This window comes from Hemiscyllium ocellatum, chromosome 26, assembly GCF_020745735.1.
Source record: "Hemiscyllium ocellatum isolate sHemOce1 chromosome 26, sHemOce1.pat.X.cur, whole genome shotgun sequence".
Taxonomy (NCBI): Eukaryota; Metazoa; Chordata; class Chondrichthyes; order Orectolobiformes; family Hemiscylliidae; genus Hemiscyllium; species Hemiscyllium ocellatum.
The window spans coordinates 41013095-41157273 of record NC_083426.1 but is presented as its reverse complement, the minus strand read 5'-3'; the positions used below and the strand labels follow the sequence as shown (position 1 = coordinate 41157273).

General features: G+C 40.3%; 1 protein-coding gene across 5 annotated transcripts; it reads right to left on the bottom strand.

Moving 5' to 3' along the window:
- Nucleotides 1-56409: 56409 nt before the first annotated feature.
- On the bottom strand, nt 56410-143635 carry ilrun (inflammation and lipid regulator with UBA-like and NBR1-like domains). Of its 5 annotated transcripts, none has more exons than XM_060845543.1 (6): nt 143220-143631; nt 120127-120281; nt 103423-103620; nt 97524-97852; nt 85511-85614; nt 78767-79313 (listed from the first exon to the last, which is right to left on the bottom strand). In XM_060845543.1, exons 1-6 carry the CDS (start codon nt 143372-143374, stop codon nt 79187-79189), a joined length of 1068 nt encoding a protein of 355 aa, XP_060701526.1. In that variant the 5' UTR covers nt 143375-143631; the 3' UTR covers nt 78767-79186. The 5 variants fall into 5 exon arrangements, with proteins under 5 accessions (XP_060701528.1, XP_060701526.1, XP_060701530.1 ...); XM_060845544.1 differs by lacking the exon at nt 78767-79313 and adding an exon at nt 83285-83321 and having other exon boundaries at nt 143220-143630; XM_060845545.1 differs by lacking the exons at nt 78767-79313; nt 85511-85614 and adding an exon at nt 56410-56628 and having other exon boundaries at nt 143220-143629.
- Between the last annotated feature and the right edge of the window lie 544 nt (nt 143636-144179).

Below are 144179 nucleotides of genomic sequence, written 5' to 3'. Positions count from 1 at the left end.
GGGAATGCCCGAAACATCGATTCTCCTCAGGGATGGACAGGACTGGCAGCTTAATGTTCCAGGATACAAATGCTACAGGAAGGATAGAAAGGGAGGCAAGAGAGGAGGGAAGTGGCGTTTTTGATAAGGGACAACATTACAGCTGTGCTGAGGGAGGATATTCCCGGAAATACATCCAGGGAAGTTATTTGGGTTGAACTGAGAAAATAAGAAAGGATGGTCACCTTATTGGGATTGCATTACAGGCCCTGTAATAGTCAGATGGAAAGTGAGAAACAAATTTATAAGGCGATCTCAGTTATCTTTAAGAGTAATAGGGTGGTTATGGTAGGGGATTTTAACTTTCCAAACAGAGACTGGGACTGCCATAGTGTTAAAGGTTTAGATGGAGATGAATTTGTTAAGCATGTGCAAGAAAATTTTCTGATTCAGTATGTGAATGTACCTATGAGAGAAGGTGCAAAACCTTGGACAATAAGGCAGGGCAGGTGATTGAAGTGACAGTGGGGGAGCACTTTGAGGCCAGCGACCATAATTCTATTAGTTTTAAAAGAGTGATGGAAAAGGATAGACCAGATCTAAAAGTCGAAGTTCTAAATTGGAGAAAGGCCAAATTTGATGGTATTAGGCAAGAACTTTCAAAAGCTGATTGGGGGCACATATTTGCAGGTAAAGGGACAGCTGGAAAATGGGAAGCCTTCAGAAATGAGATAACGAGAATCCAGAGAAAGTATATTCTTGTTAGGGTGAAAGGAAAGCATCGTAGGTATAGGGAATGCTGGATGACTAAAGAAATTGAGAATTTGGTTAAGAAAAAGAAGGAAGTACATGTCAGATATAGACAGGATCGATCAAGTGAATCCTTGGAAGAGTATAAAGGCAGTAGGCGTATACTTAATAGGGAAATCAGGAAGGCAAAAAGGGGACATGAGATAGTTTTGGCAAATAGAGTTAAGGAGAATCCAAAGGGTTGTTACAAGTACATTAAGGACAAAAGGGTAGCTAGTGAGAGAATAGGGCCTCTCAAAAATCAGCAAGGCAGCCTTTGTGTGGAGCCGCAGGAGATGGGGAGCTACTAAACGAGTATTTTGCATCAGTGTTTATTGTGGAAAAGGACATGGAAGAAATAGAATGCAGGGAAATAGATGGTGGCACCTTGCAAAATGTCCACATTACAGAGGAGGAAGTGCTGGATGTCTTGAAATGCATAGAAGTGGATAAATCCCCAGGACCTGATCAGGTGTACCCTAGAACTCTGTGGGAAGTTAGAGAAGTGATTGTTGGCCTCTTATTGAGATATTTGTATCATCGATATTCACAGTTGGGGTGCCGGAAGACTGGTGGTTGGGTAATGTTGTGCCACTGTTTAAGAAGGGTGGTAAGGACAAATCAGGGAACTATAGACCAGTGAGCCTGATATTGGTGTGGGCAAGTTGTTGGAGGGAATCCTGAGGGACAAGATGTACACGTGTTTGGAAAGGCAAGGCCTGATTAGGGGTAGTCAACATGACTTTGTGCGTGGGAAATCATGTCTCACGAACTTGATAGAGTTTTTTGAAGAAGTAACAAAGAGGATTGATGAGAGCGGAGTAGTAGGCTTGATATATATGGACTTCAGTAAGGTGTACGGCAAGATTCCCCATGGGATACTGTTAAGCAAGGTTAGATTTTATGGGATACAGGGAGAACTAGCCATTTGGATACAGAACTGACTCAAATATAAAAGACAGAGGGTGGTGGCAGAGGCCTGTGACCAGTGGAGTGCCACAAGGATCGATGCTGGGTCCACTACGTTTTGTCATTTTTATAAATGATTTGGATGTGAGCATAAGAGATACAGTTAGATGTTTTCAGATGACACCAAAATTGCAGGTGTAGTGAACAGCAAAGAAGGTTACCTCGGGTTACACTGGTTCTTGATCAGATGAGCCAATGGGCTGAGGAGTGGCAGATGGAGTTGCCTTTTGGGAAAACAAATCTTAGCAGGACTTATACACTTACTGGTAAGGTCCTAGGGAGTGTTGCTGAACAAAGAGACCTTGGAGTGCAGGTTCATAGCTCTTTGAAAGTGGAGTCGCAGGTAGATAGGATAGTGAAGAAGGCGTTTGTTATGCCTTTCTTTATTGGTCAGAATATTGAGTACAGGAGTTGGGAGGTCATGTTGCGGCTGTACAGGAAATTGGTTAGGCCATTTTAGGAATATTGCGTGCAATTCTGGTCTCCTTCCTATCGGAAGGATGTTGTGAAACTTGAAAGGATTCAGAAAAGATTTACAAGCATGTTGCCAGGGTTGGAGGATTTGAGTTATAGGGAGAGGCTGAATAGGCTAGGGCTGTTTTCCCTGGAGCATCAGAGGCTGAGGGGTGACTTATAGCAGTTTATAAAATCATGAAGGGCATGGATAGGGTAAATAGACAAGGTATTCCCTTTAGATCGGGGAGTCTGGAACTAGAGGGCATAGTTTTGAGGTGAGAGGGGAAAGATGTAAAAGAGTCCTAAGGGGCAACTTTTTCATGCAGAGGGTGGGGTGCATGTGTGGAATGCACTGCCAGAGGAAGTGGTGGAGGCTGGTACAATTGCACATTTCAAAGGAATGGATGGGTATATGAATAGGAATGGTTTGAAGGGATATGGGCTGTGTGCTGGCAGGTGGGACTAGATTGAGTTGGGATATTTGGTTGGCATGGACGAGTTTGACTGAAGGATCTGTTTCTGTGCTGTACATCTCTGTGATTCTATAGCTCTGGTAGACTCACCAACTTTAACAGCATTTAAATGGTCATTGAATAAACATTGAAAGTGGAATAAGTTAGATTAGAGGGTTTCAGATTGGTTCCATAGGTCAGCGCTACATTGCGGGCCAAAGGGCTTGTATTGTGCTATAATGTTCTATGTTCTATTCCCATGAATGTGGGGGAGCTTCTGCTTGTAATTTTTGTTCATCTTGGCACTTTGGACACTGCCCCACTAACACAGCTATGTCTGCATCCACTCCTGGCCACCAGATATAACCTCTCACTAACATCTTCATTTTGGAGACTCCTGGCTGAGCCTCATGGAGTTCAGCTTTGTTCAGGATAATCATTTTTGCTCCCCATAGTAAAACTTCATGCTCTACTGTAATCTGGCCTGGCACAAAGATGTCAATTTTGGTTGTGTTGTCTCTTTGCTTTTCCCCATTACCACCAGTTGTTTCAGTTTTGGCAGGACCAGATCTTCCTGCGTCCAAAGTCTGATATTGTCAGCCGTGACTGGAATTGTGGCGAGAAAATTTTAAACCATAATGCAGTCTTCAAGGGCGGTGCCATCGGTGGTGTATCTGGGAGGCAGCTCAGTGCATCCCTACAAAGGTAAACTGACCTGTCGGGCTTCACAATCAATATGAAGGGGCAAATCTTCAGAATTGAGCGGAGGAAGCATTTCTTCAGCTAGACGGTGGTTAATTGCTGCAGACGACTGTGGAGGCCAAATCATTGAGTGTAATTAAGGCAGAGATAGATAGGTTCTTGATTATTACCGGATCAAGGATTACAGTGAGAAGGCAGAATCCCTGGAATTTTGTGACCTCATCCCAATGGTTACATTTCTGGAGATGGAAACGCTATCATAAATTGGACCTGTGTATAAGATTAGCCTTAACTTGGAGAAACTCAAGAGGGGCATAGTTAGAGTGAAGACTCAAGATCTTTTACATAGGGGAAGGGGGTCCAAAACTAGAGGGCTTAGGTTAAGCTGAGAGGGGAAAGATTTGAAAGAAATGTAAGGGCAACTTTTTCACACAGAGGGTGGTGCATGTATGGAGTTAGGTACCAGAGGAAGTGATGGAGGCTGGTACAATTACAATATTTAAAAGGCATCTGGATGGGTATGTGAAGAGGAAGGGTTTAGAGGGATATGGTTTAAATGCTAGCAAATGGGACTAGATTAATTTAGGATATAAGGCTGGCACAAATGGGTTAGATTGAAGGGTCTGTTTCGATGCTGTACGTTTCTATGCCTTTATGATTGTGTAATTGGCTAGGGATTTTGTTAACCTGAGAGAAAGGATAAAAATCCTGCTATACTGGAAACAGAAAGAGTAACTTTCATTAGAAAGCATTTTGTTTCAAGTCCAGGTTTAATTCATTGATATACCCAAAGTAAAAACAACATACAACTGCATCATGTTTTTCATTTCAGAAATATTTTTAAACGCTATGATTATCATCAGTAAGAATGCTATGCTTCAGTTGTCCTTCAATGCACGGCATTGGTGAGGCCACACCACTGCAGTTTTGGTCTCCTTATTTAAGAAGTTACTTAAATGCATTGTAGACAATCCAGAGGAGGTTTACTAGATACTTGGAATTAATGGTTTGATGATGCCATCACTTTCCAGCCTCTGGATTTCACCTTTACATTTACACATAAAGCAAATGACACTGGACCGGCCTTGCAGAACTGTGGAACTGCTTCCTGATCAACGTGGTGTTTAACTATGACTTCACTCAGGCAGCCGTTTTCTAATTTTAAAATGTCGAGCCAATCTGGGTGAATTTCACTGAGTCACCCCATCCAGCTTGGGCCCAAGCCTTTTACTACATCAGTGGGAACCAAACCAGCTGCTTCTCATAAGAGACCAAAACCAAAGTATTTTGTGCTCTTAAACTGTTCACTGGTATAGGTTCTCAGTCTAGCCGAGGTTTGCACAAACTTAAGGGTTGGAGTCCAGAGTTAATTTTGTTAAAGACTAGTTTTATGATCACTGAAATGGCCACACCTGTATTGACTTCCATTTCAACCAGGTGACCATTTAACCAGATGGTTGTTTGGTTAGTTCTGATTTGGATGTTATGAAGCAATTTAACGATTCCAAACCAATTGTAGGGACTTTCCAAACTGTGTGCTCTCCTGAACACTGGCTTATGAGTTCTCTTACTCTGTTTATTTCTACTGGGACTCGTGTGCTGCCTCACTCTCATTGCTATTGAAATGACTCTGCAGAGGCCGGTATCCCATCACCAAGTCACTCGTTATTTATATGTGGAAAGCCTTTGTTGCTGGTCCAGCTCCATCAGAGACCAGCTCTCAGAGTTTCAGAATGCTTGATATTCCTCTTTTTGTGTTTTTTTCTTTTAAGCCAGAAAACAAACAATCTCAATAAACAATAAAGAAGAAACAAAAACTTCAAAATAAACTCCTCCTCAATGGGAAGATATCAGCAGAATCAGTTTTACTCGTCTTTTTAATCTGTCAGCCAAGGCTCCCTGATTGGTCCAGACTAACAGCCCTAATCAGGGAACTCAAATTCTATGCGGTCCACTTGGCTGACCTTGTTCTACTCACTACAGTTCCCTCATGCCAGAGGATAAACGTCATGCAGGGTTCCTGGATTTGAGTTTGCAGGAAAGCAGGATCTGTTACAGTGTCTGTGACTTTCTTGTCAGGTATATAGCCTGCTGGGACTTCCAACCCGGAATCACAGGAAAACAGAGTATTTGATTTTGGTGGCTACTGCCTCCTCTCTCCACCCAAGCTCCCTTCTGAGATTAATGCTGACAAGGGAAGGAGAACATTATCAAAACAAATCAAACCTCCCATAGGACATTGTGCATCAATTACAAGTTTCATAATTAACAGCTATAACTCCTACAAATCTAAACACTGTACATCACAGTGTATTTGTAAATGCATTTCCTTGCTCATTGATACCTCATGACAACAGACCACTAGCGTAAGGAGCAGGTAACCCTTATATTTCTTTGATACGAGGAGGGTTGCCATTTGATCTGATCAGTACGTTGCTGGCTTGCCCTCAACTGGAAACGAGGCGAATTCAGTCAAATTTTCCTCTTGTCTCAGGGCTGATGGTGGTGGGGCTGAAATATGTGACACTTCACTTGAAGGCACAGAATCTGGCAGAGGCTAGCCATTCAATTTTGTAGAGATAGGGGTCCCAGCCAATCACGCCACACAGTGGGAGGAAGTTGCCTGAACAAGCATTGCCTCAAGGTAATGAAGGTCCCCCGTGGTATTTGAACAGCACTTGGACAGGCCATCTCCTCACTGCCATCAAGCACCCATCAGTCTGTCAGTTGTGAGGAACATGTCATCTCCAAACCTGCTGTTACTTTAGAGAAGAGGTGAAGACATTCAATGCAAGGCTCATTTTGGCTGGAAACTGGTAGCGATGAGGCTATCATGAGCCTGCCTAACATGGTCCTCTATTGCCCTTGCCTTGTCTTCGGTGAGCCTTGACTCAACCCTTGACCATCCCACAGTTCCCTTATCACAATTAGTCATCGAATGATCAAACCCTGCCCCACTGCCACATTAGAAGTGCTCCCCTTTACCCTCGCGCTGCCATCTATCATTCTCTGCTATCCCTCGATTAATTTTGACCCACCCTCTGTTACCGTCAACCCTCGGCACTTCACCTTTGACCTTCCGGTACAACTTTTGATCTGCCCATAATCATGTTTGACCTTATTGTCTGTAGCTATTGATCAATTCTGTGTGGTTAGCTTCTATGACCTTCCTCAGTCTGCCTGCCTTTGTTAACTTTCACTGCCCTAAACTGATCCGATTGCACCCATGCCTTCTCTCCCCTGGACCACAAAGCTCCCTATCTACACAATCAAAGCTGCTCCTACTCAGTCCAAGTCCATCAGGAGGATTACCATTCCTGCTGCAGGACACCATTAAACACTCATAAATTTGAAAGTAGGAGTTCCCTGTTTGCTGCACTTTAATTTCAAAGTTACAATTTAGTCTGGTGAAGCAGTGTGTTAATGAGTATGCATGAGGTGCAAATGTATTAAAAGTTCCCACCCCTTGCTGTCAGGAGGCACAATCTTCTCTCAAACCAGCAGCAACTTTAGAACCATCTCTTGCCCAGTTTTCAGGAAACTGTTAATACCGCCTCCTGCTCAGTGAAGTGCTCTTGATCAACTTGTTTCCCATTCCCAGGGGTTTCACAAGATTCTGGCCATTATCTGTAAAGCATGTTTAAATGTCTAATTTAATTGAATTTCTAGGCGAAAGGAGGCCCAGAAACAATAAAGTTGGAAAATGGTTTCTTGATTTTTCCCTATGATATATGATATTCTTCACTCAGTAAAACACAGCCCTATGGTATTGTATGTTTATGCGTAACGTTCTTTAAAAGGTTGTTTTAATAAATTCTTTCACTGGCTTTTGACTCATCACATTGTTTTGCATGCAGTAAGCTACCTGGGGGGATGTTTCTGTGTGTGTAACACAATAGAAGCCAAACCATAGATTAAAAGCATATTCAAACTTGTTCCTATTGCAGGATGATTTTCCATGAAGAGAAAGAGGAACTTTTAATCTGATCAAGTGTAATTTATCAGAGAACCTGCTCTCTTCTGAGGACTGCAGTCTTATTCTCTTTCACACAGTGTATTATTCAGATGTTAAAATGTATCTCTGGACAATTTACCCATTCCTTTAATACCAAAGTATCTTCTGTTTTTTCTCTCGATTAATCTGTATGTTTTTTTGGAAGGATTCTCTCTGTGCGTGGCCCAGCCAGATTTCTCGCTGTATCTTGCTAAAGATGCTTCATTAACTACCTCTCCTACACCAATACCATTTCTCACAGCTGACTCTATCCCAATCTTACCATGATTGGTTGCCAGGACAACCCACCACACAAACAAACATACACTGAATATTCACTAAAATCTCAGCATCCCTTGTGCCCATTCCATCTTTGAAATGCCACTGTGCACCCTGGCAAGCATTGATTTATAATTACAGCTGTAAACAGTACAGCAACTACAAAGCCACGCTGCTCACAGCACAACGCCATCTCTTCCTTGCTCATACAACCCCATTGTCTCACCCTAGTCACTGTGTAACCACCAAGCCACACCGTCTACCTGTCCTTAGCTATATTCCATTAAATGCCCTCTCTCTAAGTCATTTGTACTCCTTAGCCAATGCCTGTTGAATGCCCGGAACCTGTCTTTGTCCATTCAAAGAACTTCACCTTCAGGGAAACAATTGGACCATTCCACAGAACAAAAGAACAAAAAAAGTTACAGCACAGGAACAGACCCTTCGCCTGCGCCGATCCAGATCTTTTATCTAAACCTGTCACCTATTTTCCAAGGATCTGTATAGCTCTGCTCCCTGACCCATTCATGTATCTGTCTAGATACATCTTAAATGCCTGCCTCTACCACCTCCACTGTCAACGCATTCCAGGCACCCACCATCCTCTGCATAAAGAGCACATGAGCCTTACTGACAGCTGGCTAAAAGGGAGCAGAAGAAAATAAACAGGCTGCAGTTCACTCCCACGTTCTGAACTGAATCCTAACATTGACAGTAAATAATGGTCTTCTGCACCCAGTTACCATCTGCTGGAAGTGGGTGTCATCAGATCCTGTCTGCTTTGTCATGTGTGATGCGGCTGAGGTCTGTCATATACAAGGAAAGCTTCCCCAACTCAATGTTTCCTCATCCTTCTCCTTGGGTGACTACTCCTGTTCTTCCAGTTCTTCACATCGCTTTGTAGCCTGCTACAACTCTACAGGACACCACAAGCCAGGATGATGTGGTACCATGTGAAGATGAAGGTGCCATGTCAGCTGAGCGACCAATGCATTACACAAAGAGGGAGCGCCTGCTGCACTCTGACCCCTTTCCATCTCAGACCCACATCAACTATTCCACTTTTCATAGTATTCATTACAATCCATCGTTACACTTATAGGACAACAGCAGTGACCCCTTATCCCTTGGAAGTTTCACAAATGATTTTGGCCAGCATTTGCCTCCTTTTGAGTCATGGTCATTAACTTCTGTATCACTGAGATGACAATGTTAGTTTCACTAGCACCAATGCCATGGTACAGTCTATCTTTGATCAACATTTGACACATCAGTACATTCAGTCTGCGTGCATTGCATACGTGCAAAGAAATGTTTGCAATTGTGATGTAGCCAAAGTTTGAAAACAGATGCCTCATGTATTTGCTCCATTAATGACTTAACATCCAGCAAATATGGGTCCTGTGCATTCACTCATCAAACTGACACTGAAACTGACACACCCTGGCCTCTGTCCCAGTCAATTTCTGTTGGATTTTGTATCTAAGATGATGACAAGTGATGACGTGGAATGCAACTCACAGTCAACACTGTCAGCACCAGGCTCTGTATAGTCACCAGGTACCCACACCCATAGCCTGTGTGTTTCCTTTTCACTAAACCCTAACAAACTATTTCCAACAATCCACCCCCCATTTGGAGACCTATCACATTGACCTGTGCCTCCAACTGTCCTCCCTGCTCCACAAATGCCAACACTACACCTTAATGATACCCACCACAGTCCTCTGCCCGCTCCCTGTGGAGGCCCTGATTGTGATCACTGCAATAACCTTCCCTTCCAGACCCTACTATGTCCTTTAAGACAGTTTCACCCACTCTCCCACCATATACCTCCTCACAACACTGTCCGTGTTGCACCTCCACAAATGCCTCTGTTTTCCCCCCATTAACCTTGCCCACCCCTTCCCCTGCCCACCCCTTTTGAGAGTGATCTTCCTGCTACCCTTTTGTACTCTCCTAAAATGGACAGATCCCCAGAGCTGTCTTTGCCCCAGACATTTGTCCAGTTTCAACAAGCAGCCCTAGACATGACTGACCAGACCCTGCCCACTGTGTTTGCTGATAGTATATTATATCTCTGACTGTTGCTTCTGGCTATATAGGACTGATCTTGGACTATGTATGGACTGTATGCCTCTGACAGACAATATCAGGACTCTTGGCAGACTGCTCTTCCCCATTGACTGTTCCTGACATGGGCATTTCATTGGTGAACATGCAGCGTGTTTGCCACGTAGGCAGCTGGCACAGATTCCAGGTGTTAGACTGACGTCTCAGTGTGCCATACAGCAAACTATACATTTCCCTCACTGCAGACAAATCTGTACGGACAAGCAGCCTGTCCATGTGTCGAAATCTAAAGCATACCTCAACATGACAGTGCTGAGAGTCTTTAGTCTCTGTCTGAAGCTTCAATGTGCTAACAGGCCACAGCATGACAAGGCAGGGTATGGATGCTGTGAGCACGTAGGTAAGCATTAAGTAGGTGAGCGCTGAGAGAGGAAGTAAGGAGCCCTGAGATGCAGCCTGGTCCAATCCGGGAGCTGGGGACCTATCCATGCTCATAAAGTAACCCTGCTGCAGCCTTTCAACACCTGATTGTGTGTGTCCTGCAATACAATTCTGTACTTCCTGAGTGGCCCGAGTGTGTACTGGAGAGAGACCATGATCTTGTGAGGGGTTGGCAAATGTTGGGTGCCAATGACCATGGGCATATGTGACCCTGCCTGTGGATCATGCCCTGAGATGCTGATGGCCCTCAGGCTGCTTGCACCCAGTGGTGAGCTGAAATCGTCAGATACCTGCTCAAATTTCCTCGTCAAGATCTCTCAATGTCCAGCTTGTGGTTAAATAGGAAGCTGAATATTAATTAAGTGAGTTACGGTATTAATTTGGCACTTAACAAACAATATCCACCCTTAATTGTCAACTCACTGGCTAGCAAGAAACTCACCTTGCCGCTCAGCAGAGATAGAAAAGATCCAGCAAGATGTTCCTGCCATGGGAGAGACCGCATTGAACTCCTGCACTGATTCTGTCACAAGTCCTGCCATAGCCAATGTCACTCAGACCTCTATGGGATCCTTCCTAAGGAATCTTATTTCTGTGAATGAACACAACTTGAGGACAATTTATTTTTCAAATAGTGGTCTTAGGTTACGACTGGATTTCCCTTTTTTTTAAGTGAACTTGAACTCAATAATAAGTATATGGTCAGAATAGGGTACTAACCAAATGGGCTTGTCTTTTGTTGATTTAACCAAGAAAATTGTCATTGGGTTTGCTTAATATCAATAATTACCTCTTCATTTTCCAACAGGTTTGAATTAAAATTCATTTTAAAAAGAGCGATGTGCACAATATGTTGCACATATTTCTAGTTGCAGTCATAGAGTCATAGAGATGTGCAGGACGGAAACAGACCCTTCGGTCCAACACGTCCATGCTGACCAGATATCCCAACCCAATCTAGTCCCACCTGCCAGCACCTGGCCCATATCCCTCCAAACCCTTCCTAATCATATACCCATCCAAATGCCTCTTAAATGTTGCAATTTACCAGCCTCCACAACTTCCTCTGGCAGCTCATTCCATAGACGCACCACCCTCTGTGTGAAAAAGTTGTACCTTAGGTCTCCTTTATATCTTTCCACTTTCACCCTAAACCTATGTCTTCTAGTTCTGGACTCCCTGACCCCAGGGAAAAGACTTTGTCTATTTATCCGATCCATGTCTCTCATAATTTTGTAAACCTCTATAACGTCACCCCTCAGCCTCCGACGCTCCAGGGAAAATAGCCCCAGCCTGTTCAGCCTCTCCCTATAGCTCAAGTCCTCCAACCCTGGCAACATCCTTGTAAATCTTTTCTGAACCCTTTCCAAGTTTCACAACATCTTTCCGATAGGAAGGAGACTGGAATTGCACACAATATTCCAACAGTAGCCTAACCAATGTCCTGTATACCCGCAACATGACCTCCCAACTCCTGTACTCAATACTCTGACCAATAAAGGAAAGCATACCAAACACCTTCTTCACTATCCTATCTACTTGCGACTCCACTTTCATGGAGCTATGAACCTGCACTCCAAGGTCTCTTAGTTCAGCAACACTCCCTAGGACCTTATCATTAAGTGTATAAGTCCTGCTTAACCAAATTGCAGCACCTCGCATTCATCTGAATTAAACTCCATCTGCCACTTCTCAGCCCATTGGCCCATCTGGTCAAGAATCTGAGGTAACCCTTTTCGCCGTCCACTACACCTCCAATTTTGGTGTCATCTGCAAATTTACTAACTGTACTTCTGATGCTCCCAACCAAATCATTAATGTAAATGATGAAAAGTAAAGGAACCAGCACCTATCCTTATGGCACTCCACTGTTCACTGGCCTCCAGGCTGAAAAACAACCATCCACCACCACCCTCTGTCTTCTACCTTTGAGCCAGTTCTGTATCCAAATGGCTAGTTTTCCCGGTATTCCATGAGATCTAACCTTGCTAATCAGTCTCCCATGGGGAACCATGTCAAATGCCTTACTGAAGTCCATATAGATCACATCTACCGCTCTGCCCTCATCAATCCTCTGTTTTACTTCTTCAAAAAACTCAATCAAGTTTGTGAGACATGATTTCCCACGCATAAAGCCATGTTGACTGTCCCTAATCAGTCCTTGCCTTTCCAAATACATGTACATCCTGTCCCTCAGGATTCTCTCCAATAACTTGCCCACCACCAACGTCAGGCTCACTGGTCTATAGTTCCCTGGCTTGTCCTTACCACTCTTCTTAAACAGTGGCACCACGTTAGTCAACCTCCAGTCTTCCGGCACCTCACTTGTGACTATCAATGATACAAATATCTCAGCAAGAGGCCCAGCAATCACTTCTCTAGCTTCCCACAGAGTTCTCGGGTAGACCTGATCAGGTCTTGGGGAATTATCCACTTTTATGCGTTTCAAGACATCCAGTACTGCCTCCTTTGTAATATGGAAATTTTACAAGGTGTCACCATCTATTTCCCTACAGTCTATATCTTCCATATCCTTTTCCACAGTAATACTGATGCAAAATACTCATTTAGTATCTCCCCCATTTTCTGCGGCTCCACACAAAGGTCACCTTGCTGATCTTTGAGGGGCCGTATTCTCTCCCTAGTTACCCTTTTGTTCTTAATGTATTTGTGAAAACCCTTTGGATTCTCCTTAATTCTATTTGCCAAAGCTATCTCATGTCCCCTTTTTGCCCTCCTGATTTCCCTCTTAAGTATACTCCTACTTCCTTTATACTCTTCTAAGGATGCACTCGATTTAACTTTACATATGCCTCCTTCATTTTCTTAACCAAACCCTCAATTTCTTTGGTCATCCAGCATTCCCTATACCTACCAGCCTTTCATTTCACCCTAACAGGAATATATTTTTTCTGAATTCTCGTTATCTCATTTCTGAAGGTTTTCCATTTTCCAGCCATCCCTTTACCTGCGAATATCTGCCCCCAATCAGCTTTTAAAAGTTCTTGCCTAATACTGTCAAAATTGGCCTTTCTCCAATTTAGAACTTCAACTTTTAGATCTAGTCTATCCTTTTCCATCACTATTTTAAATCTTATAGAATTATGGTCGCTAGCCCCAAAGTGCTCTCCCACTGACACCTCAATCACCTGCCCTGTCTTATTTCCCAAGAGTAGGTCAAGTTTTGCAATTTCTGTAGTAGGTACATCCACATACTGAATCAGAAAATTTTCTTGTACACACTTAACAAAATCCTCTCCATCTAAATCCTTAATACAATGGCGTGCCAGTCTATGTTTGGAATGTTAAAATCCCCTTCCATAATCACCCTATTATTCTTACAGATAGCTGAGATCTCCTTACAAGTTTGTTTCTCAATTTCCCACTGACTATTGGTGGGGTCTATAGTACAATCCCAATAAGGTGATCATCCCTTTCTTATTTCTCAGTTCCACCCAAATAACTTCTCTGGATGTATTTCTGGGAATATCCTCCCTCAGCACAGCTGTAATGCTATCCCTTATCAAAAATGCCACTCCCCCTCCTCTCTTGCCTCCCTTTCTATCTTTCCTATAGCATTTGTATCCTGGAACATTAAGCTGCCAGTCCTGTCCATCCTTGAGCCATGTTTCTGTAATTGCTATGATATCCCAGTCCCATGTTGCTAACCATGCCCTGAGTTCATCTGCCTTCCCTGTTCGGCCCCTTACATTAAAATAAATGCAATTTAGCTTATTAGTCCTACCTTTTCCTGCCTGCCCTGACTGTTTGACTCTCTTCTGTTCTCAACTGTACCATCTCAGATCGATCTCTTTCCTCACTATCTCCCTAGGTCCCACCACCACCCCACCCACCTTACGAATTTAAATCCTCCCGAGCAGTTCTAGCAAATTTCCCTGCCAGCATATTAGTCCCCTTCCAATTTAGATCCTTCTTGTACAGGTCACTTCTACTTGAAAAGAGATTCCAATGATCCAAAATTGTGAATCCTTCTCCCATACACCAGCTCCTCAGCCATGCATTCATCTGCTCTCTCCTCCTATTCCTGCCCTCACTAGCTCGTAGCACCAGGAGTAATCCAGACATTACTACTCTCGAGGACCTCCTTTTTAAATTCCTGTCTAACTCTTTGTAATCTCTCTTCATAACCTCAACCTTTCTCTTTCCTATGTCATTAGTTCCAATATGGATAATGACCTCTTGCTGGCCCCTCTCCCCTGTGAGAACATTCCGCACCCTCTCTGAGACATCCTTGATCCTGGCACCAGGGAAACAACACACCATTCTGATTTTTCTCTGCTGGTCACAGAAACGTCCGTCTATACCTCGGACTACAGAATCCCCTAACACAATTGATCTCTTGGAAGCCGATGTACCCCTCGTTGCATTAGAGCCAGTCTCAATACCAGAAACTTGGCTGTTCATATTACGTTCCCCTGAGAATCCATCACCCCCTACATACCTGTTTGAAATGGGTATAGCCACAAAAAGACTCCTGCACTAGCTGCCTACCTCTCTTACCTTTCCTGTAGTTAACCCATCAATGTGACTGTATCTGAGACTTCCCCCCCCACTTCCTTAATTGCCATCCGTCACATACCATTGCTGTTGCAAATTCCTCATTGCTTCTAACTGTCTCTCCAACTGATCCATTTGATCTGATAAGATTCACAACCAACAGCATTTATGGCAGATATAATCCACAGTAACCCTTAAACTCTCTTTAAACTCCCACATCAGACAAGTAGGACATATCACTCTACTAAAGGCCATTTTTGCTCCTTCACAATCTACAGACCCAGAAAATAACACCGCCTTATTCCTCAACAAACACTACCCCAGGTTAAATTAATAGTTATGGCTTACATTTTAAGTTTAATCAAGAGACATATCTACAAAAACATCTAATCAAGCAAGAACCCACTCTACTCACTACTGCAGACTCTCTGTAAGCCACATTGAAAACAACAATTAACCTATCTGATTCTGCGCTGTGAACTTCACCCAACAGTTCCTCCAAGAACAGTTGTGAATTTCAATGTTTGTTAATTTTCCCAGAAGCACTCCGATGTCCAGCGATACATGAATTCGAACAGCAAAGGCAGTGTCAGTTTCTCTCTCTCTCTTTCTCCTGCACCGACCTCACCATGTGCTTCCTTTGTCTGTTCTTCTCTCTTTCAAAACTGCTGTTGTTTTGACTTTTTTTTCCAAAGTTCCAAAACAATGCAACAGCATGTAAAACAGTAATTGCTGCTCCTGGAATTCGAGGAAATCACCTCCAACACCTAAAATACCTCAAAAAAAGGAGCAGCTGTTACAGCCATTAATTTTTCCCGTCCTCCATCTTGGATTACCCAGAATCCTTGCCATCAAGGATGGCAGTAGTCTTAGGTTCAAATGGGCTGTACATAGTGTGCGTGAGAGTGAGTGTCTGTGTTGGAGCTGGGTTAGTGATGAGTCAAAAATGGTGGTTTTTGCAGTGTCAGGACTCGCAGGATACATAGGTATCAGTAAAGTCAGAATCAAACCATACTCACTGTGGTAGAATAGCTCGCATGTGATGCAATAAAATCGGTCAATAATCGGCAAGGATGTGATTTCAAAGTGAGATATCAGACAGTTACTTGTTATGAAGATACGGGTGCACTGTATCTTTAAGCGAGTTAAAAGCTCGCAGAACTACCTGTCAGCACCAAGCATTCTGAATAAGATACAATGTAACATGTGGTCCAGCAGCTGGTTGCCTGGAGACAAAAACAAATTTGAATTAGGCCAATCAATTGAAATTATGCCCCCAAAATATAACCAAACTCCAATCCAGTTAGAATTGAATATATTGACAATATTAAAAGCCAATGCCACAATCGATGCTTTGGGGATATGAGACTGGTAAAATTGAACACTTGGGGGAAAAGTGCCGAAAGACCAATCGATGTATACTGCTAGTCAGAACTGTCTGAGAGGTACCTGTCTAGAGAAGGAGTTTGCACAGAGAAAAACATCAACACCGACCTGGAGAGCAAATCTGCAAAGAGAAAATTCGACAGCTGGCTGATTTTGAAATTTGAATTTTCAGTAAATCTTAATCGGGGGCTTTATTAGACTAGTACATAGAACATAGAACATAGAACAATACAGGACAGAAGAGGCCCTTTGGCCCTCAATGTTGCGCCGACCTGTCAAGTAATTAAGCCCATCACCCTAGACTATCCCATCATCCATATGCTTATCCAAGGACTGTTTAAATGCCCATAATGTGGCTGAGTTAACTGCATTGGCATGCAAGGCACTCAACGCCCTTACCACTCTCTGAGTAAAGAACCTGCCTCTGACAGCTGTCATAAATCTGTCACCACACAATTTGCAGCTATGCCGCTTTGTACAAGCAGATGTCATCATCCTCAGAAAAAGACTCTCACTGCCCACTCGATCTAATCCTTTGATCTGTACTATAGAATGGAAAGTAAAAGATAGGTTAGAGGAAGGAGTTGTAAATAGTTGTTAGTTTATTATTCTCTGCTATACTTTAAAAAATAAAGTTGTTAATTTGTACTTTAAATAGTTCTTGTCCTCTCGAATTTTCACAGATTTACCGCACGGGGTAAATCTTTTGTTTACCCTGTGTTGTAACAACTGAGGTGGTTGAGCGTGACACAATGAGTGGATTACCCACCTCTACATACAAAGATATTCCTCTTGGTCTATACATTAAAACAGTAGATTGGGAAATTGAAGAGATTCTCAAGGTTAATCTGTTATACTTTGACCAGAGCCAGTGTGAACAGCTGCAATCAGCAACTGCTGAGTATGGACAACTCCAAGAAAATTATTATCCAGAGATGGTCTAACAGTGTTAAAGGAGTACCCAAGAAACTTTGTTCACTTTGGCCATACACAGAGGAACTTGGAACATCATATCAAGCCATTTTTAAAGCCAAACAAGCTCTAAAGCATTCTGCCAAGATATCTTGCCTGTGTTACATCAGAGTATATGAAGATTGAATGTATAAACAGTTGGCACATGAGCTTGTGTACTGGTCAGGGATGAATCAGGATATTCAACAGTTTGTGAATTTATGTGAGAGATGTCAAGCATATCGTATCAATGAATCAATTAAATAAATCTTATCAAAGTTTGTGCGAAGATTTGTAGCTCGGGTGCTTGTTGTTGTGGTTCTGTTCGCCGAGCTGGAAGTTTTTGTTGCAAACGTTTCGTCCCCTGGCTAGGCGACATCATCAGTGCTTTGGAGCCTCCTGCGAAGTGCTTCTTTGATGTTTCTTCTGGTATTTATAGTGGTCTGTCCTTGCCGCTTCCTGTTGTCAGTTTCAGCTGTCCACTGTAGTGGTTGGTATATTGGGTCCAGGTCGATGTGTTTGTTGATGGAGTTTGTGGATGAATGCCATGCCTCTAGGAATTCCCTGGCTGTTCTCTGTCTGGCTTGCCCTATGATAGTGGTGTTGTCCCAGTCGAATTCATGTTACTTGTTGTCTGTGTGTGTGGCTACTAGGGATAACTGGTCGTGTCGTTTCGTGGCTAGTTGATGTTCATGTATGCGGATTGTTAGCTGTCTTCTTGTTTGTCCTATATAGTGTTTTGTGCAGTCCTTGCATGGTATTTTGTACACTACATTAGTTTTGCTCATGTTGGGTATCGGGTCCTTCGTTCTAGTGAGTTGTTGTCTGAGCGTGGCTGTTGGTTTGTGTGCCGTTATGAGTCATAAGGGTCGCTAACAATCCGCATACATGAACATCAACTAGCCACGAAACGACACGACCAGTTATCCCTAGTAGCCACACACACAGACAACAAGCAACATGAATTCGACTGGGACAACACCACTATCATAGGGCAAGCCAGACAGAGAACAGCCAGGGAATTCCTAGAGGCATGGCATTCATCCACAAACTCCATCAACAAACACATCGACCTGGACCCAATATACCAACCACTACAGCGGACAGCTGAAACTGACAACAGGAAGCGGCAAGGACAGACCACTATAAATACCGGAAGAAACATCAAAGAAGCGCTTTGCAGGAGGCTCCAAAGCACTGATGATGTCTCCTAGCCAGGGGACGAAACGTTTGCAACAAAAACTTCCAGCTCGGCGAACAGAACCACAACAAATCATATCAAATCCAGCAGATGAGTGAGCCTTTAAATTAAGACAATATTCAATTTACTCCTTGGTTGGAAATAACAATACACCTATACACAATGCAGGGACAGATTATATCCTTGTAGCAGGTTTGATCTCTGAACTCCCCATGGTTTAACAATTTAGCAACGCAATAAGTGCTACTATCTATGACACAATGAGGACTGTTTTCACTTTACTCCTTGGGTTTATTACACCAGTTTATTCAGATAGAGGCTGTCAACAGAATGTAGTACACTGCAAACCATTTCATAACTTGCACATGGAAGGAAATGACCTATATCACAATAGTTATCAGAGCTGAAACAATCTGGCAGGATGGATGTTACACACAGAGTGGACCTAACCGATGTTCATTCAGTGTCCAGCAATAAAATAAGATTCTCACATTGTTTTGCATTATGTTTTCATGCAATACCAATGGAGAAAGGATTACCAAGCCCAGCATAATTTGAAGTCGAAAAGTGTAGCGCTCAAAAAGACACAGCAGGACAGCAGCATCCAAGAAGCAGGAGAGTCAACGTTTCGGGCATAAGCCCTTCATCGGAAATGTGGAAGGGTGAAGGGAGCTGAGAGATAAATGGTGGGGTGGGGGTGGGGCTATGGGGAAGGTATTTGGAATGATGATAGGTAGATGCAGGTAGAAGGTGACTATGATAGGTCGGTGGGGAGGGTGGAGCAGATCGATAGGAAGGAAGATGGACAGGTAGGATAGGTTAAGGAAGCGGTGCTGAGTTGAAGGGTTAGATCCGGGATAAGGTGGGGGGTGGGGAGAAATGACTTTGCACAGCAACCAATTATCTGACCATTATGAGACACAGGGCATTTATTCTCCTTGATCTTTGAAGAAGAAAGTGCTACACAATGAGCAAGTAGTTAGAGAACCATCAAAACTGGGCATTGGGCAGAGAGTGTGAGTTAGAAATACAAACACTTTAATACCAGCAAATGCTTCTACAACATACAACCAGCTCAGACCATAGGCAGTCTTTATTGATTGTGGTGCTCCATTGAAGTGGAACAGGAGCCAACTCAAATCAATCAGTATAAAACACAAATCATGCACAAACAGAGTGAGGAAAAACACTCCAACAATAACCCTTGTGTGGCAATGTTAAGTATCAGCAACCACAGCAAGTCAACCACGTTGTCAAACAAGTTCAACAGAAAACAATATAAACCTTTCCAAACAGAAAACGAGGAATTGTCAAAGCTTCAAACCATAACATTAAAGATTGACATGTTAATCTTATAAAATCTGTATAAATATCCAACTGACATGATGAGCTTGTGTACAAATGTTTACGTTCATTTAGGAGAAGTCTTCTTATCTTTGAAGAAAGGGAGTTGTGATATGTCTAATGGTCAGTATGTCATAAACACAGAAAATGCTGAAGAAACCCAACAGGTCTGGATGCATGTGCAGAGAGAAACAGAATTAACATCTTTAGTCTGATATGGCTCTTCTCAAAACTGAAAGGAGTTGGAAAATGGAGGCATTTTATATTTTGACAGAGTCAGAGGAGGAATGAGTGAAACAGATGCCCAGTGCAAAAGACAAAGTGGTTGTTAATTGTGGTGAAAGACAAATTGAGATTTAGGTGGATATAAGCTGAGGTGTGAAAGCAAGAAAATAGGTCCTATCTGCTGGTAGCAAAGCAAACAAGACACAAACAAGACAAGGCCAAAAGACAAGGCCATACGGTGGGTGGGGAGGAAGGGAGGAGAGAGAGTGAAAATGTAAGATGAATGGATGGATGACATCATGCAGTCAGTCTCTGTAATTGTTGAACTCAGCATTGAGTTCTAGGGGGCGTAAAGTGTCAAAGTGGAAAATGAGGTGTTGTTCTTTGACCTTGCATTGTGCTTCATTGCAACATTGCAGCAGGGCCCAGAAAGTTTAGCATGGGAACAAGGAGGTTTATTGCAATAGCAAGCAACTGGAAGGTTGCGTTGTTGTTATGCACAGTTTGTGGAAGTGGGTATTGCAGATGTTGGAGATCAGAGTCAAGGTTAGAGTGATGCTGGAAAAGCACAGCAAGCCAGCCAGCGTCCTAGGAGCAGGAATGCACAGTTTGCATTTTGTCTTGTCAGTGTAAAGGAGACCCCTGTGAACAGACTTGTCAGTTTGACTTTAAGAGACACATTCATAATATCACTGCATATGGCCTGAGGATAAAATGGAATTATACCACATCTTATCTTAGATCACCTGAAATATAATATTCTACTGGAGATATGACTCTATGTTCTAAATTAATAGCTTATTATAGGTGCAGTGGGCAACAAAGGAGATTACCTTAGAGTACAATGGGATCTTGATCAGATGGGCCAATGGGCTGAGAAGTGGCAGATGAAGTTTAATTTAGATAAATGTGAGGTGCTGCATTTTGGAAAGGCAAATCAGGGCAAGACTTATACATTTAATGCTAAGGTCCTGGGGAGTGTCACTGAACAAAGAGACCTTGGAGTGCAGGTTCATAGTTCTTTGAAAGTGGAGTCGCAGGTAGATAGGATAGTGAAGAAGGTGTTTGATATGCTTTCCTTTATTGGTCAGTGCATTGAGTATAGGAGTTGAGAAGGCATGTTGCAGCCATACAGGACATTGGTTAGGCCACTTTTGCAATTCTGGTCTCCCTCCAATGGGAAGGATGTTGTGAAACGTGAAAAGGTTCTGAAAAGATTTACAAGGATGTTGCCAGGGTTGAGGGTTTGAGCTATCGAGAGAGGGTGAATAGGCTGGGGCTGTTTTCCCTGGAGCATTGGAGGTTGAGAGGTGACCATATAGAGGTTTATAAGATCATGAGGGGCATGGATAGAGGTAATAGAAAAGGAGGAGTCCAAAACTAGAGGGCATAGGTTTAAGGTGAGAGGGGAAAGATATAAAAGGGACCTAAGGGGCAATGTTTTCATGCAGAGGGTGGTGCATGTATGGAATGAGCTGCCAGAGGAAGTGGTGGAAGCTGGTATAATTACAACACTTAAAATGCATCTGGATAGGTATATGAATAGGAGGCAATTAAAGAGACATGGGCCAAATGCTCACAAATGAGACTAGATTTATTTAGAATATCTGGTCGGCATGAATGAGTTGGACTGAAGGGTTTGTTTCTGTGCTGTACATCTCTGTAACTCTATGACTCTATGGTCCAGACTATAATGTGCTTGAGGAATGTAATGATTATACATAATAGTTGTAATAAATGTCATTTAGGTTCTTCAGTGCCACAATAACTATTCCCAGTGTGTTATGTGACAGGAGATAAATTAATACATCAGATAAAACACCTTGGTGGAGGCAAACTCACACCATATTACTGGTACTCCTGTTTACATCAGACAGTTTGCTGGGGCAGACTGGAATTCAAGGCAAGGGCACTTAATAAACTGTTGCCTAGTAAGTTAAAGAGGAGGTCCTGTCATCTGACCCACATTTCTTTCAATGTTGGAATCTCAACTGGTTATGCTAAATGTTGCCAATAATATCTACTGAACTAAGGTTTTGTTAAAGATCTAGCAGAGGCAGAGAAGTCGAGAGGTTTGTGGAGGAAATTCCAAGTCTTTAGGATCAAGCTAGAGAAAGAACAGACACCCCCAATGGCCTTGGAGGGTGATGGAGGAGAACTGGCATGCACAAGAAGCAGAATGAAAACATTCCTGATGAAGAGCTTATACCGGAAACATCAACTCCCCTGCTCTTCGGACGCTGCCTGAGCTGCTGTGCTTTTCCAGCGCCACACTTTTCGACTCTGACTCTCCAGCATCTGCAGCCCTCATTTTCTCCTCAAAACTGAGTATGTCCACTTGGTTTGTGCCATTGTATGATAGAGAAATGAGAACCACATTTAAATCCAAGACTTCCTACTTTGGAAACCTTTGATTTTGGTCATCAGAGCAGAGGCACAAAAGGAAACAGAGTTGTCCCAGATGCAGGGAAGGAAAAACCAAATGAATGTCAATCATGATCCTTTCTCCAATCTTTGTCAATCGGTTTTCCATGGAATTTTCAAGAACTGAACAATTTCAGTCAATCAATGCACAAAATGAAATGAAACTACACAGACCTAATAGGTCCTTGGTTTGATTTCAATTGTTGATGAGTTAACTGATCTCAAGCAGAACTTGGGTTACAGTTTAGTCATTGGGTTATGTGTTGCTATGAAATGGAATATCAGCCTTGTGTGTGCTGCTATATTGTGCTTAAAGATGTTGCCTAACCTCAAGAATAGTATCAAAAGACATTGTGTCGGCTGGTACATGAATTCCTCTCACTCGGATGAGGTACCAGTGGGCACCCAACTTTCTTAGAGAATCGTCTTCGCAGGAATATGCATCTTCAAGAGAAGCAGTAAATCCTCTCCCTGGCTTTTAACCCAGAATATCATGCTGGAATGGCTTTGGGCAAGCCTCCATCCATTTCATTTGCCTTCGGGTGGAGAAGTGTCCTCAGCCTGAGCTGAGATCAAAAACCCTACACACAAAAAAAAACTACAGGCAAGAAGCCATATCTTAAACATAGTTTGGAACATGCTGTGCCACCTGCCAGGGCACTAAATTGCTTCAAAATTTACCCAAACAATGGGCGTAGAAATTTATTTGGAAGACAATAATGCATACATCCTGTTTCCCATGAAACAGAATATTCGTACTACTGTTGAGTTATGGTCCTTTCAAAATTCTGAATGGAGAATGGTAATGATCTGTCCCTACTGGGATCAGTAGTAGATCAGTTCCTCACAATGCATTCTGGAAGACATTTTTTCCCCCCGTGTTAGCAGCATTTCTTTATAGTAACCAGTCACCAAGACAACAGTAAAGGCTGTTCCTGTCCCAGCGATTGAATCTGATTTTCTAAAATGTAGTTTGTGGAATCTTCTGTATGCAATTCTGTATGCACCAGTGAATTTAGTCTGATCTGTTTTTATTGTTTGTGTGTCAGAGAATCTTGTTATTTGGACTAATGCATAAAGTCAGCAGCTGAAGTTGATCCTAACATCACAACCATTCCATCTATATCAATGGCATGAGATGAGATAACACCAAGAAAGATTTTAGAAATGTCACAACTGAAATTTTCTTTGCAGTCTTTACATTTTCAGAAATATGTCCCTCTGACACAACTCAGTTGATTTTTCATCAGTTATCCAAAGAAAGGTGACTGAGCAGCTCAGGTCATGACATGTTTGAGGTGGAAGAACAGAAAAGCCTACCTTTATTTATATCAGATATTTTATGACTCCATTATGTCGGAAAGTATTTTCCAAGTGTGGTTATTCGATAGAATCTTGCAAAGTGAACAAATGTCTCAATGGAGAGCCCTGCCTCACCTCTGTTTGAGAAGGCCAACCACATTTTGTACCAATCAGACAGACTGTGCCCCCATCGTCAAATACCATGGACAGGGTGAGGATTGAAAATCCCACTTGCTGGGAAATGTTGATGGACACCTAGGACTGTAGACAGACCCAGATGCAGGGGAGTAATGGTGAGAGAGGGTTCAAGAGGAGGAAGTCATAAGGATAAGAGGGGAGGTACCCTTCCTGCAACTATTTGATGGCATTTTCATGCTGTTCAGTCACATACAGAGAACCTGGAAATACTTTAGCCCATCCAACCAAGATGCTATTAGCCGGTTAGAGGCCATCAACTCACCATTTTCCATCATTGCCATTGAGGGTGGGACTGTTATCAGTAAAATATCCAACTAAGACCTAGGATCGATGAGGAGATATAGCACAGAGAAGTCAAGGCAGGCTAAGGGGTCAGAAAAATCAGATCACTAGATAGATGGGAAAGCAATTATATGAAATGACAGGGGATGGATCTGAAGCTACACCCCTTTCCTAATCCTAGACCCTCAATCAGGCTGTCGGTCTTCGAATGAGGTGCTTGCAACAAGCAAATGCAAGAAAAGCTGCTGTCATCGAGGCCATAAGCTGTGCCACCTCAAATGTGAGCTCTATTAATTCCTATTAATTTAAACGTGAGGAAATTCAGGGCTTAGTTTTTCATATTTCATGTCATCATTCAATGCACAGGTGTTGAATTTTCCCATAAGTCAGTAGGTCATGCGATGTTGGATCTGCTGGGTTGTATTACATTGGAATTGTATCTAGGAAGCCGACATGATGAGTGAGTCATTAAGATTTATATATAGAACTGGCTAAGTCACATTTGTAAACTACATTTGTCCGATTAAACATGATGAACTGGTCATCTGTGAGAGCATTGTAAAATTTATTGCAGATTGTGGCATGTCATCCTGCATAATAGTGAAAGATCTGTGGAAGAGGAGATATTTAATTCAGTTTTTGAAACAAACAGACAGCCATAGATATATGCCCATTTGGGGATGATATAATATCTGTGTTGCAAAGAAGCACAATGTAAGTTTGATTAGTATTAAGTCACTTCTATTTTGTAGGTAGCAGTATGGTTAGTAAGTTTGCAAATGACACCAAAATTGTTATAGTGGACAGTGAAGAAGGTTAGCTAAGAGTTCAAAGGAGTCTCAATCAAGAAGTGGCAGATGGAGTTTAATTTAGATAAATGTGAGGTGTTACTTTTTGGTAACAAATCAGAGCAGGACCTACATGGTTAATGGTAGAGCCCTGAGCTGTTTTGTGAACAGAGGGACCTAGGAGTGTAGGTTCACAATTCCTTGAAATGACGTCGCATGTAGATAGGATAGTGAAGTAGGCATTTGGCACGTTTGCTTTCAGACCATTGATTATAGGGATTGAGACGTCATGTTGCGGCTGTACAAGACATTGGTGAGGCCAGTTTAGAATACTGCATACAATTCAGGTCTCCCTGCTATAGGAAGGATGCTGTTAAACTAGAAAGGGTGAAGAAAAAGTTTACAAGTTGCCAGGACTGGAGGGTTTGAGTTGTAAGGAGAAGCTGGATAGGGTGTTGACTTTTTTCCATCAAGCATCAGAGGCTGAGGGGTGATCTTATAGATGTTTATAAAATCATGAGGGGCATCGATAAGGTGAATAGCCAAGGCCTTTTCCCAAGGGTAGAGGAGTCCAAAACTAGAGAATATAGGTTTAAGGTGAGAGGGAACAGATTTAAAAGGGACCTAAGGGACAACTTTTTCTCACAGAGGGTAATAAGTGTAAAGAATGAGCTGCCAGAGGCAGTGTTAGAGGTGGATACAATTACAACATTTGAAAGATATTTGGACAGGTTCATAAATACGAAAGGTTTAGAGGGATGTAGGCCAAATGCAGGCAAATGGGATGAGTTAAGTTTGGGATATCTAGTCAATGCGGTTGAGTTGCACCAAAGGCTTTGTTTCCATGCTGTATGAGTCTACAGCTCTAGCACAATTAGGGATGGGCAATAAATGCTGGGCCTGGCCAGCAATGTGCTCATCCCATCATCAAACGGTTTAGAAAAATCCCTCAACAACTATGTTTAGCCATTTTACTGGGGAAAGGATGGCGGGAGAACTGAAGCTTAAAATCAGAAAGAAAATGTTTCTGAAGCAGCACGTTTACAAGGAATATTTGTGCAAGTTGGGGCCATTCGTTGTCTACCTGCCTATTTTTCCAGCTTACCTCTGGCTCCTTTGCTTAACGTCAGGTTCTTGATCTGACCCCAAAGCAGAACCAACCGAATCGTTTCCACCCTGTCCTCTCAAAAGTATGCCCTGCTCCATGATTCATTGATGAGAGCAAAGGGAAGAAAATGACATGTCACTACCACAAAAGAAACAAAATTGTTGTTGCTACGTAGGAACACTGCACACATGAAGCTGTGAGAATTTTCAATATTTGCTCTGCTCAAATAGATCAATGGAAGGGAACATCACAATAGCTATCAGTTCCATTGTATATTTGAACTAACAGCTGCTAAATGAATTATAAAGTAGCAGAGAAAAGAAATCTGCAGTTGGATTACTAAATTCCATTTAATGTTGTATTGTGTACTTACCTCTATTTTCACTCAATTCCTCACTCCAATTTAGTAAGACAATCTTTATTCTCCCTTTAATTGGATATATTTCTAGCCTCCCCTGATCTTTTTTTCAGTTTCTACCTCTGCAAACAAACATTATTTTTCATACTGTTCAAGTTACTCGAAGTTGCCAAGTCAGTAAATTTACATACAATATAAGAAGTTGTTATTACAGGCTTATTGTGTGACATTTCAGTGTCAAATAAATGCTAGTCTGGCAAGCAGCACGTTATTAGATTACAAATCATTTTCTCTTGCCCACGAAATATGAGGGACGGTGGCAGGTGTTGTGACTCTGATGCCTGCCCCTTCTGAGACTGGTGATGCATATAATCTGGGCAGGTTCCCAGGCTGCACAGTATCAGGCTTAGCTTCTGTGCATAGAAAGAATGCTGGACACCATCTCAGAACCTGCTTACAGTCAGGTGATCTTTCGGAATCATAGCATTATGACTCTCAGGGAATGTTGAACCAGGCAGAAACTCATTAGCATGTAGGACTGATTTGTGGCATCAGAACTGGGTAGAGCCCATGTACTTTTGGTAGTGTTACCCTGACTGCCACCAGTGGCATTTTATGAGATCTGCCACCTCTGCTGGCATGTGGTTCAGAAAAAGGTTTGTTTGAGTTAGTTCACTCCCACCAATCTCCCTTTGTCTGTACAATGTCTAGGGTCTGTGTAATGATCATGGATGGAAGTTACACCACTCTGGAGTCTTGACTGAAGAGGCACTGCTGTTAGTTAACAAAATGGTTCATTGCTACAAGTAAAACTACATTATAAGTTGAACATAATGACCAGGTCTCTCATTGAGTAATGAATATGGAGTATATCCACTACAAATCTCAAAGGCTGGCAGATCATATCAAACAACATATCACTTTGACTGTTCACAACAAGCAAGGGACTGACTATAACTAATTAGCCTGCATTTGCAGAACTCACAATATAGCGTTCAGCATTTGGTGTGATTCCGCAATTGGACAGGACTTGCTAAATAATCATGTGTATGTATGATGAATTACACTAACAATAAATTCAGGACAGTCAGTCGGATTTGTAGAGTTATGCATTTGTACATACTGTAAGCTACACATGAATACACGGAGCCTGTTCATTGCAGATACAAATAATATTTGTACACACTGTACCTGTTTTAACTCAACAAAATGTGTGATAGCCATTCTCTATTTCATTTCTCAGGGCAATGGTTGGATCAATCAAAGTCAACCTATATGGAGTAAAATATTAATAAGGTTTAGCAATTAACTGTCAATCATTATCAACTGGTTCATTCTCCATGGCAACATATCCTTTTGCCAACCAATCAACACTCCTCTTACACAATATAAATTTGTTCTCCTCTTATTTTGGCTTTTCTTCCAAACTATCCTGATGACAAAAAAAATTAATAACATGTGTTGTCTCTAATTTAGATATTTCGAAGTAACTTACCATAGAAAGAGAGTGTAGCTGATTTTAGAGCCCGGACCAAAAATAATGAAGAAAAACATTCTTAACTGATTCTAATGCACAATACCACAAATGCTGGAAGCCTGAACTAAAATATGAAAATTCTAGACAACACTCAGCATGTCAGGCAGCATCTAAGGAGAGAGATGAGCATGTTTACTGTTTCTCTCTGTTTACAGGTGTTCCTCACCTGCTGAGCATTTTACAACATTTTCTCATCTTTAGTGAGGGACCAATTAACTGCAGAGTGATAGTAAGAAAATCACTGACATAGCTAGTAAAGTTAATGGACTACTCAACAACAATCAATATTGCTTTGGAGACTGAGACTCTAATTCTAAACTGGCGATTCATTTCAGTAAACCAATTAACTGAACTTCATGAATCTGCTGGAAATTAATTTGCTTCTTTTCAGAACTATTAATGATTCAGTTTCTATGTCTAAAAATTCTTCAACATAAAATAATGCTACCTTACTCTTCTAATTATATTTTAATGATCATCTTACATTTGTACATTCTAGTTACTTACCTAACCAGTGGAAAGTTTTCCATAACGTACGTTGCCTTAACCTCGTAATTTGGAACAAATCTGTCAATTGTCATTTTAATCATTTCTGAACTAAGGCCTTCAGTTTCTCTTTTGTGTTGCTTCCCAAGCTCTTGCCCACTGTGACCCCAGATGAAGTTTGAAAATGCTGGCATTCTTTGGTGAGAACGATGAGAGTGGTAGGTAGTGAGGCAGAAGCGTATACCTGTGAGAGTTGATGGAGGGGGTGAGGGGGGGGGGGGGGGGGGGGGCAGAAGGAGAGTCAAACTCCACATTGACAATTGCTACCTCAGAGCTCATGGCCCAAAATCTCGGCTCATTTGGGGTCCTGGTACCTAACTTGAGAAGTTCTGGTCTAATGTCTCACAAATGGGGTGGCACGGTGGCTCAGTGGTGAGCACTGCTGCCTCATAGCACCAGGGCCTCCAGGTTCAATTCCAGCCTAGGGCGACTGTCTGTGTGGAGTTTGCACATTCTCCCCATGTCTGTGTGGGTTTCCTCCAGTGCTCCGGTTTCTTCCCACAGTCCAAAAATGTGCAGGCAGGTGAATTGGCCTTGCTAAATTGCCCATAGTCAGAAGGAAATGGGCCTGGGTGGGTTACTCTTCGGAGGGTCAGTATGGACTGGTTAGGCCGAAGGGCCTTATTCCACACTGTAGTGGAATCTAATCTAAACAGTCTCTCATCCTTGGTGCCATGTTAATAATTCACACCATCTTCGTTGCATCAACATCCTGAGGTGAAGGACACAAAACTATGTTAATGAACAGGATTTCCTTCTAGGAATGAGAAATAGAATTTAGCTTTGTTCCCTACCTCCAGAGAAAAATAATTTGACCCAATTTTCATTGTAGGGGGAGGTTGGGACAACCCTTCAATTAGCCTGGAAATGCACTTGATGTACAATTAATGACTATGGGACTATATTTACGCAAAAAAAAGCCAATAATACGGCTTTTGTTGGCTTTTGTGAATAAAACATATAAAGGTTGCAGATGAATGTAGATAATCTACATGAATGGGAAAAAAAACATCTAGCAGATGGAGCATAGCATAGGAAAATATGAAATTGACCACTTTGGCAAGAAGAATAAATATGCAGATCATTAGTTAAACAATAACAACTTCAGAATTCTGAGGTACAGAGAAATTTAAGTGTTCTGATGCATTAATTCACAAAACGTTGGTATGCAAGCATAGCATCTAATCAAGAAGGCTAATGGGATGCTGTTCTTTATTACAAGAGGAATAGAATTTACAAGTAAGAATATTATTCTTCAGTTGCCTTGAATGTTCAGTGGTGCCAATGGTGCAAAGATGCCTGGAGAGTATGCCATATTTTACTCCAGGCAGTGTACCTCTCCTGCCATCTGGAGTAACTTTGGGCTGAGAAAGTATGTGGATAAGAGTGCCACCCTTCATTGGGCACTACCATCACAAACAACCTCTGCGAGCTTTTGTGCAGAGGGAGCACCTGTGCAGGAGGACCCAGAGACATTGGCTGTGCCAAGGATTTAGATGCAGCAGCCTCTGGAGATGTACCAATTGGCATCTACAGAAAGGGAGGGTAACAGCCAAGCACAGCAAGCAATTTACCTCCAACTCACCCTCAGCCATCAGTACAATATTTCATAGAGGAGGCCGAGCACAATTCCACAGTGTTGGATGGGGTATCAAGTCATTCCCTGGAGTGTGTGATAGGGTTAAACCCTAACCTTAATTTTATCTGTAACTCTGTACAGTTTGCTTTTATGAGCATTGTGTAAGTAATGATACATGAAGTCTGATGTGTAACTCACCTTTTATTAATGGCAGGGAGGGTAAAAAGCTATGAAGTGGTAAAGGAGAGCGAGGGTTTGCCAATGGTGAAGGTGGAACCTGGAAGATATACTTCAAAGCCACAGCGATTTTAATGGCTCCTAACTGGCCTTGTCGAACAGTGTTGCAATACAAGGTCTTTGGTGACAAGGCCCCAGATCTCTGTCAGCGTCTACCTGGAGATATGCAGTCTCAGGTGTCACTGGTTCTCAGTTATCTCCAGATAACTGTGTCTTTGCTGAGTGTCTGGTCTCCAGGTCATTCCTGCCCCTTGTCCCTCTCCTCTACCCTCCTAATCCTTGTGCTTCTCCCTTTCCATTGAGGGTTTTGCTCCTCTCGAATACTGGTCCCAGCATCTGAGAGCTGTACCCACATTGCCAGTTTCTATTAATTATGGTGGCCAGCTTTGCCCCTTCACTTATGAGCCACTGATGTCTCGAGGGTGATGACACCTTGCACTGCCTACGCACTTAGTGCCCACAACCTGCACTGCCCTGATGACATCTGTTCCTTATTGGTCAAGTCTCAATCTGCAGCATTCACCCTGGCAAAAAGCCCAGCTCAGTCCCTGTGAGGGACCAGGGCTGGGCTCCCAGTTGTGTCTCTGATTCATTTGCCTAGTCCACCCCCAGACAATATGACAAGCCTACAAAAGGTGCAAAAGAGAGCCACCAAGCAAGCTCGCAACAAGTTCTTTAACGACCTTAACTAATGCAGTAACAAAAATAGAAATTTCTGGAAAAACTCAGCAGATCTGGCAGCATCTATGAAGAGAAATCAGAGTTAATGCTTCGGGTCGAGTGACTCTTCCTCAGAACTGAAAGTAGCTCCAAAAATGTCAGTTTATATGCCGTGTGTGTTCATTTTGGACTCGGCAATATGGTGCCCCCTGACTCAGACCGTGGTGAAAACTGACAGTGACAATGCTGAGAAATCACTTGCTGGTATTTTCAGATGTTCAGCACTCGCTGACCCCTAGTGAGTTTTAAAAAAGCAATTCAATACAATAACTGCAGTCCAATCAATCGTGCCTTTAGATTTAGCGTAAATGATCTTTACACTTTCCTCAGCACAATCCAATTTAGAAAAGCTAGGATTCCATATATCAATTTCCCACTTTCTGCATTTTTAAAGATGCAAGCTAAAACTAAATTGGTCTCTCATATCGCCATCACACTCTGCTTGTAGATTTTTCTAATCAGCCTGTTCAGTGATGTCATTACACAAAATAAGAAAGGGATGATCACCTTATTAGGTTTGTAATCCATAACCCGTAATAGTCAGTGGGGAATTGAGAAAGAAATTTCTAAGGAGATTTGAAATATCTGTAAGAGTAATAGGGTGGTTATGGTAGGGGATTTTAAATTTCCAAACATAGACTGGGACTGCCATAGTATTCAGGGTTTAGATGGAGAGAAATTTGTTAAGTGTGTACAAGAACATTTTCTGATTCAGTATGTGGATGTACCTACTAAAGAAGGTGCGAAACTTGACCTACTCTTGAGATATAAGGCAGGGCAGGTGACTGAGGTGTCACTGGGGAGCACTTTGTGGCCAGAGACCATAATTTTATTAGTTTTAAAATAGTGATGGAATAGGATAGACCAGACCTAAAAGTTAAACTTCTAAATTGGAGAAAGGCCAATTTTAATGGTAATGGGCAAGAACATTCAAAAGTTGATTTGGGAGCAGAAGTTCACAGGTAAAGGGATGGCTTGAAAAAAGGAAGCCTTCAAAAATGAAATAGTGAGAGTCCAGAGACAGTATGTTCCTGTTAGGGTAAAAGGCAATGCTTGTAGGTGTAGAAAATGCTGGATAACTAGAGAAATTGAGGCTTAGGTTAAGAAAAAGAAGGAAGCATATGTCAGGTATAGACAGCAGAGATCAAGTGAATCCTTAGAAGAGTATAAAGGAAGTAGGTGTATATTTAAGAGGGACATCAGGAGGGAAAAAAGGATATGAGATAAGCTTTAGAAAATAGGATTAAGGAGAATCCAAAAGGATTTTACAAATACATTAAGGGCAAGGGGGTAACCAGGAGAAAATAGGGCCCCTCAAAGATCAGCAAGGCAGCCTTTGTATGGAACCACATGAGATGAGGAGACACTAAATGAGTATTTTGCATCAGTGTTAACTGTGAAGGTGGACATGGAAGATATACAATGTGGAGGAATAAATGGTGACATCATGAAAAATGTCCATATTATCAAGGAGGAGGCACTGGATGTCTTAAAATGTATAAAGATGGATTAATTTCCAGGCCCTGATCAGATGGACCCTAAATCTCTATGGGAAGGTAGGGAAGCGATTGCTGGGCCTCCTGCTGAGATACTTGTATCATCAATAGGCATACGTGAAGTGTTGGAAGACTGGAGGTTGGCTAACATGGTGACACTATTTAAGAAAGGTGGTAAGAAAAAGGCAGGGAACTATAGATCAGTAAGCCTGACATCGGTGGTGGGGAAGTTGTTGGAGGGAATCCTGAGGGACAATATTTACATGTATTTGGAAAGGCAAAAACCGATTAGGAAATAGTCAACATGGCTTTGTGCATGAGAAATGTGAACCTGATCTATATGGGCTTCAGTAAGGCGTTCGTCAAGTTCCTTCTAGTTAGCATGGTTACATCACATGGAATACAGAGAGAGCTAGCCGTTTGGGAGGTGTGGTGGCTCAGTGCTGTCTCACAGCACCAGGGACCTGGATTTGATTCCAGCCTCTGGTGACTGCCTGGGTAGAGTTTGCCCATTCTCCCCGTGTCAGTATGGGTTTCTTCCGTGTGCTCTGGTTTCTTCCCACAATCCAAAGATGTACAGATTAGGTGAATTGGCTGTGCTAAATTGTCCACAGTGTTCAGGGACATAAACGCTGGGTGCATTAGTCAAGGACTAAATGTAGGGGAACAGTTCTGGGTGAATTGCTTTTCAGAAAGTCGGCGTGGGCTTGTTGGGGCAAAGGGCCTGTTTCCACACTGTGGGGATTCTATGATCTATGATTTGGATACAGAACTCACTCAATGGGAGAAGACAGAAGTTGGTGGTGGACCTTTGCCTTTCAGATTGGAAGCCTATGACCAGTGGTGTGCCACAAGGATCCATGATAGGTCCACTAATTTTTGGCATTTATATAAATGATTTGGATATGAACATGGGAGGTATAGTTAGTAAGTTTGCAGAAGACACCAAAATTGGAGATGTAGAGGACAGCGAAGAAGGTTACCTCAGATTACATCGCGATCTTGATCAGATGGGCCAATGGGCCAAGGAGTGGCAGATGGAGTTTATTTTATAAAAATGTGAGGTGCTGCATTTTGGAAAGGCAGGGATGAACTTATATACTTAATGAAAGGTCCTGGGGAGTGTTGTTGAACAAATAGACCTTGGAGTGCAGGTTTATAGCTCCTTAAAAGTGGAGTTGCAGGTAGATAGGATAGTGAAGAAGATGTTTAGTATGCTTTCCTTTATTGGTCAGAGTATTGTGAGTTGTGAGGTCATATTGCGGCTGTACAGGACATTGGTTAGGCCACTTTTGGAATATTGCGTGCAATTCTGATTTCCCTATGATAGGAAGGATGTTGTGAAACTTGAAAGGGTACAGAAAGGATTTACAAGGATGTTGCCAGGGTTGGAGGATTTGAGCTCTAGGGAGAGGCTGAATAGGCTGGGGCTGTTTTCCCTGGAGGCTGAGGAGTGACCTGATAGAGGTTTACAAAATCATGAGGAGCATGGATAGGATAAATAGATAAGGTCCTTTCCCTGGGGTGGGAGAGTCCAGAACTAGTGGGCATAGGTTTGGAGTGAGAGGGGAAAGATATAAAACACGTCTAATGGACAACTTTTTCAAGCAGATTGTAGTGCGTGTATGGAATGAGCTGCCAGGTGAAGTGGTGGAGGCTGGTACAATTACAACATTTAAAAGGCATCTGAATGGGTATTTAAATAAGAAAGGTTTGGAGGGATAGGGACCAAGCACTATCAAATGGGACTTGATTAGTTTCTGATATCTGATTGGCATGGAAGAGTTAGGATCTGTTTCCGTGTTGTACATGTTTATGACTTCTAGAGCAGGTGGCGATGAACTGGGCATCCCACCCCAGAGGTAGGGGCACTGAAACTGCTGCACAAGCACCCCAAGTTGCTTGTATAGTTTCCTTGACTGGTCAAACATAAGCTCTAGACCACACTTTGATTCTCAAATTCAAAGGGTAGTCCTATGAGATATGAATATGCCCAGAGCTGTCCAACACAAAATACATGACATTGCAATTGTCAGCATTGCCCATCTCTGACTGATTTCAATCATCTTGCAGCTTTTTGATTTGAAGGATTGATTCTCGTTTCTTGATGAATTAGCTGATTGTATTAAGGGTCAGAAAAGTCATCCTGATTGGGGAAAAAAATAACAAAGAACTTGTGGATGCTGGTAATCAGAAACAAAACCAGAACTTGCTGGAGAAACTCAGCAGGTCTGGCAGCATCTGTGGACAGAAGGCAGAGCTAATGTTTTGGGTCCAGTAACATGTTTTCACAACTGATGGCAGTTGGGAAAAGGATGGTATATACAGTGCAGATGGGCGAGGGGGTCGGGGGAGAGGAGTAAACGATAAATGGAGATGGAGCCCAGAGAGAGAGCAAGTGGACAGAACTCTGTGCTGCACAGACCATATCGTTCAAGAGACTTGTGCTACAGTGTACAATTGTGTAGAATCTGACTTGACCAAGCCTTCCTTTCTGCTGCAATTGCACAGCCTCATGATACTGAAAGACTGGGATCCCATACAAATAATTAACTATTAGAATGAAGCAAACTCTGAACCACTGTGGTAAGTCAGTTGATGAGGCGAGAAAGTTGAAGGGAAGAGAAGAATAAATAGCCTTAAAAAATTAAAGGAGTGTAATGAAAACAGATACATTTTTATCCAGAAACATTTTTAATGTTTACAATGTTCATTGTAAACTGCCTGAGGAGCTCAAAGTTTAATAGTTACTTTAGCTGCTGTTGGAGAACAACAAACATATTTGCATTTATGTTGTTAAATATCAGAATATCAACTACAATTACTTAAAAAGGCAATAATTATGTTCTGAACAGAAATGATTAGGGAAATATTTTGGCACATGCCTAAATACACTTCTATGAAGTGTATAGTATTCCATATTAAAGTGTTAGTAACATTTTATAATCAAAACTACATCATTGCTGTTATTTCTAAGGGTCCCCTGTGTTCTGTCCCATGGAAAACAATGGAAGCACACCCAGGACAGCATAAATACAGCACATACTGACCGGTCAGTATGACTTTTCACCAAGCAGTAGTGCTCCAGTAGTTTCTAACAGAAGGGATAGAATTTTTCAACATGAAACTCATGAGAAAGAACAACCCGGGCATTAAGGGGCATTTTATTTGTGATAGTGCTACATTTTCAACATTCTCAATACCCCAAGATTCAGCCTCATTAAAAACCTTCCAATCACACCATTTTTCCTTGCTGCCAGGACTTGGTTGGGATCAGGAACTCTCGACGGTAAAAGGAAAAAAGAACCAATTTTCATACAGTACTTTTCAAATCTCCAGGCCACTCCAGAGTACAGTATACATGTAATACTTATTGAAATAATGACACTGTTGTTGCATTATTAAATATAATAGCCAAATTATCCACAAGGTCTCTCAAAGAATATTGGGATAAATAATCAGCTGGTCTCTTGATTGATTTGTCCCGAGGGTTAACTATTTGCAAGCACATAGGAGAAAACCAATTAGTTCAAAGTTTGTGAGAAGATTTATAGCTCGGGTGTTCGTTGTTGTGGTTCTGTTCGCTGAGCTGGGAATTTGTGTTGCAAACAGGGGACGAAACGTCTGCAACACAAATTCCCAGCTCGGTGAACAGAACCACAACAAAAACCAATTAGTGCTCAGATCCTGAAAAAATGAGAGTGGGAGTAGATTTTAATTGAAGTCGTAAAATTGAATTGTCGAGGTGGGAGAAGGATTGTGAAGAAACATAGTGGAGATCTGCCCTGCCAATTATTTCTAGCATTGCATGTGCTGATCACCATAATTGGAAGAGTGATAGTATGGGTGTCCAGTGTGTAGAACAGGAATAAGCAGATAATAGGATCGGACAACATGCAATGCTAATTTAATGCACAAACTGTGATTTTTGGCTTCATTAGTCCTGTGGCCCTGTATTAAATATATACATGTATTCAGCTGCATGAGGAATCCCTACCCCGCCTGTTGCTTGCGTTATTTAAAGGTATCATCCTCACTTTTTCGTGAGGAGGTGCTGTTGCAGCTGGTGAAAATTCTGTATTGTCAGTGGAGTTGACAAGAATGCCTTCTGTTCACAAGTGACTTTTGGAAAGGACGCTGAGCACATTTGCTCCCAAAAAAAAGGAATTTTGATGACAATGTAGGAGACATGTTTATTATGGTTTGTGGATGACACCAAAATTTGTGGCATAGTGGTTAGTGAAAAGGGTTATCTAAGATTACAAAGGGATCTTGGTCAATCGTGCAATTGGTCTGAGGAGTAGCAGATCAAGTTTAATTTGGATAAATGTGAGGTGTTGCATTTGTTAAAACAACGGCAAAACTTATACAATTAATGGTAGGTCTCTAGGTAGTGTTGAAAACAGAGGAACCTAAGGGTTCAGAAGTTACATCACAGGTAGACAGTGTGGTTAGGAAGACATTTAGCACCCTTGCCTCTACTGCTCACAATGTTGAGTATAGGAGTTGGGATGTCATGCTGAGATTATACAGGACATTGGTGAGGCCACTTTTGGAGGGCTGCTTACAGTTCTGGTCACCCTGTTATAGGACGGATAATATTACATTGGAGAGCATTCAGAAAAGATTTACCAGGATGTTGCCAGGGATGGTGAGTTTGTGTTACAAAAATTGGCTGGGATTTGTTTTTCACTGGTGTGTAGGGGGGACCTTATACAAGTTTATAAGTAAATGAGGGACATAGATAAGGTGAATAGCAGAGGTATTTTCCCTAGAGTGTTGAAGTTCAAAACTGAGGAGCATATTTTTAAGATGAGAGGAGAAAGATTGAAAAGGGACAGGAGGGGCAACTTTTTTTTTTAAACACAGAGGGTGGTTCGTATCTGGAATCAACTACCAAAGGAAGTGGTAGATGCAGGTACAATTACAACATTTAAAAGATATTTGGATAAGTACATGAATAGAAAAGGAAATGAGCCAAACATGGTCAGAGGGGTGGGATTACTTTAGTTTGGGAAATTAGATCAGCATGGAGGAGTTGGACCAAAGGATCTTTCTGTGTTGTATGACTGTCTCCCTTTTTAGTGATGTTAAATACGTAATAAATATTGGCAAGGGGATAACTCCCCTGGTTTTGTTCAAAACACTGCTATGGGAATTTTATGCCCAGTTGAGAGAGTTTTGGTTCAAAGGCCTCATCTGGAAGTCAGCCAATTTGACAGTGTAGCAATCAGAGTACTTAACTTTAGTGTTAACTTGGATTTTGAGCTTAGGTCCCTGGACAGGAAAATGAACCCACTTTCTTACTATGTATCGCTACAGTAAATGCTACCAAATGAGCAATCTAGCCATTGCTTTGTATTCCAACACTGCAGAATGAATCATTCAAACACCACAATGAGCAACTTGTTTGGCACCGGAAGATTTATTATATTGCTTAATATTTACACAAGCAAGACTTAAGCTTGAAGGTAAAATTGAAACTAGGATATTAAGGTGACAACAATGATATTTAATAACTGGACCAGAAAAAAATTCTAACACCCAAAGGAAATCCAGTTAAAAGGTTCACCTTGAAACAGATGCAGTAAAAAAAAGGATTTGACAGAGGATGAGTTCTTGCTGTTTTGCAACATATGGACAAGAAACCATTTGATGACCCACTAAGTTTATGCCTTCCAAAAGATCCGCATGTAGGGCAGGTGATCTGCGGTATTGTGAAATATTGCTGTGAGTGCCAGCTGAATGTGTGGCTTAACCATGTACTGGTCTATATGCAGATTTCAGCTGTAAATCACTGTTCTTAATTTATATGTAATGCAAAGTAATATATTATCACCCAGAATCTATTCAATATGAGGACAAGAAAGTCTTGCATTCATATTGTCCTTCAGGATCCTGGGACATCCTAATGTTGATAACATACTTTTTTTTTTGAAGTGCAGAAACCATTGAAATAAACAGAAACTAAGCAGACAGCTTAGTAATGTCGCAGTAAGCAGTAATGAGACAAATGGCGAAAATAACCCAGTTGACTGATGTGGATGGAGGAGTGTGCAGATGTTCTTAAGACTGCATTCACAAGATTTGGCAAAAGTAATTTCTATGTCAATGTGGCAACGTTTTGCATACGTAAGTACATATATGTGCACCTGTCTCAATGTACCCATGCATTTGCTTATACGTTTGGGAATTCATACAATTCTTTCTAACTGTTTGTATAACCTTATCTGAGTCCACTTTTCCTGTATGTTAATCAGGTGTCAAGGTCACCAATTTCCCAGGCATAAAGTAAACTAACATTGGATTATTCTTCTATTTTCACGACTTTGCAATTTCCACTGCGATTTGACATTGAGAGTAATTTTGGCATATGACAGGGAGAAATGTAAATGTAGGAATCTCTTCCTGACCTCTCCTTTGGTAAACTATTCTGCTAGGTAAAACCAGCATGCATAGTGCACACAAAGTACAAAGAGAGGTATTGACGAAAAACATCTCAGTCTCCAGCATCATGAAATATTACCAGTGTTAAAATTCTGCTGTTATAGCATGCCAACTTTAGAGCAATCTACAGAAAATTAGTGAGAAACCTTGTGCATGTGAACTCCAGCCAATATCATTCCAGAAGAATGGGTTTCAAGTTTACAGACTGCGACAACAAAAGGAAATAAATCCATTTTCACAAAGCTTTAGATTCACTTATGCTAATCTAGAAATTTTTTTACTGCTAGTTGCATTTCTGGTATTACTTTTTAATGACTTAACATGTTTCCATTTTCATCATATGTTTTAGTTACTTTTAAACACTTTTGTTGTCACTTTACACTGTGGAAATACACTGCAATACTTTACTGTACAATGATGAGACACAAAGGAATTCTGTGGTCAAAGGCTGGATTGTTGAGGATATGGATTGAGTTTTGCTTTTAAAATGTCAGCCATTTTGGGGAAATCTTCAGTCATTCTGGGAAGTAACACAGGGCCGAGAAGCCATCCATCAAAATTCCAACCTTAAAATTAGCCACAGCAATTTCCCTAAGTCCCCTAATCATGCTGCATTTATGTAAGGTATGAATATGATTTAACTCAAGTCCACAAAGTTGGAAGGAACAGAGGAGGAGATGGAAGTCGGGGTCAGTAAGTGAGGGGGAAAAAGGGTAGATTGAGGGAGGGAAGAGAGAGTGGGAGATAAAAGGGAGAAGAGAGTGAAGAGTGTCAAAACGGACAAGTGACAGAAAGGAGAGGCAGAGAGTTGGAAAGAGAACAAAATGCTACAGAGTTTTCCAGCAAGAATTTCCTGAAATATTGAGACTTATTCACCCGACATAAATGCACCATTGCATTGGGAAGGTGAAGGGAAAGAAGATATGTGACAATAATCAGTGCTCATGACAATGAAGCTTGGTGTTGTGTAATGAAACGGTTCTGAAATAGTTAAATATTGGAGATGCATTAAACTTCATCACCATAGAGTCATACGGCAAGGAAACAAACCCTTTGGTTCAACGCATCCAAACTAAACTAGTCCCATTTACCTGCATTTGGCCCAAATCCTCTGAACCTTTCCTATCATATACATGTCCAAATGTGTTTTAAATGTTGTATTGGTACTTGGATCTACTATTGCTCTGGCATTTAATTCCATACATAAACCACTCTGTGTGGAAAATGTTGCCTCGTGCCCCTTTTAAATCTTTCTCTCTGAAGATCCAAGATGGTGACGGTTTGAGAGGTCTGCTGTGCCATACCCCGGGCAAGGTGGACCTTTACCTCACCACCCCCACTCCCTTTTCGCTAACCACCCCGAGGAGAAAATTGATAATATAGTGCCGTTGAATATCTAGAGCTTCTAAAACTGATTTGAAAGCTCTGAAAGCAGAATGAAGTTGAATAAAGGAAAAGGGGTGAAAGGTGTACAGCAGGCAGGGCACTCCCCTACTATGTCGGGGGTACCTGTAGCCATTGCTCAAACTCCCGTGGCGGTTCTTTTGGGTTCAGTGGAGCAGCAGCGTTTACTCTCAAAGTTTAGCAAACTCTGAGAAAAAGTTGATGCAGCACTGGAGCTGATCTCTGCCACGCTGAAGAAGCATGAACAGGAGATTCAAACAGTGGACCAATGAGTGGAAGAGGACCGCAGCATCGGAGACAATGGCGGAGGACCAGGGAAGATGGATCCGAACGCTGGAAGGCCGGGTTCAGGTCCTTGAACAACAAGTGGATGACCTTGACAATAAAAGCCAAAGAGAAAACTTATGGCTCGTGGGTCTCCCAGAGCGTCAGGAAGGTGATGATCTTGTTGGATTCCTGGAGAAGTTTGCTCCCAAAGTTCCTGGGGCTGGAGGTAGCGTCGGGCAAGGTGAGTGTGGAGTGGGCCCACCGGATTGCAATGCACAGGTCTGGCTCGGATCTGCGCCCCAACCCAGTCCTAGTGCGACTCCAGGACTATTGAGAAAAATAGCTAATAATTGAAACAGCAAGGAAATTGGGAAAAGATCCACAGGTTTTCGTACACAAAGGCACAAGAATAGTGCCCTTTCAAGACTTTTCTGGAGCCATTATTAAGAGGAGAAAGGCATTTGATGAAGTCAAGAGGAAATTAAGGGACCTAAACATTCATATTCCTTGAGGAATTTGGTGGTGTTGTGTTTTGCTTATAATTTCAATTTGGCAGAAAAGGCAAAGGACTTTATGAACTCTTTGAAATAAAGGATGCAGGTTCAGGGGTGGGGTAAAGGGGGCACCATCATGGACAATAGTATAGTTTTTCTTTACTTTCCCTGCTCCTTTTTTTTTCACTCTCCCTTTTTGTGATTATTGATCTTACAGATTCTGTACCGCCTTGGTGTAAAACCTGATTTATTTAACATTTCAATCAGTTGGTTATTATCTGGGTGGGGGGTTTGCTGTTCTTTTTTGGATTGGGGTGGCTATATCTGTGGTTAAGATGTATGGAGAAGAGGTGCACACCAGGGAGGGTGGGTATCCATTCTTAACTCTCAGCAATGTAAATAACATAGAACATTACAGCGCAGTAACTCCCTTCAGCCCTCGATGTTGCGTAGCCCTGTGAAACCAATCTGAAGGCCATCTAATCTGCACCATTCCATTCTCGCCCATATGCCTATCCAATGATCATTTAAATGCCCTAAAGTTGGCTAGTCTGCTACTGTTGCAGGCAGTGTGTTCCATGCCCCTATTACTCTCTGAGTAAAGAAACTACCTCTGACATCTGTCCTGTATCTATCACCCCTCGACTTGAAGCTATGCCCCCTCGTGCTCGCCATCACCATCCTCAGAAAAAGGCTCTCACTGCCCACCCAATCTAACCCGCTGATTATCTTATATGTCTCAATTAGGTCACCTCTCAACCTTTTCTCTAATGGAAACAGCCTCAAGCCCCTCAACTTTTCCTCATAAGACCTTCCCTCCATACTGGGCAACATCCTAGTAAATCTCCTCTGAACACTTTCCAAAGCTTCCACGTCCTTCCTATAATGTGGTGATCAAAACTGCATGCAATTCTCCAAGTGTGGCTGCACCAGAGTTTTGTATAGTTGCAGCATGACCTCATGGTTCCGAAACTCAATCCCTCTATTAATAAAAGCTAACATACCATATGCCTTCTTAACAGCCCTATCAACCTGGGTAGCAACTTTGAGGGATATATGTATATGGACACTGAGATCTCTCTGATCATCTACACTACCAAGAATCTTACCATTTGCCCCAGTGCTCTGTATTCCTGTTATTCATTCTGAAGTGAATCACCTCACACTTATCTGCATTAAACTCCATTTGTCACCTCTCAGCCCAGCTCTACAACTAATCTATGTCCCACTGTAACCTACAACATCCTTCAGCACTATTCACAACTGTACCAACTATAGTGTCATCTGCAAATTTACTAACCCATCCTTCAACACCCTCATCCAGGCCATTTATAAAAATGACAAACAGCAGTGGACCCAAAACAGATCCTTGCAGTACACCACTGGTAACTGAACTCCAGGATTAACATATCCCATGAACCACCACCCTCTGTCTTCTTTCAGCAAGCCAAGCTCTGATCCAAACCGCTAAATTGTCCTCAATCACATGCCTCCATATTTTGTGCAGTAGCTTACCATGGGGAACCTTATCAAATCCCTGACTGAAATCCATACATACCACATCAACAGCTTTACCCTCATTCACCTGTTTGGTCGCCTTCTTAAAAAACTCAGTCAGTTTTGTGAGGCATGATCTATCCTTCACGAAACCATGTTGACTATCCCTAATCAACTTATTCATATTGAGATGATTATAAATCCTATCTCTTATAACCTCCTCCAATGCTTTACCCACAACTGAAGAAAGGCTCACTGGTCTATAATTACCAGGGTTGTCTCTACTCCCCTTCTTGAACAAGGGAACATTTGCTATCCTCCAGTCTTCTGGCACTATTCCTGTAGACAGCAACAACATGTTTTATTTGTCTGTGAATTGCCTGGGACTGGAGCACAGCCTCAGCTGGAAGGAGCCAGGATGATTGCAAGAATTGGAAGTAATACCCTGCTATGAGCAAGGGGAGGGATCTCTAGTGAATTGGGTTTATTTGGGTGTTTGTTTAAGCTAAATGTAGAGGTTGGTTTTTCAGTTATGGTAGCTTTCATATGAGAAGTTTTAAAATTTTGTAGAGATAATGTTTTTTTTGCTCGTCGCACCTCAGATAAACTTCCTCTTGGGAAACCATGGGCTGCCCTGGATGACAATGGCTACTGATTCGTTCAGATGGTGCACCTGGAATGTAAAAGGGAGCCATTCCCCCATTAAAAGAAAGAAAATGCTTTCAAGCCTTAGGAAGGAAAGGGTGGACATTGCCCTGCTGCAGGAGATGCATTTAACTGATAAGGAACATCTGAAATGGCAGCAGGGGAGTTATAATCAGGTATTCTCCTCCTTTAGCTCCAAGAGTAGAGGAGTGACTATACCAGTAAAAAGAAACGTTCCATTCTATATAACTGAGCAAATTAAGGAGGAACACGAACGGTTCATCATTCTTAAAGCTCTAATACACAGAGAAGAGTACGGTATCCTGAATGTTTATTGTCCCCTGACGCACCCTCTTAAATTTCTAATTGATGCAGTTGCTAAATTAATGAATCTTGGGTTGTGCCTTACAATCACAGGTGTGGATGTTAGCCACCTAATGGATCCCAGGGTAGACTGGATGCCAGGGGCCCGGTGGGCACACCCGTGCAACCTAGACATTTGGTGGACTTGTGTGAGGAGTTGGGATTGGTGGATGCGTGGAGGTATCTTTACTTTAATGGAAGAGACTTTACTTTCTATTCCAAACCACACAAGCGCTACACGCGAACTGACATGTTCCTTATGCCATCGGTTTGTTTGGACAGAACACTGGTGTGCAAAATTGGCAATATAACTATCTCGAGCCATGCGCCAGTGTATTTAGATGTTAAAATCAAGGGTGGCAAAATAGATGCATGGCACTGGCGCATGGACCCATTCCTGTTAAGGGATAGCAAATTTGTTGAGTACATTACAAGAGAGCTCAGGGCCTTCTGGGATATCAATGTGAGAACGGTTAGTAAGCCATCGGTACTTTGGGAGATCAGCAAGGCATATTTACAGGGTCTGACCATTTCATATTCAATGACTAGAAAGAGGCAAAGGGGGGGGGGGGGGGAAAGCAGCAATGGATGCTGGAGGCCCAGCTGAAGGTAACTAAGGAAGTATAATAGATCTTCAGTGGTCAAGCTACAGTGGGTCACGGCTCTTCAGGCTGGTTTTGACTCAGTGAACACTCAGGTGGCAAAAGAGGTCTCCTTTGCGAAACAAAGGTTGTTCGAATTTGAAGATAAGCCAGGTAGATATCTGGCTTATCTAGCTAGAAAGAAAAGTGCTTTTCAAACCATTATAGCTAGCAGAGAGAGGGCTTGCACAGTGTCAAAGCTAGTCCCTTTTATTCTAAAAGCTATTCCTTGGCTCAAGGAGACTCTGTCCTTGACTTTTTTCAGAGGGGCAGTAAAGCCGGCCAGGCTCCAATCAGTCTGGTTTGGTACAGACATGAAAAGGATTTTGAGAGGCTTTATGTCTAAATGTAAACAGATGAGACTTCAGACCAAAGTAGTCATGTTTTAGAAGTGACCGGTATAATGAAAGGGGAGTGGTCAGCTCTTTAGCAAGCTGAGCTGAGCTGTTTTAGTTCAATCTCGAACTGTGAAGTTCAACAGTGAGCTGTGTGGAAACTCACTCTCTTTTCTGCCCTTCAACTTCAACCTGTAAGCATGTGTTCCATTTTTAAAGGGAGTTTTCTTATTGGGACTGTTGTATACATACGGAACAGCATAAATAAGTCTAGTTGGATAGACCGAGTTGTGTAGGGGTTCTTTATTCTGATCTTTGTGTTTCATTGTGTAATTTTGTGAATAGAATCTAGCAGTCAACCTAACTAACTTACTCTGGGTACTTTTCACTGTATAGTTAACCAAAAAAAATTGCAAAGTTATGGTCTGGAGCTGCCTGCTTGAGAATATTTTGATTGGTTTGGCCTAGCCCATAACAACAATTACCTGTGAGTTGAAGAAGATCAATGCTAGACTTCAGGAATATCTTGCAGAGTTATACCGGTCGGAGGCTGGCGAAGATGATGCAGCAAGAATTCAGTCCTTTTTTGAGAACCGCGACATTAATAGGCTTCCCTATTAAATGCACCGATGACAATACAAGAGGTGCAGGAAACAATAATACATCTCCAGGGTTGCAAAGCATTTGGGCTAGATGGATTCCTGAGGAATTTTATAAGAAATTCATCAATGTGTTGGCAGACACACTTCTGGAGATGCACAGTCATTCATATACTCAGGATTGTCTCCCGCCCTGTCTTAGGGAAGCTAATATCCCTCTCATTTTAAAGAAGGGAAAGACTCAGAAGAATGTGCTTCATATAGACCAATTTTATTGTAGAACATGGATTTTAAAATTCTGTCAAATGTGTTGCCCTATATTATTAAAGAAGATCAGATGAGTTTTATGAAGGACTGTAGCTCCTCCAACAATATCAGGAGGGTACTGAACATAGTGCAGGTATGCCAGCAAAGATTGATCCCAGGTTTGGTGGTCTCCCTAGCCGCAGAAAAAGCAATTGACCTGATAGAATGGCCGTACTTGTTTGGGGTCCTAGAGCGCTTTGATCTGGGGTGTGCCTTTGCTTGGTGAGTGGTAGTATTTTATAACAATCCTAAGGCTGCAGTCATTACAAAGCGTACTAAGTCAGATAACTTTACCATTGGGTGAAGTAGCTGACAGGGATATCCTCTCTTACCGCTGTTATTTACCTTAGCCATTCGCCAGGACTATCAGCAGGGACCCTGACACAGTGGCACAAAGTGTGGGAATGGGGAAGCATAAGATCACCCTATACGCTGACAATGTCCTTTTGCTTTTGGCCAATCCGGAAAAATCCGTACCCTGATGGATACAAAACATTAATTTATCTGGCAATTTTTCGGGAGACAGGTTCAAATTCACAAAATCAGAATCCATGCCGGCAGGGGGTTAGTAGAAATGCCTGATCTTAAGGATGGAATGCAGTTCCCACTTAGATCGTCACCTACAATAAAATTTTTGTATTGGGGAATTTTTATTAACCCTGCCTTCCACAAGCTGTATAAAACAAACTACGCACAATCACTGGAGTGGATAAAACAAGATTTGCAGTGGTGGGAGGGATTACAGTTATCGTGGTTAGGCCAAATAGCCCTGATTAAAATGAATGCTCTTCCTCACATGTTGTACCTTATAAGAATGCTCCTGTTGTTGCTACCCAGATGAACGTTACGGAGGCTCGGATCCCTCATTTGGTGTTGCTGGCACCCCCTAATTAAATTTAAGAAATTGCAACTCCTGCAAGGTAAGGTTAGACCTTCCAGACTTGGAGATATCAAATAAGCACCCTGTTAGTGTATGTGGGTGACTGGGTACAGGGCCGGGGAAGGAAGAATCTGGGTTGATTTGGTTTGATGTTAAAGCCTCGCAACTGAGATGTCCCCTAGCTAATCTGTTATCTATGGATAAGATGAAATCTGTGACCTATCAGTGCAAGAGCCCAATCATTTTAAATACGGTGAAAGCCTGGGGGATAATGAGGCAAGACGAGGGCAAGTTGCTTAAGATCTCACCGTTTACCCCTTTGGCAGGAGCCCCAGGATTTAAACCTGCGGCAATGGACTCCGGATTTGAGGCATGAGAGAATAAGGGGATCTTTTGTTTGGGGGATTTATTCAAGGGGGAGGTCTTGATATTGTTTAGTCAACTAAGTCAGAAGTATGGATTCTGGTATTTTCAGATAAGGGATTATATACAGAGGAGGACCATGCTCCTGGCTCAGCCTTACAAATCAGACAGGGAGAAAAGAGTTCTCCAATCGATGGGTGCTCTTTCGGTTAGTACTTTGTATCATTTAGCAGATATGAAGAGACTCTGTGGGACTTGGAATCTGGAACTAGGAGAGGATATTTCATTGGAAACATGGGAAGATAAATGGGAAAATGTAAAGAAAATCTCAGTATGTAACAAAGCGCAGGCTATGCAATTGAAGATTTTACACAGGGTTCATATGGCGCCAGAGAGGCTAGCTAAGTTCAAGGGAGGAACATCTCCAGGGTGTGCCAAGTGTAAAATTAGTATAGACACTCTGGCACACTGCTTCTGGTCACGTTACAAGATCCGGAGGTAGGGGAGTGCCATAGTAAGGGAGGTGAAGGAAATCCTGGTAATTGAGGTCAAGGTGGATCTGGTATTTAGAGTCAGAGTTGTACAGCATGGAAACAGACCCATCGGTCCAACTCATCCATGTCAACCAGATATCCCAACCCAATCTAGTACCTGGCCTATATCCCTCCAAACCTTTCCTATTCATATACCCATCAAAATGCCTTTTCAATGTTGCAATTGCACTAGCCTCCATCGCTTGCTTTGACAGCTCATTTCTTACACGTACCACCTTCTCAATGAAACAGTTGCCCCTCAGGTCTCTTTTATATCTTTCCCCTCTCACCCTAAACTTATGCCCTCTAGTTCAGGACTCCCCAACCCCAGAGAAAAGACTTTGTCTATTTTTCCTATCTATGCCTCTCATGATTTTATAAACCTCTATAAGATCACCCCTCAGCCCCTGACGCTCCAGAGAAAATAGCACCAGCCTGTTCAACCTTTCCCTATAGCTCAAATCCTGGCAACATCTTTTCTGAACCCTTTCAAGTTTCACATCTTTCAGCTAGGAAGGAGACCAAAATTGCACACAATATCCCAACAGTGGCCTAACCACTGTCCTGTACAGCCACAAATGACCTCCCAAATCCTGTACTTAATACTGTGACCAATAAAGGAAAGCATACCAAACATCACCTTCACTATCCTATCTACCTGCACTCCCAGGTCTCTTTATTCAGCAACACTCCCAGGACCTTACCATTAAGTGTGCAGGTCCTGCTAAGATTTGCTTTCCCAAAATGCAGCACCTCACATTTATCTAAATTAAACTTCTCAGCCCACTGGCCCATCTGATTAAGATCCCATTGTAATTTGAGTTAACCTTTTTCGTGGTCCACTACATCTCCAATTTTGGTGTCATCTGCAAACTTACTAACTATACCTCTTATGCTCACATCAAAATCATTTATGTAAATGACAAAAAGTAGTGAACCTAACACGATCCTTGTGGCACTCCACGGTTCACAGGCCTCCAGTCTGAAAAACAACACTCCACTGCCACCCTCTCTTTTCTACCTTTGAACCTGTTCTGTAGCCAAATGGAGAGTTCTCCCTGTATTCCATGAGATCTAACCCATGGGGAACCTTGTCAAACACCTTACTGAAGTCCATATAGATCACATCTACTGCTCTGCCCTCATTAATCCTCTTTGCTACTTCTTCAAAAAACTCAAATCAAGTTTGTGAGACATGATTTGCCACGCACAAAGCCATGTTGACTATCCCGAATCAGTCCTTGCCTTTCCAAATGCAGGTACATCCTGTCTCTCAGGATTCCCTCCAACAACTTGCCCACCACTGAAGTCAGGTTCACTGATCTATAGTTCCCTAGCTTGACTTTACCACCTTTCTTAAACAATGGCACATTCACCAACCTCCAGTCTTCCAGCTCCTCACCTGTGACTATCAATGATACAAATATTTCAGCAAGGGGTCCAACAATCACTTCCCTAGCTTCCCACAGAGTTCTGGGGTACACCTGATCAGGTCCTGGGGATTTATCCACCTTTATGCATTTCAAGACATCCAGCACTTCCTCCTCAATATGGACATTTTTCAAGGTGTCACCATCTATTTCCTTACATTCTAAATCTTCCATGTCCTTTTCCACAGTAAACAGTGATGCAAAATATTCATTTAGTATCTGCTCCATCTCCTTTGGCTCCACACAAAGTGTGCCTTGCTGATCTTTGAGGGGATCCCCCTAGTTATCCTTTTGTCTTTAAATGTATTTGTAAAAACCCTTTGGCAAATAGAGTTAAGGAGAATCCCAAAGTTATCTCATGTCCCCTTTTTGCCCTCCTGATTTCTCTCTCAAGAATATTCCTACTGTCTGTATACTCTCGATCTATCCTGTCTATACCTGACATATGCTTCCTTCTTTTTCTTAACCGAACCTTCAATTTCTTTAGTCATCCAGCATTCCCTATATCTACCAGCCTTTCCTTTCACCCCAACAGGAATACACTTTCTCTGGACTCGTTATCTCATTCCTGAAGGTTTCCCATTTCCCAGCCGTCCTTTTACCTGCAAACGTCTGCGCCCAATCAGATTTTGAAAGTTCTTGCCTGATACTGTCAAAGTTGGCCTTCCTCCAATTTAGAACTTCAAATTTTAGATCTGGTCTATCCTTTCCCATCACTATTTTAAATCTAATAGAATTATGGTTGCTGGCCCCAAAAGTGCTCCCCCACTGACACCTCAGTCACCTGCCCTGCCTTATTTCCCAAGAGTAAGTCAAGTTTTGTACATTCCTTGTAGGTACATCCACATATTGATTCAGAATATTTTCTTGTACACACTTAACACCTTTCCATCTAAACTCTTAACACTATAACAGTCCAAGTCTATAATAATCACACTACTATTCTTACAGATAACTGAGATCTCCATATAAATGTGTTTCTGAATTTCCCTCTATTAGGGGGCCTATAATACAATCCCAATAAGGTGACCATCCCTTTTTTATTTTTCAGTTCCATCCAAATAACTTTCCTGGATGTACTTGCGGGAATATCCTCCCTCAGTACAGCTGTAATGCTATCCCTAATCAAAAACGCCACTCCCCCTCCTCTTTTGCATCCCTTTCTGTCCTTCCTGTAGCATTTGTATACTGGAACAATTAAGCTCCCAGTCCTGAGCCAGGATTCTGTAATTGCTATGAGATCCCAGTCCCATGTTCCTAACCATTATCTGATTTCATCTGCCTTCCCTGTTAGGCCCCTTGCATCAAAATAAATGCAGTTTAATTTATCAGTCCTACGTTGTTCTCTGCTTTGTCCCTGCCTGCCCGACTCGCCTTTGTTCTCAACTGTACTAGTCTTAGCTTGAAATCTTTTCTCACTACCTCCCTGGGTGTCCCCACCACATACCCCACCTTACTAGTCTAACCTGCCGAGCAGCTCTAGCAAATCTCCCTGCCAGTATATTAGCCCCCTTCCAATTTAAGTACAATCTGTCCTTCTTGCACAGGTCACGTCTACCCCAAAACAGCTTCCAAAGATTCAAAAATGTGAATCCTCCTCCAGTATATCAGCTTCTCAGCCTTGCATTCATCTGCTCTATCCTCCTATTCCTACCCTCACTAGCTCATGGCATTTCTTCTCCTGGGGTTGCCAAACTTGCCCTCTCTGAGGGAACATGGGAAGAGGTTGTGTAACATTCTTATGCACTGTGGGGAGAACATTCTAATGAATTGGGTGTCAGAAAACCTCCCAGGTCTTCTGGGATGGCGCTGGCTGGTGATAGTTTTGGGGGAGATGCTCTATCTTATCAAATATGTTGCACCAGAAAATGGAGCAGTTTTAAGATGTGATGGCCCTTCCTAAATTATATAGACTCAGAATTATTAACCAAATGCCATGGGGCCTGGGAGGGGGAAGCTGGGAAAATCAGGTACAAATACTGGTACTCCCAGGGATGGAAGCTTCAGCTGAGGTGCGGTGAGTGAAATAGAATAAAGTGATGCAATGTAACTCAATTTAACTTTTTTTTAAAACTTGACTGTAGTATAAGTAGATAAGTTTGTTCTGGTAGAATAGTAGGGAGTTTATTACTAATAGTATTGTGATATGACACTTGTACTACCTCTACCCATTTGTATTTTTTTAATATATATATAGTTGTTTTTTTATTAAAAATTTGAAAATGTTTTAAATAAAAATATACTCTTTCCTCTTACCTGCTGGCCAGCTAGTGATACCTATGTTCCACAAGTGAATAAAAATAGTCATTTCAAACAAAATATTCTGATCATGCAATCTTTTAATGATCTGCTTCTATTTATTCTTGTGACTTGAAACAAAAAGGCACTAATTACCAATATCAAACAAAAAGTAGTGGGCAACAAACCATTTTGTTGATGATCTCCATAAACACAAGCTTTCTACCATGATTAGGCAAGTTTCCTCTATACCCCAATGTCCTGCAGTGTGAAGTGCAATCCAGACATCATAATCTTTAATATTTACATCATAACATGCCTGGAATAGAAGCTTTAAAACTTTCCAATTAATCAGATAAACTCATAATTACTCAGATTGGAGAGAAAAGCCGAATTCAGCTTTGTATCTTGTACAGTGAAGATCAACATCCTAGGTCTTCTCAAAGTTTTCAGAACAATGTCTAACTTACTACTATATATAGGTCATTCTACCATAACGCACATTTCATTAACACAAATTTGCTGTAACATGATTGACAAATTGGGGACACTGTTTCTAAAGTGTGAAGTTTTAAAGCTTTCTGCCAGTATATTAGTCCCCTTCCAATTTAGGTGTAATCTGACTTTCACTGGTTATAACACAATTCCGGTGCCATTAGTGTAAATAGCGCTGCTATTGCACGATTTTTCCGATAACACAGGATCACATGAGAATGGAACTACTGTGTTATAACAGAACCGACTGGCACTTGATTCCTATAATAAACTAAGAAAACAGAATGACCACGGGTGATCTGGTGATGGGGGAGGTGGGGGAAAAGCAATTCAGTTGTGTGTAACAGCACTTCTGGATTGAGAGAGGGAAAAAAGGAAGATTGTTTAAGAAAACAGCTTCTTAAGACTCCGTTGGTTTTCTTCCACCACTGTAAATCAAATAAACCCTTAGGATCCAACAATAAGCTAGTGGTTGTTAACACTGCAGCACATATAACAATCAGTAGAGAAGTTAGGGCTTTACCATGCTACCAACACATGCTAACAGGCTGGGAGTCCTCACTGCTTTTCTCCAGTAAAGAAATTATTTCCAATGGCATATCACAGTAAAACTCTTCATGATCCCTTGCCTTACTCATACAACTTTCAATGAGTGGAACAGGACAGTTGCAAATATTTAACAGGATTAAATAGGTTATCTTTCTGTACACAGAGAGTTTAGCAGATATATATGTTCAGCTCCTTTTTGAACCATAAATCATCATTTCTTCCCAGATACAGAATTACTCGAACTCTCTTCCTAATAGCACCATGTATGTACCTATAAACTATGGATTGCACTGGTTCAAGAAGGCAGCTCACCAACTCCCACTCAAGGGCAACTCGGGATGGAGAATAAATGCTGACCTAGCTAGCAATGTTCACATCCAATGAACTAACAAAAATAATTCAAAATAAAACCTCCTTTATTCACCAGGCATTCTAGACTGCCCTTGGGAAGTTTCAGGAATGCAATAAGGAGCCGCAGCTTCCCAATATTTGCATCCCTTTCCATTTGCCCTGTGAATCATTGAAAAGAGGAAGCAAGAACATTCATGAAAGCATTCTAAATAATGAGAAGGAAAGTAGCAAAGGTTAGTAATAACGACCACTACTATCATTTATCAGGAATGATGACCGATGTGGCTCCGATTATCAATTTAGCGTTTAACCATATCAGTTATTTGTCAGATGATTAACAGACATTATAGTCTCGAAGAAATGTTATAAAAGAGCAATGCTGTTTATTTAACTGTTGCAATATGGATAAACATTAGTAATGCATTTCCACTTGACGTCAGTGTTAAAGTTGCAGCTGCTGGTGTAATTGAGGAAATGGGCATGAGTAAACACATTTATTGATCATTACAAATACATCCAAAGATTAGATAATACTCAAGCGTTTAAGTGCTAAGTTTGATTTTGATGCACTCAGAATCTATTGGCTGCCAGTTAACTACAAGCTTCCATTATTAGGTAGTTTGTGCAGTTGTCACATTTCTCATCAAAAATGATGAATTATATTAAGGTTTATGACAGAGTGAAATTTGAACATAGTAGTAAGAAACATATCCATAAACAGAATCATGTCCAAAGTATGATTCAAAAATGTCAACAGGTAAAATTAATTAGATTTCGATATTAATGGGTGTGGAAGTTATGAAGAAAACCAGTACACTTGTAAAAACCAGAAACTACTGTTACTATTTTAGTTTTTCCATGGTGACTAAATTGAAATATAAAAATCTAGTAATCACAGTCAACCAACAAAATACGAGAGCTGCAGCAACATATTGGCCCTTAAAAGGTCATCCATTTGAACCTCAACCTAAATTGCATGGCTGATCATTTTTTTTGTAAGGTGTGTTTAATATTAACATGTAATTTTAGTGTCATTATTCAAGTGAAAGAGATATGGCATTGGTATGAATTCTGGAGAAGGTGCATGCTATTCAAGGAGGATAATTATAGCAATAATGATCATTTGTATTCGAGACAGAGATAGACAAAGCAACAAATCAGAACAAGTTAGATGGTTAGAAATAGAAAAAGGCAAACATACAAATAAAGGAAGTATTTAGAATAAGGAGAAAATATAAATTATTTAGCTATAAGGTACAAAAATAGAAATAGCTAAACAGTCTGGCTTCATCTCTAAATGGTAACAGCTAACGTTGCAAGTCCAGTGACCCTTGAAGTTGCATTTCTCCATCACTTTTTGTTTTAGTTTTCCAGCATCCACAGTTCAGTGCTTTTATTAGGATGTTGGCTTCAACAAAAGAAAACTGGGTAATTAAAAAATTATGCCACAGGAAGTTATTCTTTGAATATAACCACCAGAAATTTGACTTGAGAAAAAGTAGGAAAATAAACAGATTCTGGTTTACAATATTATTAGGAGAGACAGAGTAAGTCTGTTTTGAGCAAGGAAGGAATACATGGAATGGGAATATTCTCAAAGGTGCTTCTCTTCTATAACAGTAACAAAATGTTCCAGTCACTACTGTTTATGATCAAAGATTTTAAAAACGTAGCACATCCTAAACTATTCAATAACAGACAGATCAACAGAAGTTTCTTTAAGAGATTGGAAAATGCAGAATAACCGAACAACATTAAAATGACATTTTAGTGTTTCAAAATGCCATAGAGTAAGATGTTGGCATTAAAAATCATAAGGAAATACATTGCTTAGTTTTACTATGGCTATATATAAGATATGGGAGAGATCAAGAAAGCAAGACAGGTGTATGACACCACAATCTCTCTATTCAAAATGCACTCCATATTTTACAAATATACAAGCAAATGAATCATTGCATTACATTGCAAATCAAGAGGCGAAAGCAGTGAATCAGGATTGATGTAAATTCAACAAGTTACTTCAGTGCTGTCAAAAGAGGACTTTGTGGTATAGATAAATTCTGTATTTAGATATTATAATAAACATGAAAGTATGGCAAATTACAAGACAGGACGCTCATTGTGTGGATACAGGCATCCTAATCTTGATCCTAAAGGAAAACAGCAAACACATTATAGAGGTCTTATTGATTATATTACAGAATTCCATTGGAAATATGTAGCAGAGCACAGACATGAACAGTACAGTATATACTTTCAAATGTCGAGACTGCATTTATCCAAGCAAAGTCAGACTTCTCACTTTAATGTCTACAGTAAGAAAGAAAAAATGGGAAGCTTTAAAGGTGAAGTTACTAAATATCAAGATGAACAAAATTAATTAGGAACCATCAACATTGATTTCAGTGAGCACATTTGATAAACTTCATGGAGGTTTTCAGACAAATCAAATACGGCAAATGGGGTAAATGTAATAGATAAATTCTCCACATTCAGAAAGCCTTCGACAAGATACCACAACAGAGGATTATTGATGGTTAAAGGCAATGGAATGATGGTAATAATAGCAATGCAGATTAAAAGCTACTATAAAGGAGGGAAGACCAGTTTCTCAGTCATTGGGGAGCGTACAACAGCATTAAGTTCTGGGATCATTGTTGACTGTTGCATGCATAGGAGTTGAATGCACAGCCATGTTGTTGCATAAGGTAATGACTCTGAGAAAGTTAATGCAGGAAACTGCATTAAGCTCCACCCAATTTGGTAGTGACATACAGTCTTAATGGAGAATGGTAAGCAAGAATTAGGTCCCAATAGAGACGAACATCCTTAGCGCCTGATAGCCTTTGTGATGCTGCCTACTTCATTAATTTTATTTGCAGTTTTTGCTAATATGCTATAAATAGCACTGCATTGTTTAGACTCTGTACAGGTTTATCTTCTACCACTGTCAGTCATATATCGTGGATTGCTAATTAAAAAGGTTCTTAGATTAAGTTTTCAAACAGGACTGAGCAGAAGTCTGAGCTGTAGTGGTGATGTCCCTGCCTCTGAGCCAGAGGCCTGGGTTCAAATGCCAAAAAAGGCTAAAAGGTCTGTTGCTTTTTTTTTTAACAAAACTCAGAACAAAAGGAGATTATTAACATTAAATGCCTGTTCAAAACAAAATCAATGTTAATAAATTATAGTCTGGTTCTATCAGCTGCATTTTCCAGGATTCTAGAACAATGCACATAAGACTAAATGCAAAATAGTTAGAAGGAAAATTTTACACAGGTTATTGAGGCTGCAGAGTGCATTTATGGAATTTGAGTAAAGACCATTATTTATTAAATAAATGTTTGAGGATCAAATCTGATGTCAGACTGGAATGTAAAATATGAATGCAAAAGTGGATAGATTCTATAATTTTGATCTGCTTCAAGCTATTTTCTATTATAGATAGGCTTACATACACAAGTAAGGGAATAATGGGTAAATCTCTCCCACACTAGAACCAGAAGCTATGTTGAAAAGGGTGGAATTTTAAATCCATCAGAATCTTGGCACAGGAAATACATTTTCTGGACTCCCATAAATATTAGTATATGTAATGGTGTATTCTTGATGTTCATTACATGTATTTGTTCTGTTTGGTATATACAGCTAATAATGTCAGGAGACGCAAGTTTAGTGATACTCAATGGAGAAAGTGAGGACTGCAGATGCTGGAGATCAGAGCTGAAAATGTGTTGCTGGAAAATCGCATCAGGTCAGGCAGCATTCAAAGAGTAGGAGAGTCGACGTTTCAGGCATGAGCCCTTCTTCATGATACTCAATGTTGGATTAGTGCCAACTGGACCATTGTTACTCAACTGAGGATGAACATATTATGTAAACTGAATGTTCAACATGCATGTCATTTCCTGCCATTTTCCATTTATTTCAGTCTTGAACTCCAGCTGATTAGCTCGTCCCTCCATGACTCACCCATTTCTTTCATTCCCTCCCTTCTAGTTCTCTACTACTCTCCCTCAACCTTCCTTTCAAACTCATGCTACATTTCCTGTTCCTCAACTTCATGCTTAGTGCTAACCTGTACAGCTTCACTTTTTGGTAGAATTCATATCATTTTAAAACTCTGTACAAACTTCATGTAGAACAAAATTGATAGGCAATACAATATTTGTTTATTCCATGCTTTATGTTCTTAAAGACTTCATGTAGCTTATTGTACAGAAATAGGCAAGACAGAGTTGGCTGATGTTGCTTTAATACTAATGCATTTTGCCAAACTGGTGTAGGATCCAGGTTTGTGTCTGTGCTCGACAAGCATAGCCAAGCGCTGGGTTAAATGTTTAGTTTTTCAAAGATTTGCAATCTACATCACTTGGTTCACTTTCGAGTTCCTCCTCCAGAGCACCATTGGTACACTGGAAATAGGTCACATCCATGGTCTTGCAGCTGGGTTCAATCTATGTTTTAAAAAAACAAAGTAATCGCCATTAAATTTTGTGAAATGCTTCAAGAAACAGAATACTAGAAACCAAAATCTTATTAGTCATGCAATAAACAATAAAATTGTTTTGAGTATCTTTGAATTTGAAGTTTGATTAGAGGGGCGAGTTTCTCAATTTTGTTTGATACTGGAGTATAATTTCAAAGATGAAAGGTGTTTACAATACAATAACTGGAAGCTGCCTTTTCCACAACAAGTAATAAATAACTAATTAGTTTGTCTGCATTCTATACTGGAAACACCTCTGGTTTCCTTTAGCATACTAATAGAAAGAGCTGTTGAAAATACCTTTTGGCAGAATAGCTTTACAAAACTGGACATCGGACTTAGAAACAAAGCATTGGAGACAAACGCTGCTCAAAGGTTATTAACAAGACAGGAAATTGCAGTATGTCCCAGGTCACAGGACAGTATGTCCCAGGTCACAGGACAGTAAGTCACGAAATTTGGTCTTTAAACAATGCTAGTTACCTTGTCAACCTGCGAAATACATTTAATATGTCACACATATTACACTGGTCTGGCACACAGGAGGTAAAAAGTCCATTTGATTTAGAACTAAATCTAAATTGACAGCTCAATTTTACAGATATTGGGAAAACACGCAAGCAGAATTATAAAATAAAATCACCAGATCAGAAAGCAGATACAAGATTATTTTAAGCAAGTAATTTGAGCGAATTAAATGATCATTATACCCGTGAAAATATGTGCATCAAAATCAAAACTTTAAATTATTAGGGACTTTTGTCATTTGTGTGGTTTCTATCATTGGAAACTGGGGTGCTTTTAAATTTCAATTCTTCTTCTGTACCAAAGTGCCCTGATATAACAGCTCTTGCCCTGCAACTAGCATTGTATGAGCATAAACAAATTTCTAGCAAATTTTAAAAAAGGTGCAAGAAAGGTGAGAAGAATCACCAGGATTCTAGAGGTTACAATGGTTCATTGAATTGTCAAAGAATTATCTAGCATTATGAGCACAGCACCAATGCAGTTTTTGGGAAATTAAGAAGTTTTATTCTTGTAAAAATGAAAATAGGAGCTGGAAACTAGTATCCTTATGTCATGAGCAACAGTCCTATTTCCACTGGCTAAAAGAATTCACATGGGTGATAAAAGATAACTACCAGTCTCTGGAAATATGGTATATATCAAAAAAGTATCGGAGTCCTCGCCAGCAATCATCATAGAGGGCGATGTTTTGAGGGAACCGTTTTCTTCAGCTGGAAGCTGGACCAGAAGGAATTGAGAGAAAATCCAGGGTGAATTCCTTCTCAAACTGGAATATCTAACAAATGGTTATTTGCCCACGTTAATTGTGGTAACAAAGTCCCAAAATCTAATACCATGGAATATTGGAAGATAGCAAAATTGAATTTGGATTCCAATGCTAATCAAATTTTAATAGAGAAAACACAGGGAAAAATTTTAAATCGTGCAAAAACAGATTTCCTAAAGAAGTTTCACAAGTAATTAATTCATGGAATGTGGGCATCACTGGCTAGGCCAGCATTTATCACCCATCTCTAATTGCCCAGAAGGCAGTTACCAGTCTACATTATTGGTCTTCCACGTTGCTGTGCCTGTGGAATCAAAGTGTAGGCCAGATCAGGTAAGCAGAATAGTTTCCTTCCCTAAAGGACATTAGTGAACCAGTTAAGCTTTTTTAGATAATCAACAATGGCTGAATGATATTAGACTCCAAATTCCAGATATTTATTGACTTCAAATTCCACCGTTTTCTCCAGCACATTACCAGAGTCTCTGGATTAGTTGGCTAATGAGAATGTTACTAGGGCTTCACCCCCTCCCAAACTAATTTTCTATCTGAAGCAAGTTTACATTTATGTGGTGCCTTTAGCAGTTACAAGATATTGTTTAGTGATTCTGCTCCTATATCGTATGGCTTCAAAAGTAATTTACAGAAACAAACAGAGCTGCAGGAGAATTGGGAAGAATGACAAATGTTCCTTTAAAGAGGTGAGCTCTGTGGCAGAGGTGGTGAATAGTGTTAAGGATACTTCAGAGCTTCTGAAGGGGGACAAATCTATTGTCATGAAAGCATTTCAACATGAAGAAAATATTAATCTTGAAACAATGAAAACTTTTTAGCCAATAAACACCAGCAGGCACAAGATACGTGGGTGAATGGAAATTGTTGCAGGGTAGAATTAGTTATAAGGATGAGCTAAGATCATGAAGCATAGAGTCGTGGAAGCCGGCTAAAAGGACATTGAAATAATTTAGTTTAGAGCTGACGGTTGTTGATCTAATAACAAAAGATGTATTTTAACAGCAAGCAGCAAAACTTGAGATTTCAGAAGTATCACTTCTGTAATTCTGAGAGATACTTAATTCCACAGAAAACAGATATTTTGAAATTCAAGACGGGAGTGGGGAGTAGAGTACAAAAGTAGGGAAATCTCAGATGACAAGCAACAGGAGTTTGACTGGGACAACACTACTATTATAGGACAAGCCAAACAGAGAACAGCCAGGGAATTCCTAGAGGCATGGCACTCATCCACAGATTCAATCAATAAGCACATCGACCTGGACCCAATATACTGGCCACTGCAACGGACAGCTGGAACTGACAACTGGAAGCAACAGATACAAATCACAATAAATGCAGGAGGAAACATCACAGAAGCGCTTCACAGGAGGCTCTCAAACACTGAGGGTGTCACCTAGACAGGGGACAAAACGTATGCAACACAAATTCCCAGCTCAGCGAACAGAACCACAACAACGAGCACCCGAGCTACAAATCTTCTCCCAAACTTTGAGTAGGGAAAACTTGTTTCAACTGTACAGAACATTGGTGAGACTAGAATACTGCTTTGTTTTGTGTTGTTTTGTTAACTTTATTTAAGAAAGGATATACTTGCTGTTGTGGTACAGTGGTAAGTGTTTCTATCACTGGGATTCAATACCTGTTCCATAGAAGTAAATAATATGTCCCAACATGTCAGAACAGATGGATTAGAAATTGTGTTTGTAGCAGTTTGGAGAAAGCATTTGGAACATGGGTTGATTAGCTCTGTTAGTTGGTGCAATGACTCCTATCAACACTCAGATGATCTTATTGAAACATGCAAAATCTGAGGGACTTGGCAGGGTAGATACTGACAAAACTTTTTTCCTCATGGGAAACTACAAAGGGGCATAGTTTAAAACTATAAAGTCTCCCATTTGAGATGGAGACAAGGAGATTGTGCCTCAGAGGTTTGTTAGCCTTAGAATTTCCATAAACTGAAAGTGAAGGCTGTGTAATTGAATATATTTAAGCGCAAGTTTACAAATTCTGATCAACAATAATTGTAATGTTAGCCCAAGATGCACACTTCCTGCACCTATTTCTTATGAACAAAACCAGAAATTGCTGGTAAAGCTCAGTAGATCTGGCAGCATTTGTGGAGAGAAATTAGAGTTACTGTTTCAGATCAAGTGACCCTTCCTCAAAATTGTTCTTGGCCCAATACATCATTCTTCCGACAATTTGTTTTACAGCATCCGCACTTTATTATCTTGGGCATGTTGACATAATTTTAGCCAAAACCTAAGTGCATATTAAGTGCTCAAAAGTTAAAAATAACTTGTGGAAATGATCAAACTAACTTGATGTTGCAAATGATAAACAGACCTTAATATCTGGGACTAGGATCAAAACTTAACCAAGTATTTTGAGATGGAAGTTAATGTTCTCAACTGTGAAGATCTTTCATTTATGAGCAATATTGTCAGGCTCATTAAATACTGGCTCATGTTACTAAACTGGCAATCTTACCTAACAACCACACTGTCATATTTACACTAATGTGGGTTTGCACCTTCTAGCTGATGCATTGAGTAGAGGAAACTTCATATGCAGGTATCCAATGCTGGAAACATTTGATGCTGACATCAAATATGTTGCCAGGAACAATATCTCTTCTCTTTAATTTGGAAACAGAACTTAAATAGGAGTTACAGGCTAAAAAAAGCTTCTTCAGTTAACAGATGCTATTTTATGTACAGCTTTTCTATTTAAAATGTGCAATCGCAAGTTCAATTTTCTTTATCTGCACCAAAACCACTTCTGCAGAAGTTTGCTGCCATTTTAAGAAGCGCTGTCATGACAGGGTTTGATGGAGGCCAATCAGTCCTGGAGATAGAAATGTACTGCATCTGAAAAACATTATCCAATCTTGTATTTTAAAAGACTGAGCCACTCAGGTTTACTTTAAATCTTGCTGCAAAATGTTTGCTCTTAAATGTTGCAGTTCTAATAAAGTATCCTGCCCCTCTCCACCAAGATCTCAAAAATACTCTACAATTCAGAGCACTTTTCACAGCTTCAGAATATTTCAAAATATATTACAGCTAACCTTTGCAAGTGCAGTCACTTGTAATGTAGGAAACATGATAACCAATCTCAACTGAGCAAGATCCCACAATAGCATTATAACAACCAGATCATCTGTTTACATGATGTTGACTGATGGATAAATATTGGCCAACCACCAAGGATAATGTCCCTATTCTTTACAAAAAAAATTGTCTCAGGATCTTTTACACTCACCTTAGAAAGCAGATGAGACCTTCAGTAGTGCAGAACTTCTTTGGCATTGCCAACCACTTAGATTTTTGCTTTGAAATCTCTGAATTACATCTTCAATTCACAACTTTCTGACTCCAAGGCAAATATGTTACTCTACAGTTATAATGGCAGCCATGATGTGGAGGTTTTTTAACATTAGATTAGACTTACAGTGTGGAAACAGGCCCTTCGGCCCAACAAGTCCACACCGACCCGCCGAAGCGCAACCCACCCATACCCCTACATTTACCCCTTACCTAACACTACGGGCAATTTAGCTTGGCCAATTCACCTGACCCGCACATCTTTGGACTGTGGGAGGAAACCGGAGCACCCGGAGGAAACCCACGCAGACACGGGGAGAACGTGCAAACTCCACACAGTCGCCTGAGTCGGGAATTGAACCCGGGTCTACAGGCGCTGTGAGGCAGCAGTGCTAACCACTGTGCCACCGTGCCGCCCACTGGCGTTAGACTGGGGTGGGCAAAGTTAAAAATCACACAACACCAGGTTATAGGAGCACGAGCTTGTGGGGCTATGCTCCTTCATCAGGTAGCTGGGCTGGTATTGAGTGTTTTAGCTACAGTTATCATGACACTGAAATTGTACAATAGGAAATGGTATCCAATCAACAGAAGCTTCTGCAACCTCACCTACTCCTCTCTCACCCTCCCAATCACCCAGAAACAAAATTTTCCTCTGTTTTGGCACACTGTCCTGAATACAGCAACCCATTCCATTTCATAATTCTGCAAATGTCAACAGCCTTTTCATGGCATACTTTCCATGTGGCATTGCTTAATGTGAACCTATCCTATCAGAAATAGCAAGACATTTGTTTTCATTTCCAAGACTTGTCCCTGTTGAAGCAAGTTTTGAACATTTACTGCTGCAGCCGAGGTCAGACAACACACATCAGATGCCTTCTTAAACTGCCTGACCCGGTACAAATTGATAGTAGCCTTTTCCACAAAGGAAAACAGATGTATTTTTTAAATATCCCTTGATTATCACAAGCGCTGATTATTAAATTCAAATATATAACCAATGGGATGGTTGGTGGACACAATGACATCCAAAACAGGAGATGGGTAAATACAATAAATTTCCTTTCCAACCAAGTGCAGATTATCAAAAGTTAAGTAAACTGGCTAGACCACATTTTGCTTCGCTCTGATCGCCATGTTTACAGTAAGGATGTAGAGCACTGACATAGGTACAAAATAAGTTTACAATGGTGACACCTGGGCTGTGAAGTGATAATGATCTTTAAAAACTGAACAATCTGGAGCACTTTTCTCTAGAAAAGAAGAAATTTGAGAGGCGATGTCTCGGAAATTATGGCGGCTTTAACAGGATAGACTTGGGTATGCTTGCACTTGTACATATGGTCCCTAATGACCTCACCTTAAGACAGTCACCAATAAATCCTGTAAGGAATTCAAGGGTAACATTTTTACTCAAGAGTTGTGAGGTGGAACTTACTATCATATGTAACAGACAGGGATTCTCAAACCCATTACTCCAAATCCCTGCTGTAGCAGATTTTTAAAGAGTGGGCTTCTCACTCACTCTACATTCAACATCAAAATCCATCAGCTCCAGTACTCAGACCTGGCACCATAATCTCCCAGTGACAGTAGTCAATTTGATCAAGAGCCAGTATCATGTAGGCTCTATGAACAGCTGCCATGAACAAGTAGCAGTCAGCCAAATAAAGATTAATTAAGTAAACCACGCACTAACTGTTCACTCTTGGCCCATTTATTCTACAAATTAGTTGACCTATAATGATCTGGTGTGATGCACACCAGATTTAAACATGACAGTAGAAGACCATTCAGTCCATAGGCCTGTTCCACCATTTAATGATATCATGGGTGATCTGACAATCTTCAACTCCACTTTCCTGCCTTTCCCATAATCCTGGATTCCCTTACTGGTAAAAAAAAAGTCCATCTCAGTCATAAATATACTTAGCAACCCAGTCTCAATAGCCCTTTGCTGTAAATAATTCCAAAGATTCACTACCTTCTGAGAGAAGAAATTCCTCATCTCTATCTTAAATGTGTCTTTTATCCTGAGATTAGCCCTCAGTCTGAGACTGCCCCACAAAAGCGGAACACTTCCATTTCTACTCTGTCAAGTCTTGTATGTTTCAATAAGATTGACTCATTGTTTTAAATTCCAATCGTTACAGCCCCCAACTAACTGAACCACTTCTCATAAGACAGTCCACCTGTGCTTGGTAATGCTGCATATTACAAACTTTTTTAAAAAGAACACTTGTAAAGCTTGCATTTGTCAAATCACAAAAAATGATCACATCTACACCCAGTTTAAACCACCACTAAAACACTCGAGCTTCCAATTTATGCCAAATGCTCTTTAAATATCTAGGTTAAGGGATAAGTGGTAAAATAAGAGCAAAATCTTGAATTCCTGGAGTTTCGAATTGAGTCAACAGATGACAGAGCTTCTTCTTTAATGTGAAATCTTCAATGGTAGGTAAAGTCAATTAGCAGTTGGAATTCAGATTAAAGTTTATGGAATGCCACTACCTATGATCATACAAAAATTTGCAATAAAATCCTAATGAACCATATAATGCAGCAAATGACAATACCACATTGGTTTCGTGGAGTCACCCTTAGAGGTTAAAATTTAGACCAGGAGTTCAGTCCTGCATCTACATGTAATCTGGCAATACTTGGTGATGGAACTGTCTGGGTGGGAGAATAAAAGCAATGTGCATCATGCCAACAATGCTTAGCATGATGGAAAAATAACATTTGCTTCACCTCATGAGGGTGGATGGGGAAGAAATTTCAGTAACTCAAAGAAGTTACTGTGAATGATAGTTCCACCAGGTATTTTGTGATCATGTATTATTTAATAGTAATCATCCAAGACAATGGCCAGAGGCCTCATTAATATTAATATATCTAAATGTATGCCAATCTGCATTTTGTATAACATGAAATATATCACGTGGATAAAAATATTGTGTCTCACTTTGATTTTATTTACAAAGGCTTCACTTAGTGTCTTTAATATTACTAGAATTAATATGAAATTGAAAAACTACACTGAGAACAGACAACTTCAGGATCTTTAATTAGAGACAAGCACCAAATATATTTTAGTTACTGTCCAAGTAACTTCGTTTCCAGTGCTGTATGGTTCATTTAATAAGCCTATTCCTACACACTGACAAAACAGAATTTCAAGTTTACTAAAAATATCCAAAATAGCAGCTTACTTTCTCTTACACCAGTACAGGGCAATTCCTTACTTTGGTTTGGGCTGTGGGAGGAAAAATGTAATTGAAGGACCATGAAGCATCTAAACATTACAATCACTTTACAATTAATAAGTCATGTATTAAATTCCTTGGCTTCTGCTGTGTAGGGTTAGCCTGATTTTGGCCAAATGTTTCTTGCTTTGTTCACTATCAAATGCCATAGATTTAAACACAATTGTTCGGTCTCGAATACTTGGAAACTGCATTATGGTGTCTTAATTCAAAGCCAAATTCCTAAAAAGACAGAAGGAATTAATGTTACGAATCTAGTAAAACTTCATAATTCCTGACAGAGATATTAAAGAAAATTTTGATTTCAAGAGAGCAATTCAACCTAAAGGAATGAAAATTTAAGTTATTTTTAAGGCATCCCTGCGACCTTTGAAAATTCAAGGCGAAGGTCATACTGTTCCATAGCAAAATGATTTGTTATTTTCATTTTTTTTTGATATAAAGAAAACGTAGACATAACAGAACTTGATGGAATATTAGACTAAATATCATTCATTAAAAACTCTTAATTTAGTCACAATGTTTTTCCTTGTTATAGATATATCGCCTTTGAAGACTTTTGCATTAAAATGGATCCTTCTTCTAATGACCTCCCATATCAGCAATATAAATACAACTGAAATTGAGCAAATCAAACTCTAGTTGTCACTGTTAGGAGGCATTTGAAGAAAGTGAGGACTGCAGATGGTGAAGATCAGAATCAAAGTGTAGTGCTGGAAAAACACAGCTGGTCAGGCAGCATCCGAGGAGCAGCAGTCATGTTTCGAGCACAAACTCTTCAATCAGGATATCACCCAAGCTTTGTATATTTTGATTTTCATATATTAACCCTCATCCACAGTTAGAAGAACAAAGTATTTCATAAGAGTCCTATGGACAAGAAGATTGAAAAGATTTAAGAAAAAAAAGACAGGAAAATGCTTCTTGAAAGTATAACTTAATTGATACAGAAAATAGGCAAAACTTGTTATAAATATCTTCTTGGCAGTTGTGCACACCTATATTTAATGACCTTCATTTTACTTGGGAAGAAAAGTATGAAAGAAAGCACTGTACATTAAACCAGTAAGGATAGACACCTCCTGGTCCACCCAAATCACAGTGGTGCCCCAATAGGCTGCATAGTTGGGCCCCAACCACATCCTGTACACACTAACAACTGTGGGGTCTATTTCTGCCTCAAATCCATTTACAAGTTTTCTGACAACACCAAGATTGTAGGTTGGATCTCAAACAATGACAAGACCCAATACAGAAAATTCAGTATGTCCTCAAGGACGCTTACCAACATTTGTAGATGCACTGTAGAAAGCATCCTAATCTGGATGCATCACTGCTTGGTATGGCAACTGCTCTTCCCAAGACCGCAAGAAACTAGAGTCGTGAACACAGCCCAGTCCATCACCCAAAACAGCTTTCCATCCATTGACTCAATCTATAGTTCCCACTGCTTTGAGAAAGCAAGCAACATAATGAGACCCCTCTCACCTGTTATACTTTCTTCCACCCTCTTCTGTCAGACACAACATATAAAAGTTTGAATACACGTATGAACAGTTTCAAGAACTTCTTCCTGGTGTTATTTGACTTTTGATTAGACCACTGAAATGTTAATTCTGATCTCTCTCTCTGTGCACATCTGCAGATGTAACACTGTATTCTGCACTCTGTTCTGCTACCCTGATGTATCTTCTATGATATGATCTGCCTCTTCAGTATGCAAAACACTTTTCACTATCAAAATCAATGCTTTGAGGACACATACTATATACGTAAAACTTGTGCAGTAAGTCACAATAGCTAGATACTTCCTGCTAAAAGTTGAGTCAGTTATGAATTAGGTGATGCTAGTCCGTGCTATTTTTTTTTCATGATCTATTCAATAGACTGACTATAAAAATAAAAATGATTATACTTTCAGGGATGGTTGGGTGATGTGAAATATGACAAGGATGAGGCGGCTCAGGTTCACAACCTTTAAAAGGAGCCCTTCAAGTAAACAATGTCATTTCAGAGCTAACTGAATATTGTTTGCATGAAGCACAAAATAAAGTTTAAGGTATGAACATATGCAAAGCTCATGTAAAACTGTAGTAAGGTATGTTTTACACAACGAAGAATATTGAAGCTACCAAGAGGAAAGTGTAGATTTACAGAGTCTCAGAATTGTAAAGGGCAGAAAGAGGTCATCTGGTCCACTGCACTTGCACCAGTTCTATTAGCTAGTACAGGTACACAATGCTTTATCTGAAAAGCTTGGGACCAGCTGGTTTTCGGAATTTTTCGAATTTCAGAATAAGTGACATTTCAACAGTGAAATTTAAAAAAATTTAGCTAACAGCAGACTTATTGTGAGTAACGGGCCGTGAGAAAGAATTGAGGTCAGCCAGTGCTGGGCCACGCACCCCCCCATGTCACATCTGAGTGACACGCATCGAGTGGGTGTGGAGTTGGGTTAACCGTTTGCATGCCAAACAACCTTGTTAATGAGATAAAAACTTCACAAAAAAACCCTTCCAATTTTGGAGCTTTTTGGATTTCAGGATTTTGGATAAAGGGTTGTCTACGTGTGCCAATCTGCTTTTTCCCCCATGTCACTGCACACCATATCTATTCAAATAATCATCCAAAGACCTCTTGAATGGCTCAACTGAACCTGCCTCTAGGCACTGCATTCTATTTTCTAACTCCTCACTGTGTGAAAACACTTTTTCACATCATCCTTGCTTCATTCGCACATCATTTCAAATCTATAACCTCTCTTGTCTTCCTTTCATGAGTGGGAACAGTTTCACCTTCTCCGCCCAGCCTGCTCCATTTTGAAAAACTCTATCAAATCATTCCCCCAGTCTTCTTCTCTCCAAGAACAGTCCCAAGTTCTTCTTGTAAATCCCTTTTGCATTCTCTCCAATGCATTCCCACCTTTCCTATTATACAGTGGACACAACTGTACAGAATACTCCAGCTGATGTCCAATATGCATCTTGTAAAAGTTCACATGTCCTAGACCCTTGTACTCTATAACCCATTAATAAAGCCATGAACACTATGTTTTAACTGCCCCCTCCACCGATCTGTGCACATTCACATCCGGGTTTCTCAACTCCTGGACACACTTTAGAAATGGTACCCCCTATTTTGTACTGTCTTTCAATTTACATCTGACCAAAGCACATCACCTCACTTTTCTATACTGAACCTCATCTACCATCTATCAGCTCACTCTGAAATGGTCTTCTATACACTAAGATCTAGATCATTATAATACATCAGGAAAAGAAAAAGGCCGATGCCAACTGCTGAGGAACTTCACAACAAACTTTCTTCCAGCCCAAAAAATATCTATTGACTATTTCTTTTGGTTTCCTATCACTCAGCCAATTTCATATCCACATTGCTACTGTCCTTTTATACCATGACCTTTAACTTTTTTCAGCGTGGAGTAGGACTCTATCAAACACCTGGAGGTTCATGCGTACTATATCAAAAATGTTCTCATCAACCCTTTCTGTTACCTCTTCAAAAAAACTCCAAGTTTGTTTTCTTCATCAACCCACCTTATTCCATGTGACTACTAATTCTTTCCTGAATAATTGTTTCCATAAGTTTCCCCATCACCAAAGTTACACTATTTGGTCTGTAATTGCTGGAATTATTGTTATTACTTTTCTTGAAAGCCATAATTTTTGCAATTCTCCAGTCTTTTGGCAAAGCTAGGTGGAAGGGTGAGTGGTGAGGAGGATGCAAGGATATTGTATTGTGACTGTGACAGGCTGAGTGAGTGAACAAATGCATGGCATATGGAGTATAATGTTGCTAAATGACAGTATGCACTTTGATAGCAAAAATATGAAGGCAGATAATTAATTGAATGGCTATAAATTAAACGGAAATGTTCAGCAAAACCTGGGTGTCCTCATGCACTTGTTACTGAAGTTAAGTGCAGGCAGTAAAGAAGGCAATCTATGTTGGCCTGCATAGTAGATGATTTGAGGACCTGAACAGGCATGACTTGCTTCATTTATAGAGGACACTGGTTTATGCAGTGTTTATCTCCTTATCTGAGGAAGGATGTTCTTGCTATACAGAGTGCAACGAAACTTTACGAAACTGTTGGAGTAATATTAGGGCGCATGGTATTGGGAGCAAAGTACTAGATTGGATTGAAAATTGGTTGGCTGATAGGAAACAAAGGGTAGTGATAAACGGCTCCATTTCGGAATGGCAGGCAGTGACCAGTGGGGTTCCGCAGGGATCCGTGCTGGGACCGCAGCTTTTTACAATATATGTTAATGATATAGAAGATGGTATCAGCAATAACATTAGCAAATTTGCTGATGATACAAAGCTGGGTGGTAGGTGAAATGTGATGAGGATGTTAGGAGATTACAGGGTGACCTGGACAAGTTAGGTGAGTGGGCAGATGCAGTTTAAATATGGATAAATGTATGGTTATTCACATTGGTGCTAAGAACAGGAAGGCAGATTACTACCTCAATGGAATCAATTTAGGTAAAGGGGCAGTACAGAGAGATCAGGGTGTTCTTGTACACCAGTCAATGAAGGCAAGCATGCAAGTACAGCAGGTAGTGAAGAAGGCTAATAGCATGCTGGCCTTAATAACAAGAGGAATTGAGTATAGAAGCAAAGAGGTGCTTCTGCAGCTGTACAGGGTCCTGGTGAGACCACACCTGGAGTACCGTGTGCAGTTCTGGTCTCCAAATTTGAGGAAAGACATTCTGGCTATTGAGGGAGTGCAGCGTAGGTTCACGAAGTCAATTCCTGGAATGGCGGGATTACCTTACACTGAAAGACTGAAGCGACTGGGCTTGTATACCCTTGAGTTTAGAAGACTGAGAGGGGATCTGATTGAGACATAAGATTATGAAAGGATTGGACACTCTGGCAGCAGGAAATATGTTTCCACTGACGGGTGAGTGCCAAACCAGAGGACACAGCTTAAAAATACGGGGTAGGCCATTTAGGACAGAGATGAGGAGAAACTTCTTCACCCAGAGAGTGGTGGCTGTGTGGAATGCTCTGCCCCAGTCTCCGGATTCATTTAAGAAGGAGTTGGAGAGAGCTCTCAAAAGATAGTGGAATCAAGGGTTATGGAAATAAGGCAGGAAGAGGATACTAATTAGGAATGATCAGCCATGATCATATTGAATGGCAGTGCAGGCTCGAAGGGCTGAATGGCCTACTCCTGCACCTATTATCTATTGTCTATTGTACCAAATTGATTCCTGGGATGGCAGGTCTAACATAACAGGAGAGATTGAGTCAGTTTTATAATAATAAGCAGAGCGGTGGTGGGTGGTTCACAATTAGAATTCGCATAGAAACTTATAAAATTCTAAGACAACTACACAGCTTACTTGCAAGATGGTTGTTCAAAGGTTTGAGTCATTCTGAACTAAGGTTCATAGATTAAGGATAAGGGGTAAACCTTCTAGGACTGAGATAAGGAGAAAGTTCTTCAGCAGAGAATGGCGAGCCTGTGGAATTCACTCAAAGTGATTGAGGCCAAAACATTGTGTGTTTTCAAAAAGGTGGTACATAAAGACCTGTGGTAAAGGGGTCAGACCTTTTATTTTGAGGGGGACAAGATGATACTATTTAGCTTGATGATCAGCCATGATCATTACAAATATTGGAGCATGCTCGAGTAGCTGAATGGCCAACTCCTCTTCATTTCCATATTTCTATATTTAATACCTTACACCTGTTGTAAGTGCACTATTTCTTTCTAATAGAAATTTCTACTCCTTCTGATAGTCAGGGTTCGAACAAAGGCTTACAAATTGTGTAAGGTAAAAATAAACAGAAAAGAGACTCTGATAATTTCAAGAGATCTGTAATTTTAACTTCTTTTTCCTTTTAGCACCAAAATTCTTCCAGGATACCAAAAGTGTATCATTTATTTTAAATATCTTGGAAAATAGATGAGTAGTTTTGACCGAAGTACAAAAACACTAGATGCGAAATTGCTTACTATGAGCTAACTTATTAATTAATATTAATCAGTACCAATAAAAATTCTTAAGGCAGATTACTTACCTTTCGATATAGTCTTCCTCATCCTCGAGGCATAAATGCAATATATACAAGTAGTTCTTCTATAACGTGGATTTATTAATTATGATTTGTCTATGTGATTTGTGAATTGCCACTTTTTTTTCAAGTGAAGTCCTGTTCGCTGTTATGGGATTCTTACCATTAGCAATAGGTGTACGAGGACTGGACTCCGTGTCGGTGTCACATGATCAGTCAGTTTGTGTGCTTTCTCAGGAAGAACTTTGTGAAAGGTATTGTGAAATGTTTATGTCCACAGCCTGAGGTCAAGCTGCTGGGAGTAATCAAAGATTGAAATTTCACTGGAATTGACGAACAGTAAAATAGTGTTGAGGAGCAGTTTGAAACTTGGCTTTGTTACATGTATTCAGAGCTTTTTTTCTTTTTATTTAATAAAATGCTAAGATGTTAAATAATATCTGCAGACTCATGTGAATCTGTTTCGGTGACTAATCACTATAATAGGTAAAAACAAGGACTGCAGATGCTGGAAACCAGAATCTAGATTAGAGTGGTACTGGAAAAGCACAGCAGGTCAGGCAGCATCCGAGAAGCAGGATGCTGCCTGACCTGCTGTGCTTTTCCAGCACCACTCTAAGCTGATCACTATAGTAAACAACTGCAAAAAAAAAAAATAAATTCGGCAAAGGGGCTTGGGCATAATCAGTCAGCTGCTCAGGGTGGTCACAGTCAAGAAACTCCGCATACAGTACATGAAAGAGAGAAGGTGGGTAGCACACTGTTACTTTTGGTGCATGTGTGGAATATCCTGAGTGGGTGAGTAGGCTGTGCAGAAGAGATTCAGGGTTAGTGAGCAAGAGTGCGAGTGAGGATGAAATTGCAGGAAATGGTGGGTACGGCAGCAGAGATAAAGTGAGTGTGAAGAATCAACCAGAAGATGGTGGCACTTTCACTGGCAAAGTGGAGAGAGTCATTGATCATCTTCCTACATTCTGCGCATTCCTTCAGATGGTTGAGACTGCACTGGCCTGGATGGTAACCAGGTGGGCACGGTTCCAGTAGAATGCTGTTCACTGTTGACCTGGGAGAAAGGACCTCCATCACTCCATCCCTAGCAGCAGCATCTCCATGTCTCTGCCCAGAAAGAGGCTATTTTCCTGGCAATTGTCTGCCACGTCCAGGGCCAAAGTCAGGAACAATGCAGGGCAGTTCCAGACTGACAACTCTTGTGTGGGTGCACGATATCTTTTTAAAGATGGTGCTGCACCACAAATGTTGGTGAATTTGAGATAGCCAGGAATGGTGCATTGTTTTGGAAATGGCACATAGTATAATGGTGTTAGAATGCGAAAGAGGGGTACCAAAGGGTGGGACAGATAATAAATCAGGAAGGTTTTATAAAATAAGGTGCTAGATGTCTCCAAACATCACAATGTGCAAACCTCGAAAAAAACTTGGCAAAACTTGGCAACACCTAGCGAAAAACATTAAGAGTCAGCATTTGCCATCATTGAACAGTGCATTGAGTATAAGAGTTAGGAGGTCATGTGGCTGAACAGGACATTGGTTAGGCCACTTTTGGAATATTGTATTCAGTTCTGGTCTCCCAGCTATAGGAAAGATGTTGTGAAGCTTGAAAGGATTCAGTAAAGATTTACAAGGATAATGCCAGGGTTGGAGGGCTTGCGCTATAGGGAGAGGCTGAATAGGTTGGGCTATTTCCCCTGGAGTGGAGACTGAGGGTTGACCTTAGAGGTTTATAAAATCATCAGAGGCATAGTTAGGGTGAACAGCTGAAGTCTTTCCACAGGAAAGGGGAATCCAAAGCTAGGCAGCATAGACTTAAAGGTGAGAGGAGAAAATTTTAAAAGAGATCTAAGGGGCAACGTTTTCACAGAGAGGGTGGTGCATGTATGGAACAAGCTACCAGAGGAAGTGGTAGAGACTGGTACAACATTTAAAAGACATCTGCATGGGTATATGAATAGGACAGGTTTAGAGAGTTATGGACCAAATGCTGACAAACGGGACTAGATTAGTTTAGGATATTTGGTTGGCATGAACAAGTTGCACCGAAGACTCTGCTTCCATGCTGTACATCTCTATGACTATGACTTTCCAACGTTTTTAATGGGAGACAGCCCTGAAGTGTACAAATGATCATATGACAAACAAACAATCAAAATTAAAGATCTAAGCACTACAAAACAACCAGGTCTCTGGTTATACTAAAACTTCAGAGGCCAAACCTTAACTTCTTTCATGAATTTACAAACTCAACAATGAAAGTGCTTGGGATGCAATGTGTTTGAAGCTTAGAAAGCATCTGGAAAAGTCCAACCCTTGTGGCAATACAGGACAGAATATGGTGGATGATTAAAAAGAAATTAGACTGAAATAGCAGGACATGGAATACCACAAAAAAAAGTTGTGTTAGAGCAGTCAAAGTCCAACATCCAAATACTACAAGGCATCACTTAGTCTCATATTCACATGCCTAAGTAAAGTGGATGAGGAAAAGTACAAGTTTAATCTTAAGTTTGCAAAGAAAAAAAGTCATTAAGAGCAATAGGACTCAAAACATTTATAATTTGAAGAATTTAGATCAAGTTTGATAATTGGTCAATTAAATTAAATTCAATACTCAATAAGTATTACATATTTCTTGTAAAGCAAAATTAGTGCAGGGAGGCTTACATAAAGTATTGAAGGATTCATTTTAATGTTGATATATTAAAAATCCCAAAAAGCACAATCCAGAAACTGAAGTCTAAAAGTCTATGAAGTCTTTTATCATGGATTGTTCCAATCAGAGAAGAATTGAGCACTATAGCTTAACATTATTAAAATAAAAATACCCAATTCTTCTTCTTCATTCTCCATTAAATTCTGCTCCAATTGATCTTACCTGAACTCTTCAGTCTTGAAGAAAAATTCAAAAGCACGTTCTTACCTGGTTTATTTTCTCTTCTTCCAGTCATCATCTATGGTGTGAAAAATACGAGTAGCAACTCTAAGAAACTAACAATGCGCAGACAAGATTGTTAGAAAGGAAATACTGGGGATATCTACAGAGTTGTGAATATTAGATTATAATGCAGAGCTCACTTCAGTGATAGTCAAGTAAATTAGTTGATCATGCTGCCAAGCTGCAAATGTAAACAATATATTAAACTGTAATTGGATCAAGCAGATGCAGTCACTAGATTGAGAACTCCACTACTGATACAGGCTATGCTTCAGCGAATTCCACCCAGCAGAAACTGTTCAACCTGGGAAAGCAGTTGGGGGGAGAAAACAAGTCTTTTGACTGAAGTTGGTTTGTAAGATTTGGAATCCAAATAATAAAGGCAAGCTACAAATTCCAAACCCCACTGCTTTCATCTATCAAGGACAAAAATGGAGTCACATTAAAACGCTGAGAATACAGGCAAACAAGACACAGGTTCAAAATATGAATGCAAAGTTGACGACCTTTCATCAGAAACATGAAAATTTTTCTGTCCACAAATGCTTCCAATCCTTGCAAAGTAATTGAAGCATGGATATTAAAAGTCCTACTGCAGCACATTTAACACATAATTAGGAGCTCTTTCCAAAACAAATTCACACCGTGAAAATCCAGCTACTTCTTTCCAATTCTAAAATCTTGGTACAAGGATAGCGGAAAGAACACGGATTGTGAAATGGATGCTCAGTTCCTTCACAAGAGGTCAAAATCGGAAGGCTATTCAGCCTGCTTTATTCACACATTTATTCCAAAAACTGTATCAAAATTATCACGCTTGGAGATTTAGAAATTAGTTGCTTGCTTATTACAGCAGGTAGATGATATGATTAAGGCCGGCGTAAACTCTGCAGTTCCAGAGCTGCATGTGCTCAACGTCTCACTTGCAGCTCCCAAACTTTATCAGTTGGTTCTCCTTTTCATGAAAAAAATCTAGAGTTAAGTTTAGTGAAAGTTAAACTCAAAGAACTAGAAGGCAACATAATTGCCCTGTGGGAATCAAAGGTTAAAAATTACAATAAATTTCAGTTTCAAATTAGTTTATGAGGAAAGAATGGTACCATCGTGCTGCCTGTTCAGGTCACTGGTTAGAGTTAATTCCTTGGGTCCAATGATGAGATTTTAATTTTGCACCACTGATGTTTCTAACATAGCATTCACAATAAACTGTTTTTAATTATCTCTGGACTGGACATATTCATCCTGTATATTTTGTGAAATTCCTACTTTAACGATGCTCTACTGGCAAATTCTGACCACAAAGATCTTCTAACCAGTTGAATAATATATTAGAACACTTATGTTGTCAGAGAAATTACTCTTCAATCAATTAAGCTTAAAAGTAGTTACCAAGTGAATAATTTATTAGAAAGCTTATATTGTTGGAGGAATTACTCTTCAGTCAGTCAATTAGGTCAAGTTTGCAAGTGGTTCCAAGGGGCTCACGTGACGCAGTGGCAGTGTGTCTACCTATGGACCAAAAGGCCTGGATTTAAGTCCAATCTACTTCAAGTATGTGTCATAACAAAGATTTTTTAAAAAGTGATTCCTAATATTAATCACAAAAGTGAAGGTGAAACATTAAACTTTGTCATACTGAAAATCACATCTGCATCTCACCACTCTGGCAATATTTTTTTAAAAATTCAAACTTTTGCAGAGATTGTGTTTACATCTTAAAGTCTCACCAAACATCCCAAGTAAAAGCTTCCTTTGCTCAAAATACATGCAACTTTCAATTATACTTTTATGTAATGGTATATTTGTGCAAAAGATTAGTTAATTCATTACTTTATTACCTAAAGCACAACATAGTTGTGAAAACAATTCAAATTAAGTTAGCCTACTATGTGAAATCACTAGCAGTAGTAATTTAAGATTGTAGAACTATTTCTGCCATTAGAAGATTTAGCAAATGTAGAGTCAGTGACGAGTGGGGCTATAAAGTTTAAAAAAAAGACAATGAGTAGTGCGCTTCGGATAAATTTATTCACAGTGGGCTGCTAGTGCTTAGCCACATTAGAACACATGTTTTGTTTTCTTTACTTGTTTCATTACTGTTCTGTTAGTCATTTAATGTTGCCCAAATCCCACATGATCACACATTCCCTGTTTGTTCTTTTCCCATCCATCTCCATTTGGTCTGCTTAAAACCTATTACATTTCTATTCTTCCCAGTTCTGATGAAAGGTTATCGACCTGAAATGCATTTCTCACGAGCTATTAGAAATTTCAGCATTTTTTGTTTATATTCCCATTTTCTATGATTAAGATCATTTAAATTAACAGTGTGAAATCTATTTATTATATTTAGACTTTCAAAATGTCAATAGTGCATTTGGTTTGCATAGGGAGAATGTCACAGCCAATTGTTAAAGCTGCATTACAACATACACAATAATAAATACATCATAATGCTATCAATAAGTGATAAAATAAAAGAACTAACATAATCTGGATTCATGTATGGCTCACGATTGTCCATCACATAAACAACAGTTGGATCACAAGAAATAGATTTCATATCTAAATAGCTTCTATACATATTTACTGTGCAATATAATTACAAAGATGTGATCTACTCTACACCTAAACTGTATGAAATCTTGATAAGACCATAAAATTACTTAAAGCATGAAATTACATTTTTATCATCCTAAAACCTTTACAACACTGAGGAAAAAAAAACACTTGAAATATTTGCATGAGTATATAACCTTAAACTGGATGTAAAATTATTCACACAAGTTATAAATTGGCATTTCTTTAATTTAAACCATTTCCAAATGCTCTTGTGAGGATCAGTTCAGCGCAGCAATTAGCCATGTACATACATCAGTTTTCAAACATTTTCAAAAGTCTACCAATGCATACATAATCAGTTGATTATATTTTTCGATTGATGGTGACTCAAGAATATCAAGCAGTTAAAAGAATGCACAGATTAAAACAATTTTCAACAAGTACTAGAGGTTTTGTGCAGTTTTAATGACAACTTTGGACTTTATCCTCAGTTTTGTACTTTATTGTCCAATTTTGTTCAACTGTTGACCACTAAAGGTGGGGAGGTTAAGTTTTCAACTTAGTTGTAATACAGGAGTCTCTTTTGCAGAACATCTTGGGGTCTGTACAGACTTTCATATTTGATAGACTGAACAGCAAATGTAAAAAAAAATATAAAGTGATTGGTGCAATGGCCAATTCTGCAAACAAATGCAAATCTTTTGCGACACTCAGTTCACACAGGAAACTCACATGCTAAGTGCTGAGCCATGAAATTAGTCCATGACTTCAACTGATAATAAGACAATTGTATGAAAATTGAGCAGCATATGAAGAGAATGAAATATACAGCATCTCACCAGTCAGTGCAACATAATACTGCTCCACTTGTTACACTTCAAAATTCATAATTCAGAATCTTAATTTTTAAAGCAGTCTCTCCAAATATGCAAAGGCTCAGACCTCCATGTCACTACTTACTACTGATTTTAGTATTTTATCACAATTTTAAAAAATAAACATTCAGTCACCACCAATTTATTTATTTAGTATTTGGACAATTCAAATGGCTTTCTTCCTAGAAGTGTTACAGAACAGGTTAACACAGAAGTCTTCAAGTAGTATTTGGCTACAACACACATCTTCATTAACAGTTGCCCTCATCCTCAGGATGCAGAATATTCATACCATTTGGAAAGCAATTGATACAGTGTTGAAGTACCAATAAGTAAACCACCACCAGTGCTTCCTTCAATCTGATGCTCCTTTGTATAGTTCTTTTTGTGAAGACTTCACAAAATAGGAAATGAGGCCCAAGCGAAAACATTAGCACTGAACAGAAATTAAATAAAAAGTATCTCAGGAACAGTAATTATGCTTAGAGTTGCAGAACCATTTCACCTTCGTTTGCTGTTTACTTTTTCCTACATGGTTAAGTGCCCTTGTCCTATGCCGAAAACCAATCCTATCCAAAATGCATCCTTTTCATCTACCGTATTCTATATGCAATGGTATATCTCACCAAAGTGTAAGAATTTTAAAAGTGTTTACAAGTATTGTGAACAACTTGGGGTAGTTCCAGAATGAAATGTATTTTAAAGAAGTTGTACTGTGCTTCCAACTTTGGGCATCATGGCATCGAATGTCTAAGTTACTCATTCTTTGGAAGGGCTTTTAGGAGGAAAATGTGGGTTTTACTAAATTCCAAGCAATTTAATATATGTGCAATAACCACTGGCTACACAGCAAAATTTCAGTGCTGATCCATTACTTAACAAGTTCAACCTCACGGGATTTCTCCCAAATCACTGCTGCAAAGACAGCTGCTCCCACGTCTCAGCTGTTTTGGAATCAGCTATAGCAAGCATAAAGAAGCAATAATGACAGTTTTCTTAATTTTTCCTCTTTGAGAGAGCCCTTATTTTCATTCTGTATTGTTCATAGTCTGGATAGAAGCAGGAACATAAATGTTACTGAATTCCAAGTACAAACATGCTCGACTACTCCTCGAGACAGAAGGTGCACCAAAACCACTGTACAATCAGTATTCTCATCTAACATACTATGAACCATCTTCTGCAACAGGTACAAAAGTTACACCAATTCTGTATTATTAATAAGCATCAATATGGTTACAGGCAAAGCACCATATGCAGGTGAACATCACTGCTTAACCAATCAAGTGATGCAAACTAGTTCCAAAAAGCACATAAGGCTAGCAGCTCTAAGATTTTTTTTTTAAAACTGCGAGCATAGGGCAGGAAATGTTTGCTTGGAATACACAGAACCATTAGCAAAACTTCTACGAAAAAATAGATGTGAGAACAGAAGAGATATTTCTCAGGTTAGGCAATGTAGTTGCATTGATGGTATTGGATATTTAACAAACCCACATCAGATGTAAGAGACATCAGTTGTTTCAACAAACGAATGAGTAATTGATGGGATTTTTGGGTGTTTGGGTGAACATAAAATCATCCAATTAGTAGATCATCCACACACAGCAAAAATCCATCAGTGCACAATAATATATTTGCAATCAACTGGAGTCTGGAATAAAACACTCAACAAATTGAAAGTTTGCCATGAGTTGGTATCCACTGTAATTGAGAACGTGATTTCTAAAATTAGACACAAGTTTGATTAGAGACTTTTCAGTGTTAATTTAATAAACTTCATTTGTACAGTATGGAAAAGTCTCCAATTGATTGTGCTGTCATCAACTGCTCCCATTCTAAAGTGAGTTATACTCATCTTGCATCCAATCCTACTCCACTCATGCATTCTCCATGTCGTACTCTGTAGGTTACAGAACAAACTCCCACTCGCACAGGAAAAATCCAACAATTAAGATGCTTTGAACAAACGAATACAAAATAATTTTTTTTATCTTTTGCTTAAACTACAGTCGCTCAGTAGGCAAAATAATTTGAACATGGCTTTGTGTTTAACTACATAATTATTCTGACAATGTCATCTAAAAAATCCATTTTTTAAACAATTACAGCACTCTTTAATTTAGCATTCACACATGCATACATTGTTTAGAAACAACCAGCCATCATTTTTCAGTGTTGGGTCAAAGGGGATGGGGCCATTGCAAAATTGCAGAGTGACACCAAGACCCACAGAGGCTGCTGGACAATGGCAATACCCGTTTTAAGACTGACCAAAAGGATAAGGGCCATGGAAACCCTGAAAAGAAAAAAAAGAAGAGTGAAAATGTTTTTCTTAGCAACAGAACAGAATTTCATGGGAGTAGTGTGTTAGTATCAATCTCCACTTAGTTTAAAGTAGGGCTGTAACGAAGCCTCAAGAATTGGCATGATACTTCATTAGCTTGAAAGCAAAATATCAATCTGTCAAGCTCTCATTTCAACTTCCATTTTTATCTTTTTCTTTCCCCCTCACTCTCACTTCAACTTTCCATTTCCAATCAAAACTGGACAGAATAGACCAACTGGAAAAATTCCCAGCTGGGTGGCTTCAGTTTAAGTCCAGGTTCAAGTGACCAGAAATGGGCCAATTTTAGCAGGCTCAGTTTCATGATATTTTGGAAAGAAATGGAAAATTCACAGCATAATTGGATGCAAAATTGAAATTCCTAATTATGTGGAGCAACTTCTGGACAGAAATGACTTAATTGTCCAAAAGAGTTGCAAAGCGTCCGGTCAATAATTCAGAAGGTGATATTTTATAAAGGCTTCGTTACTGCTCTAGCCCGGGACAATTACTCCACATCCATGCAACCTTCTGTACTACTAATGCATAGACTCAGACAAATAAAGTTCTGAATTACATAACAAAAAAAAAGTCAATAACTTTATTTCTGTCATCACACAGCCTCCTAGGCTGATAGGGGAAGAAAAAAAGGAATATTGTAGGCAAGGACACACAAATATAGGTTTGTGAAGCTCCAAAACGCTGTAAGCCAGTCACGTTACCATAAGGTGAAGCTTATTTTTGAACTATATCATCATAAGGCTACTGCCTCACAGTGCCAGGGACCCAGCTTCGATTCCAACCTCGGGCGACTGTCCGTGTGGAGTTTGCACATTCTCCCAGTGTCAGCATGGGTTTCCTCCCACAGGCCAAAGAGGTGCAGGTTAGGTGAACTGGTCATGCTAAATTGCCTGTAGAGTTAGGTGCATTAGTTAAGAGGAATGGGTCTGGGTGGGTTACTCTTCAGAGGATCGGTGTGAACTAGTTGGGCCGAAGGGCCTGTTTCCACACTGAAGGGAATCTAGTCTAAAATCTAGTCTATAAAAAAGATAGACACGGTAATTTCCTCAAACAGCAAGTTGAGACAAGAATCCGTGTCAGTAGACTTGTTCCACTTTGACAGGTCATCCATTAAACAATTACTTGATATGACTGGCAAAGGCTAATTTACAAATCTCCAACCCATTGCCTATACAAGATAAAAGTGGAGCAAAGACAGTTAGTTATGAACTTTCAAGTGCAAATCATCATCCTAATTCAACCACCTCGGGCTGAGCCAGAGAAAAACTAATAATGTCACACCAGCCACATAATGTAGGGTTCTTCTAGTGCAAATTCACAATCTTAAACATGTGTTGAAGTACTCCTTACAACTTGCACTGTTCAATAATCTAATATTAAACCTATGTTATGAATTCAAAGCTTTAATAATTAAAAGGTGCTTTACATTTAGTAAACAGACATTATGGCTCAGAGAAACATAAAGCAGCAACTTATAAATCACTCCAAAAATTGCTGAAGCTTCACTCCTACAGATTTATGATATTAGAGTCCATCTATTTGATTTGTGCCTTGTATCCTTCTGCCAGTCATCCATCACCCCATATAGCTGAAGCTATTCCAATTTCCTATTTGGATGCTGTGGCATTTACAAAATTAACATTCTCTATGGCATTCTGTAAAGTCAAGCACACACAACATTACAGTCCAAAGACACAAAGAAAAGTTGAGGATTCTAATAAAAAAACAAGTCACCCTAGAAAAATTCGCAGAAATGAATGCAGGACTAGGAAATCCCAACAGCCAGATATCAATTTTTTTTGTACAATTGACCCTCACAGTGCCGATTAAGTTTAACTTGTATTGAAAGCTCCTACAATCTAAGCCAACTACCTCACTTGACAACTTACCTAGCAACATCTCAACTTCAAAATTTCTATCCAGTTTCTTGGTATATTTTGAGAGATCACTAAAGAATTGGATGTCATATGGTCTGACAGCAAGATAGTTAAAAAGAAAATCAGACCATATTTTTATTTTTTGCAGTATTCAGACGTTCGGTTGTTAATATAAAATTAATAATACAAGCTGTACATGTTCTTTTCCTTCAAAGGCAAAGAAAATACTGGGAAATCAAAAGTATTTTCAATATTTTTACAATTATCTGAAGCAGTTTTCAACTCTCTATCTAGCAAGCACATAAACATGTTTATAATTCCAAAACTAGTCTAATGCCAACTCAGACATCTCTGTCCAAGTGCCCTGTTTCTACTGATCCTACATTTTAAAAATGTCCAAAGCACATTTATACTTTCGTACATAGTTTAATGATAGTGTTACAACCATAGCAGACGGCCAACAAATACCAGTTTATGTACCATATTGAAAATGTGAAAAGATTTATTCTGCATGAAGTTAAGGGAAGTCTAAAAGTTAGTCACAATCAATGGACTTATCTTTGAAATATGGCTATCATCATGTAGGTAAAGGCAACAGCTCACCTTGACATGGGAATGTTCCATAAATATCAAGTGAACCAAATGACCAAGTTTGAATATGATAGAAAACTTGGACAGAACACGAGAAGAATCTATGATCATGGCATTTTCATCTCAACATGAGAAGGCAGATGGGACAGCAGGTTGAACAGTCTAAAAAACATCTGTGATAGTATTGAAAAAATTCTGCACTATGGCTACAAGTGCACATGATAGAATAGTTGAAATAGTGGTGCATCATGGCCACCTGCAAGGCTCTGTGGATTCTTATTAGACTATCAAGAGTTAAGCCAGTGTCAGGCATCATAGAAATGTTTTCGTCATTTCCTTCCCTCATAACTTGGAAGACATTGCTAATTCAACTTTACCAAATTTCAGATCAGAGAATTAAAAGAGAAAAAGGTTTTGCGTATCCATCAGAAAATGAGCTATGACTGTATGATATCAGATTTTAACAAAATAACTGACCATTGCTTTCTGCTCATTTGCCTCATCAACAAGGAGAAATCAACAGTTTTAATTCACATTCATTAAACTGACAAGCACATTGACTTAGGTGCATTCTTGGGAACATGGATGATAAAAGTACACATTAGTGCATTTTCAGAGTTTCCTACTTGTATGCTTTTACTTCATTAAAGGAAGCTATACTCAAGAAATAAGCTTAAGTAGAAGAACAAAGATAGGCCCAACACAAAAAAAAAACAACGGTCTTGGCAAGTTAAATCAGACTGAATTTATTGTGTATTTTTATACTTATGCTACAATTCTTATTTCAATACAATGCTCTCTGGTTACTTACAAAATTAGACAGCAGACTAAAGGGACTAAAAGTACTAAGTTAAAGCCCTAGCATTTGAATATCCAATCTACACTGATACTTCAGGACACTATTGAGGGCAAGTTTAATTGTCAAAAGGTTTAATAAGAGTTCAGACTGAGGTCCTATTTGTTAGAATATGCAAAGTCCTATGAAACTATTCACAGCGAGTTGGGGTTTCCTTGTAACCTGACCAATTCAACCAATACTACCAGGTTATATTCACAAGTCACTTCCCTTATTTGCTGTTGATGGCATCACGTTACAAGCAAAATAACTGCTGAAATTGCTTCTGGTACGTAGGCAATTTTGGGATATCTGAAAGATGTCAAAACATCAAAGATCTTCCAATAATGACAAGTTGATAAATGGTTCACTACAATGCTCAGAAAACCGAAGAGCCGTTTATGTCCAAATAAACCCAGGAAAACTTCTTACAGCAAACCTATCTAGCTTTTGTTGGGTCACCTGAATCTTTTTTGAGTATCTGAAGTTAAGGTTTGTAAACAGAAATCTGATATCTCAAGTTTCATCCTGAGCACTTACAGCTTCCCCGGTAAAGAAAATTTACAAAAACCACAACTTCCAGCTTCAATTCCTATTCTGTGGTTTGGTTGATTGATCTCTGCACAGTCAAGTAGTCAGGGGCAGGCCTCAGAATCCCTGGACAATTTCATGGAGCAGAAAGTAAGGAAAGAAATAGATCAGCATGTGTGCCAATTTCTGATTGCAATCCAGTTGCCCCTTCTGGCAAATGCAAGCATCTAAATACAACATCTATTCCTGGTTCGCCATGGTGCAAACTTCCCCAATCAAGTACTAATTTACTCAGGCTATGCGCAACCTTAAGAGTCTTATACATTTACACATAAAAATTGCCACTTTGATGAACTACCACTGAACTACATACCCGTATTACCACTTGCAGGACAAATGAAGAGAAAAATGTGTCATGATTTACTAATAGTACTCACCATAATTCATGAACAACTATGTTGGGAAAAACAGAAGTGTTGTTACAGGCCAATCTAAAACCTGTCGAAATTATATTACTTGAGCCTGAGTTTTGCAATAGCATTGCTATTTGTCCCACCAATGGCACGCATTAAATATCATGAGGTTGCTTTGACTATGTGGCAGATACAAACTAAACTCATTATAGTCGTCTTGTCTTTTCAGGCATAAGTGGCTTTAGCAGTGTGATGTTTACCAAATTCCTCTGTCTCATCCTAACATTTTATCTTGCTGAATTTGGTTTGAAATTATTTTCAAGTTTTCCACATTTCTTCAATTATATTGATTAAGTACATACATATTTAGTTTCTATCATCACTCTGATGATTGATATCATTCTCAGACTGTACTGTACCGTAGCAAATGCATCAGTCTTTTCAAGCTGCAAGGTGTAGAGGTGATTTGGCCCAGACCTTAGATACTCTGGAAAAATTTGACTACTTAAATTGCAAAGAATTAACACTGAATAATTGAACACATTTGTACTCCCATTACCCTGAACAAACACTCTAACTTAGTTGCAGTGCATACCAGACCTGAGGAACAGTTACTCAGTTTAACCAATAATATGCCTTAACTGTAATTTTAAAGCAGCACATCTACTACATTTATGCATATCATCTATGTCAGCTACTCCTTGTTAGTGTTAACGTCAGAGTTTTGAACTCTGATAAACAGTGACAATAGTTAATAAATAGGGATTTTCTGTTTAATGGAGAAGTGCCTGATAAGTATGGAATTAAAACTCTTTAGTACATTTAATACACAACTAATACAGTGCCTCATAACAAGGATTTAGAAACAGAATTATGCTCAGTGTTGTTAGCAGTTGGTGCTTTCCTTGCCCCGAATTGTGTCAACTTTCACTTAAGTAGAGAAAATCATCCAAAACACTTCAAGTTTGATTATTTAAATTTGTGAAGTTGAGGAGAAGACACTCAGGTAGACTACAAACTTGCTCAAAGAAGTACTTTTTAAGAACAATCTTAAAAGAAAATATAGGAGGTGGAATGACAGGTAGGTTTATGGAGGGAACTTTGGACCGGAAGCCCTGGGTAGCACACGGCAAGTCTGCCAAAACTATGGTGAAAGACTGGACATTGTACCTCTCCACATCTGGCTTCTTGTGCAAAGTTCAAAACTCAATGCTGCAAGCAGTCTGGCTCAGTTGAGGTCGTAGTGTCTGGGGAAAAGATGGAATTAGTGGTATGGCAATAAGGCCTATCGCAGGTTGGGGGCAAAGGGAAATTTGAAAATAATTATTCAAACCATCTGATGTGTAATGGAAGGAAATTGACAGTCATCCATTTCAAGATGGCAACACAAAATGTTTTTCATGCGCTACAACTTTCCAGCACAGAATAAGTGATTGACAACACTATCTCAACATTATTTAATTCATGCCAGGATAGAGGCAGTAGGGGGAGGGGTAATATCACTGGATTGGTCATCCAAACCCTCAGGTTAAATCTCTGGGGGAGATGGGTTTGAAATCACACTAAGGCAATGAGTAAAATATGAATTCACCAAAATCTGGAATTAAAAATAGCTAGTCTAATGGCAACTATGTACCCATTGTGGATTGTCATAAAAATGTATCTGGTTCACTAACATGCTTTTCAAGTAAATAATCTGCCTTCTTTACTTGGTCTGGCCTGTATGTGACTCCAAATCCACAGAAACGTTGTTTGAATAGCACATTGTAAAAATTTATCAGAGTGGATAATGTAGTTTTGTACCTTCAACAAGCATCCACTTCGAGCTCACCATCCTCACTCATGACATTCAACAGTTTCCTAAACATATTTTGCATTTACTTAGCCAACAAGTATAAATACCTTTGAACTTCAGAGCACATCCATCGAAACTCCAAATCTGCCTCAAATTTTGCAGATATGTTCCATTCTTGAACTACTTCAGTCATTTGTGCTTCCCCCAACATCTGTGGTGACAAATTTGCAGCAAACCTTCAGAGCTTTTCATTCTTGACACTTGCATTCACTACCACCCTTAATGCAGAAGCTGAAGCAAATAAGACTTTCCATCTGCTTCAAGCACGTGTTGGAGATCAGGTTGGTGAGGCACAGCACACGGATTGAGTCATAGAATTAAACAGATCCTTCAGTTCAGCTTCCACGCTGACTGTAATCCCAAACAAAACTAGTCCCATCTGCCACGTTTGGCCCATATCACTCTGAACATTTCTCATGCATTTATCCAAATGTTCTTTAAACATTACAACTGTATCTGCATCCACCACTTCCTCCGAATGTTCATTCCACATATGAACCAGTCTCTGAAAAAGCTGCCCCTCATCTTTTTTAAATCTTTCTCCTCTCACCTGAAAAATATACCCCCTCGTATTGCAACCCTCCAATCTTGGGAAGAGACACCTGCCATTCACCTTATTTATACCACTCATTATTTTATAAATCTCTGTACAATCACCCCTTAACGTCTCACATTCTAATGAAAAAAGTCCTAGTCAATCCACCGTCTCCTTATAATTCAATCCCTCCATTTCTGGCAATATCCATGCACATCTCTTCTGAGCCTTGACCTGCTCAATATCCTTACTTGGGGAGACCAGAACTAGACATGGTACTCACCACATCCTGTACAATCTCAACATAATGTGACAACTCCTATACTCAAAGACCCGAGCAATAAAGACAAGCATGATAAACGCCTTCTTAACCACCCTACCTGAATGTGATCCAAACTTACAAGACTTATGTACCTGAATCCCTAGATTTCTCTTCTATTAGACTACCCAAGGACCTATTTGTAACTGCCTTTGTTTTACAAACATATTATCATGCATTTGTCCAAGTTAAATTTCATCTGCTATTCTTCAGCCCATTAGTCTACTACGTGGAACCTTGTCAAAGGCTTTACCAAAGTCCACGTAAACAATATCACTGCTCTGCTCTTGTCAATCTTCTTGGTTACAAACAGCTCAAGTTTGTGAGACATGATTTCCCTCACACAAAACCATGCTGACTGTCCTGAATCATTTCTTGCCTCTCCAAATGCAGATTCTTTCAGAATCATTTCCAACAATTTACTCACCACAGATATCAGACATACAGGTCTACAGTTACTTCTTCTTACATCCCTTCTTAAAGCCACAACTTTAGCCACTCTCCAGGCATTCGGGATCTCACCCATATCTATAGATGACACAAATATTTCTGCAAAGGGCCCTGCAATTTCCTCCCGAAACTCCCTTGAAAAATAGGAGGGAGCCAAAAGTAGGAACAGTGGTGAAAGTGGGATAGAGCCACTCAGTTGATTATCTGGCTATGATTGGATTGACAATATAGAATTAGGTGATCACAGTCTCATTCAATTGAAGGATTTGATGTCCCCCAAAATCAATTTGATCATGGTTTATTTTCAGTGTACTAAACACATGCAAGTCTTATCTGAGAGATTCAAACATTTGGGAGTATTTTAGTAAAGCAACAAAAATGCTCAAGGACTTCGAATGGAAGACTGAAGATGGAATAATTATTTCAAAGAACAGTGATGGCAAGGAGGGAGGTAATTATGGCAGTTTTGAAAGTAGGAAAGACAGTATCCAAGGAGGGGGAAACATTTGCCATGTCAACTAGCATAATCACAGAATATTAGAATCCCTGGAGTGCTGAAAGAGAACATTTGGCCCAGCAAGTCTGCACCAACCCTCCAAAGAGCATCCCACCCAGTCTAATCCCTGACCTTACCCCATATTCCCACATTTACCATGGCTAGTCCACTTCGCCTGCACATCCTCAGACACCATGGGGCAATTTAGCATGGCTAATCCACTTTACCTGCACATCAAACCCAAATCCCTGGTGCTACGAGGCAGCAGTGCTAACCACATGCCATAAAGCCTGGGAAGGATGGTCAAGTGTTCGGCAATTCAGTTCAGAGCTCAAAAGATGCACATCTTGTACAAAATGGTATGGCCATAATTAAGCAGAGGACAGTTTAAAATGGAGAAAAATATTAAAAATGGAGGAGAAGATAGTGCACACAAAAAGAAATCAAGTTGAAATACTGGAGCATGGAACTCATGAGTCAGAGTAAGCCATTTAACCCATAAAATCTGCTTTGCCAATCAATAAAATCATGGTTTATCTGGTTGTGATCTCAACTTCACTTTCCTGTCTGAGTCTTACAAAACATAACTCCCATTTTGACTAAAAAGTATAACTCTCCCTTGAATAAATTCCATGTACAGCATCCATTGCTTTCTGGGGATGACAATTCCACACACCAATATCTCTCAGAGAAAAATTCTCCTGATCTCAATCTTCAAAGTGAGCACCTCCATCACCCTCCCCCAACATTCTTCCACCCCACAGCTGTGCATCCTGAGGTGAATAAATAACTCATCGCTGAATCTGAATACCCAACTACAGGTGTAATAGGTGATGTTTCATGAGGCAGATGGTTGGGATGCTAAGGAGTTTTCACACAGTCCTTTCACTGAAGAGTCTGGCCTCCACCTTGGCCTCTCAGAGATGCTCAAAATGGTGGGCAACTTTATTAATGCTTCTTTTCTAGTTTAGGTTGTTTACAGGAAGAAATTCTCACTTAACTGTGGGGATATTCTTTTTCCTCACAAACTTTAACATTAAAGCGTCCCCTGCCCTCTAAATCCAAGAGTAGAAGCTCTTTGTTATTCACTTGACCACTTTCTCAAAAAACTGAAAACAATTAGTTAAACATTATTTCCTTTCCAAAACATGGAAGTTGATTGAAATTACGAAGGATAAGAAAATATTCAGCAGGGTCTATGCATCATGTCTTTCTTCCCAATTTTAATGAGAAATTTAGTTGAATCAAGAATAAATTTGTTTAAGGAGAGCTGCAAGGTTTGCAAAATGGCAATTGCCCTAAAGGAGATAGATGAACTGAGAAGAGTGGGTGACATCAAGGTGAAATAAAACAATTAGGATCTTGTATCAGTATCAATAGCAGGTTGTGGCTGCAATAACTTCAACATATGGAAAAGCATCCAACACTCAAGATTTCTGCTGATCACGTGATTTCAAGAAAATTATCCTTAATAAAAAGGAGGATAATATTAATATAACTTCCAATGGATGGTCATGCTAGTGGAAGATATGGAGATAGGCAGACTCTGCACACCAAGGAGTCAGCAGTAATGTGGTGACTGACAGGAAAGTTAACAAGATTAGACATCAGAAGAATGCAGGAGCTGTAACAGTTGCTTTCATGGAAGGCCCATTGGAAAAGCTAACAAAAGAAGCTGAGAATTTTATTTAAGTAGCAGCATTCAAACCTGGAGAGGTGGCAGGATAGTGAGAAGGGACAGTCATGGCAGAGGCACAAGTTGGGAGGTGGCAGGAGCAAACTTTTAATGCCGGGACAAATGAAGAGCAATGATCGGCTAAGAAGCTGGAAGAAAGAAATTGGCTTATTCTAAAGCAAAAGTTAATTCGAATCTCAGAGCAAGGCATTTGTAATAGAAGGGGCCCTTTCTAAATTAATGTTACTGAAACTAAGGGCATGGGTAATAACCAAGGGGAGCCAGTTCATCTTTTCTCACCTGAGAGCTCAACAATTTGGAACCATAACAAACTGCATAATCTCATCTGGGGTCAAAGCACAGCAAAATAAAGCGTTTACTTGCAACATCATGAAATTCAGTAATTCAATGTCAGCTGTCCATGCATAAATAAAAATTCAGAGAGGTTTTTAACCTGCCAAATTCAAATATAGAGACAAAATAAAAATTGCAGATGCTGGAATCCAAAGCAGACAAGCAGGAGGCTAGAAGAACATAGTCAAGCATGTGATGCTGGAAAAGCACATGTCAGGCAGCATCAGAGGAACAGGATAATCAAAGTTTCTGGCAAAAACACTATCAGGAATGAGGCTAAACACAGCAAGCCAGGCAGCATCAGGTAGTGGAGAAGTTGATGTTTCGGGTGCAACCTTTCTTCAAGACCTGAAACGTCAACTTCTCCACCTCCAAATTCAAATATAGAGCTAGTATTGTACAGAATATTGAAAAATTTCCAATCCACAATCAATCATTTATTCAGACCGAGGAAGTGAATAAATTGCTATAATCCTGACAATGGGTTCCTGCCTTTTAAGCGTTCTAGCTTCAGGCATTATTCTCAAGTGTATTGGAAGTTTATTCTTAAGAATCCTTAATTGGGGAGTTGAAAAACCAATTACCTTCTAATTTACCCTTCTTTATTCCCTGGATCCCAGATGTTTTGCTACAATCCACCAGGAATTAGCCAAGCAAAGATCACAGGCACAAACCTGCATATGATTACACTACAGGCATTACAGAAAGTCACCACATGGAACTTTAATACTTTCAACTGTATGAAATTAGCAGTGACAGATGAATATAAATTATGTCAGTTCAAAATTGCAGTTGACCTTTGATTAAAAATGCAGTCATTGCTATAATTGGTTTGTCATAATTTTCCACTTAAAACGTTTTTGAGTTTTAGTGACCTCTTTATAAACTGATCTAAACTTAAACCATTCTAAGTACAGAGGGCCTCCAACTGGTTGCCTTTTGTAGTTGATGCAAGTGGCCCAATTAAACAAAGTAAAGCTGCTGAGCAGAGGAAGGGAATGCGGGGAGGAAAAGTAAAAGCCATGATCTTAAAAGGATTTAGCTGCTGCCAAATTATCAGTATTGAAACTCCAACTGCTAAACTCATGATATTCTTCTTTGTACAAGCCCTGCAAACATTTCAGGATTTACAGCTTTCATGGTGATTAGGACAAAACTATTATGGAGAATATTTTGTCATAATATTACTGTTTATCATCAACACAACTGTGCCCAGTCTCTTGACAAGACTTGGTCCTGCAATTAGAGAGGCAGATGCTTGCCATACTCCATCAATTCATGTTCCCTTATTAAATAGAATACAGTTTTTTTTAAAGTCAATACTCAATGGCATTATGCCCAATACAACTATAAAGTGAAAAAGGGAGTTTACGGGTTAATGCGAATTAAATCTGCAATGAATACCATTCATTGTGAATCCTATCAGATCAAATGGATCAGTTGTAGAGGCAATGAGGAATTTACAAGAGCAGGAGATGTGATGGATGGCAGTTATGGGGGGGGGGGGGGGGGGGGGGTCACAGATACAATCACATAGATGGGTTAACTCCAGGCAAGATAAAAGAGGTAGGCAGTTAGTGCAGGATTTTTCTATGGCTTTTCCCATTTCAAACAAGTATGCTGTTTTGGAAAATGTAGGAGGTGATAGATTCTCAGGGGAACGTAGCCAAGTTTCTGTTATGGAGACTGGCTCTAATGCAATGAAGGGTATGTCGGGTTCCGAGAGATCAGTTGTCTGGACAGACAGACATTTCTGTGGCCAGCAGCGAAACATCAGAATGGTGCATTGCATCCTTGGTGCTGGGATCAAGAATGTCTCAGAGAGGGTGCAGAATGTTCTCAAGGGGGAAAAGGGACCAGCAGGAGGTCAATGACATAGGAAGGGAAAAGGTTGAGATTCTGAATGGAGATTACAGAGAGTTAGGCAGGAATTTAAAAAGGAGGCCCTCGAGAGTAGTAATATCTGGATTACTCCCAGTGCTACGAGCTAGTGACGGCAGGAATAGGAGAATAGAGCAGATGAGTGCATGGCTGAGGAGCTGGTGTATGGGAGGATTCACATTTTTGGATGACTGGAATCTCTCTTTGGGTGGAAGTGACCTGTACAAGAAGAAGATTGCACCTAAATTAGAAGGAGACTAATAGCAGGGAGATTTGCTAGAACTGCTCAGGAGGATTTAAACTGGTAAGCGGGGGGGGAATAAGAACTCGGAGATAGTGAGGAAAGAGATCTGAGACAGGTACAGTTGAGAACAGAAGTGAGTCAAACAGTCAGGGCAGGCAGGGACAAAGCAGAGAACAACGTAGGACTGATAAAGCTTGGGAGAAGATTTGTAGCTCGGGTGCTCGTTGTTGTTGTCATTCTGTTCGCCGAGCTGGGAATTTGTGTTGCAGGCATTTCATCCCCTGTCCTTAGTAGCCACACACTCAGATGACAAGCAACATGAGTTCGACTGGGACAACACTACTATAATAAGACAAGCCAAACAGAGAACACCCAGGGAATTCCTACAGGCATGGCACTCATCCACAGATTCAATCAACAAACACATCGACCTAGACCCAATATACCAGCCACTGCAGCGGACAGCTGGAACTGACAACCGGAAGCGGCAGAGACAAATCACTATAAATGCTGGAGGAAACATCACAGAAGTGCTTCACAGGAGGCTCCCAAGCACTGAAGATGTCACCTAGACAGGGGACGAAACATCTGCAACACAAATTCCCAGCTCGGCAAACAGAACCACAACAATAGAACTGATTGCATTAAAATAATTGCAGTTTAATTTAAGGGGCTTAACAGGGAAAGCAGGCGAACTCCGGGAATGGTTAGGAACATGGGACTGGGATATCATCGTAATTACTGAAACATGGCTCAGGAATGGGCAGGACCGGCAGCTTAATGTTCCAGGATACAAATGCTATAGGATAGATAGAAAGGGGGGCAAGAAAAAGGAGTGGGAGTGGCGTTTTTGATGAGGAATAGCATTACAGCTGTGCTGAGGGAGGATATTCCCGCAAATACATCTAGGGAAGTTATTTGGGCTGAACTAAGAAATAAGAGAGATGATCACCTTATGGGATTGTATTAGAGACCCCTAATAGAGGGAAACTGAGAAACAAATTTGTAAGGAGATCTGTTATTTGTAAGAATAATAGGGTAGTTAATTGGTAGGAGATTTTAACTTTCGAAACATAGACTGGGACTGCCAGAGTGTTAAGGGTTCAGATGGAGAGGAATTTTTTCAGCTTGTACAAGTTGATTTTCTCATTCAGTATGTGGATGTATCTACAAGAGAAGGTGCAAAACCTGACCTATTCTTGCGAAATAAGGTAGGGCAGGTGACGGAGGTGTCACTGGAAGAGCACTTTGAGGCCAGTGACCATAGTTCTATTAGATTTAAAATAAAGTAGTGATGGAAAAGGACAGAGCAGATCTAAAAGCTGAAGTTCTAAACTGGAAACAATTTTGACGGTATTAGGCAACAACTTGCAAAAGCTCACTTGGGGCAGATGCTTGCAGGTAAAGGGATGGCTGGAAAACGAGAAGCCTTCAGAAATGAGATAACAAGAATCCAGAGAAAGTATATTCCTGTTAGGGTGAAAGGAAAGGCTGGTAGGTATAGGGAATGCTGGATGACTAAAGAAATTAAGGGTTTGGTTAAGAAAAAAAAAAGAGAAGGAAGCGTATGTCAGGTATACACAGGATAAATTGAATGAATCCTTAGAAGAGTATAAAGGAAATAGGAGTATACTTAAGAGGGCAAAGAAAGGGACATGAGATAGCTTTGGCAAATAGAATTAAGGAGAATCCAAAGAGTTTTTACAAATGCATCAAGGTCAAAAGGGTAACTAGGCAGAGAATAGGGCCCCTCAAAAGATCAGCAAGGTGGCCTTTGTGTGGAGCCACAGAAAATCCTAAATGCACTAGTATTTACTGTGGAAAAGGATATGGAAGATATTGACTGTAGGGAAATACATGGTGACATCTTGAAAAATGTCCATATTACAAAGAGGAGAAAGTGCTGGATATCTTGAAATGGGTAACGGTGGATAAATCCCCAGGTGTTCCCTAGAACTCTGTGGGAAGCTAGAGAAGTGATTGCTGGGCCTCTTGCTGAGATATCTGTATCATCGATAGTCACAGGTGAGGTGCCGGAAGACTTGAGGTTGGCAAATGTGGTGCCACTGTTTAAGAAGGGCAGTAAAGATAAGCCAGGGAACTATAGAACAGTGAGCCTGACATCGGTGGTGGGCAAGGTTTTGGAGGAAATCCTGAGGGACAGGATGTACATGTATTTGGAAAGGCTAGGACTGATTAGGGATAGTCAACATGGCATTGTGTGGGGAAAATCACATCTCACAAACTTGATTGAGATTTTTTGAAGAAATAACAAAGAGGGCAGAGCAGTAGATCCGATCTCTATGGACTTCAGTAAGGCGTTCGACAAGGTTCCCCATGGCAGACTGGTGAGCAAGGTTAGATCTCAGAATACATGGAGAAGTAGCCATTTGGATACAGAACAGGTTCAAAGGTAGAAGGGAGAGGGTGGTGTTGGAGCGTTGTTTTTCAGACTAGAGGCCTGGTGACCAGTGGAGTGCCACAAGGATCGGTGGTGGGTTCACTACTTTTCATTATTTATATAAATGATTTCAATTTGAGCATAAGAAGTACAGTTAATAAAGTTTGCAGATGACACTAAAATTGGAGGTGTAATGGACAGCAAAGGTAGGTTACCTCGGATTATACTGGTTTTTGATCAGATGAGTCAATGGCCAGAGGAGTGCAGATAGAGTTTAATTCAGATAAATGTGAGGTGCTGCAATTTGGGAAAGCAAATCTTCGCAAGACTTATACACTTAATGGTAATGTCCTAGAGAGTGTTGCTGAACAAAGAGACCTTGGAGTGCAGGTTCATAGCTCCTTGAAAGTGGAGTCGCAGGTAGATAGGATAGTGAAGGAGGTGTTTGTATGCTGTCCTTTATTGGTCAGAGTATTGAGTACAGGAGTTGGGAGGTCATGTTGTGGCTGTACAGGACATTGGTTAGGCCACTGTTGGATTATTGCATGCAATTTTGGTCTGGTTACTATTGGAAAGATGTTGTGAAACTTGAAAGGGTTCAGAAAAGATTTACAAGGATGTTGCCAGGGTTGGAGGATTTGAGTTTTAGGGAGTGTCACAGGTTGACGGGTGACCTTATGGAGGTTTACAAAATTATGAGGGGCATGGATAAGCAGACAAATTCTTTTCCCTGGGGTAGGGGGGAGTCCAGAACTAAAGGGCATAGATTTAGGGGGAGTAGGGAAAGGATATCAGAGCGACCCAAGGGGCACATTTTTCATGCAGAGGGCGGTACATGTATGGAATGAGCTGACAGAGGAAATGGTGGAGGCTAGCACGATTGTAACATTCAAAAGGCATTTGGAAGAGCTTGGAGGGATATGGGCCAGGTGCTGGCAGATAGGACTAGATTGGGTTGGTATATATGGCCGGTATCGACGGGTAGGACTGAAGGGTCTGTTTTTGTGTTGTACGTGTTGCAGAATCTACGACAAAATGAATTTGCAGCATCCAATCCATGTTATAGTTGAAAAGCGTGGCAATGTCAGGAATACATTTGCCATTGACTTAAACAGATAATTATTACTGAAGTCAGAAAATTGGCCCAATAATGAGCAAAAGGAAACAGCTGACAAAATTTACTAAATTTGGGAAAAGGGTGTTTAGCAATCAGATTTCATCCTAGAAACTTAAATATATATCTATTATTATACTAATTAGTTTCCAAACATCAAAAATTAAATATAAATTGTTACAAGGAAACAACATTTGAATAGAAATAGATCTCACTCTGCATTTTGCTTCAATTGGACTAATCTAGTAAATTACCCAAACTGGCAAACTCAAAACAATTTAATCAGTTGTCCTTTGGGGTGACAGACTTTCTTGTAGTACAATGACACCGGCAATTTTTACATTGAGATTAGACAATTAAAAGCAACTAGATGTAATTAACGACTTGCACTGAAAATGTAAGCGTTTCAGTTGGTCCATATCAGTATGCCACCTACAGTAAAAAATCAAATACTACAATACTTAGCTATAACTGATCTTTGAGCAGTTGGGCATGAACAGACTTCAGTTCGTTATCTTACGTAGTACTGGTACATCACCATTTAAAACAAAAAGCAGAATCCTTGCTTACAATTTTACCCCAATTAAATCCAAGATTATTTCACAATACAGCAAATATTATTAATATTGCTTTAATATTGCACTCATGACAAAACATTGCTTTCTCATACTACTTTTAACGATATGCAAGAATGGTTTCACTAGCAGATACCTTTTCATTCACCTAACAGCATTCTGCAGAAGATTTCCTGTGCTCCCTAACATTGGGTCAATCAGTTCATAGTTCATTTTACTGCTGATGCCATTAGCAAGTATTTCAAAAATGTGCCTGAGTACTGGTGGATTTAAAAAAAAAGTATTCGTAGCTCTCTCAAATCATCTCTGTGCATTAGCTCAGTAAAAGAATGATTGCAGGTACTCAATCCAATGTCCTTCTAAAACATGGATTCCAGTTCAGACTTTCAGTTTAATTATATTGATGAATGCGGAAGGCAGAAGATATCTTCTTTTAGCTTATTCTGTTCATTTCTTTTCAAAATTAAAACATAAAAGAACAATCTTTGAAGGGTTTGCCTTTTAAACTCCTCTGTCCTGACTAGCTATGATTCACAGTGGAATATGACTGAAGACCAAGTGACCCTTGTACCTCACACAACAATAACGTGCATAAAACTCTTCAGTTGGGGGCAGCATCATCAGAATAGGCCCAAATTCCATTCAGCATTCTAATTATACTTGCAGTGTGAGCTATTGACTCATGCTCTTAGGAACACAAACTCAAGAAATTTTTGTTTCCATTGGCTGAGAACAGAGTTAATTTTGGAGAAACTCTTTTGGCTCAACAAAGCCGCAAGTAAAACTGACAGGTAAACCAAATGAGCAATTTAACCTGGTACACATTATTTTTAAAAAGTTACATGAAGTCTCTCTCGTCCAACAATGTGACATTAAGGGTTTTGCAGGGAGGAAAATACACTAATTAAAAATTGTACCTGTAAAATATCCAAATCCTTTCCATATCAAATAAATAACACACTAAGTAGTATGATTTCCTAGTTCTAAATCTAGCATTTTAGAATTATACAAATTCTGAATTTCACACAGAAACAGGCTTTCAAACAGTCAATAAAAAAAGGAAGATGCTTTGTTTTTCAAATAAAAATTCGCAATACATTGTATTGTAACCAGCAATCAAACATGGATCCTCAGCTAAAGGATCTCAAGCAACCAACAGACAAATCACTTGCACCAATTTGGAACGACACATGGCACTATGCTCAAAGCAAGAAATAGCCAGGATCATCCATACTGGATTAATATGAAAAACAGTTGCAGATGATTCGGGCACAGTGTATTGCACTCATGACAGAGAAAGCAACTGGAACTGTGCAAACTAAGAGACTGGATAAGATAGCAAACTAGGCAAGACATTTAACAATCAAAACAATGAAAGTTAAAATGAAGTATAAAACAAGTTCTGATTTTTCCTTTTATTTACAGAACACTATTAACATACATTTGTGTTCTTGAGCCTCTGTAAGCATTCAAATACTCTTATGAAGCTAAGGATGCAAAATGTGGTTCCCTCCCAGTGTCAAGGAAACTGCACTCAAAGGACTTTGTCAAATTGCAGGTCGCAGAAAAGTCAGCCATCTACATTTGCTGTTATCCAGGGGATAAATAGGAGAGAAGAGAAAGCTTTCCAATACAATGCATCATTACAGTCCAAGAAAAAAAACAAATGAAATTTTCACTGTCCCATATGGTCAGGGTGGTTCAATGTGGATAGTTCAACCCAATTTTACAATACAGAGTGAGACAGACAAGTTACCTTCAAATATTAACAAACTCACCATTCCTGCAATCGCTTCTGAAGTTAAGGTATACTTTTATCAAGAATAAAATGAAATCAGGCTTCTAATACATCAGACCTACAGCACGACTTGAGCTAGGGATAGTTCATGGCGTTTCAAAGTACAAATGGGAAATTGTTCTCCCCCAACACCAACATCCCTCGACTTCATAAGTTCATTCACACATGCATATAAAATATAAAAAAGGGACAAACAAAATAAATCATTCTGTATTTACCTGACTGTAAGTCACCACAGATAAGTTGCTAGAGTGACTGTTAGGGGAGATATTTACAGAGTTCTGCGACAGTCCATTTTGATCTTGTTCATTTTGGTCTTCAGTTGGGCCCCATGAATTTTTACTAATTGGATTTGTACTTTGGCCCCCGGGGTCCTTCACATTGTTGTCTTCAGATTGCCGGTTTTTCTGTGGTGAAGCGAAAGGGTTAAAATTGCCTTCAATCTTGCGACAGGGTTGTGAAGAAAATTCTGTTTCAAATGAAGAAAGCTGCTGCGTAACTCCTAAAAGGCCTCCGATTTCAACACTCAGAATCACCCAAATCACATCTGAGAGCGACATAAAAGTACATAGTTATGATTAGTTTGGCATTTATAACTTAGTGCTAAAATTCTTATGTTCCTAATAACCACAGCACTCAGTACAACTTGCATTTACATATTTTCCACTCACAAACATTTTCTTGAGATGAACTTGATATGATTGCACTAAAAAAAGTGCAGAGGAGATTTATTTACCTGGGCTAGAGTGTTTTAGCTATTTAGAGTATAAATAGCCAGGATTATTCGCCTTACAACAGAGACGGCTGAGGTACAACCTGTGTAAATGCCACAACTTTTTACTTTCTGTATTTTTGATTGGTGGATTAAAATGAGAATAGCGCTGTTTATATATATAAAAAAAAATCAAGGACTGGGAAAGAAATTGCTACAGTTAAAACAAATTACTGGATACTCAGTATTAATTCTGTTTACACTGTTGCTTTGCAAGCAGTATGGGAGGTGAGGTAAGACCATAACGTACCAGGGTATGCGCACAGACAGTGATTCAGCCAGCAACAGGTAGCAAATGCCAACAGCCTGACAACTCTCTAACTGGATTGTGGGCAGGAGACCCTATATCATGACCTGAACTGAGAACATGTGGATTTACAATCAAGGGTGAGAAGTTCCATGCTTGCTGGAAGAGCGGTTTTTGTATCTCTATTTCTCTGCAGTACAAGTATCTGAATAAAACCAGTTATTTTCTCCCATCATTTGCTGTAAGCTGTTGCCTTTAACCGTAGGTGTTCTGGACCAGACCTGACCCCATTAAAACATTTTAAGGTAGCACAGACTGTGGCATTTTCAAAGGTAAATGTCAATGCCTTGTTCTACAGGTAACGCAGCTGGTCAAACTACTCACAGTTAAGCAAAGAAATAATATATTTAAACACCAAAGCAAGTGGTGAAGGCTGGTACAATTGCAACATTTGGCATCAGGATGGATATATGAATAGGAAGGGTTTAAAGGAATATGGGCCAGGTGCTGGCAAATAGGACTAGATTAGGTTGGGATATCTGGTGAATTGGACTGAAGGGTCTCTTTCCATACTGTACATTTCTATGTCTATAATTAAAATACAACCAAACGATGAGGAATTTACAATAACTTAACTGTTGGAAAATTTTATTAATAGATACAGTAACCCTTAAGAATTATCTTTTCCAATCTGGTAACATCTCATAATCACACCCTCTGCCGAAAATAAAATTTGCAAAAATAGATTTGTTTCACAGGTACCCCAGAGAGAAACCCCAGCTTCCAACTTTAACCGAGGAGAGAGAAAAGATAGCTCCTACTTCAAGCCTACAACAGCAACTGCTTAAAGCTAGACCTAAAAATAGAGAGCCTGCTCTGAGAGAGCTTGTCACTCTATCTCTATTGTTCTAAATTACTAAAAAAACACCAAGGCAATACAAGCTGTTTACTTTCTAACAGACAGCTTGGGACCTCTCATTCAATCTCTCTTTAAAAAGAGAGGGACAAAATAACCATTAAAACGCCAGAGCATGTCACAGTATGAAAGATACTTTATAATTATGTACCAATCACCCAATGCTTTCTGCTAAGTGGTGAAAGAAACCAGCAAGTAAATAAAAGAACAGAAAGGCTTGGGAAACAAATGCAACATTTCAATCAATCCTGGCGACTGGTGCTCGAGAACTTTTTCCTGAGTTTTTATTTTCTCCAACAACAACCCCAATTTTTTTGAGTCGACCTCAGTGTTTAAGGGTTTTAAAAGGGGGTTAGAGTTTCAACTAGTAGAGTTACATGCTGATACTTGATAGTTTTGTTTACCTGTGGCCAGAATACTTTGCTTGAAATAAATAGCAGTTCAGCACAGGAAACCAGTGAACATTTCCTATTAACCTGACTACATCAGATGTAAATTAGGGATTGTGTACTTAAATCATCAACTTATAATGGAACCCTGTGAGTGGAGGAGTCCAATAATCAGCACACTTGCCCAAGCAGATTATAAACCTATCGACATGGTAGATAGGAAGTAACATGTTATTGATCCCTTGACTAAGGGACAAGAAGCCATAGATTTAAGGCTAACGGCAGGAGGTTTAGAGGGGATTTAAGAAAGAATTGTTTCACCCAGAGATGATGGGTATCTGGAGGTCACTGCCTGAAAGGGTAGTAGAGGTGGGAATGATCACACCAATTAAGTAGTATTTAGATAAACACTTAAAATGTTACTGCACACATGGCTACAGGCTAAGTGCTAGATAATGGGACTACAGCAGATAAGTGCTTGATGATCGAAGCAGATGCAAAGGGCCTTTTAGCATGCTGTACAACTCTAACATATAATTCTTTGTTTATTCAGGCACATGGTTATTGCTAGCTTTGCCAGAATTTGTTGCTCAAACATAATTGTACTTGAGAAGCGCAAATGTTGGTGAACTGTCTTGAACTACTACGGGTCTTGCAATGTTCACGGGTTCTAAAGATTTTTATTCAACAAGTGAAGGATAGCAATGTCGTCCCCAGAGAGGAAAGAGAATGACTTGGAGCAGAATTTGAATGTAGTTTCCACGCATCCACTACCCTTGTCCTTCCACATGAGAGAGTTTGCAGATTTGAAAAGTGCTGTCAGAGCAACCTTGGCAAGTCACTGCTGTCTATTTTGTAAGTGATACACATTTCTGCTGCTACACTTCAGTGAGGAAGCAAATGTGGAACATGGTGGTTAGGATGTGGATCAAATGTGCTGTTTTGTCCTGGATGGTGTTGAGCTTCTGGACTGTTGTTGGAGCTCCACTCATCCAGACAAGAGGAAGATAATCACTCACAATCCTGACTTATACCTTGCATGCAATGGACTGGTATTTGCAACTCAAGAGGAGTTACCCATTCCAGAATTCACAGCCATGGACCTGTTCTTGAATCCAAACATATAGTTGATGTTGTTTAGTTTGCGTTCAGTAGTAAACCCATGATGTTGATAGTGGGAGATTCAGCAACAGAAATGTCTTAAAGCGATCAGATCCTCTGTTTGTGACAGTCATTTCCTGGCACCTTTGTGGCATGAAGGTTATTTACTACTTATCTTCCTAAGCTTGGATGTTGTCCAGGGCTTGCTGCACTTAGATAAACAGTTTTGGTGTACAAAAAGTGCTTAAAATTATGCAACAATCATTGAATACCCTCATGTCTGACATTATGATAGAGGAAGGTCATTGATGAAGGATGTTGGGACTGGGACGTGACCCTGAGATACTCCTGTAGTGATGTGATCCTTGGATTGAGATGAATGATCCCAACAATCATCCTTCTCTACGCTAAGTAGGACTCAACCACATGACTCTCTTCCCCTGGCTCACATTGACTCCAGTTTTGTAAAGGGTCTTGATTGCCAAGTCAAATGCTGCCTTAATGTCAAAGCCAGTCACTCTCACCACCAGTGGCCTAACTTGTTCTTTGAAAGTTTTCAAATTTTACGATATTTTGCTTTGAGAAAATAAACAAGTCTATCTAATTTTCTTTGGCTGGAGGCTTTGAATAATCTATTCCAGCTCCAAATACTATTTTGTACACCGACATGAGCTTTCTCAGGTCCTTTTCAAGTCAGTCACCTTCCACAATAACAGTGCTGCTTTGATTAGCAAAGAGGGACACGGTCATTAAAACATAAGAGTTTCTGCTGCAGTCCCTTCTACCTGGTTTTGTCCATCAATGATCTTTCTATCACTTATCAGAGATCAGTTCACTTCCTGACATATGGAGCAGCAAAACTTTCCACGACAATCCCCTCTCTTCCAACTCCATGCACAGGTCCCAACTAAAATGTGCCCAGAAAAACCTTATTCTCGGCCTCAAATACCACTCAATAACCAGCGAGGGGTAATAAACACAGACAAATGACTCTCATCACATTGTTTCTACGCTGTCTGGACAGAATTCACACGCAGTCAGCAATACTTCAGAAACAAAATGCTCATGGGGATGAATTTAACTCATCATCCTATTAATATAGGCTGCGATGATTAGATTATATTAGATTACTTACAGTGTGGAAACAGGCCCTTCGGCCCAACAAGTCCACACCGACCCGCCGAAGCGCAACCCACCCATACCCCTACATTTACCCCTTACCTAACACTACGGGCAATTTAGCATGGCCAATTCAGCTGACCCGCACATCTTTGTGACTATGGGAGGAAACCAGAGCACCCGGAGGAAACCCACGCAGACACGGGGAGAACGTGCAAACTCCACACAGTCAGTTGCCTGAGGCGGGAATTGAACCCGGGTCTCTGGCGCTGTGGGGCAGCAGTGCTAACCACTGTGACACCATGCTGCCCACAAATGCTTATGTAATAAATTGCATCCTTGATAATATTAGGAACTAAAGAGCTAATAGCCTTATTAAGCTATTGCATCAACTAAGTTTATGCAGACTCTGCTTTCATCTCAAGCCAATTTAGAGTGTCTCCACTATAAATGTGAAATAATTTTTAACATGAATTAGTGCAAAACTATAACTTCCTGCACATCAACAAAGAAAGGATGTATCATTTTTGCCAGTCTGAACAAATTCCAAATAAAGTAAGCTCCATCTTCTATATTCAAAATTCTGTGTAAACCTCTTGCAGATAGATTATTCAGCATCTTCCAATTTTTGACGAGTTAGATAACGGCAGAGATAAACAAAAAAGTGGGAGAAACGCAAGGACTTAAGAGTGAGCCTAACTGAAACATACACAACATCACAAACAGCTTGTTTCAGAAAAACATGAATAAAAAATATAAATCTTCCAGACTGCCACTTCATGGTAATTTTTATTAAAAACTTTTATGAATTAAAGCTTTGTTATTCAAAATCACAAATTAGGAGGGACAGTAGTATGTGGGGGCAAAGCAAATACACAATTTAAAAGCACAGACATCTTAAAGCTGAGTCTCAGTCTTGTTAAAACAGAAAGGAGATAAAATTACAGAAATGATGCAAAATCAGAATCTTTCTAAAAGCATACGAAAGTTTCTTCTCTATGTGGCTGCATTGTTGCATACATGGAGTCTCAGGAGTCACAATATCCCTGGGTAATCTACATACATCTCAACCTGCTGATACTGCCATTTTACCCTCATGATGAAGGGATTTATTCACTCATTAGGCAACATTACCAAGAAAGGTTTTTTGCAAACCTTTCAGGACAAAAGGTTTACAGAGGCTAATGTTTAAGAAACAGCAGTACAAAAAGAAAGAACTATCTCAATTTCATGGTCAAATTATCAGGCTTCATAGGCTATGACTGACTCAATGTAGTTTGAAAATCCCAGTTCCAAAGATATATAAAAAAAAATCAACATTAATGTAAGACCATCCACTTACAACATAACATTCTTTATACCGAGACTTCACATTTACTTGCTAATTTATCACAGGTTAATAAGCCATGCAGAATATTTATTAAAGTCCTCTTCTTTTTATTTGATTATTGTAATTGGAATTTTAATACACTGAAGATAGTCAAATTATTTATTACTTGGACAAAATAAAATCAGGATAAAACATGACTTGCCCTAATTCTTCTCAAATTTGTGGTCTATTTTATCACATTACCTCCAAAGTAAAGTCCAGTAGCTGTACACATACGCCACTGTCCTTGGTACATTGCTGGTGTCGTTGGACTTCGCATTTGAACGCTGACATCAGTAACTTCCTGAGGTTCCAGTGACCGGACCATCACCATGTTAACGTGCCCAAATTGGTCACCTCCCACGTATTTTAAGGACACACCTGGAGGCCATTGCTCTGTGCCTAGGAAGGAGAAGGGAAAACAAGGGGACCAGTACTGTCTGTCCAGAGATATCGACTCAAGTGGTTCAAAATTTTAATCCAAATTGGAAAAATTACTAACTTACCAAAATATAACTAATTTTCCAAATAAGCAAACAAAAGCATTTATTCTGCAAACTAATCCTAAAATATAACAATGAAATGGAGAATGCACAACTGCTGAGTAAAGAATAAGATTTAGTTGGCGCAAAACATATCCCTTCTCATCCAACATGATGTGAACATAATTTTTGCCTTTAGAATCCCAACAAGACAAACACAATCTTATCTCATTTGGACAGATCACTTGGCTTCTGTAATAATATTGTGGGTAAAACAGCACTCAAATAAATAAGCTTCCATATACTAAATTATTGAATTCCCTCAACTTTGGCATTTATTACTACCAGTAATTTACTTTGATTCAGAAAGAGACCTGACAACAGCCACGTCCCATTATGTTTGACGGATATATATTAAAATGATAAAATGTACTTATGTACTGCTGAAAAAAGATTTGGTAAAAGCTTTTCATCTTGCACACATCAGGACAATTTGCAAGAAATATCAAAGTAAAGGGAAAACAAAATTTCTACTCCATGAGGAGAGCTCTGATTGGTTGGTAACAGAGTCCGACTGACTGACATGATTTGGAGTTGCTGGTATTGGACTGGGGTGTACAAAGTTAAAAATCACAACACCAGGTTATAGTCCAACAGGTTTAATTGGAAGCACACTAGCTTTCAGAGCGATGCTCCTTCATCAGGTGATTGTGGAGGGCTCAATCATAACAGAATTTATAGCAAAAATTTGCAGTGTGATGTAACTGAAATTATACATTGAAAAATTGATTGTCTGTTAAGCCTTTCATCTGTTAGAATACAGTGATAGTTTCACTTCTTTCACATGTAAATCACAAAACCCTTTTTTTAAAAGTTGCATTCTCGGGTTAGCTGTTAACAATGGTGATAGCTAGACAATATGCTGAAGGTGTTAGCCCCCTGTGTTCTCTGTCTATGACCTGATGTTTAGATTGATTCTAATCCAAAAAGTGAGATAACAGAGTTTTACATAAATTCATGCAGTTTTTGAGCTCAGAATTCTACATGTATGCATGCAGTTTTGGAGCAAAGTGCAATGTAACTCTGCAAGTACAAATTCACCCCACAAAATATGTGTGCGCATGTGGGTCTTTGTCTGTCTGTCTGGGGTGGGGGTTGTGTGTGTGAAATGTATGTGTGTGTGTGTGTGTGTGTGTGTGTGTGTGTGTGTGTGTGTGTGTGCGCGCATAGTGAGTGCAGAGTGTCTGTGAGGGGGTGCATGTGTGAGAGTGTAGGAGTGTGTGTGTGTGTCTATAAGGGTGTGTGTGTAGGAATATCTGTGGGTGCGTGTAGTGCAATGGTGATCACCTGTAATGTGGCATGAACCCAAGGTCCTGACTGATGGAGGCCTTGTAGTGGAGAAGATACCAGTTAATGAAGAGTGAAACTTAACTGGCAACTTTAGCTTAAATTTTAAAGCAGGCAGGTTGACTCTGACTGGTCAAAGCACAGGCACAAGAAATGAACCAGACAATGACTGTCACTATTTTGTTGAGTTGAGACAGGCACAATGTTTGCAGACATTCTTTCTACCTTTAGAAGAAAGCCTCTGGATGTTAAAAAAATATGCAGTTTCAGAGACACTGATGTACACCACACAAAGTCCAACTGATAATCTGAACACTCAAAACTGTTTAGTCAATGTTGTCCAAACACAAAATTACAGCTAATGTTGGACGCTTTTCAAAGTTTTGCAAGTGCAGTCTTGTGTACGAGCAGTACATTTTTTGTTACAATCAAAGGGATATGTTGTTTGACACACTCCTCCATCTATCTTTAGGACATTCCAAGCACCACATTGGTATGGTAATTTCAGTGCCACGTTACTAATTTACTTAACATGCAAAAAATCTTTTTGATGAGATGACTGCACCCTTTTAGCAACAATATGCACGATTCTACTGCATAGTTACAGTGTGAAACAACTAGCTTTAACTGTTTTGCAAGCTTCTGAGATAGAGAAATCTCAGGTAGACTGAGCACTGTTCTGTGCAGACAAAGATGTACACACAATGTGCACATTTCAAATCAAAAGAGGTGACAATTAAATGCCACTCATCATTAACTAATGCATTCCCAATAGCAACCAAATTTCTCCTCTCAATGCAAATATTGTTTTTCCTTTAATTTAGTATTTCTTATGAATGGTCCTGATGAGTAGAGATAAAATCTTTTGCCAAAATGTATATTTTTTCCAGCAATACTCAAGTTGTATATCACCAAGTTTTATTCATGAACAGTTGGAAGCCTGACCTTTTGTCCTTGAGCCCTATTTGTTAGCTAAAAGTGGTCTTTAAAACATCCCAATCTCAGTCGGGAAAGTCTGTAATTGTACAGCAATATTTCACAGTTCAAAAGGAACATACTGTCAAAATGCCATATGCCCCTCACTATATACTGAGATCTCAAGATTTAGACAAATAAATTCAAACTACCATGAAAGGGAGGAACATTTCATTGGTTAGTAAAGTATTACAACAGAGTACACTACATGGGCTTATACCAATGAATATGTTTCTGTCTTTTAAATTGTATCAAACAGAATCTCAACTATACAGAGGTCAAATACTGGAAGCAACAGGTTGGGACAGTGATGAGCAAAATTTGAGGTAATGAAACAAGTCAATCTGAGCACAGCTCAAGCATCACAATCATACAACAAAATGCCAGTACTAGTGGTACTTCTGGAAAGTGAGAGTTTTGGGGACAGGGGACGGGGCAGAATAAAGTCACATTCAGGCCTACCTTTTCAATCAGAAGATTAAATGCATTAAACAGTTGCACTTTCCACAAGTTTAAAAAAAATCAAGTGCCAAGACAGTTTTCATCAATAGCTGCATACCACATGCTAACAATTGTTTTGCAGCAAATTATTCTCAAAGTAGATGTAATTTGGTTGATGTCAAATAGGTCATATACTCGTGTATTGGTCGAATTTTGAAAACAGTTTTTTAAAGCTGAAAGTAGGGGTCACCTAATACACGGGCACAAGCTTACACAGGGCTTGAAATTCATGCGGCAGTTCAAAATACCATATTATTAGCAAAAGTCGATTTAATCGCTCAACTAATCCCAGGTAAAGAAGAAAAACACAATGAATTATGGTAAAGGTAATTATCAGATAAAAGCAAGAGACCAGTATGAAAATTGAACATGTCATTGAAATCCTGCAAAATCTCACAGTTCGACATCATCATGGCCTGGTTTAATGGCACACTTAACTGAAACACTTATTAAATTTTGAATGTGTAAGCATCTTTAACTTTCCCGCCAAATTCTTGTTTCCCTCCCATTTACTTTCATGTTATGAATCTCGGCAACACATTTGCCATAGAATTAAAAGAAACAATGTGTAGATAATATATCTTACTTATTTAGATATAATTGCACAATTAAAATGATTAACGTTTGGGGGGATCCAAGATGGCGGCGACCCAGCAAGACTGAGTCCACAGTGCTCTACCCAAAACTTGGAAAAAGTGGGCTATCCACCCCCACCACACTCACTAAACCATTTATAATAGTTGTTAACCTTAAATAGTTACCTATTTGTACATTTAAATAGTCTAATACTAGCTGGAAAATGAGTAAAGGGAAGGGAACAGGCGGCTCTAAGAAAGCAGGGACCCCTCCCCCACCCTCTCCCTCTTCAGCTGCAACAAAGGTGTCTTCAGCTACTTCAGGAGATTTACCAATGAAGATGAGCTTTGAGGAGATGTTTGCCAGGTGGGAGGCGAAGATTGATGCTTTTATCGATGAGTCTCGGCAGAGCAGAGAAGCACTATCAGCCGAGCTGCAGAAGCAGGGCAGAGACATTCAGGAATTGGAGTGCCGAGTCAGAGAGGTGGAGTCGAAGGCCGCAGCCTCAGAGACTGCGATAAAATCAACAGCCGACCACATCCGTTTTCTCGAGAATCGAGTCCAGAACCTAGAAAACCACATTGATGACCTCGAAAATCGATGTCGTAGAAAAAATATTCGGTTGTTGGGCCTGCCCGAGCAGGAAGAGGGAGGTCAGCTGACAGCATTCTTAGAGCATTGGCTGCCACAACTTTTAAATCTGCATAATGGATCAGGCCAGGTAAGGGTAGAATGGGCCTACCGGGTCACAGTACGTGGGCCCGGCTCAACCCAGCGCCCACGCCCGGTCCTGTTCCAGCTGCAGAGCTATAGGGAGAGGCAGATGCTCCTGGAAGCCTCAAGAAATCTGGGAAAAGATCCCCAAGCTATGACCCACAAAGGATCCAGGATCATGCTGTTCCAGGACTTCTCCCCAGCTTTGGTCCGAAAGAGGAAGGCATTCGATGAGGCGAAGAAGCGTTTAAGGGACTTAAATATCCAGTACTCCTTACGATATCCAGCGACGCTACGCCTTAGCCACGAAGGATCCATATATAACTTCGGATCACCGGAGAAGGCTAAGGAATTCTTGGACTCTCTTAAATAAACTGTAAGAGATTGTGGACACTGGTCTGCCTTTCCCATTATTTTGGTTTACATCCCTTCATCTTTTCTTATCTTTCCCCCATGTGTGTATGTATATATATATATGTTGGGGCGTTTGGTTAATGTTGATGGGGAGAGGTGGTTACCTTATTCTATTTTACTTCTGTTTTTAGGAGCGGGGTTGTTTTTCTTTCCCCTGTTATTTTGTGGTATTATATTTAAGTATTACATGTTGAGATTGTAATCTTATAGTTATATATGGTATTAATATTCCCAAATATATTTAGATGTGGGTGTGGGTGGGGGTGGGGTGTTCACTGTTAACTCTAGCTTTATATTATATTTGAATTCTCCTCATTTTATTGAGGAACACCTGGGTCAAGGGTGGGGCACTGGTTGGAAGAGGGTAAGATGGACTGTGGGAGAGGAAGTGACGCTCCCTGGGAACAAGGGAGAAAATCTCCAATTCGGAATGTTTTATATTTTTTATACTTAGAAAGAGTTTTTTGTTATATTGTTTTGAGTGTATCAGAGAATCTTTACTTTTGTAAATCTTGTATGCTCCATGCTCGGGATGTTCTAGATAGGGTTTCCCCTCCCGAGGGGTCTCGGATCTGTCCAGATGATTATGGCTGAACAGTCGGTTAAGTGGTGCACCTGGAATGTCAGGGGGAGTAATTCGCCAGTTAAAAAGGAAGAAAATATTATCAAATCTTAAGAAGGAGAGAGTTGATATAGCTCTCCTACAGGAGACACACCTGTCGGATAAAGAACACTTAAAATTACGACAGGGCGGATTTGATCAGACCTTTTTTTCCTCTTTTAATTCAAAAAGCAGGGGAGTCGTTATCCTTGTCCGGAAGAACTTCCCTTTGAAAATTCTAAATCAGATAAAAGACGAATCTGGACGATATATTTTGATTAAAGCCCTCATAAATGGAGAGGAATATGGGATCTTAAATGTATACTGCCCCCCGGCACACCCCTTTAAATTCATAACGGAAGCTTTTTCAAAACTGATGGCCTTTGGTGCCCGTCATACAATTATAGGGGGAGACTTTAATTGTATTATGGATCCGGAAATAGACAGGATTCCCAAGAGTGCCACTGGAGTATCTCCCAGATCTAGACAACTGGCGGACCTGAATAAAGAATTAGGATTGGTAGATGTATGGAGATGTCTCCATCCACAGGGTAGAGATTTTTCTTTCGACTCTAATCCACATAAATGTCACACAAGAATTGATATGTTTTTTGCCCCATCGATTTTTCTAAACTCTATAGCAACCTGTAAAATAGGTACTATAGCAATCTCTGACCATGCCGCTGTATACATGGAAACTAAGGTAAAGAACAATGGGACATCTGCTCGGCATTGGCGTATGGACCCCTTCCTGATAAAAGATAGCAAATTTTTAAAGTACTTCTCCCAAGAACTTAAAACTTTTTTAGAAATTAATACTGGTACGGCTAGCAATCCGTCAATGATGTGGGAGACCATCAAAGCTTATGCACGAGGTTTGATCATCTCCTATTCAGCGACCCAGAGGAAAATGAAGGGAGAGCAACAGCGTCTGCTCGAAGCTCACCTAAAAGCAGCCGAAACAGCATACGCTGATAGACCTATCACAAAATTGCAGAGGATTACAGCTCTTAGGACAGCTTTAAACACCGCGCTTACTCAAACGGCTAAAAGGGAAATATTATTTGCGAAACAAAGATTATATGAATATGGCGACAAACCGGGTAGATACTTAGCATTTCTTGCAAAGAAAAAGAAAGCCCCTCAAACTATTCCGACCATCAAGGAAAGTACAGGTACCCTGACTCATGATCATAAAAAGATCAATGCGACCTTTAAAGAATTTTATTCTGAACTACATAGATCGCAGGACTGTGAAGATAGGATTAGGAGGATGCAGTCATTTTTTAAAAATTTGACCTTCCCGGGCCTGACTCCGGAACAGGTGTCGGCCCTAAATACCCCTTTAACAGTCCAAGAAATACTTGAGGCAATTAGGCAACTTCAGAGCGGAAAAGCACCGGGCCCGGATGGTTTTCAAGCTGAATTCTATAAAGAATTTACAGGAATATTGGTTGACCCACTTATGGATATGTATAATTTTGCGCATAGTCAGGTCTGTCTCCCGCCCACGCTGAAAGAAGCAAATATTTCTCTTATCCTCAAAAAAGGAAAAGACCCAGAAGATTGTGCATCTTACAGACCAATATCCTTACTAAATGTAGACTTTAAAATTCTCTCAAAAATGTTAGCACTAAGACTAGAAAGGGTACTGCCATACATTATAAAGGAGGACCAGACGGGATTTATTAAGGGCCGCAGATCATCCAATAATATCAGAAGGGTCTTGAATATGATCCAAGCCTGTCATCAGGGAAAGATACCAGGAGTAGTAATTTCATTGGATGCGGAAAAGGCATTTGATAGGGTTGAATGGTCATATTTATTTTACACATTGGAAAGGTTTGGCGTTGGACAGGTGTTTACCATATGGGTTTCAACATTGTATAATGACCCCAAAGCAGCTGTTATTACTAATGGGTTAAGATCGGATGGCTTCAGTGTGGGTAGGGGCTGCCGTCAAGGATGTCCTCTCTCACCATTGTTGTTTACACTGATAGTCGAACCATTAGCAGAAGCCATCCGGACTGATCCTAATATAACGGCCCCGAGGATTGGTACAGGTAAACACAAAATTGCCCTCTATGCAGATGATGTTCTCTTATTCCTCAGTAATCCTTTAATGTCAGTGCCTCGTCTAATTCAAGTTATTAATACATTTAGTGCATTCTCAGGCTATAAAATTAATTTTTCAAAATCGGAAGCCATGCCAATGGGTGGTCTGGCTATGATACCCCACTTAATGGACGGATCCCCTTTTCCCTTCCGTTGGTCCCTGGAGGGCTTCTTATATTTAGGTATTTTTATCACGCCAGTATTTGATCAGCTGTATAGGGCTAATTTTGTACAATTAATGGAAAGGATAAGGCAGGACCTCCAGCGATGGAGAGACCTTCCGATTTCCTGGCTAGGGAGAATAGCATTAATTAAAATGAATGTTCTGCCCCGTCTCTTATATCCTATGAGAATGCTCCCGCTGATGCTGCCAAGGCTAGCCCTACGTAAATTATATGGCTGGTTGGGCTCCTTTATTTGGAACCATAGACGGCCCCTTATTAAGCTGAAGAAGCTACAGCTTCCACAGGCAAGGGGAGGACTGGACTTCCCAGACTTTAGGAAATATCAGTTAAGCTCCCTACTAAGTTACATAGCTGATTGGGTTTCATCTGATCCACAATCAATTTGGCTGGATATCGAAGCCTCCCAAGTAAAATACCCACTTATTAACTTTTTATTTTCAGATAAGAGGAAAATCATTACAGACCACTGTAAAAATCCCATAATATTAAACACAATTAAGGCCTGGAATATAATGCGGCAAAATGAGGGTAACTCACATAAAACATCCCCCCCATGCACCAATAGTAGGCGCATGGGGATTCCAACCAGGGATTACAGATGCCACCTTTAAACTCTGGAGATCCAGGGGCATCTCATGCTTAGGGGACCTATTTAAAGATGGGATCCTGATGCCCTTTGAGCAGCTGCGTCTGAAATTCGGAATACCTAATGGGGACCTCTTTCGATACTTCCAAGTTCAAGATTATATACAGAGGAAGACTACATTAATAGATAGTCTTTATAAATCAGACAGAGAACGTAATGTCTTACGACCAGCGGGGGCATCCTCCGTTAGTACTATATACCATTTGCTACATGATGGAGTCTCAGGAGACATGGATGACCCGCTTAAAACATGGGAGCAGGACTTGGGGCTAGAAATCTCTGAGGATATGTGGAATGACATTTGGGAAAATGCTAGAAGAATTGCTATCTGTAACAGAACTCAGGCTATCCAACTAAAGATACTTCATAGGGCCCATATAGCTCCGGCTCGACTGGCAAAATTTAAGGCAGGAGCATCTCCTGCCTTATGGGCGGCACGGTGGCACATGGGCGGCACGGTGGCACAGTGGTTAGCACTGCTGCCTCACAGCACCTGAGACCCGGGTTCAATTCCCGACTCAGGTGACTGACTGTGTGGAGTTTGCACGTTCTCCCCGTGTCTGCGTGGGTTTCCTCCGGGTGCTCCGGTTTCCTCCCACAGTCCAAAGATGTGCGGGTCAGGTGAATTGGCCATGCTAAATTGCCCGTAGTGTTAGGTAAGGGGTAAATGTAGGGGTATGGGTGGGTTTCGCTTCGGCGGGTCGGTGTGGACTTGTTGGGCCGAAGGGCCTGTTTCCACACTAAGTCTAATCTAAAACCTCTTACACAGCATCTCCAATGTGTCCTAAATGCAAAATAGAGGTGGGTACTCTTGTACATTGTCTGTGGACTTGTCAGAAAATCCGCAGATACTGGACTAAAGTGGCAAATACCCTGACAGAAATTTTAGGAACGGAAATTAGGGTGGACCCTGTATCTCTCCTTTTGGGCTTTTCGAACCTCTCATCTCTGGATATGCATGGGAAGAGACTATTTTCTATTCTCTCTTTCTGTGCAAGGAAAAATATTTTGGTGAACTGGGTGGCTGAGGGCCCCCCTGGACTTTCAAATTGGCACAGATTAATTATGGAATATATCCCCCTTGACTTCCTTACAAATATGGTGCACCGAAAGACTGAATTATTTTATAAAATATGGCAGCCCTTTTTGAATTATATAAATGCAGATATTTCGGCTATCCTAACAAGGGCTTTTATTTAGTGGAGATTTCAGATCGCGCTGCTCCGGGGCCCCTTGGGAGAGGAATCCTGCGCGAATACGGGTTTTATTATATTTGATGTTTATACATTCCAAGCATGTAAGAGACTTAGGTATACACTCTGGTTAGTTATAGGTTAGATTAGTAGAAAGTTGAGTTCTTTTTTTCTTTCTTTTCTTCGTTTCTTTTTTTTTCTTTTTTTGTTTTCTTTCTTTCTCTTTTCTTTGTTAAATTATGACTATTGTATATATGATTTAATTGTACATCAATGTTTGTATTTGAGAGTTTTGTTTATTTTTGTAAATTTGCAAAAATGTTAAATTTCAATAAAAATATCTACAAAAAAAAAATGATTAACGTTTTAACAATATTAACTTTGGATGGAATCTGGTCTTTTATCCCAGGACTCTGTGGGAAACTAGGGAACTGATTGCTGGGCCTCTTGCTGAGATATTAGTATCAGCGATAGTCACGGGTGAGGTGCCGGAAGACTGGAGGTTGCCTAACATAGTGCCATTGTTTAAGAAAGGTGGTAAGGAAAAACCAGGGAACTGCAGACCAGTAAGTCTGACGTCATTGGTGGGCAAGTTGTTGGAGGTAAATTCTGACCCTCGGGATTCCAAGTATTTGGAAAGGCAAGGACTGATTAGGGACAGTCAACATGGCTTTGTGTTTGAGAAATCATGCCTCACGAACTCGATTGAGTTTTTTTTAAAGAAATAATGAAGAGGATTGATGAGGGCAGAGCAGAAGACGCGATCTGTATGGATGTCAGTAAGACATTCGACAACATTCCTCATGGGAGACTGGTTAGCAAGGTTAGATCACATGGAATAGAGGGAGAACTAGCCATTTGGATACAGAACTGGCTCCAAAGTAGAAGACAGAGGATAGTGGTGGAGGGTTGCATTTCAGACTAGAGGCCTGTGAACAGTGGTGTGCCACAAGGATCGATGCTGGGTCCGCTACTTTTTGTGATTTATATAAATTATTTGGATGTGAACATAGGAGGTATAGTTAGTAAATTTGCAGATGACACCATAACTGGAAGTGTAGTCGACAGCGAACGAGGTTACCTCAGAGTACAACGGGATCTTGATCAGATGGGTCAATGGGCCAAGGAGTGGCTTATTTAGTTCATGGGAGGTGCTACATTTTGGAAAGGCAAAATCAGAGCAGGACTTATATACTTAATGGTAAAATCCTAGGGAATGTTGCTGAACAAAGCAACCATGGAGTGCAGGTTCATAGCTCCTTGAAAGTGAAGTCACAGGTAGATAGGATAGTGAAGGCGGCGTTTGGCATGCTTTCCTTGATTGGTCAGTGTATCGAGTATAGGAGTTGGAAGGTTATGTTGCGACTGTACAGGACATTGGTGAGGCCACTATTGGAATATTGTGTGCAATTCTGGGCTCCTTCTTAGAGGAAGGATGTTGTGAAACTTCAAAGGGTTCAGAAAAGATTTACAAGAATGTTGCCAGGGTTGGAGGATTAGAGCTACAGCGAGAGGCTGGATAGGCTGTTTTATCTGAAGCGTCAGAGGCGGAGGGGTGACCTTACAGAGGTTTATAAAATCATGAAGGGCATGCATAGATGAATAGACAAGGTCTTTTCCCTGGAGTAGGAAAATCCAGAACTAGACAGCATTGGTTTAGGGTGAGAGGGGAAAGATGTAAAAGAGACCTACCTAAGGGGCAGCTTTTTCCAGCAGTGATGCGTGAATGGAACAAGCTGCCAGAGGAAGTGGAGGGGGCTGGTATGATTGCACCGTTTAAAAGGCATTTGGATGGGTGTATGAATAGGACGGGTTTAGAGGGATATGGGCCAAGTACTGGAAAATGGAACTGGATTAGGTTGGGATATCTGGTCGGCATGGATGGGTTGGACCAAAGAGTGTGTTTCCGTGCTATACATCTCCGTGACTCTATGACTCAAGTCAATGTGGCACGAGAAAATCTGCTCCCCTTTCCCTCAAAGAACTGGTAGTTATGATCTCAATTACAAATTGGTTGCTGGTAACACTCAATTCTCTTACTGATTAAAAGCCTTTAATATAAAAGTGGCCGAGCCTCTACAGCCCTCGGTCATTAAACATTCAATAAATTCACGACACTCCTCTTCATCTCTGACCTAACTGGACAACACCTTACTCTGATTGTAAGCAAAATTAGATGACAAATGAAATGCTACACAAAAGCTCCACAATATGCAAAAATGGAAGCGTGATCTGGTTGTAAATTTCACACTACAGTGTGGCAGTGTTTTCTTTTTGGCCATCAAGTTACTGACTTCAATTGTCTCCACTTATTTTTAAATGTAGGTTAACCAAATTTTATGCTTGTACAAACTGTCAATTGCAGGCACATCAGGTACAATGGATGCTCCTGGATTGATGGCTTGGTTATATTTTATGATGGATCTATGTAATAATTACATAGATGCCCTATCTTTAATGTGAACACCGGTAGGTACGACAAGGTTGTCGTCAGTGGAATGATTGAGATCATTCCAGAGCATTTTAAGAGTAGAACCTCTCAGTTTCATAATAGTATTAGATTAGATTCCCTACGTCTGGAAACAGGCCCTTCAGCCCAACAAGTCCACAACAACCCTCCAACAAGTAATCCACCCAGGCCCTTTCCCCATACTTACCCCCCAACTAATGCACCTAACATGAGGAGCAATTCAGTATGATCAATTCACCTGACCTGTACATCTTTCTGGATTGTGGGAGGAAACCAACACAGACACAGGGAGAACATACAAACTCCACATGGAGAGATGGCCAAGGCCATAATCAAACCCAGGTCCCTGGTACTGTGAGGCAGCAGTATTAACCACTGAGCCACCGTGCCACCCATGTTCAGGCGCCAAACCAGAAAGCACAGTCGGAAGAGTATTCCGGAACTAGAAATTTCCAATACAATTATTGGCCTTCCATAAAACAGATGCTTTGCTCAATCATACCAATTGTACCAATGAGACTGCCCATCCACCTGCTAAAGTTTATTTAATGAATTCAGTGTAAACATCACCCATTTTTCTTGTCAATTACTGTCTCCTGCAATTAAAACTATAACAACCTCCACCCTCTGTGTGGTTGACCATACCAACATTAAATTTTCAAGGGACTCAACAGTTTGCAAGCCACGACTCATAGGAGTGATGGCATGATCACAAATGATCACACTGTTCAAGTGTTGACTTTACTTTGCTTCACCTTCCCTTTAAGCTAGTTTTAAAACACCAATCTGGAAACTCTTCAATGGAATCGGAGCTGGGCTAAGTCCATACCCCCTGTCAACTGGGCCAGAGTACTAATATCTGCAGCTGCAGGTCTGCGTGTACCTGAACTGACGTCCCTGGCTGTAGCTCCGCCACAGACACGACACATTTAGATGAACATACTCTAATGTCTCTTTTTTAAAAGTGTGCAAAAAGGCCATTTGGCCCATCAAGTCCACAGTGACCCTACAAAAAGCATCCTACTCAGACCCATCCCGCTACCCGATTCCTACAACCCTACATTTTTCATGGCTAATCTACCTAGCCTGCACATCCCTGGACACAGTGGGCAAATTAACACAGTCAATCCATTCAACTTACACATCTCTGGACTTGGGAGGAAACCGGAACACTGAGGAAAACCACACAGACTTTGAGAGAATGTCTGTGCGGAGTTTGCACACAATCGCCAGAGGGTGGAATCGAACTCGGGTCCCTGGCGCTGTGAAGTTTTGTGTTTTTCCTAATGGCTCACCATGATTTATAAATTTGACAAATATCTTATCCTATAAATAGGTTTTCTGCAAGTATTGTATAACTGAAAAAAAATCATACTGAGGACCCTAATGCAATTTAACACTCAATGTCGAAACATTGTTATTCCACAACAATAGGTCAATTTGTAAATACAGCAGCCACTGATTCTACAGAAGATTTCTGCTCAGGCGATGAATTAAAGAAAACACAGACAGAATTGATACTTTATAATGCAAAAAAACATACAAGGATTTTCAAACATGTCTTCTTTTGCTAATTTCATACCTTTAATATTGCTGACCATTCCAATTAATGAATGTCATATCCCCTGACTCAGACTTGTAATTGGGTAAACTGCAACCCACTGCCCCACAACTTAAGACTTCCTGAAGCATATTATCTTGCTCTATTTTAAACTATTCTTTTAAAAAGATAATTGCTTCTGCTTCAACATCCTGTGGTGTAATATTGCTTTGTTTATCATGGCCTAAAGGATCTCCTAATTTTATTCTCATTTTCTTAATTACAAATGACTTTAACAATTGACCATTCCTTGCTGACAGATTGAAGTTTTTCGCTTACTTGATCAGTTTTTGCAGCCATCCCCAATCTAGTGGTAAATTAGCAACCTCTCAAAGGCTCAGTACTTCAACTGTGAACAAAGTGAAGCTTTTCATCATTCTTGCATCTAGGAGTGCAGTGCTCGAGGACAAGTGCATCATAAATATTTCTCCTCTCTTGGAACAGGTATGCAAGATAACATAAGCAACCAGGAGTTGTAGAAGTTTCACAAAGTCATTGGGAGCAAAACTGGAACTTGGAAGTCCATGGTTTTGGCGCCATAGATATTTATTTTTCTCATTTTTGCTTGGAATTTGGAGCTGATGTTGAGAGTTGGCCTTTCAACTTTATTTTAAAACATACTGCTGCTCAAAGCAAAGAACAAATAAGCTGATATTTGGTTATGGGGAATGGCCTGAAAAGTTAATTGCAGGTTGAATTTGGTTCTTGCAACATTGTAGATTTTTGAGCACCTGAGATGCATTACGTTCAAACACCAGCAAATGCACAGATATTAAGAGGGCCATCACAGCGAAGCTGATGCTGAGTCAAACAAAGAGAATGTTGAAATAGAAATCACACATTGAACTCGTTTTTGTTAGGCAGAAGGCAGCTTGGCTGCCAAAGCTGCTAGACAGAATTTGGTTGCTCTCATTATCCGCCAGTTACCAACTTAGTGTATCCTTCTATTCTTGGAACTTTTAATAAGTGAATACAGAGGAACCTTGATTCTCTAAAGCACACAGGTGGGAAGTATTTTGCTTAGTAAATCCAATTCCGGATAATTGAATGCCGGATAACATAGCTTAACCGAGCATCAGGACCTTGCGATCTTGCTGGAAAAGCTAGTACTCAGATCATCGAATGTTGGATAATCGAGGTTCCTCAGTATTCCTTGGAAGTTTGCTGGAAGCTATTTGCATGAATCAATTACTTGAGAATTCAAGCAACGTACACAATTTACTTGCCTGTGAATAAGCTAGAGAGCCATGCAATTTTCTGGGTATCCAGGTTCAAATTCTACATGACAGAGTAGAATTTGAACTCAATAATTTTTAAGAAGTCCGAATTCAATAGCCTGCTAATGACTATTGTCAATTAATGGAAAAACTCATCTGGTTCATAATTTCCTTCAGGGAAACTAACTGCTGTCCTTGCCCGAGCTGACCTACACCTGGCTCCAAACCTACAGTAATGTCACTGACTCTTAACAGCCAGCAATGTCCACGTCACATGAATGAACTAAAAGAACACATATTAATGATTTTGATTTGTGTGTACAGGGAATACCTTCAAAGATAGGTTCAGAGTGACTGGAGAAATGCACAGATTAAATTTTATCGTAAAGTGATACATTTTGGAATGAGAAATGACAACACAAATCAAAAATCATACAATCTTAAAAGGAGGCGCAGGAAAAGAGACACCGATGGATCACTGCTTAAAGTCTTCGCAAGTGGCAGGGGAAGGTGATTAGACTGTTATAACAAAGACATATGGGATCATTGGCTTTATAAAAAGAATCGTATTCCAAGGCAAGGTGGTGGCAAGACCTCAATTTCCGAACAAGGGAAATGTCAGACTGCTTAGTGAGCCCAATTCTAGTTCTCCTACTATAAAAAGATGGTCAAGGATTTTCAGATATGTTGAGAATAATAAGGAGAATGGTACCAAGGATGAAGGGTTTCTTCAGAACACAGAGGTTAAACGATCACTTAACAGGGGTGATAATTATTTCTCTCAATCCATTGTTTCCACTGATAGGACAGTCAGTATGTGGAGAATACGGATTTATGAGAGGATTTGTGGCTAAAATCTCTAATTTAGAATATGAAATGAACTGCCCGAGACTTAAAATTTCTTTTTATATTACCTGTTATCCCTTATTCATATTTCCTTTTTGCCATTTTCACCTTTCCAATCAACTTAGCCTTTCAATGCTTTCATTAATTGTCTTAATCTCAGAAACTTTCTCTTTTAAATTTCAATGTTAATTATTTCCAAACAGTTGAAAGGCTTCGGAAGAATTGGGGAGAACAAATGTTGAGTAAATTCAAGGCAGGGATGGATCTCAGTTAATCAAAAGATAAGGGACAATCATAGTGCAGTTGAGGTAAATCAGCCATGATTACATGCAATGGCAAACTGTCTATTTCTACTTTTACGTACATTCTTAATTTTTTCTTGCCCTATTCATTAAATATTAACATCTCCAATATTCTTCCATTATACTTTCCCCATGACCTCACTCAGTGTAAAATCACCAGTACCATAATTACAAACTTTTTAGAGTACATAGGCTATGGAGATGCAAGTGAGTACAATTAAACTGTGACAAACTTGCAAGGGCAGCTTTCATTATACATGGAAACCCACATATATTTTATGTACATATTACCATTATAAAGGTTAATACACAGTTAAAATAAAAGGGGCTTGAATATCATTTCTGGGCCCGTGTTCAATTACCAGTATCCACTTTTGTCTTATGTTCCTCTGGGATATCTTCTGATGTGACCCTCCACCCAAGATGGTGTGGACAAGAATTAGGAGCAGGAATAGATATCACAGCGGGTTAGGCTTGCTCCTCCATCCAATACAATTTTGGGATTAATTTCCACTTTCTACTTGCTCCTGATACATCTTGATTCCTTGAAACATAATGATTTTGTCTATCCCAGCCTTAAGCGTATTCAAAATGGAGATTAACAACCCTCTGAAGAAGAGCATTCCCAAAATTTAAAACCTTTAGTCTCCCAATTTTGCATTATCTCAGTTCTAAAAGATCAAACCCATTGCCTTTCAAAATCTCATTCTGAATGGACAATTACCTGTGTTCTGTATCCTCCATGTTTTGGTGAACTGGGTGTCAGGTGGAACAGACTCTCCTTCTCCTATTGTAACATCTTCTACAAATGACATAGAAGGTGCATTTATATTTGGGCTCTCAAAGTCATAATAAGCACCAATGGCAGCCTGCAAATTCCTGAAAAACAAAAAACAAAGTCGCTCAATTATCTTGAATAAGAAAATATTTGAAATTCTTTAGAGTTACCAAACTGGATCACTTACATAAAACATAATTGAAAAATCAGCTTACCCATGCAATAAGGGCAAAACTTGAGTTAACTTGCAAGGCAGAACAAATAGAACAAAAACACACAACAAGCAGTATTACACACAAACACAATAAAATCCATTAACATAGAAAAAATGCCCCATAATGTCTCAATGAGCAATTGTAAGCCTTTACGAATGATTTCAGAGAGGTGACTGATATTTGGTCATAGAAATGGGTTCATGTAGGTTTCAACTGCAGATGGATATTGGAACAAGAAGAAAGTTACGTAATTAGGTCTAGAGATAATAAAAGTGTGCATCAGGATTTTGGCATTGGTGAGGGTAGGACAGGTATAGAGGTGATAAGACAGGGGCAGAGATCTGAGCAAACAGTCTTTGTGATTGATGAGTTTGAAGCCCAACTATGGGTTTACCTGGATGCCATGGATGCGATCACTCTGGTTCAACATGAGCAACCAACCAGGGAAGGAGATGGAGTCAATGGCTTCAAACATCCCGATTTTCAATTGTAGGAAATCCTGGCTCATCCATAACACAAGATGATAGGATCAGGAGTCAGCCATTTAGCCTCTCAAGTCTATTTCAGCATTTAACTCTATCACTAATGCATCCTCAACTCCGTATTTCCTGACACTCATTCCTAATTACTTCACCAATCTTGTAAACTCAAATGAACGCTAGACAAGCTTATGCCACCTCTGCCCACAGCTTAAGCCGGAGTGTTCACACCCAATTCTTGTGAATCTACACCATAACCCCTACAAGGTTCATACATCGCTCCCAAAACTGAGCGCAGTACTCCAGTTGGGGCTTCTCTAGGCTAGGTATAACCAAACCACAACTCCTTCCCTGCTATCTTCAAGCCCCACCTTGCCCATTTTATTTCTTTTTGTACCTACACAAAAAATGTTTAGTGTGTTTCTTTGCCCTACCACAGAGCTGATTTACTGAAGTGAATAACTCACTTCCACAAGTTAAAATTCTATCAGCCACAGGTGTATCCATTCCATCAGTTTATGGCCCTTTTGAACTCCCTCTTCCACTTGTATAACGTTGTGTCTCAATTTAGAGTTACTTGAAAATTTAGTTCTATTCTTTTATCCAACTCAAATCAATACTATGAAACGGAGAAGCCCAAGCGAAGATCCCAGGCGAACACATCATATTCTACTGATCAGAATACATACCTTTAATCTCACCTTGCTGTCTCCTAATAATTGTCAATTAGCAAACAGCATTATGACAACACAGGTCCTCATGGGTAATTAGGTCAAAGAAGGGTGGAGTGTGACAGAACAAATGTCTTCAGCAAGTGTACAGGAGCTTACCATGTGAAAACAGATGATAGAGGGATAGCACAGATATTAGAGAGGGTTAGCATAAAGATCAGCAATAGAAAGAAGCCTGGAATGGATCCTTGGAGAACGTGCAATGAAACCATCCAGAAACTGCAAGTGTGAAAACTACAGGAGAAATGTAAGCACAGTTGCCCTGATGCGGATCATAGTGCTTCTATTCTAAGTCAAATGCTCAACATTTCCAACCAACTGCACTGAAGCAAGGCAACTTTCAGTGGCAGGTAGAGTTCCAAACTATGACCATGCTTCAAGGAAACCACTAAGAGGAATTAAGCTGTTTGGGAATGGAGTTCATCATATACAAACTTAAACATTTCAAGTGCATTAGGGTAATATTTGCAGCAAAGACGTGAGCTAAAGCCATTTTAACTGTCTTCTTTAAAATTTTCCAGTGAGTCACTGGATTTGGATTTGCAAGTTGATTTAGATAATATGGCAGCATGGAGAAAGATTAAACAGCACATTCAAGTAATACATCATATTTTATACTTTCAGCTTTTTCTTCTTCACACAACTCAACATCAGACCCAAATGGCACGAAGTTTACAAGACTCGACAGGAGAACTACTATAGCAATGACTGATCTGGCTCTCATCAGCTCCAAAAATTGTTTTCCATCTATTTCTCCCACATGAACACTCTTGAAACAAACATTATAGCCTCTGCCACAACTCTTTCCCACAACAGGAACAGAAACAGAAACAGAAAACACAGTGCAGACCAGAGATCAAACCACAAACTACCTTTTGGCGGGTTTATTAAGGCTCAATTAAATCACAAATAGATGCAATGCATCATCAGGGAGTTCACACCATTGTGTAATCACAAACATATTGTAATCAAATTAATCACTTACAGTGCTAATTTTGTTTTCTAATTGCACAAGCACTAAATCCAATGGGTAAATAATCAATTTCATAATTGTGCATTTTACAGAGGGCACTGCTAAACATCTAAGTGGTTGCGATCAAACTAATTGAAATATACTTCTGCTTTGCAGTTTCTCTAGCCTTCCCCCTCCATCTGTAACAGGTATCCCAAGATTAAAAAGAAAGAGCTGAGATAAAACAAAAGTGCAGAGCAACCCACTTAAATGAAAGCAATTAGTATTGTAACCTCTTTAACTCAAAACATTTCTTCCAAAAGATGGAGAAATTAGATGCTACCTGAATGTCCATAAATGGCTCTTCATTAGTGCTCCATGTAACCCCAAAACCTTAACGGCAAGGAACCCTACAAAATTAGCCTTTCATGAGAGGAGGCCTACCTGTGTCAGACAGCAAGAAGAAATACCAGGATATGCCTGGGAAGACGACAGTCTGGAAATTGAAAAAGTGCACACCTGCCAACGCAAAAAACAATTCTGGAAAATGAACCACTATTTCTGAAATTAACAGATAACAAATGTAGCTAGCAAGTACTTTTTCCAAAGCCTATAACATCCCAGTTGTTCATAGACATCCCAGTTATTCATAGAATATGTGCACTCTCGTGTGGTTATACAGTTCTAATGAAATTATTGGACCTTCATGTTTCTCTCTTTAGATGCTTCCCCGCCACTTGGTTTTTATTTAAATCTCCAGCATTCGGCAAATCAGGAGCCCCCTCAATTGCAATGTTACACTTCCAAATGCAATCTCATACAGAATCCTCTATGGGCTGGAAGATATGAGATATGGGGAAAGATTGAATGGGCTGGAGTCGTTTACCTTGAAGCAATGAACATTGACAAGTTAGCCTCCATCACTGCATTATCTCACTTTTCCAGGTTGAATTCCATTGGTCACTGATCTACCTATCAAAACAGTTCATTAATATTCTCCTGCAGTTCGCAACTATCCTCTCATGACTTACCACTCTATCAATTTTCGTGTTAGAGTTACACAACAGACCCTTCAGTCCAACTAATTCACGCCGACCATGTTTCCAAACTAAACTAGCCCCACTTGCCTGCATTTAGCCCAAATCCCTCCAAACCTTTCCTATTCATCTGCTTATCCAAAATGTCTTTTACATGTTCTAACTGTACCTGCATCCACCATCTTCTCTGGAAGTTCATTGCACACACTAACCACTGTTTAAAAAAAACATTGCCCCAAAGATCTCATTTAAAAAGTATGCTCCCATGCTATGGACTCCCCCATCTTATGTAAAAAATGTTATGTAAAAGGTCACTGCCTCCACCAACTCTGGTAGCAAGTTCCAGACACCCACTCATCCTCCATGTAAAGACTGTTTTCCTCACCTCTCTAATCCTGCTCCATTTTGCTCAAAATGATGATTTCTGGTCCTTAAATACTCTGCCAAGGGAAACAGATTTTCTAGTCTATTATATCTTTGACCCTCACCATCTGCAAGGTTTTTGATAACACCACCTAATTTAATTCCAAATCATTAATGTACACCACAACAGCAAGGGCCCTAGCACTAACCCCTGTGGTGTCGTCTTGTTGCCCCTGTTCAGTCGAAGCAAACCTCTCAGAGACACAGTATAGTTTTACCTCCTTCATCTTTATTCCAGGCCCTGGTGGGAGAGAGAGAACGATCACCCAAGTGCATAGAGACATGATTTCACGGTCTTCTCTGGAACAGCAGTTTCTCGATGAACTACATAGTCATTTTACAGGGAGGAGCATCCAGATAAAGGTAACATTTATTGATAGTAATGGTCACCCAATCAAGTGTCAATAGTAAAGATTCAGCCATCTGCTGTTACACAATGAATAATTGACTCACATAATGAATACTTTTAACCTTGTTAACTGACGTTACATACTAAATGCTCCCTCATTTTGTTAAATGGCTCTATATAATGGCTGCTTTTTCACATTAACCCATTACCCTTGCAGTTAACAATGGGGTGTTGGAGGCAACTTCTTATCTGATATGAGTCATGCTCAGCTGAACCTCTTGTTTTGCAAAACTCAGAACTTGAACTCTTTCCCTGCCTGCTTATACCCAATACACATTCTCACAAAGGACACACAAGTCTCGCTTCAACCACCCTCTTTCACAATTTATTTTCATTCAGAAAATAATCTGCCTTTTTGTTTTGGCGACCAATGTGGATGTTTATGTTTACCTACATTATACTTCGCAAGGTTTGTAGCTCAGGTTGAGGTTTAGGGTGTAGGTTTGCTCACTGAGCTGTAGATTTGATATCCAGACGTTTCATTACCCGGCTAGGTAACATCATCAGTGGCGACCTTCAAGTGAAGTGAAGCTGTTGTCTCCTGCTTTCTATTTATATCTTTCTCCTGGATGGGGTTCTTGGGTTTGTAGTGATGTCATTTCCTGTTCGTTTTCTGAGGGGTTGATAGATGGCATCTAGATCTATGTGCTTGTTTATGGCGTTGTGGTTGGAGTGCCAGGCCTCTAGGATTTCTCTGGCATGTCTTCGCTTAGCCTGTCCCAGGATAGATGTGTTGTCCCAGTCGAAATGGTGGTTTTTTTCATCCATGTGTAGGGCTATGAGGCTATGAGGGAGAGGGGGTCGTGTCTTTTTGTGGCTAGCTGGTGTTCATGCATCCTGGTGGCTAACTTTCTTCCTGTTTGTCCTACGTAGTGTTTGTGGCAGTCCTTGAATGGAATTTTATAGATGACGTTGGTTTTGTCCATGGTTTGTACTGGGTCTTTTAAGTTTGTTAGTTTTTGTTTGAGTGTTGGTGGGTTTGTGTGCTACTAGGATTCCGAGGGGTCTCAGTAGTGTGGCTGTCATTTCTGAAACTTCTTTGATATATGGTAAAGTAGTTACGGTTTCTGGCTGTGTTTTGTCTTTGATTGTTGTGGTTTGTTCTTGAGGAATCTGCGCAGTGTTTTTTGAGTATCCGTTCTTCTTGAATATGTCGTATAGGTGGTTCTCCTCTGTTTTTCGAAGTTCGTCTGTGCTGCAGTGTGTGGTGGCTCGTTGGAATAGTGTTCTGAATACAGCTTCGTTATACTTCATCTAGCTTGGATTTGTCCACTCATACAACTTGACCAAATTACATTACGGCATTTCCGCATCTTCTTCACAGTTCATCCTACGACCCCATTTTGCATTTTCTGCAAATCTGTAGATATTACTTTATTTCCCTCATCTAAATCAAGAGTATGGATCGAGAATAGCTGGGTTTCAGGCACTGATCCCCGAAGTACTCCACTAGTCATTGGCTGCTCAGAAAAAGACATGTCTATTCCTAATATTTGTTCTGACTGCCAACCAATTCTTGATCCTTCTCAAGACACTAGCCCAATCCAACATGCTTGAATCTTAGATGCTAAACCTTTATGTGGCATCTTATCCAAAGCCTTCTCAAAGTCCAATTTAACCATATCCACTGGTTTGCCAAGTCTATTAGTTACATCCTTGAAAAAATCCAGAAGATTTGTCAAGCAGGATTCCTTTTTCATAATTCTGGTATGACTGTCCAATCCCAGCACTGTTTTCCATATGAACTTCTATTTAATTTTTATAATGGACTCTAACATTACCAATGTCAGGCTAACAAGTCTATTCTTGTGTTTTCTGTCAACCTCCTTTTTAAAAACAGTAAGATTACATTAAGTACCTGCAAATACATAAAAGAGTCATTCCAAAGTCTATAGAATCTTCAAGAGGCTCTGGATGTAGGTTTGCTCGCTGAGCTGGACGGTTCAGTTTCTGACATTTCATCACCGTACTAGGTAACATATTCAGTGAGCCTCCGGATGAAGCACTGCTGTTTCCTGTTTTTTATTTATGTCATTTCCTGTGGTGATGTGATCAAACCAAAAGAAACCCAAGCATATAAATCGAAAGCAGGAAACATCAGCAGTGCTTCATCCAGAGGCTCACTGAGGATATTACCTAGTATGGTGACAAAACATCTGAAAATGAACCTTCTAGCTCAGCGAGCAAACCTACATTCAGAACCTCAAGCTGAGCTACAAATCTTCTCAAAACTCGCCAGTTTTCAAAGGTGGTCACCTTTGAAATGAATCCATTAGGGTCACTTCATTAAGTCCTCTGAGATGTGGGTCCTGGGAATTTATCAGTCTACAAGTCCTTGAATAGCCCCCACATCATGTCCCGACTAAACACAGATTTCCTTCAATTTCCCAATCGCACTAGACCCTGTCGTCCCCAATATTTTGGGATGTCACTTGTATCGCCCTTTGTGAAGGCAGGATCAAAATATGCATTTAATTGGTCTGCTACCTCTTTGCTCACTACTGTCACATCTTCTACTTTTGACTGTACAGGATCTATGTATGTCTTCACTAATCTTTTGCTCGAGATACAAACTAGCCCTTTGTCCCTCCTTTGGTGAAACCTGATCTGCTCGTGTATGCTTTTTTAAAAATTTTTTGGCTGATGTGTTTTTCTCTTGCTTGGTTTTAATACTATCTTCAGTTTCCCTTGCTGGCCATGATCAGGTCAGCTTTCTCTTTTATTTTGAATTTCTGTGCCAGACAGAGTCTGGTTATGGGATATGTGGATTTTTCTTTTGGATAATTCACACAATTTATTGTTGATTTGTATTGAAGAAAACATCCAACTACTGTACAAACAGAGTTTTTGCCAAGTATGTTCTAAAATTACTGTTTTACAAAAAAACACCTGGAAACACCCAGCACTTCAGATCACAGCACGGATTGACTGGCATTCTGCATGCCTAAGGCCATGGTATACATCGTCACTACTCGCTTTCTTCAACCTCTACAGTTCTCATTCTTGGTGGTTTCAACTTCTATCTTAACTTATTATCGTCCCATTCCCATCGCCATTCCCCCTCACATCCCCTCAATCGAAGCAAAATCCTCAGACTGTGCTGTTTTACCTCCATCTTTATTCCGAACCCTGGAGGGAGAGAGAATGATCGCCAATATGCACAGGGATATGAGCTCACGGTCTTCTCTGGAACAGCAGTTTGTCAATGAGCTACAAAGTCATTTCATAGGGAGGGGCATCCAGATATATTAATTCGGTGACCGTTACAATCAACAAGGATCAATAGCAGAGACCAAGCCCTTTATTAGTTAAACAATGAATGTTCTTAACCTTGTTAACTGGATTCATACAATGGATACTTTTCCTCTTGTTAGCTGATCTTGCATACTGAATGCTTCCAATATTGTCCAACTGCTCCACATTATGATTGCTTTCCACCTTGTTATCCCATTATCCTTGCCTCCAGCACTTCATGGTTAACTGCAAGTTCTTATCTAATCTGATTCATGCTCAGCTGAACCTCTTGTTTCACTAAACTCAGAACTTTAACTCTTGCCCTGCCTGCTTATATCCTACACACATTTTCAAACTCATCCTGCACTCTCTCAAATTCCTGATTCTTCCATTGTCTCCAAATCTATCCATCCTTATAAATCCATCAAAACTTTTTCATGACCATGGTCTTTGCAGATCCAATTCATGAATTTCAGGTAAGGCTCTCTCTAATCACTTATTGATATCACTCGTTAACATTGCCTTTCCATGCCCTGAATCCACTTCCTTCCCTACCTATCCTTTGCGAAAAAATACTAGCCCAAATGAAGAGCTCACTTAAACTATCAGAATTACCCAGCCTTTGGGCCCATGCTCACTACAACATTTCTGCACCTGATTTAGTCAACCATACACTCACCTCTACTTTTGATGCCCTGGTCTGCAGTGAAACCAATACTCTCAATTTGGCAATTTTCTCACTTTCACTCGAAAGTCCAAGGGATGCAAACTTGAAAGGAAATGGCCGTCAATTGTTTAACCATCCATCACCAAATTGGGGCCAAGTCAAACATGAGTGGATTTGAGTCTCATCAATTTTTCAGAAAACCCTGAAGTGCAAATATAAAATCTGGTTGTTTTTCTTAACTGGAGATGATCAAAAGTCCCTCTTCCTTGTATCCTGCACCCTCACCTCCAACAAGAGTTCATGGACCTGTCGATCAGGATTGAGACATTCTGATCAACAGCCTCTACCACACCTCTCACTTCTATTTTTCTATTAATCTATGTTGGTGATCCACCTTTAAGCTCTTCTCCACCACGATCCTCTCTCTTATTCCTTGTATGACCCGAACACATCCACGAGACTCACCTCCTGTTCCCTCAATCCTATTTACATAAGTTGATCACCTCACTGGTCTCCATTTTGACTAAACATGTCTAGAGTTCAAAACACCATTTAGTCTGCATCATAAATTCTCTACACACAAAATTAACTCTTGACCCCAACAACAATACAATTCACAGTCTGATTTCCAACATGCCGCACTGCTCCAAATTCCTTGAATGTGCTGTCTACCCCAAATCCGTCTCCACCTTCCTGAAATTCCACGTTTCAATCCCCCGAATCAGGTCTCCAAAACACAATACCCTGTACCAAAGTAGCACTTATCAAAGCCAACAAAATAGCTCTAGTCAAAAAGGACATCATGTGCGGATTTGATAAAGGTAAACTTTCCATGCTTATCTATCTCAACCCAACCACAGCCTTTTGAAATGGCTGTATCATGTTCCCCTTCAATGTTTCTCAGCTGTCATCTCATCTGGGTGGGACTGATGTCGTGTGGTCAGTTCTTGACTGTCTAACTGTAACCAGAAAATTATTTTCATACAGAAAGGCATAATGACAGTTTCCATATTGGCATTCAGTTTTATCTGACGACCACCTCGCTCAACTGCTGCTAAATCAAATCAGACCAGTTATTCCAATCTCACAATTGATGTGCAGAAATATTTCAAAATTTAATGTTGAAAAATTTTCAGTCACTACTCTTTACTAAGTAAAATGGCCCAATTTCACCCTTTTCTCAACTCATTTGCTGGAAAATTCTCAAATCCTAACTTTGAAGGTTGACTATTCAAATGCATTCCTGATAAGCAACTTATGGATGCACAAATTCCAAATTCAACTTGCCCTATGCTTAATTTACCTTGTCCTAAATTTCAAAACTTCACTATTATCTTGAGAAGGTCAAGACAGCGAGGAGATTTTCTAGATAACTTTGTACTAAAAAATAGAAACTAACTGTGCTGGCTTAAAGTGAAATTTGTCTGACAAGGACTCACAAATTTGGGAGCAACCTGCAGCACAAACATTATATTTAAGAAGAATGAGAGGCGACCTTATTGAGGTAAGATTCTTAGAGAGCTTGATATGATAGATGTGAAGAACTTATTTCCTCTTTCAGAAGATTCTAGGGCCAGAAGGCATAAAATCTCAGAAAGGGGTCATCCAGTTAGCACTCCAGAGGAGGAGGAAGCTCTTCTCTCAGACAGCAGCATAGCAGCCTGGGTCGTTAAGAATATTCAAAATTGTGATAGGCAGATTTGTAATCACTTAGGGAATCAAGGGTTACGGGGAATAAGCACGAATGAGGTATTCAAGATTATCTGATCAAACATGATTTCATTGAATGGCAGAGAGCAGACTCGAAGGGCCAAATGACCTACTTCTACTCCAATACCCTGGTCTTACTTCCAAAATGTACCAGTGGTACTGAATATTGCTTTACATTTAACAGCAATAACTTTTCTAAAAAGGAGGCAAGCAGAGAAAGCAAATCATTCTTATATATGTAAAAGGTCACAGACGTCATACTCTATATTTATTAACATCACACTAAATTAGATAATTCGAGTCAACTTAAACACAAAATTACATTTGAGGCAAGCAATATCCTTCTCATACCAAACCCCAAACTAGAATGAAACAGGCACCACATAATATAAAGAAGAACATCCTGCCCCATTTACTATTTCAACACCATGCAGATGATTCCATAAACACAAGCATAGAACACAATGTTCTGAGGATGGGTCATTTTCCACAGATGCTCCCAGTCCTGCTGAGCTTTTCCAGCAAATTTCTGTTCATGTTACACAACTTGGTGCGATTCAAATTAGAGGTTTCCAGGTCAGTCACCAGACTTTTTTTTTTAAAACTCAGTAAAAGATGATAGTAGGTTTCAAGAACAGATATTCAATACCAATCATAAATAAACTTGATAGCCTCTACAAGGCGGCAAACAAACATGGTTTCCACGCAATTTTAAAGAAACCTTTTCCAAATTGAGGACCATTTTTAAAATGGCATTTAAGAACAGAATGCCAAATTGGTTGTAGTTACATTTTATTTATTACTAGTTTTGCTACAATAAGCAGCATTAGTGGGACTTCAACACCAAAAGCAGCGCAGCTTAAATATCAAATCCCACTCTGAACCATATATTCCTTAATGCACAGGATATGATTAGTTTGAGGCACAGCACATTGCTCCATAACCTTTCTATGGCTCAATAGAGTTCAACAAAATTACAAATTACACATTATTCTAATCAATCGCCAAGGTTCTACAAAAAAGTTCAACACGTCATTTATTAAAGTTGCCAATTCCTCTGCAACTCAGCAGTCTGTTCACAAGTTATATTTATTTATACAGTCACGAGTAAATACCATGTTCCAAAGTACTTCATGGAAGTATTATAAAACAAAAGTTTCCTAAAAGGAGGAAATCAAGGCAAAGGAGAGATGGGTACCAAGACCACCAATTAAGAAATTAAAACTGGTGATGCACAACAGACCAAAATTTAAGGAGTGCAGATCAGAGGATTGTAATGAAGGTGACCTACATGAGGAGTGGTGACACCATGGAGAAAGAAAGCATTGTATGATCAAGAGTCATATTGGATCATCAAGCACAAAGACCAAGGGGGAGTGAAATTTTGCATAATCTAAAGCATTGGTAGAACAGCTATGGATTACCTCAACTTTACAGTGGGAGACCAGGCAGGGCTGTCTTGGAATTGTCAGGGCCGGAGATAACAAAAGCTCAGAGGTGAGCTTCAACAGTAGTGGAGCTGAGCCAAGGCAAAGTAAAGTCATATGACAGAGGAAGAAATGAGTGGTCTCAGTGATAGGCCAGTCAGTCATTCTTAAACTCAAAATTGTCCCCTTGAAGACTTTCAACATTCATTCCCTCCAGCACCATGACAAGAGACTATCCACTAGATGCACTGTAGCTCAAGTTACAACAGAATCTTTCAAATCTGCCATGCCCAATTCCTAAAAAGACGAGGGCAGAAGAAACATCAAAAAATGCCAGCTGCCATGTTCCCTTTCAAATCTCAATCTCATCACGAACAAACATACTGCCTTCACTGTCTTCAGGCCAAAACCCTGGAACTTGCTGCGAAACAGCAGAGAGTACCTTCGCTACACAGACTTCTGTGCCCAAGGCAGCAGCTGCCATCTTTTCACGGGCAATTCAGTAAGGCCAACAAATGCTGGCTTTTCCAATGATACATTCTGAGTGAATAAATAGAAAAGAACAAAGGCAGGCAATCTATAATAACTGGAGGATAACTAGAGCCCTTCATTAAAAATAAAGGCTTTGATCCCTTACTGAAAGCTTACATATGTGCTACCCTCCCCTCTCTGTTTTCCAGCTAGAATATGGTTTATATTCAGACATTGAAGAACGGTGATAATTTAGAAATAAACATTTACCTTGCAAGAAATTGCACATCTTTCTGAACTAGTCACAAAGCTGCTGGAGTTTCATTTTATTACTAGCTAATTATGCCAGTCGAGACTCAAAACACCAAAATGGCATCACGTTTATTTTTATCTCTAAGGCAGCAGCTCACTTTACTCCATTGCTCCTAAACAGTTATATGCAGAATTCATCACTCAGTCAGCATCATTAGCTCTGCTTACCTGTTCTAACCATGAACTGGAACACCAAATGTCTTGACAGAAAGATAAGCAGTCTCCAAATACTTAATTTTCTCTTTCAACATTTTTTCAAAAAAATATGCTTTACCTTCTTCAGATTTAAAGTACATAGTTATCTGTGTAGTTCTGTTCACCGAGCTGGGAATTTGTGTTGCAGACGTTTCGTCCTCTGCCTAGGTGACATCCTCCGTGCTTGGGAGCCTCCTGTTAAGCACTTCTGTGATCTTTCCTCCGGCATTTGTAGTGGTTTGAATCTGCCGCTTCCGGTTGTCAGTTCCAGCTGTCTGTTGCAGTGGCTGGTATATTGGGTCCAGGTCGATGTGCTTATTGAATGAATCTGTGGATGAGTGCCATGCCTCTAGGAATTCCCTGGCTGTTCTCTGGTTTGTCCGATAATAGTAGTGTTGTCCCAGTCGAATTCACGTTGCTTGTCGTCATCTGCGTGTGGGGATAGTTGGTGTTCATGGATGCGGATCGTTAGCCGTCATCCTGTTTGTCCTATGTAGTGTTTTGTACAGTCCTTGCATGGGATTTTGTACACTACATTGGTTTTGCTCATGCTGGGTATTAGGTCCTTTGTTCTGGTGAGTTGTTGTCTGAGAGTGGCTGTTGGCTTGTGTGCGATTTGGAGTCCTAGTGGTTGTAGTAGTCTGGCTGGTAGTCAGTAGACTGGCTACCATACATCAAGAGCATTTCCGAACTGACAGCCAGACTACTGCGACCACTAGGACTCATAACAGCACACAAACCAACAGCCACTCTGAGACAACAACTCACCAGAATGAAGGACCCAATACCCAGCATGAGCAAAACCCATGTAGTGTACAAAATCCCATGCAAGGACTGTACAAAACACTACATAGGACAAACAGGAAGACAGTTAACGATCCGCATCCATGAACACCAACGAGCCACGAAACGACACAACCAGCTATCCTTAGTAGCCACACACTCAGATGACAAGCAATGTGAATTCGACTGGGACAACACTACTATTATAGGACAAACCAAACAGAACAGCCAGGGAATTCCTAGAGGCATGGCACTCATCCACAGATTCAATCAAAAAGCACATCGACCTGGACCCAATATACCGGCCACTGCAACGGACAGCTGGAACTGAACCAGAAGCGACAGATTCAAACCACTACAAATGCTGGAGGAAAGATCACAGAAGTGCTTAACAGGAGTCTCCCAAGCACTGAGGATGTCACCTAGACAAGGGACGAAACGTCTGTAACACAAATTCCCAGCTTGGCGAACAGAACCACAACAACGAGCACCCGAGCTACAAATCTTTTCACAAACTTTAAATACATAGTTATCTGAATGGCCTTAAATAATGCGAAGGGAAACATCAAAGCCTTACATTAACTATCAGCTCCAAAGGCTTCTTTCTAAATTTTTAATGATGCTGTATATAATGGATCCAAATATTCCATTGTGCCACATGTTAGAAAGTGAGAAAAAACATATTCCATCAATAGAAGACAGGAGTTTGTATATATTTATTCATTCATAAAACAAGGGCTGACTGAAAATATTGCAGTAATGTGGTGGGCCCACATTTGCCACACAGCAAGCAATTCCCCGAGTATTTTTCTTGGATATTGCGAACCGACATTAACTATTTGCAGTCTCTCAAAGGATCATTCTGTTTTTGATTCCTCACCTCCAACAGTTTAGCTTTGATAAGACATTTATTTGTTCTTACTCCTTCTAACGCTAGACACTTGACAGTTTATTTTGGTCATTGTGTTCCATGAGTTAAGTCCAATGCATGATCAGCATGAATATCAAGAAAACTGAAAGTTTCTGTTGCAGTTGGTGTTTCCACAGCTGCAAAACCTTGAAACTCTCTCTGGGCATGTTGGATCTTGCACGTTTGGATGATCCTTGGAACATGTGACACAAGATTCTGTCCCTTCCATTATGTGAGCCAGCCGTAGTAACTTCACAAGAGGTGGCAAAACAACATTTGTCTTTTTTATGCTAATACCTTAACAACACACACATAACCCCTTTAAAACACATTCTGCTGTGCTTGACAAATATTTAAAAGAGATGACTGCACAAGCATGGCACCGTTAGCTGCTATGAAATAAGTGTCAAACCACTGCAGCTAGGGAGGTGATGAGGAATGCTGGTAACCACTCACTTAGCATTCACGCAGTATTCCATGTCCTGCAGAACCCTCATGTTCCAACTCCGATATGGCTCAACAGCTATACTCTGGCATGACAGTCTCAGCTGAATTTACTGCAGAAGATGACTGTGGGCAGAGATCCTGCACGATTCACCAGTATCCAGGTTCTCACGCAGCCAGTTGAGCTTACAGATTTTACTCCTCTTTTGTGGCCCTTCAAACAGTCAGACTTCAGAGGTTGGCCCAGTCTGTTCTCTCTCTTACACACCCTCACCCCGAACCATTCCCCATCTTCGACCCATCACTTTCCCCTTCCATCCTCATCCCATCCATTGCCTTCTTTCAAGCCTGCTCCGGTGCCTGCCAAGGAGAACGAATGGTTCAAATCTCCAATATCCAGCCCATTCTCAAAAAACCCCCCGCTAAATTCACAGCTGTATCCGTTAATACACATGCACATACTTGCAGGAAATAATGCTCGTGCTCCATAGTGTCACCAAATGCACCCAGTCATGAACATAAATTGTAAACAATTGAGGCCTCTGAGGAGCCCCAACTCATCACTTCCTGCCAATCAGACAATTGTCCATTCATTTATCTTCTTTTCTGTCAGCCACCTGATCTTCTATCCAACCAAATGTTACCCTTTTACCATGGAGCTTTTATTTTTGCAGTAACATTCTTGCCAGAGCTTTTTTTTTTGGGGCGGGTACAGGGGGTAATGAGTTGCACAACGAGCTGCACAATGAGCTTTTTAGATAAACGTGAGGTCCTGCATTTTGCAAAGAAAGTCAAAGCAGGACTTATACACTTAATGGTAAGGTCCTGGGGAGTGTTGCTGAACAAGGAGACCTTGGAGTGCAAGTTCATAGCTCCATGAAAGTGAAGTCGCAGGTATATAGGATAGTGAAGGCGGTGTTTGGTATACTTTCTTTCATTGGTCAGAGCATTGCGTATAGGAGTTGAGTGGTCATGTTGCAGCTGTACAGGACATCGGTTAGGCCACTTTTGGAATGTTGTGTGTAATTCTGGGCTCATCCCTATAGAAAGGATATTGTCAAATTTGAAAGGGTTCAGAAAAGATTTACAAGGATGTTGCTAGAGGTGGAGGGTTTGAGCTATAGGTAGGGGCTGAATAGACTGGGGCTGTTTTCCCTGGAGCCGAGGGGCATAGATAGGGTAAGTAGAGTCATAGAGATGTACAGCATAGAAACAGATCCTTTGGTCCAACCCGTCCACGCTGACCAGACATCCCAATCCAATCTAGTCCCACCTGCCAGCACCTGGCCCATATCCCTCCAAACCCTTCCTATTCAGATACCCATCCAAATGACTCTTAAATGTTGCAATTGTACTAGCCTCCACCACTTCCTCTGGCAGCTCATTCCATACATGTACCACCCTCTGCGTGAAGAAATTGCCTCTTAGATCTTTCTTATATCTTTCCCCGCTCATCCTAAACCTATGTCCTCTAGTTCTGGACTCCCCAACCCCAGGGAAAAGACTTTGTCTATTTATCCTATCCATGCCCCTCAATTTTGTAAACCTCTAATAAGGTCACCCCTCAGCCTCCGACGCTCCAAGGAAAACAACCCTAGCCTGTTCAGCTTCTCCCTGTAGCTCAGATTCTCCAACCCTGGCAACATCCTTGTAAATCTTTTCTGAACCCTTTCAAGTTTCACAACATCTTTCCAATTGGAAGGAGACCAGAATTGCACGCAATATTCCAACAGTGACTTAACCAATGTCCTGTGCAGACGCAACATGACCTCCCAACTCCTGTACTGAATACTCTGACCGATAAAAGGAAAGCATACCAAACTCCTTCTTCACTATCCTATCTACCTGCGACTCCACTTTCAAGGAGTTATGAACCTGCACTCCAAAGTCTCTTTGTTCAGCAACACTCCCTAGGATCTTAGCATTAAGTGTATAAGTCATGCTAAGATTTGCTTTCCCAAAATGCAGCACCTCACATTTAGCTGAATTAAACTCCATCTGCCACTTCTCAGCCCATTGGCCCATCTGGTCCAGATCCTGTTGTAATCGGAGGTAACCCTCTTCGCTGTCCACTACATCTCCAATTTTGGTGTCATCTGCAAAATTACTAACTGTACCTCTTATGCTCGCATCCAAATCATTTATGTAAATGACAAAAAGTAGAGGGCCCAGCACCGATCCTTGTGGCACTCCATTGATCACAGGCCTCCAGTCTGAAAAACAACCCTCCACCACCACCCTCTGTCTTCTATCTTTGAGCCAGTTCTGTATCCAAATGGCTAGTTCTCTCTGTATCCCATGAGATCTAACCTTGCTAATCAGTCTCCCATGGGGAACCTTGTTGAGCGCCTTACTGAAGTCCATATAGATCACATCTACTGCTCTGCCCTCATCAATCTTCTTTGTTACTTCTTCAAAAAACTCAAATCAAGTTTGTGAGACATGATTTCCCACGCACAAAACCATGTTGACTATCCAGAATCAGTCCTTGCCTTTCCAAATACATGTACATCCTGTCCCTCAGGATTCCCTCCAACAACTTGCCCACCACCGAGACCAGGCTCACCGGTATATAGTTCCCTGGCTTGTCTTTACCGCCCTTCTTCAACAGTGGCACATTTGCCAACCTCCAGTCTTCCGGCACCTCACCTGTGACTATCGATGATACAAATATCTCAGCAAGAGGCCCAGCAATCACTTCTCTAGCTTCCCACAGAGTTCTCAGGTACACCTGATCAGGTCCTGGGGATTTATCCACCTTGAACCGTTTCAAGACATCCAGCACTTCCTCCTCTGTAATCTGGACATTTTGTAAGATGTCACCATCTATTTCCCTACAGTCTATATCTTCCATGTCCTTTTCCACAGTAAATACTGATGCAAAATACTCATTTAGTATCTCCCCCATTTCTGTGGCTCTACACAAAGGCCACCTTGCTGATCTTTGAGGGGCCCTATTCTCTCCCTAGTTACCCTTTTGTCCTTAATGTATTTGTAAAAACCCTTTGGATTCTCCTTAATTCTATTTGACAAAGCTATGTCCCCATTTTGCCCTCCTGATTTCCCTCTTAAGTATCCTCCTACTTCCTTCATACCCTAAGGATTCTCTCGATCTCTCCTGTCTATACCTGACATATGCTTCCTTCTTTTTCTTAACCAAATCCTCAATTTCAGATAAGGTCTTGTCCTTGGGGTGGGGGAGTCCTGAACTAGAAGGCATAGCTTTAGGGCGAGAGGGGAAAGATTTAAAAGGGATCTAAAGGGAGAACTTTTTCACATGGTGCATGTATGGAATGAACTGCAAGAGGAAACGGTGGAGATTGGTACAACATTTAAAAGGCATCAAGATGAGTACATAATAGGAAGGATTTAGAGGAACATGGACCAAATGCTGGCAAATGGGCCTAGATTAATTTTGGACATCTGGTCAGCATTAACAAGTTAGACTAAAGGGTCTGTTTCCATGCTGTACATCTCTATGACTAAGCAGTACTGCAATAAATGCCACCTGGAAATCTAAGTACAGTAGGTCTCCAGGTTTCCCATTATCTACAGCACACGTTAATGCTTCACAGAATTTCCATAAGTTAGTTAAATATGTTTTCCCTTCATTGAAACCACTCTTCCCAATTACCTTGAGTTTGAGGAGGTAATTCATTTAGCAAGTGATTCTAACACCTGCATTCTTGTTTATGTAATTTAGTTATGTTTGCTCAGATCTTAGATTCCCACATTTCTGAATCTAGGAATTTTGTAAAATTATCACCATGACATCTGCTCTCTCATTTGCAGCATCTACAAAGACCCAAAGACAACGGAATCCTGACTTGGAAACTTATCAGCCTGAACGTCCATCAATTTGGTCAGTACTACTTCCTGGTACTTGTAATTTCTGTAAATTCACCTCTCCCTTCCACTTTCTGATTCACAGATATTGTTGAAATTTTATTTGTATTATCTACAGCAAAGTCATAAGTAAAATATACGCTCACATACCATTTCCTTATCTTCCACAATTGACACAAAAAAAGTTTTGTTTACCCTATTCCTTTTAGACACCTGTAGAAGGTCTTACTAAAGTTTTTCACATTCCTACCTATCTTCCTGTCATAGTCTGATTTCTTCCTGATGACCTTTCAGTTACCTCTGTCATCCGGTATATTCTGACCAATTATCTGACTTGCTGCATATCTGCACAGCTGTACTTTCTTCTTAACTTTGATGCTTACTCTAACTACTTTAGTTAACCATTAAACCTTGATGGAGTGTCCTCCCTTTAGAATCTTTACACTCTGTATATATTTCTGAGTTTTCTGAAATATCCCAGTAATTAGCAATCATTACATTTCTACTAACTTTGGTTGTGTTTGCTAACACTGCAGGCCATGCATGATATTTGCCACAAATATGCACGAGAAGAGAAGGGGAGGGAGGGGGGAGGACACGGGGTAGAGAACGGAGAGCTGAGAGCAGGAACCCTGCAATTATCTTCCCTACCCCGCCTGTTCTCTCCATCTCTCTCTCCTGCGCACCCCCCCCCCCCCCCCATCAACTCTATTCCAATGTCGCACATATTCTGTACACATGCAGAACAGTTTGTGTGCACATTGCAAAGATATACAGGAACTGGAACCACGCACACGCATGTTCCCAATTAAGCACACATGCACATTTGCCCACTCTTCCAATGTTAACAAACTATAACTTGATAACTTAGATGACAGATGAAAAGACATGATAGCTACTTTTTCAGATGACACCAAGTCAGGTAGGAAGTATACTGTGAAGAAGATAGGTGTAAGGAATTTGCAAACACTTAACAGGTTGAGCTAGCGGACGAAAATTAAGCACATGTATAACGTGGAAACATATCAAGTTGTTCACTTTGACAGAAAATTAAAAAAGAATTATTTAATGGAAATTAACTGCAATATTCAAAGCTACAAAAGGATTTCAGTGTCCTGATGCAGGAGTCACAAAACAATGGTACGAAAGTTGGTGTACAGCACATAATCAAGAAAGCTAACCATAAACTGTCCAATAAAATAGAACATTATAAAAGGAATGGTGAGACCAAATCTTGAATACTGTGTGCAGCTTTGATTTCCTTTTTAAAGAAAGAATGTTAATGCATGGAGGTTCATTAGACTGATACCCAGAATGAGTAGGTTGCGTCACCAGGATAGGCTGGGCTCGTTTTCACTGGACTTCAGAACAGTGACTTGATTCAAGTGTATAAATGGTCTCGACAAAAGTGGATGTGGATAGAATGTTTCCTCTTATGGGTTAATCCAAAACAATGAAGGGCATGGTCTTAAAACCTGGGTTACCCCCTCCAGATCTTTCAGACCTGAGATACGTAAATTCTCTTCTTTAAAAGGTAGTCATGGTCAGGGTGTTCATTCAATATGCACGTGAAGAGACGGGTGGGACGGGGTAGAGAATGGAGTGCCGAGGGCAGGAACCCTGCGATCATCTTCCCCACCCTGCCTGTTCTCTCCATCTCTCTCTCTCCTGCGCACCCCCCCTCCCATCAACTCCATTCCAATGTTGCACATAAGACAGAGATGGATTGATTCTTTATTGATGAAGACGACAAAGATTTTGAGTAGTAGACGGGAATATGAAATTCGAAATACAAACATGCCAGCCACAATCATACTGAACAGCAAAGCAAACACCTGACCTCTACTTCCGCTCCTATTTCACATGTTTGTATTGTTTACTGTGGATAATATTAGGCACCTTATTTCAGGAAATGTAAACATATTAAGTTCAGAAAAGGTCTCAACAAGATAGACGTTTTCTCTTATGAAAGAATCCAGGTAAAAAGAATCAAGCAGGCGAGATGACTACATCGCAAAGACGTTCACGATGGATGTAAAGTTAGTAAGTTTGCAGATGATGCAAAATTGGAGGGCGAATGAACAGAAAGGAAGGTTACCTCAGAGTACAACGGAATCTTGATCCCGATAGGCCAACAGGCCAAGAAATGGCAGACGGAGTTTAATTTAGATGAAAATGAGGTGCTGCATTTTGGAAAGGCCAATAAGGGCAGGACTTGAACTCTTAATAGTAAGGTCCTGGGGAGTACTGCTGACCTTGGAGCGCAGGTTCATTGTTCCATGAAAGTGGAGTCACAGGCAGATAAGATAATGAAAGCGGCCTCTGGGCATTATTACCCTATGCATTGAGTAGAGGAATTCGGAAGTCATGTTGCAGCTGTACAGGACGTTGATGAGGGCCCTTGTGAATTGCTGCATGCAATTCTAGTCTCCCTCCAAAAGAAAGAATGTTGTGAAACTTGAAAGGGCTCAGAAAAGATTTACAAGGATGTTGCCAGGTTGAAGGGTTTGAGCGATACTGAGTCGGCTTGGGCTACTTTCCCTGGAGCAGAGGCTGAGCGATGACCTTATAGAGGTTTGTAAAATCACAAGTAGCGTGGAGAGGGTAAATAGACAAGGTCTTTTCCCTGGGGTGGGGGAGTCTAAAACTAGAGGGCATAGGTTTAAAGTGAGCGGGGAAAGATTTAAGAGTGATCTGAGGAGCAACTTCTTCACACAGAGCGTGGTGCACGTGTGGAATTAGCTGCCAGAGAAAGTGGTGGAGGCAGGTACAATTATAACAGTTAAAAAGGTATCAGGATGGGTATATGAATTGGATGGTCTTAAAAAAACATTTATTTAGGATATCTGATCAACGTGGACAAGTTGGACCGTTTCCGTGCTCTACGTCTCTCTGACTATGTAGATTTCCAAACAGAGCATCCCATGGGCAAACAACAAAATGAGCAGCCACCCAGAGGTGGTTCCCACATAGACATAGCATATAAGGGATTTTTCAAGACCTCAAAAGGGTAAATGATACATACTTATTTGACCAAGGTTTTAATATTTCATGTGGCTCAACGCAATATTTTATTTAGTTCATGTTCTTCTCAAGGTTTCTGTACCTTTGATGACATTAAAAGGCACAAATAAAAGGAGGTGGCTGTTGTTGCTGCATACCTGCAACAACTACACCAGTTGGAAATGAACATGCAAGGCACAACTAAAACCATTATCATATTCTGTATTACACCTTTCATCTAGAATTGTAACTGATTTAGTTCTATAAAATTTCTGTCTTCAGGAATCAAAGCATTCACCTATGTTCAAGTTTAGGAGGTTGCGTGAGGTTTTGAGGTATCGACTCACCTAAAATGATAATTTCTCATCCACTGTACCCATTATACTTCCTATGTAACCAGCAACTTTAATGCTTTGAGTAAATTTGAATTTTCCAAAGTATTTTCTATCTTTACTGTTTTTGGAGAAATAAAAAAAGATATTTTCAGCTAACAGCATTGCCAACATTTATTCAACCCCACACCTGATATGCATTACAAGTAACAGCCTGTTTCCAATGCTGTTGAATCTTGTGCATAAGATGACTACAGTATTTATCTACATGACAAAGACTGTACTCCTAAAAGTAATTTATTGGTTATGAAACACAGATGTTTGTAAAAAAAAGACTCAAAAGCATTATCAACTTGAAGCTCCTCCTTTCTGATAAATAGTGAGCTTGTACTTAGAATAGTACCCTTAATCAAAAACAGCACTCCAATGCACTTGATAGAAGAAACAGAAACTAACACCTTTATTCTAATTTCCAAAACAATGAAATATGTGGTAAAGCAATAAGGATTTGATTAGATCATGCAGAACATGAAAATATCACACATATTATGAACTTTAAATTGCAAAATACAAGCAAACATAGGACTAATCATATCACATCACATCACCAAGATCAGAACAAAAACCAGTACTTTCAAGCTTTAAACTATACTTTTAACCTGGTTCACATTCAGCATTACCAGTTAGCATTCAACATGTTACATAAAATATAAATGCACTCAAACAGTTCTAATATGAAAGGAAAAAGAAAAACAAGCAAATTTGCAATCCCTTCACCACCTGCAAAAAAAAACTTTCAGAAAGTGGTCAGTTTGAAGTTTTTAACCTCAATCTTACAAGAATTTCTACAATTCTACTCCTTTGTCAATCCACTCGAAAGTCATTCGAAAACTGAGACAGTACTGCATTCAAATAAAAATGCAGAAATATTGCAAACTACGTAGAAATTTCTAGCAATGCATCAATAACATTATTATAATTTTCTAATATTATCGTACTGAAGGTCATTAAACAGACAACTCTCATCAACTCCAACTCTCCACGAGTGTGCAATCAGAAATAAATTGTTTTGCCTGAACACCGAGGGAAAAAAAATCAATAGATGGTTAATTAGTGAGCAACACCACCAGCCGTACACGAGCATATCACACAACCTTTCAGCCTTGCTGCAAAATGACTCGACAGAAAAAGGACCGAGCGCCCAATTGATAAAGGCGCGCTGCTGTTAAAAGTACATTTGTGGCAAAGGGCCGGAACAGAGGCCCCTCCCCGAATCTCGAACAATCACCCCTTCGGTAACGGAGGAGGGAGGCTGATGGTAGCGTCCCCCCTCCCACTGGAGCCGCTTATGTAATCCGCGGAAAGACGCACAACAACAAGGCCCTGAGTGAGCACTGTCGGCCTATCAAAAAGGGAGTAGGAGGAAGAAAGGTAGGGCCTGGGGAGGCCTGCCGCTTACCAATTGGTCATGTCCAGGAAGAACGCACAGCCGGCCGGGTTGAGCTGGAAGCCTAGCAGCCTCTGAAACTCGGAGATGAGCACATCCTTGTCGGTGGTTCCCATGCAGCTAAATTTCTGCATCAGGTCCTGATCTAAGTCCATATCCACGTCCATCGCTTTTCTCTTTCTTGATCTCTCTCTTTTCTGGTTTGTGTCTTTGAAGTGCCGCCGGGCCCGGCCGTCGGTGAGGGGGCCCCCGTTCAGTTTGCTGTGTACGGGCGCGCTGTGACGTGTAAGGTGAGGCCGAGGCCTACCCCTTCAACATTGTCGCTACCTCGTCCCGATGGCGTCCGCTTCAACCGCACGCTCCCCCTCTCGCAGGCCATGCGCATGCGCGCACAGCCAGACCTACCCTCCCCGCCAGTCACACTCACTCGCCCGGCGTCACCCCCGGGCTCTGATGTCACACATACTCAACGTCACCCCACAGTTGACGTCACACATCCGATGCGTCACGCCTTGCTCTGATGTCACACTCTGCCTGCTAAAGATGGCGTCCCTTTCTTCCTCACACCGGAGGACGTCATTGGTTGGGGCTGTGTTTTCTATCTATGATTGACACAGGTGCAGGACCGAATGGCATGTCGAACAGAATGCGTGCGTTGTGTTGGTGTGGTTGTAAGGGTCTGTCTTTTTACATAGTAAGACCTTGTGTGAAAACAAAATATTACTAGTAAATGCCTAAGTCAGGAGCCGCAGCACAATCTGAATAAATCTGTGTAGTAAGAACAAAGGAGTCTGTATTTCAGATGTGAGCTTCTTATGATTGAAAGTTATTGTACAGCAATGTTTATTATACAAAGAATAGTGAAACAAAAATGCATTATCGATTTGGACAAATATCTTAAAGTTTGTTTTACAGTGAGTCCTTCAAAATATTGAAGAAAAGCAAAATGTAGATTATTATGGAGGTGACTGG

Bases quoted from the DNA above. Each gene is read 5' to 3' on its own strand.
- ilrun (XM_060845543.1), bottom strand. From the start codon at position 143,374: ATGGACGTGGATATGGACTTAGATCAGGACCTGATGCAGAAATTTAGC. The intron at 103,621-120,126 runs GTAATTGTCCAT...TCTCCTTCCTAG, and splicing joins ATGGAGGATACAGAACACAG to GCACAGAGCAATGGCCTCCA. The intron at 79,314-85,510 runs GTATTTATACTT...TTTTCTTTTCAG, and splicing joins ATGTGCTCTGAAGTTCAAAG to GGTTTCCATGGCCCTTATCC.